The sequence below is a fragment of the Lissotriton helveticus genome, chromosome 3_1, assembly GCF_964261635.1.
Source record: "Lissotriton helveticus chromosome 3_1, aLisHel1.1, whole genome shotgun sequence".
Taxonomy (NCBI): domain Eukaryota; kingdom Metazoa; phylum Chordata; class Amphibia; order Caudata; family Salamandridae; genus Lissotriton; species Lissotriton helveticus.
In genome coordinates this window covers 100,569,966-100,714,144 of record NC_136061.1, presented here as the reverse complement: position 1 = coordinate 100,714,144, position 144,179 = coordinate 100,569,966, and the positions used below count along the sequence as shown (strand labels likewise).

The 144,179-nt window shown below is 45.2% G+C and overlaps 1 protein-coding gene across 1 annotated transcript; it reads left to right on the top strand.

Moving 5' to 3' along the window:
- The first annotated feature begins 74,514 nt into the window (after window positions 1-74,514).
- On the top strand, window positions 74,515-135,578 carry EXO5 (exonuclease 5). The gene is made up of 6 exons (XM_078679322.1): window positions 74,515-74,792; window positions 82,944-82,998; window positions 96,029-96,288; window positions 97,245-97,349; window positions 100,192-100,364; window positions 134,872-135,578. Exons 1-6 carry the CDS (start codon window positions 74,669-74,671, stop codon window positions 135,337-135,339), a joined length of 1,185 nt encoding a protein of 394 aa, XP_078535448.1. The 5' UTR covers window positions 74,515-74,668; the 3' UTR covers window positions 135,340-135,578.
- Window positions 135,579-144,179: the final 8,601 nt, after the last annotated feature.

Here is a 144,179-nt window from a genome sequence, read left to right as displayed (position 1 = left end):
CACATCTGGTCATACCCATCCCACTTAGGGTGACAAATGCAAAAACAACAAATAATGGACGGAATGCTGAACAATGTCAAACACCCATATATTGTTTTTCTGCTCACCAGGTCATTCTAGTTTGGACTTAGCAATATACAGATCAGTCATGAGCCTGCTCCCAATGGGAACAGTCCTGTAAATTATTCCAGTACATTTGTTTTGTGTTTTTAGTACTAAATAAAGTACTTTTGTTTTCGTAACCTAAAATACTGACTGGACAGTGAGCTGTTGACTTCAATTTGATGTTTGTTGAGTATGGAGTCTCTAATCCCACACCATCTTCCTGGGGAAGTTCTGGACTGCTTGAGTTTGCATCCCTGGGAGTCAGCTGCTAAAATGGTGGTCTTGGTGATCAGTCTTGAGTTCAATGATATGGTGAAGTGCTGGTCGTCACATAAATTGAGGCCAGTAACCCCTGCCTGCCCTGGGACTTATGAAAAAGTAAGCAGAAAGGGCATGGACAGATTTGCCACTCCTTCTAAAGGTGACCCTCCCTCAAGAGGGGAAGGGGGGCACGTGGGATTCTCTGGCTCTGTTTAATAACCCTATGGAGCTAATATTGTTGTGCCACGGTGTAAGGAAAAGCTGGAGTTGAGATAGTGCGGGCTGGCCCTGATCTCTAAAAATATTTATCACTAATGTACAGTGTTGGAGAGTTGACACAGTGGCAGCATCACATTTCTCAAACTAAAGGCTTAATGCTGCCCCAAAACAATATAATAACTTTGACCGAGAGGCTCAGATGTGCTTGCTTAGACTGCAGATTCTGATAAGACGATTTGCAGCAATTGAATTTGAGACACTTGTGATGAATCTGTTGTGTTTTTCTTCAAAGAACAAAACACAGGTGGTTTTCTTTTTCTATTGTACACACAAATGAATCCTTACAATATCATAGACGGGAAAACAGGAAGATTATCAATTTTAATTCGCAGAGGAGTTTTTGTGAATTTTCTTTTTTTGTTTACGTATCATGCCACATTGAACATCATGAGAGGACACAGTTTACTAACTTGGTGTTAAGGTTGAAAGGAATAGCACTCTTTGTGCTTCAGTGTCAAAGAGTATAGGACACCCTGGTACAGTCAAGGATGTAGTCTTGTAGGTTATAAAAGATGTAGGTTTATTAGGTTCAGACCAGTTTACAAGTAAATCAGGTAGAGCCCTACAAGGAGCAGCATCCTGCTGCTCAGCCCTTCTCAATCCAACTGCCCCCTCATCCAAGCACAAACACTCTTAACATTCAAACCATCCAATGACCTCGTTCACTGATTGAGCAGCAGAGATGTGGAACTCTGAGGAGGATGCTTAGTAACCGAGACAAGTCAATTCAAATAAAATAATCAACTCCTATAAATGTTACTTCTAGATTGACATCCAATCAAAAAAACAAAAGATGACACAATGTGATAAAACAGTCCTATGCAAATTAGAATACATAGATAACCATATCATGCAATCTTCAGCAAAACTAGGAAACTACACCAGTAGGTTGTTCATCTCACAACATCAAGGTGCAACACACATGTTCCTGTAACACGCCCTTAATCACTCAGGAGGGACAACACTAACATAAGGGTGCAATACAGATACCCCTACACAACATCTTTACCCACTCAAGAAGGAAAACAGAAACAATATCAATCAGTGTCTCTAAACACTTACAGCAGGACCAGGGACTTCACATCCTCTACTGCATCCACTCTCATGTCAGGACCGGGGACCCCAAATCCTCTACTGCACTTACACGACACATAAAGGACCAGGGACTCGACATCCTCTACTGCACTTACACAACGCATGGTAGGACCAGGTCTCACCTCAGGACCTCCGCAAAGGGTATCTCTCATACCATACCATAATAGGGTATCTTTAATCCCATCCCAATCACAGGATATCCTTAAACCCATTACATTCCCACTATCACTGGGAATCTCAGAAAAATGTAGCACACCACGCACGATCTCAAACACCTCCCGACAGACCCATATTCAAACCCTAACTAATTCCCATGCACAGGTAATTTCACAGTGTAATACTTTATGCAAAATGCAGACCTCATACAGTATAAGATACATTCACTAAACAGTATAAAAACGTTCACCCACACCCTGGCACACAAACAAAAAGAAACTTATGTAGCAAATTCAGTTCTCCATAAACAAAATACTCTTCAGCAGATACTTATGCTAGGCAAACATCAGAACACAGCAGCACATTTAGAGGAGTACTAAGGAATTAACAGACAAGCTCAATGATGATACAGCAAGAATTCCAGCACAAACAGTCAAAGTTCCTGGTCTTCACACTTAATAACAATGTCACTCAATATATACACCCTTTACCCCTTAGGAAGGATGGAAACTTGGCTAAACATTGCCCCCAAACCCTTAACCCCTTGGGAATGGTGGTAAAATTCACACATTACCTCAAAATCACTCAACCAACAAAAGCACACTCCAGGACCAACACGTCACAACATGGTCAAACTTTAGGACCACCATATCACCATACACACACTCCCTCTTCTGCATACCCAGCATGACTGGGAAGAGAATTAAGCATGGCATCAAAAACATAAACTGAGGTAACACATCAAGAAACCCCCCTTCCAGTGAGTGACATCTCACCCGTGGAAGAGGTGTGGAAGAGGTGTGGCGCCGCGGCCAGGGCGACTGACTCCGGAATCTGGGGATCACGGTTCGATCCCCGGCACCGGCGGCAGATTAGCCCAGCACCATGTGACTCTGGGCAATAGCTTGCTTAATCTTCCCGACGGCCCCCAGCGCCTAGAGACCCTTACGGGTGATTGTGCGCTTTACAAATGTGGATTTATTATTATTATTATTATTATTTACCCGACATCCAACTCTGAATACTAACAATAAGACAAACGAGAACAGTTTAATTCCTCCCCAGTTGCCACAAGAGGATCAGCGGTTGCAGTTCAGTGCCTTCAAAACTTCTTTGGTATGTGCCCCACGCATGTGGTAACCTATCGCCTAAGCTTCAAATACTTGGGCCACCACTGCCCCAAAGTGAGGTCGTTGTGGTGCGATAAGCATTATTCCTCAAACTGTGAAAGTCACTCATCACTGGAAAAAATCCCAGAGAAAATTCAACAACAGGGAGTCATTGTAATCCTGTCTGGTTTCAATAAAGTGGAGTGGCAATTTTCACTGATGCCAATATTCACTTACAGCTCGAGCTATCATCTGAACACAGGTAAAACCCCCCCAGTTTTACAACATATCTGACGCCCACCATACTCCTTTTGCAGTAGAAACCATTCCTTAGTGATCTCCACAAAGGTTAGTTTCATGCTGCCAGTTCCCTCACTTCATTACTTCCCACAATATTTGTATCACAGTGGAGTCTGTTGACTCCCCTCCGGCCTGACTAGCCAAACCATGTTCTCTTCTTGTACATACCAACTTCAATCTTGTTGATAACAAAGTCCTTTCAACTCAGCAGCAACCCTCTAGATCTGCTGCACAAAGTACGCTGGCCTGTTTAATTGCCCTGGACTGTAGGCTACCTGATGTACATAGACGCTGGTAGGGCAAACAGGCTCAATTCTTCATTATAGGCTACAAACTCTTTTTCTTGGTAATTCTCTAGTTTCTTCTTAGTTTCTTTATTTTCTTTTAAATTTGTTGTTCCTCACACATAGTTTTTTTTCTGCTCATCGCCACTGTTACAATCATGGATGTAGTTTTGTAGGTTACAAAAGAAGTAGGTTTCTTTGGTCCAGATCAAGTTACAGGTAAATCAGGTAAAACCCCACCAGGAGCAGCATCCTGCTGTTCAGCCCTTCTCATTCCAACTCTCTACTCACCTGATAGCGCTTAAATCTTGATATAATCTCTCTTTGAAAAATGTAGTAACTGTGGCACAATACACCTTTAGTTACCATTACCCTTTTCCACACCATTATCTATTATATTGGGGATGAATCTTTGCCACCATATTTAAACCAGAGCTCCTTCATTAACACAGGCAAGTAATTCTGAACCCATTGGACTTTATCACACAATGTGTATACTGTAATTACAAAATACCCATACAACTGCCTCCGACCAATACTCCCCAAGTAAGCGATCTAAAAGAGAAGGTCACTACAGTTGCTCTGATCAACGCCCGCTCACTTGGTAAGCATAGGCAAGAGATTGCGGATTTCATAACCGACACCACACTCGACATCCTGTTCGTCACCGAAACTTGGATGGACGAATCATCTGAGCCAGACCTGGCAATTGCAGTACCGGACGGATACAAAGTATACCGTCAGGATAGAGGCAGTAGAAAAAAAGGAAGAGGATTGGCAATTATAGCCAGAGAACAGTTCCCGGCCAGAACAAACCTAATTCCATCCACTTCTTGTGAAGCGATGCAGTTCGACATTAAGCTATCAGCCTTTTTTAATTTTAAAGGAATTTTGATATATCGCCCCCCTGGACCGAAGGCTGGATTCCTTGCTAGTATTAACACTATAATGGAATCAGTCGCCACTGAAAGCTCATTTACGGTCCTAGGCGACCTAAATTTTCATTTGGACAAAGATAACCAAGCTGATACAGCTATGCTAACCTCCGACATGGAAACATTGGGCTTAAAACAATTAGTCACTTCCCCGACCCACTCGGCAGGCCACATTTTGGATGCCATTTTTTCTAGCGTTGATGGTTTCCAAATAACCAACATCCTCCCTATGCCATGGACAGATCACCACGCTATACTTGCCAAGTTCATCACCAACACCTCTTCCAATAAAATTTCAGTCCCACCATCTCAAAAATCGTTCAAAGACTGGAAAAATATAAATCAGGATGACTTTAGCACTAGGCTGGATCAAACTTGCCCAGTCTTATCTGGCGAACCAAACTTGGCATTACAACAATTCCAGTCCTGGTTGGGTCAGGCAGCTAATCAGCTAGCTCCGATCAAAGTAATTTCTAGAAATAGAGCCAAACCCACTGCCCCGTGGTACACTAAAGAATTGAGGGCACAAAAACATACTAACAGGATCAAAGAAAGATTATGGAGGAACACCTACGACATAGCCAGCAAGATATGTTACAAAGAATCACTGGCACTCTATAAAGGTATGATCACAAAGGCAAAAAAAGCCTTCTATTCTGACCAAATTCACGAGGCAAAAAACTCAAGTAGACGATTGTACCAAATTACCAAACTACTGTCAGGTAACACCCCAGATCTTACCCCTCCTCCTTCACAAGCACTATGTGATTCACTGGCAACTTATTTCTATACCAAGGTAGACGATATCTACCAAACCTTTGTTACCAAACCACCTCTAGGGACAGGTAGCTCCCTCACGCCTCGTACAGAAAACATGTTCCCAAGTTTCCAGGCGGTAACAAAAGAACACATAAGAACAATAGTGTCCACAATAAAAACAGGCTCGGCCCTGGATCCTTGTCCTTTCTCAATTCTCCCGCCTGTAATGGACTCTATTATTCCAGCACTTACCCAAGTCTGTAACTTAATCATGCTCTCAGGCATATATCCAGACCCGCTAAAAAACACTTTATTAAAACCTTTACTAAAAAAACCCTCCCTTGATAAACAAGATCTGAAAAACTATAGGCCCATTGCGAGTCTCCCTTTCGTGGCCAAAGTAGTAGAAAAGGCTATGAACGCCCAGTTATCCGAATACATTGAAAAACATCATAGATTGGATGACACACAATTCGGTTTTCGGAAACATCATGGGACGGAAACAGCCTTGATAAAGGCTGCTGATGACATCAGGACAATTAGGGACCAGGGGGTAACAGCGATTCTGGTAATGCTGGACCTGTCTGCAGCCTTCGACACGGTCGACCATACCATCTTGGTCGACCGTGTCGAAAAGATCGGCCTGTGTCACTCTGCCAAAGACCTGCTTGCATCTTTTCTAGTGAATAGAACGCAAGCGGTCACCCTAGGACCCTTTCAATCGACACCACAATCGTCACCATGTGGAGTTCCTCAAGGCTCATCCCTCAGTCCGACACTTTTTAATATCTATGTGTCGGACCTTGCTAATGTCATCAAAGCACATGGGATGAGCCTAACCTCCTATGCTGACGACACTCAGTTGGTGCTAGCTATTAAAGGTGACGGGCCTCAAATAGCAAAGAAATTTAATAAAGGACTGCAAGACATAGGAGAATGGATGGCCAGTAACTGTTTAAGACTGAACTCAGATAAAACTGAGGTGGTCATCTTTGGACCCCTTTTCCCGAGTTGGCCATTAAACTGGTGGCCAGAAACTTTTGGCACCCCTCCAAACCCCACAGCCAAGGTCAGGAACCTGGGTATCATCTTTGACGATGGACTAACTTTTATGGACCACGCTAAAAAAACAGCATCCACAGCTCATTTTAAATTAAAGATGATTAGGAAGATTCGTCCGTTTCTCCCGGAAACAGCTATCAAAACTCTGATCAGCTCATTAGTACTGTCCACTCTGGACTACTGCAACGGATTATTCCTTAACGCACAATCCAGAGTCATAAGGAAACTTCAATCCATTCAAAATGCCGCAGCTCGCTTACTTGCGAGGAAAACAAAGTTTGAGCCCACATCAAAAGTCATAAAGGAATATCACTGGCTTACAATTAGGAATAGAATACACTTTAAATCCTTATGCATAGTTTACAAGGCTCTGAATGATCAAGGTCCATATTTTCTCAAAGAGCAACTCCAACACTATAAACCAAGTAGACTGCTCCGATCAGCCACCCTCCAGCAGCTAACTGTTCCACGGGCTAGAACAGTTTCTTGGGGCGATCGCCGCTTTTTGGTGGGTGCCCCGAAACTGTGGAATACTCTCCCCCAACATATCAGGCAAAGCCCTTCCCTCTTCCAGTTTCGTAAACAACTAAAAACTTGGCTCTTTGAGCAATAATCTTCCACCATGATCTCCAGTTTCCCAATGAAAAATAGGGCAGTTTTAGCGCCGAGACGCCTACGGGTATTTGTTGCGCTTTAGAAATGTCAAAAATAAAATAAATAAAATAAATAAAGTAATCAAATGCAAGTACATATTTTAGTCAATAATGACAGTTGTGAGTAGTTTTTAAGGGATTTATGTTCTAATTAAAGTTTAAGATTCTCTGTCTCTTCATTCATTATCAGGTATCAATAAGGTTACAAAACTGATAATATAAAAATAAAGTTAGTACAGAGCATATCATAAGTTGCATTCAGCGTGTTCAATAAAGGAAAGAATTCCTATTCTAAGAAAGTGTGGTACAAATGATATCAGTCAGAACTCATGATGAGTTTAAAAAACTAAAGCAAGAGTGAGATTAGCATGAAGCTAAATCAATAATTAATAATTGCAGAATCTCCTGTTAAAAGAAATAAGGCATAGAACAAATAAGCTTTGGCAAAGCCACTTAGTCAAAGCATAAAGCTTGGGGATTTTAATAAAAGTCAGAATGGAACAAAGCCTGCATTTAGTCTGCCTTCGCCTGCGTCTGTTCTGTTCTCCCTCAAGATTTGCCCTCTCTTCCTCTGCATAGCATCTGCAAATCACATCTGCTCTGCTCCCTTCAGTTCTGGATCGAAGTCCAAACTCCTCTGCAGGTCTCCTTCTCCAAATCTGTCTGAGTCTGCCTCTCGGCAAAGGTCTGAAGCTCTTAAAGTAGGAAAACTGTTTATAATTCAGAGAAATGTTACAAAGCATGTGGCATGACCTTCTTCTGCATCCAATTGGAATCCGGCATTCTCATCTCCACCTCTCTGCACACATCATCCATTAGGCAGGGGAAATCTTCCCCACAACATATTCTGTATCTCATTTAATATAACTCCAACTCCTAATCTTCCTTTAAAAACATTTTGTGTTAACTAAACACATAACGTTAGCTGCAAAAGAACTATGTAATTTAAGCAAAAATCATTAAAGCATAACATGGTAATGCACTTTTAAAGTATGTATGTTTTCTATTCTATCCAACACAAAGAATTAACTGAGGCTTTGTTTCAACATTTCCAGCAACTAAATAGATAAAACAGGTTATGTGCTGTAAATTATGCCGAGGCTTTCTTCTTTCACAGGAGAAGCAACATTCCCCTCCTCATCTCAAAGGTCAAACTTGAATTCTCAGAGCAAGATAAATCATGAGCTGCTTTCTGTGTTCTATACTTTAAATTGTTGTACTAATTTAGTACAAATTATGTTCTACTACTGCACACATTTAACAATTTTGCTAATTAAAATCACAATCTATAGTGAGGACAAAATCTAAATTAGTCACATTAATTCAAACTATGAATTAATTGTGTAATGTTTTACATGATTTATTAAGTAGAAAGAGTCTGATTCCAGCCTGTGACTATCAGAGCCTCATATTTCATTTTACAGCACCAAATGTTTGCGTGTCACTTTTTTAAAAACTTTTTATTGGCATTTATTAGAAATTACATATTACAATGCAATTAACGTGTTACAACATTGCTTGAACAGATGGTACAGTGCAGCACAAGACTTTTCCTATAGCACCCTCCATCACCCTCCTTCACTCCAGATTTGTATTTTGAGTTATCCTTGTCGGCCCATGCACCACCATCGATAGGGAGGTGCAAATATTGCCTCGATATACATTCCATTTCCCCCATACCTTGTCCCACTTCTTAGGCCATCCTCTATTTGTGTAGAATTCGTGTTCAGCCAACAAGCATCAATCACCATCCTGTTCCCATTCAGCTATAGTTGGTGGCTCAGGGACCCCCCATCAACGGCCTATATTACGCTTCGCTAACATAAAGCCACTAGCTGCCCATATTTGCTCCATTCAATTGAAGTCTGCGGCATCACATGTATTGAGCACATCTTGGGCATAGTTCTAAGGCTATCCCACAGACCTCTCCGACCACCCTGTTGACCGCCTCCCAGAATGACTGGATCAAGGGACATTCCCAGAGTATATGATAAAACATGCCTGTCTCCCCGCATCTCCGTCTACAGTCTGCGGAGATACTTCAGCCCATCTCAACCGATGTAGTACATGAGATTTATGTGGGGTGCAACGTTTTTAATTGGACCAGCCACAGTAGTGATGGTATGGCCACCTCATGCAGGGAGGACAGCGCATCACACCAATCTTCCTCCTCCAAGTCCCCCAAATCATTTTGCCAGCGTGTATATAGCTGTAGCAACGGGTCTGGTAAATTGTTAATTATTTTCCAGTAAGTACGTTAAATAGCTTTACATTCCATTGGATCCGCTAGCAGTCTGTCCTCGAGTGGGGTGGCCTCCAGGATCCCAGCCAACTCTCTGCTTGCATGTGGTATTTGAAAGTAGCGGAATGTTTTCCCTATGGACAGTTTTCATTCTTTTTGTAAGTCCGCAAATGTCACTATTTTACCCTTCTTGACCAGATCACTAACATGTGATATACCAATGATATCCCATTTGTAGAATCCGCAATAATTACTTAGATTACCCAATACTGCTGCATGCCAAAGAGGACTCATTTGTGTCAATTAATTAATTAATACGTTTTTTGGTGGTAGTGTGCGATATGGCGACCGTGAGAGCAGTGGAGCCTAAAAGTTGTTGTCTATGTGGTTTTGTGTACAGTGCCTCTCTGTACCCTCCCCAACCCTTCAGTCATCTGTCCATCCAAAATGTCGGGTCATGCTGCTCTCCATACACCCATTTATTGATAATTGAAAGGTGGGCAGTCCAGTAGTAGGAGTGGATATCTGGCAGGGCAATTCCCCCATCATACCACTCACGGACTAATTTAGATCCTGCGATACGCGGAGGCTTCCCGTCCAAAAGTAGATTCCTGACCACCCCTTCAATTGATTTAAAATACATCACAGGAACATTATATGGAGTATTTTGCACCACATACAGAAGCAGCAGCAGAGCCATATTTTTAAGTAGTGCAGCTCGACCCAGCAATGATACAGGCAGCATTTGCCAATGGTGGACATCACTCTGCATTTGTGTCAAGGGGCCAGCAGGTTTCGTCATGGAAAAGCGATGGGTCAGCCGTTGCATATATGCCTAAATATCGAAACACATCTTCCACAATTGTGGTACCACAATTAGTCGGGCGAGTCGGTGCTGGCCCATGGAGTAAGTAAACAACCGACTTGAACCAGTTTATTGTATATCCCGAGTATTTGCTGTGGTTTGAGTAAATCTGGAGTATTATGTTGAGTGATGTGTTATGTCATGTTATGTTACATCATTTAATTTTCTATAGTGCACGAATCACCGGGGGGCATCTCGGCACTTTCCTAGCGAAATGAGGAGGACAACCGGTCAAGTTAGAAAGTATGTTAAAAAAGGAAGGTTTTCAGTAGTTTTCTAAAGGCAATGTAAGAGGTACATTTTCGTAGGGCAATGGGAAGCTGGTTCTAGTATCGCGGGGAGAGATATGAGAAATCTCTCCCCCCCCATGCGAGTTAAACGGACACGAGAAACCTTTAGCAAAGCCAAAGAGTTAGATCTTAGATTGCAACCCAAAGCCTGCTCGATACATTTCTTCTGCAAATAAAGAGGGCCTTTGCCATTCACAGCCCTATAGGTAAGAGAGCAGATCTTAAAAAAAGAGCGCTTCTTAATTGGCAACCAATGTAGTTGTTTCAACAAAGGAGCAGAGGAGGAGCCTGTGGCACTGTTTAAGATCATCCTTGCTGCGGTGTTTTGAATTACCTGAAATTTAGCAAGAAGTGTCTCACCTATTTCCGCCAGCATTGCATTCCCATAGTCCAAGTGGCTCATCACCATCGCTTGAACCAGGGTTCTCCGGTAGGCGATTGGCAGGTAGGGAAGTATACTACGTAAGAGGCGAAGGCTATAATAGCAAGAGCTGATAGTGGTCACTACGTGATCCTTCATAGTTAGAGTTGGATCCAATTTCAGTCCAAGGATTTTCACAACCTGGGCCGGCTTAAGAGCAATTCCTAGCTATTCGGGCCACCACTCTTGTGTCCAGATGGAAGACGCCTTGCCCATAAGCATGATCTCAGTCTTACTAGGATTCAATTGGAGGCAGTTCTCTATCATCCAATTAGAAATTGCAAGCATGCCTGCTGCAAATCGGGTTTTCTCGTCCTCCAGATCATGGCCCATTGGAAACATCAGCTGAGTATCGTCAGCATAAGAGATAATTTTGAATCCAAATGGTTCGACAACTTTGGCCAAAGGGGCCATGTAAATATTAAATAATGTAGGGCTTAGGCAGGAACCCTGTGGGACACACTTGTCCAAGCGGGATTTCTGCGAAAGGTAAGGCCCTAGCATGATCCTTTGCCATCTATCAGACAGAAAGTTCCTGAGCCAGTTCAAGGCTGAGCCTCGAATACCACATAGATGTAGTCTCTCCACAAGCAAAGATTGAGAGATGGTATCAAATGCCACAGAGAAATCTAAAAGTATTAAAACGACAGATCCCCCGCTATCTATTTCCTGCCTCAAAGAGTGGGGAACTGCAAGAATGGCCGTCTCAGTGCTGAAACCTGGCTGAAATCTCAACTGCCAGGGGTCTAAGATCTTATTAGACTCAAGGAATGAGCTCAGCTACCTGTTTATAATGGTTTCCAGATGTTTAGCCAACAAAGGTAGAAGAGATATAGGTCGATAGTTGGCAAGCACTTGAGGGTCGGCCGTGGTTTCTTCAATTTGGGTGTTTTCTAGCGGGCACACCATTCAACCGGCGTAGATTCATAGCCGTGTTGTGGCCAAGCATGAGCCCAGACTGGTCTGGGTGGACTAGTTTTGCAATTATAGGTAGCAGCCTATTGGCGAGTACTTTTGCTAGGACTTTTGCTTCAGCATTTAATAAGGATATTGGTCGATAGGAGGTGAATTCCTCCTCCGGCTTCCCCACCTTACGATTTACGACAATAGAGGCCAGTCTTTGGTCTCTGTGTAACATCCCGATGGATTTGCTCTCATGATACATTTCAAGGAGGTGGGGTGCCACTTTGGATGATGTTATTTTGAGGAGTTCAGTTGGGAGGCCATTTGATCCCCCGGCTTTTCCCGATTGTATACGTATGAATGTAGTGATTTCCTCAACAGCAATATCTTCTTCCAGCAGTTGCTGGTCGTCATGGGTCAATGTCGGAATTTGTATGTCAGCTATCATATCCTCACCTCTGCCACGGTAGCTGTTGCGAAAGGTGAGTAAAGTCACTTATAGTATTCGGCGAACCCATCTGCTATGTGTTGCGGGTCACGCAGATAAGTCCCATCCTGCCCATGTATGACTCTGATCCAGTAGTCAGCCTTTTCTTTCCTCTCCAACCATGCTAATAACTTACTAGCCCTATCTCCCTATTCATATATTCTATATACTTTGGCCCGGTGTTTGCCTCTGGCTGGTACATGTGCAAGGTCCCTGTATTCTTTCCTCTTTAGTTCCAGAACACGGTTTTCATTCTCATCCCGTGTATCACTTGGTGTCTGCTCTCTTGTGAGAATATCTCGTTCTAGTTTGATTAGTTGCCTATCTTTCTCTTTCCTCTGGCAAACAGTGAGGGATAAGGCCCGGCCCGGCCCAGCTTTGTAGGCTTCCCACAGAATATGTGAGGACTGGACTGTCCCCACGCTTTCCGTAAAGTAATAGTCTGTGGGGGTAGATTTATGAGGCCCTTGCGCCTCTTTGCGCCGCTATTGCGTCACTTAATTTGACGCAACGGCGGCGCAAACAATGCCCCCTATTTACAACGTGACGCATCTAGGGGATGCGTCACGTTGGAAAGCCCTGTGCCATAAGGAGGCGTTCCTGCGCAGGGGGGGGGCGTTCCTGCGCAGGAACGCCTCCTAAAAGTGGCTGAGTGAAATCTATAAGATTTCACTCAGTCACTTTCTACGTCAATTCCTTACGCCTGCTTGAAGCAGGCGTAAGGGTGACGCACCATGCATTGTAGGGGTGGCCCCTGTGCATTGCAGGAGTCATGTCGCACTTGCGTCATGACTCCATCAATGCGCCGCCCGTACGCCGAAAGATGCGTCACGTATCTTCCCTGCCTTGCACCATGGTGCGCCGCATTTTAAATGCGGTGCACCATGGGTGGCGGAGCTGTGGCGCACTGTGGCGCACATTAACTGGCGCATCCCTGGGGATGCGCCAGTTAACATAAATCTGCCCCTGTGTCTTTAATTAGATTATATTGTAAAGAGAGAGAGGCCTCCTGCTAATAGGGTAGAAGTTCCTTAAGGCAGGGATCAATAAATCAATGTAAAGACTTAAGGCAGCAAAAATATAATAATCATATAACAATGACACTTAGAGAAAAAGAACCAAATCAGATACTGTTTTCATCCAAAAATACAAAACATGTTTGTATTAATAATGTGGAAGACAATGACATAGCCCATTCATACTATCTCAATCATATTCTCATACATACCTCACCACAAATGGCTCAATTAAAAATGATGTCACGATAGTGATGACAGCAATACATTTTTGTTACCTTAAGTCTTTTATTAGACTATCCTTGATATTTGGGTCTTGGAGACACCATGGACTAATCGTAAGTGTCCGGTGGGTAGGGGCAGTGCTGACTGTGCATCACGCCTGTATTGGCGCATGGTCAGATATGCCCCTAGCTAAGTGTTGAACTTCAGTGAATTGGTGTGCAGAATCAGATGAAGATAGTATGTAATCGATTCTGGAGTGGCTTTTATGAGTGGCAGAGTAGTAGGTGTATTGTCGTTCTTGAGGGTGAACCGCCCACCATACATCCCTCAGTCCCAGTGCTGCAACAAAATCAGCCATAACATTGAGGGAGCGCGTCAAGCATCTTGGGAGGTGTCTAACCACTTGATCACAAAGCGTCATATTGAGGTCCTCACCCACCACTATTTTAAATTCAGGTAAGGCGATAAGAAACCTGTTCCATTCCTGCAAGGCCACATTGTGAAGAGCAGGAAGCAGGAGGGATATATACCAAGACGATTTTCATATTCCTACCCTCCCAGGTGCCTGAGATCCCACCAAAGTGCCCATAATTATCTGTGTGTGTCTGGGTCACTATAAATGGAAGGCTTTTCTACACAAGTATCCCTACCCCTCGGGAGCCGGTGGTGAATCCCGCATGGACAATAAGTTGATATCCCCATCTGTCCAGCGCCTTGCAAATATTCCCACCAATGTGGGTTTCCTGTAATAGAATGGTGTCCGAGGCCTGTCGTTTGATGTACTGCAGCACCACACCCCTCTTGATCCTATCTCTTAACCCATTGACATTCCAGGAAAGCACATTCAGTGCCGCTTCAAGCCGTATGGCACTAGGGGCGCTGGTAAGTGTCATAGTACTCGCGGGGAGATTTCAATGGGCCCTTCATCCCTGGGGGATAGATAAGCTGTGAATGTATCATGCATATATTCCTGATAGTCATAGTTTGTGGACGACAAATGATATGTACCCACTGGGGCTGTTGTGACCTAGTACTGAGAATGTGCTGTATCCAAATAACTGTCATTGTGACGCATTTAAACAACGAAAAAACATCCTCAACTTTCCCATACCACCCCCCCCCTGCCTCCCTGCAAGACGGGCTTCAAACTACCCATCACCCTAACAATGCAGAGCGCCTGTCACCCACCCATCCCAGTTTCGGGGGATATTTTGGCCAGCAATCCTTGATCCCCCACCCCTGTGATCCGCGGGAATACTTATATTAATCAGTCAGCATAACTTTTCCTTTTGTGTACTTAGTGCAGATCAGGGGCACCGCTCCGTCCATTCTTCATCCACGAGCGGGCATGGGGCACTATCTAACTTCAAAGATAGCATCTCTAAGCAGAGTCCATGACATTCACACATGTGGTAGCTGTGTCTCTCACATGTATCTCTAAGATTGCCCCTTGCCATACAGCACCCTGCAGGTCCAACGGAGCCACTTTCTATTTGTCCTGTGTCCGTGGTATCACTCTCTTCATGATCTGATGTAGTCCCAATACGGTTTTTCACCATCCGTCTCTGATGTCTATCTGAGTTATACGGGCCCCCAACTTGTCTCCAACCATCCAACCATTCCCACGCTGCATCTGGCTCTGTGAAGAACCGTGTTTTGCCCTCAGCCTCCACCCTGAGTCTCGCAGAGAATAGCATCGCATTTGAGAGATCCCTCTCCCTCAGGGCCTTCTTAACTTCAAAGAAGCTTCTACACTGTTGTTGAACCTTTAACGTGAAGTCCGGGAAGAAGAGAATGGTGCTGTTATCAATTTTAAGTGGAGGAGCACATCACGCAGTTTGCAAAATCACATCTCTATCAAGAAAATTCACTCGAGCCAGTATGGGTCTGGGAGGCTGTCCTGGATTGGGTCTGCCTTCCGGTACTCAATGTGCGTGTTCAATAGAGAAATACTTGGAGAGTGTCTTGGGCTGTAGCTGCTGTGTAAGTAATTCCTCCACAAATAGGTCTACGGCATGGCCCTCCGCTTTCTCCTGTACTCCAATAATTCTAATGTTGTTTCTCCTAGCCCTGCCTTTGTAATCATCGAGTTGGCCCATCAGGGCTCGAGTGGTAGCTTGTAGGTCCTGAACTTGCTTCTCTAGTCCTTCAGAGGTGGTAAATACTAGGGCCTGCATGCTTTCTTCCACTTCCATCGTATGGTCGTTCATTTTCCGAAAATTCGCTATGATTCAAGTGAGGTGCATAGTGCCGTGACTGATGTGAGGATATCCTGCAGCACGGGAGCCGGCTGCACCGGGAGCTGATCATGGGTTGTGGGTGTCGTATCCACCTGTCCTACGGGTCTGTTTTGATTCTTGAGCCATGCCATCTTGTCCAATTTGGGCTGGTGTGAGGTGCGGTTTCCTTTATTTTCAGATGTGGTGTAGCTTATAGGGTGTTGTAATTTAGCGGTTCACAAAGAGAGAAAGAGGGTATTGAGGGCCTCACCACCATCTGCCGGTGTCTTCACCCATTGGCCTGTTGGCTTACTCCACGGGGCTCACCTGCTCTCCGGCAGAGGTAACACAGCAGTCTCTACTAGTGATGCTGTCAGGCTCCACTGTTCGATCCTAAGGATGGTGCTGATGTAGTATAAGGGGCCCACCTCTAGATCGCCCCAAATCTGGCTTGGTATAACAACACAGACTTAGAGGAAATCGAGCGAGGGGCAGGAAAGGGAGGGGACTGTGAGGAGGGAGATCTGAAGGAGACAAAAGTTAAACACAGGGTAAGTTCCAATGTACTGTAAACTCATGACACACAGAATAATCAGTTCTACAAGGGCTTTCGTTTTCCCCTCACCTGAAAAGCAAAATAAGATGAGCTTAGAAGAGAGAAGAGGGCAGTGGTAAGGCTGCTTCACACACTATTTTGCAACCAAAAGACAAAGGAACACAAGGGTACCACTGTACATTTATGATTAGTATAAGTACATCACATTTCCTATGATTTGTTGATTGAGTGCACCATTATAATTGCAGTAAAGTATTCAACCATAAGCTCCCGTGGGTACTTGCCCCCCTACTCTCTCCTGAAAATAGAAGCAAAGAAAATGCTGAGGCAATACTTCAAGAGAATCATGAAAAGTAGTGCTAACTCCAAAAGTAAAGGACACCCCTAGTTTTAGTCAGTAGGGGACATATTACCTAGAAGTGCGTTAAAAACGCACATTGCGCATTTCACTATCGCCGGCTATCGCCGGATTTTCTCGCCGTGTTAGCGCGATATGATCAACGCGCAACACGTAGGCAATAGTAAATTCTGCAATAGCCGGCGATAGTGAACATTAGCGTGTGAAAACAAGTGTTGTTTTCACGCGCTAATGTGTGCCTTGATAATATAAGGGGGGAGGATTCAGCTTTATTATTCACACCTCCATGTTAACAATGCCTAACGCCTGGTCAGAGCAGGCGTTGGGAGACCTGCGATAAACGAGTTTATCGCAGGTCTTTTCCTCCCAACGCCTGCCTTGGTGATAGGGTGTTCCCACCTCCAACCACATTTTACATGTGGTTGGGCGTGAGAACGCCCACTTTGCATGTCATTAGCGATGTTTCTCGCTGACATGCAAAGTGGGCTTGAGGCAGGCGTTGCAATGCCCTTGTTAATAGGGCGCTGGAAGTATCGCAGCTTTCTCGGCGAATTGTGCCGAGAAAGCGGCTGTTGGACTTGGCCCTTCTGGCAGGTTCACCCCTAATCTTTTTGCTTTTAATATGTGATCTGTGTTAGTGATTTTTGGGTCTGAGTCAAGTGCGTGCATGTAGTGAGGCTGGCCTGCCCTCCCATAGGAATGCATGGGGAATGTGTGTGTCCATGTTAGTTCCTGATGTGTGGGGAGTGCAGGCTCGGGTTTGGTATGTGCGTACACGTGAGAGTGAATGCTGCGCAATGGTATGTGCGGTGTGTATGTGTCTAGTGGAGAAGTGCCACTTCTAGAAATTGATGTGTGTGTGCAGTGAGGGTGCTGGAGCGTGATTGGCTGGAGCTGGCTGGCAAGCCTGGCTCCAGGAAGTCTGGATGGGTCTGCCCAGGAGTGAGTGGAGAGATTAACATGAGTGACGTGAGGGAGGGGTGCACCTGGTTCCTTGGTGGGGCCTACACAATGTTGGCTCTGCCCCCTGTGGTGCGTCTAACGACCCTAGCCTCCCCAGTGAATGAAAGGGGTGGTTGGGCCATCAAGGGTGCTCCAAAACCAGCTGGTTTCTCCCCACCCTGCACCTCCTAACAAAGGATTTTAGAGTATAAGAAGGGGCAGTGTCCCCTTACAATTGGTTCTGTTCTGTTCCAGGATCCTGAGGGGGCTGCTGCTGTTGCTGGGGCCAGGAGGACCGCCACTTGGATTGTCTCCCTGCCTGGAGACCCTGTCTCTCTGCCTGGAGACCCTGTGAGCTGGCTCTGGGCCCAGCCTTGCCCCCTGCCTGCCTCCAGACCTCGCTTTAGAGTGCTGTATTTTCGCTGCTAGCGCTGGGAGCTCTTTATTTTCCTCCTTAGCGCTGGGAGCGCTTGACTTTGCCATTAGAGTGCTTGAGTTATTAACAACAAGGGGTGGTGAGGGACAGAGTCTCTGAATTAAGCAGAATACTCTCACCCAGTCAAGAGATCAGGGCTAGATCCAACACCGTTTTTTAGCTCATTGCACCATCCCAGTTTCAGAACCCGGCTGTATGCAAATTAGTCTGTTCCTGTCCCAGTGCATGATGGGAACAGGGCAAACCAAACTACAAAAGCCAATCTTACACTGGGGCTTGAGAGCGCTCTGGTTGTCCAGCCGGTGCCCACCCGGCATTTGCCGAATTTGCTGTGCTCGCTATTTAATTATCGAGTGCCCACCTCGATTTATAGTATTGCCCTGTGTTTTCACCGCCGCAGCCCAGGAGTGTTCTCAGACGTTGCCGGGCTGCTGCCTAGTGCGACCTGGAAGTGTTGGGCCGACCGGCCAATTGCTGCGCGGCTCCTAGGAGGCCAACCGGAAGTCCCGCCCTCGCGCCGCAGCGCGAGAAGGAGTCTTCGGCAGCCATCAGGGTCCAGCGAGGCTCCCCCAAGGAAGAGGAGCCCTGCCCGCGGCCCCAGCAGAGCCGCCGCCGCACGGAGACCGGGTGAGAAGGAGACCGGCAGAGAGTGCTTCCCCGCCCCCGACCCAGCGAGACCCGGTGAGTGCGTGGACAGGGTCATTTGTTTGATTTAGAGCGGCCCCGGTTGGCAGCGGGCCGCTCTAACGTACACAAGTTTATTCTGAGTCCACGAAGGACTCCAACGACCCCGCATTTCTGATGCTTGGAGCCCCGAGGCTCCTGGGGGCAAATTGTGATTTACGAGCCCCGAGAGGCTCAGGGTGCCAGTGCTTGTTTCACGAGCCCTGAGAGGCTCGCAGCCCATATCTGATCTAGAGCCCCGAGAGGCTCCAGCCCACCTTATTGTTGGAGAGCCCTGAGAGAGGCTCTTGAGTGCCCATATTTGTTTTGCGAGCCCCGAGAGTCTCGAGGTGCCATTACTTCGCAGAGTCCAGCGAGGCTCTTGAGGGGCAGTGAGTTGGTTAGAGCCCCGTGGCTCCCACGCTGTGCTTCGCCCCACCAGTGTTCTTGAGCCCACGAGGCTCCAACGTTGGCCCATCAGTATTTCCAACTGTCCAGCACTTAGTGGACAGTTGCCACGTTTAGGTTTGTTCTTTGCTGCCTGCTCAGCCTGCCCTGACATTTTGGACTAAGGGCATCCCAGCCCTTGCGAGGCCAGTTGGCCTGAGGGACAGTTCTAGTATTGTGCTATGTGCACCCTGCGCATTGTGATTTACTTGCTTATGTGATTCCTGCGCAAATGTTCTACCTGCACCTCTGAATGTGTTTTAATGCCTCATGTGCAATGTGTTTAATGCTTCGGTCCCTTTGCTAAATGTGACTTGCTTAGGTGATTGCTTTTCTTCCCCTTTGCTAAAAATGACCTGCTTAGAGGATTGTTTTAGGTTTCCTTCCCTTTGCTAAATGTAACCTGCTTAGGTGATTGTTTTCCTTCCATAGGTCCTGATAATAAGGTCCTAATTTCCTGCGTGATTTTCCTACAGTGTTTAGGGTTGCGTAGGAGGTATTTACCCTTTACCAGTAATTACTGGTTGTGTGCTACATATACTATTTTTGTGCTACAGTCATTATATGTTTATGTGCTAAGTGTTATACCTAAGGAGTTTCCTTTGTGGTGGGCCTGGGGTGCTGTTGCTGGGGTGCGCGTGCAAACGCTTTACACATCGCCTCCGAGATTAGCCTTGCTGCTCGTGTCACGTTACCTAGAGGGGGAGCAGGGGTTATCTTGGTGTGTAACTCCCTTGCCCTGACTTTAGAAATGGTTATCCCTGACTGACTTTGGCATGAGCATTGGCCAGCCGGGGGTCCCGTTTCTAACATTGGTGGCAAGCGGTGCGGATTGGACTTGCGTTTGCGCTGTACCACAGTGGCGACAGGCCGCACTACAAAACTCTGCAATTTTAGATAATCACATTTTGGGGATTATTGTTTTTGGTGAAGTTCAAGTATTTCTTCTCCTGAAAGGTGTCATTTTGTAATTCTGTCCAGTACATTTGTTCCCCGCCCTGCTCCCAGATTGGTACCTGTGTCGCTTTATGGTCAGGTTGAGAAATCAGGGGTGGTAGAAACTGCCTTACCGAGGGGGGGTGTGTGTGAATGAGTGGTGTGTTACACTGGACAGAGGAGTGCAAGTTCTCTGAGATAGGGAGCTTGCTGAATTTTTTAATTGTATACTCCTGTGTAAGCTCAGACCCAGAGGTTCCCTGTGTCAAACTCTTCTTGAGAACGTCCGCCAAAATGGAGCCTGTTTTTGATCTCTGTGGTCTTTTTAGATACAGTAGGTTAGAGCTGGTCAGATTCTTTGAAGAGGGAGGCATGGAGGTGAGTGAGTCGGATACTCAGTCCCAGCTTAGGGACAGCCTGACCCAATTGCAAAAGGATCAATGGGATCTTGAGCACAGTGAGAGAGATAGGGCCCGGGCCGCACGCCATGAGGGTGGTGAGTCTGTGGGGAGCCCTGAAGAATGTGAAGAGGATGAAGATGACAGTGAATGGGCACCAGCAGATAGTGAGGACCACATAGATAGGGAGTCCCTTGCTGGGTCCTGTGTCAGGTGCAGCACCCCATCCCTTGTCCTGTCCCCAGAGGAGTGGTTAGATAGGAGGGAAGAGAGGGAGCACCAGCTAGCGATGGAACAGCTCAAGTTAGAGCAAGCCCAGCTAGAGGCTGAAAGGGCCTTGTTTAGGGAGAAGGTAACCCTAGAGGGTGGGTTATCCCCTGAGTGCAGTTATGATTTTCTGGATTCCCCAGGGAGGGTTGAGTCCAGTGGTGTCAGCTATTTAAATTTAAGTGTAGGAAGTCCCACACCCAGTCCCCCGAGTATGGTACCTGTTTCCCGAGAAGAGGAGTATCGGTTGAAGTTCAGGAACCTTAGGAGACTGCCTCACCAGGATTGGGAGGAGTTTATGGATGACTGTTCTGATGCACAGTGTGATTGGCTGGCGTCTAGGCCGGACCAGAAGGATGGGGGAGCAATGGATATGTTTCTCCAAGAGCAGTTCCTCAGTATCTGTTGTCTAGAGTTGCGCCAGCACCTGTTGAGGTTAGAATGTTTTAGTCCTTGGGACCTTGCAAAGGAAGCAGATCACTGGGACAGTGCGAGAGGTTCTCTGGAGTCATTAGTGAGTGATTCCAACAATAGTGGGTCAGGTGTCCTCCAGCCCAGCGTGGTGGAGGAGGGTCAGTGTAGCCCAGCTAGGTCCCAGTATAGTGAGTAAGCATGGGCGCAAAATCCGTTCCGCTCGCGGATTTTTCGGATTTTCGGTAAATCCGCAATCCGCGAACTCTCGCGGATGTGGCGAACATACGCAAATCCGCGCGCAGCGGATTTTTTGCTTGTGTTCGCACTGCTCGCGGGCCGCGGCGCGGGCAGCAACAATCTCGCACTCGCGAAATTACAAAAATTACAATTGGGGAGGGGTGAAGGAAGTGACCCAGTCTCCAACTTCCTGTTCCCGTCCAGCAAGCTCCTCCCATTGCTTAGTCCATTTCCTGGCCACTTTGAATTCGATCTTGACTGGGAAGGATTACTTTTTGTGGATGCTGCTGGAGATTTGGCTTTGAGGCTTCTTGGATTACTTTTGGATTCGAAATTTGTTTTCACAAGTAAGTTGATAAGTTAATGTTGTTTGTTTGTGGTGATTTTTGTGTGTGTTTTTCGACTTTCTGGGGTGGGGTTGGGGGCTGGCTATGTTGGTGGGAGGCCATTTTGAGGCATGATCCTGCAGGTCCTGGCCATGTGGATGGGGTCAAGCGGACATTTTGAAGTCAGGCAGTGTGCTTTGTGGCCTACGGGGGCTACCCAGTCTGCTCTGATTTTTTTCATTATGCCCAGGCGAAAATCGGATTTTTTTTAAAAATTTGCCTGTGTTCGCACTGCTCGCGTCCCGCGCAGCAACAATCTCGCACTCGCGAAATTGTAAAAATTACAATTCTGCACATGAGTTGAAAACTACCAGGCTTAGTTATGGGTGCATGCATTACAACTGTTTTGTTGAATTTTAACATGTTTCTGGCCAGGGCATGGATGGCATTGGATTGTGGTGATATTTGTATGTTTTACGACTTTTTGGGGTGGTGTTGGGGGCTTGCTATGTGGGTGGGGGCCATTTTATTGCCTGGTCCCGTGTGGGTGGGGGTCTAGGGGCCATTTTTAAGGCAGTTTGTGTGCTTTAGGCCATAGGCCTGCACCCAGTGTGCTGTGATTTTATCATGCCCAGGGGGCCCAGAATCGGTCTGTTTGCGGATTTAGCTGGTTTTTCGCCACGTTCGCGTCGTGAAGCAACAACCTCGCACTCGCGAAATTGCAAAAATTGCAATTCTGCACCAGAAAACCACCAGCAGGCAGCATAAACCTTCTGAAACTTGATGGATGGCATTGGATTGTGGTGATTTGATTGGTGTTGTGTTTTTTGACTTTTTGGAGTAGGGGTTGGGGGCTGGCTATGTTGGTGGAGGCCATTTTGAGGCATGGTCCTGGCCATGTGGATGGGGGTCAAGCGGCCATTTTGAAGGCAGGCAGTGAGCTTTGTGCCACAGGCCTGCACCCATTTTGCCTTGCTTTCACCCATTGTGCCCAGGGGGAGTCAGTGCTACATGAAACTATAACCCTCTCTGTGTGTGCTCTCTTGGATCAATGTTAAATTCCTGTTTCCCAAAAATTTTGCAATTCCTAATTTTGAAATTTCCATATTGTGTGGTGTGCACGTGTGTATTCATAAATGCCTACTTGCAAACTATTTATTGAAGCGCTACATATGCAACATATATTTACTGATGTTCCTCTGTCTTTGTTTGCTTTTAGGTGCACAAAGTCAATAACTCCGCATCATCGTTGAGCATCAGTGCCAGGAAGAAGTCCTGCTGCGGCCTGTTGTTCCGACATCTGAAGAAGATGGCTCCAAAAAGAGGTGCCCGTAGCTCCTCTTGCAAGAAAGATGTCTCTACTAAGGAGAAGAAGAAGCAAGTGGCACCACTTACCAAGGAGACTGGTGGCACCACCACTAAATTTTTGTGGAAAAAAGAAAGGCCCACCATGAGTGCTGCACAGGTAGCCTGTTTAGTTGTTCAATCACCAACGACCAGTGATGTTGGCTCATCGCAAGAAAGTAGCAGCACACCATCAACACAGGTTGTAACTCCTCTCACAAGTACTATTCAACAACCAAAGCAGCAACAACAACTGCATGGGCTACTAGTACAAGCACAAGTACATGCGCAAGGAGCTGGCCGAGAAGGAGCTGTCCGAGAAGGAGCTGGCCGAGAAGGAGCTGGCCGAGAAGGAGAAGGCCGAGAAGGAGAAGGCCGAGAAGGAGAAGGCCGAGAAGGAGAAGGCCGAGAAGGAGAAGGCCGAGAAAGAGAAGGCCGAGAAGGAGAGGTCCATGGAGAGTTGCAAGTAGAGGTCAGTGAAGAGGCCCATGTAGCGGCGCATGGAGCGGTGCAAGTGCCCACAATGGATGTTCTTCCAAGAGTAGGGGCACAGGAGGAAATTGACTTTGGAGCCGGGGTATCATGTCAGGAAGACGAAGGCATTCCTCCTGATGATTCATTTTCTCCCAGCTCCCCAGCAAGGAAAAGATCAAGGAGTGTGTGTAGAAGTTCCTCTTCAAGCCCCGCTCCATCAGATGATCTGGATCTAGATTGGCAACCATCTCCGACGTCTGAGAGGGAGGCACACCATTCGCTGCGAAAGGTATCAAATGTTAAAAGGAAGGGCCCCGGAAAGCTCATACTTATGGATCCGAACGCCGGACTTGATGAAGTGGTGCATTCTGATGTTGATGAACAGGATGACAGCAATGACCTAGTCATCACACACGTCATTCCAGCCACACCGGCCATGCAGCAGACAGACATTTATACCCTATCCCGACGTCATGCTGAGCGTGACCCTGGTGACGTGGCACTGGTAGCACCACCAACGCAGTCAAGTAGTACAACAAGTTCAACAAAACCTACAGCTCCCATATTTTCACCCCAGAGGGGGACTCCATCCAGCTCGACTCCCTCAAGTAGGGTTGCTGCAATAATTGCACAACCCAGTAGATGTCTGCAAGGCTCATCCACCACTGCTTCATCTGGCATTGGCAGTATCATCTCGTGCGGCAAAACCAGAAGTTTCCAGTCCCCAGTTTGGAACTTTTTTAGTGTCCATGCAAAGTATGATAACATAGCCGTTTGTTGCATTTGTAAGACTAGAGTTAGCCGTGGTAAGACTGGTACCAACTATGGAACCGGAGGCCAGATAGGTCATCTTCAAAGAAGGCACGCTGTCGAATGGTTTGCGCACCTAGCAAACATCAAGGGAAAGCAAACCCAAAGGGCAAGTGGCCAAAATATACCCATACTAGGTGTTTCATCTGAAGATGACGGGGAGGTAGAAGAAGCGTCAGACATTTGTCCGGTTGCACCCAGTACCCCTGGCAGCACCACACCCTCCGGAACACATAGGAGGCACACTGAGAGTCTGGGAGACACACCAATGTGGAAAATGTCAACACTGAGCAGAAGTGGGTCGAAGAAGGCATCAGCATCATCCAGGAAATTTGTCCAGCGCACCATTTCAGCCATGTTCTCCTCAGATGCGCAATTTCAACGCAACCACCCAACTGTACGCCTGTATAACACTAAGCTGGCTAAAATGCTAGCGGTGGACCTTCTCCCTTTTTCGTTTGTCGAAGGTGTGGGTTTTCTTGAACTCGTGGCAACACTGGCCCCTAAATGGAAGGTTCCTAGCCGGTTCTATTTTGCCAGGGTTGCTGTTCCAGCACTACATAAAGAGGTGCTTGAGTTGGTTGGGGCAGCTTTGCAGAAGAGTGCTGTTCACACTATACACCTGACAACAGACATGTGGACCAGTTGCCAAGCCCCTGATTACATGTGCATCACTGCACACTGGGTCTCTTTTTCAGGGGTTGCAAAACAGATAAATGCAGGTGGTGACTTGGTCGAGATTTTTAAGGGTACTCGTAAACATGCAACATTAGCCATGTTTGGCATGGAGAAAAGTCATACTGCAGCCAACATTTTGGATGACTTTAACAAAAAGGTCTCGCAATGGCTGCCCCCGAGAAATTGCAAGGTTGGTTATGTTTCTACTGATAATGGCAGCAATGTAGTTAGGGCCATGGAGGACGGTTACTATTTCAGAGTGCCGTGTTTGGCGCACTGTATGAACCTTGTCGTGCAAAAGTTCTTGAAAAAAGAACTTGCAGTCGACAAAATACTGACCATCTGCAGAAGAATATGCACACATTTCAACCATTCTTTTAAGGCCCGGAAGGAGCTGAGGCGCCAGCAAAATGTACGTAGAATGCCAGTGAAAGCACTTATCCAGGAGGTGGCAACACGTTGGAACTCAACCTTCTACATGCTTGAGCGTCTGCATGAGCTGTTTCCAGTAGTCAATGAGTATTTCTACAACCTGGGTGGTGATACGACAGAAATGATGCTAGCGGTGGAGCAATGGCAGCTAGTTAAAAGCCTGACAGACATGCTTCGTCCTTTTGAGGTCTTCACGCGTGACGTCAGCAGGGAGGACTGTTCTTTGAGCAAAGCTATCCCATTGTTGCTGAAGCTCGAGCACCAAGTCAAGGTGGTGTCTTCAAAATTAAAGGATGCTGGAAAGAATGAAGCATATGAGTTGGCGCAGAGATTATTACAACGCCTAGTTAGCAATGAACGGATTGTAAATATCAAGAAACAACAGCACTACATTTGTGCTACTATTCTGGATCCACGTTACAAAAAGCCATTGTTTGGCAAAGTAATAATTCCTTTTGAAACATCAGATGTTACAGAGTACAAAGGTTTGCTAGCTCAGTCAGCCATTCGTTTTGAAAGAGAGCGGAAGGAAACTGTAGGAGAAGACAGTACTACTAGTGAATCAGCAGGCCATCAGGCGTCCTAAAAAAGCACTTCTGCATCTGTGCCTGTGGCAGAAGTGAGTGTCTTTTCCTCTGAGCCGTTAACCACACCAGCAACCGTATCATCTGCACCAGGCCCAGGCGATATGTCTGAAGCGAATTAGCTAAGTGAGCTAGGGTTTCCTTGTCCCAGAAAGCACACAGAAGTGCAAAGTACAGGAATCCGGGAGGACATTCTTTCAATGGTGCAGGCCTATCTGGATGACTCAACAGCGGTCAATATTACTGAGGACCCATTGGCGTATTGGCATGGGAAAAGAAACATATGGCGAGAGCTCACCAACCTGGCTATCAATTACTTGTCTTGCCCACTCGCAAGCGTGTCTTCAGAACGTGTTTTTAGTTCTGCTGGTGGCATTGTGACTTGCAAAAGGTCCCGCCTCTTGCCCGCAAATGTGGAGCGGCTCACCATGATAAAGATGAACCAGCACTTCATACCACCAGATTACAAAGTACGAGAATGCACGCAGGAAGAAGACGAGGACACCGACCTACCTGAGGAAAGTTCTCCTCAGTTACCAGAAGTACTACCGACTGAATTTGCAGAGTATGAGGACGAGCTCTGCTTCCCTGACAGCGAGTTCTGAAAATGAGTCAATGATTCATTAACCTTAAAATTAGTCCTTATTCACTTTTATTCCTGTGTGTCTGTCTTTCTTTTTTTAGCAAGTGCTTCATCACATTCACAACAAAACTGTAATCACCCCATCAAACAACAAGCCCATCAACAGAACTGTCTTGATTTTGATGCCGCAGCATTCCTCAGGTTCACAACAGTTAGTTGACAAGAACTCAGTCCTGGTCGTCTATCCTCCTCCTCCAGACTCACCCTATCCATTTCCCGTAATGCTGATGCCTGGATTCTGCACAATGAAGAAACTTACGTTGACAAGTCCCCTAAAGAGGGACTGTCTGGAAGTAGTGAGTCCTCATATAAATACAATTTGCTAAGTGTGACTTTTTTGCGTTTGGGTTTAGGGGTCTTGGCTGGGCCATTGCTGGCAAGGTCTATTAAGGGATGAAATTGGTTAGGCATTTACTTTGGAAAACATTTGGCCTATTACACGTGAACGTTTAGGCGTTATTATTGCTCGCTTGCCTGTCTTAGGGGTGCTGTCTGTGGGGCTTCTAGGATTTTGGGGTCTGTGAGCACCGCTGCCATATTTCTAATGTTGATTGCTTTTGTTTTGCAGAAAATCCACGCCGGGAAACTCCAGTTGGGGCCCTGCTGCAGAACGCCTTAGGACACTGTGAATTCCAGGTGGAGCCAGCCCTCAAACACAAATTACAGGTAAGATAAGCGTTTGGATGGGAGGTAGTATAATGGAGTATTCGGAGAGGCGAGAGAGTGACAGTGGTACTAGTAGTAAAGTCCTAGGGCTCTTGAATTAACAAACTCTGTGACAGGCATTTACTTTGGAAAACATTTGGCCTATTACACGTCAACCAACACGATGACAGTGTTCAGTTAAATGAACTTACTGCAAAACCACCACCCACCAAGCTCAAAAGTAGTAAAAAAACAGGTATGCTCAGATAAAGTTTGAAAAAGTATATTTTTATATCCCTAACAAAATAATCTCCCGCAAGACCCTCCCTAACCCCATCAAATAAATAGTCATTCAAAAGTCCCCAAAAAACCCAACTCCCAATTCCCACCCCCCAAAAGTCTCTAAAAAAGGGGCAAGGGACACTCTAGGGATGCACAGGGTTGAGTTTGGCCTCCAGGGCATCACGCCTTAGGGCCAGGGCATCGTAATTCTCCTGGAGGGTGGCGTGATCTAAGCGGAGGCCCTCCACCACATTCTGATAGTCTTTCCATTTCTGGACCTCCGCCTCTAGGTCGGACACTCTGCGGAGTGCTCGGCGCAAGCGAGCCTTTACACTGCTGTGAGGTGCAGCCTTTGCTGCTTGGCGGTGGCGTCTGCCAGCACGGCTCCGTTTCGCTGGAGCACTGCGCTTACCGGCAGAACGTGGGGTCACGGAGGAGGATGCAGATGTTACATTTGATGCACTGGACTGCGTGTCGTCCCCCTCCAGCTCCACCAGCCGCCGATATTGGGCAACAGTTGCTTCCAGCCTACGTTGCCGGGCCAGTACAGCCAGCATACTCCTCGTCGGTTTAGAGGTTTTAGTATTACCAACTATATGAAGAAAGAAAGACATAATATGTAACCAATGCTCTTTAAGAATATGATTAACACAAAATGATTCAGCAGGAAGTTGTGTCACAGTACAACTAGCAACTAGCCAGCGCAGTACAAAACTATTCAGGCCAGTATCATGGGCGTCCGCAGGGAGGGGCAAGGGGGGGCGCTTGAATCACCATTTCCCTTCCCACAACTCACTTGTATCCTTGGTTTGATGCTCTTTCATATGAAAGAGATCTGGCAGAAGTGAGTGACTTTTCCTCTGAGCCGTTAACCACACCAGCAACCGTATCATCTGCACCAGGCCCAGGCGATATGTCTGTTTCCCTCTCTCTCTCTCTCTCTGTCTCCCTCTTTCTGTCTCCCTGTGTCTCCCTCTACCTCGCTGTCTCTCTCTCTCTGTCTCCCTCCCTCAGCCTCCCTCTGGCTCCCTCCCTCTCTCTCTCTCCTTCTGTCTTCCTCTCTCTCTGTCTCTGCCTCTATCTGTCTGTCGGTCCCAGCCTGCTGTAATTACCATATTGTAATTTGTCACTGGGCCAGCACTGGATACACATCATATCCTATCTAAGAGTCAGATAGTACCATGATCCAGCTTACCTGTACTCGCCACCGCCACTGTCTGCTTCCTCACAGTCTGTTCATTGGCCACTTGCGCCTCATTCTCCTCAGAGTTGTCCTCGGACTCAGAGTCAATGATCACCACCACATCCGAGCTGGCCCCGCCACCAGATGTTCCACCTACAAAGTAGATTTAAGAATGTTAGATTACATTACACCACTCACTAGTATTTGGTCTATGAATGAAGAAATGTGAAAACAACAGAAAAATTAATTGACTGTCTACTCTAGTCTAAAGTAAAAATGTCCCTCCTTCCAGGGAAGGCTGTTTTCTTGCTGCATTTTTTTGTCATAATTGATGAATGCTTGATTAATTTTAACACACATCATTTTTCTCTGAACAGACAGAAACTGGACTTCTAAGGACAAGAGCAACATCAACTTCAAACCAGGTGAAAGCTCAGCTCGACCACAAGAAATGTGTTCCATTACTCATCAACTCAGCACCAAGCACTTTTCCATTTCCAACTAACTTTATTTTAATATATGTGTTTACTTTTACTTTTAATAAAGCTTTTAAACTTGAATAGACTCTGTGGTTTTTGGTCCTCCAGACTAGAGTGACTGAGCGAAAGGTTTTGCAATTTTTGCAAGGAGGAGTCCGTGCCGCTGACACTACCAGGTTTATACAGTGTGCCAAACACGCCACTCTGAAATATTATTACTCTGGTCTTTGGTGTCCATAGTTAGGTTTGTGGAGAATTGTCCCTGCAACAGTAGTATTATTGATTTTGCTCCTATCTAAACACTATTTCGAAAAAATTAAATTAGGAACGCTTGGACAACAATAGGTCCTCTATATTTAAATAAAAACTTACTGGGGCCAGCAAAGGAGCACTCGCCGCCCTGGCCTGCATCCTCCTCCTTTGGAGCCACTGCATCCGCTTTTTCTGTCCGCTTGCCCCTGGGCGGACCTGACGTACAACATGAAAGAATGAACAGAAAACATTGATGATTGCTGCTTGTCGATGTCCTTGTCAACCAAATCAAACATTTAGAAAGAACAAGAACCAACTATTTCAGCCAAAAAGAGGGCTACAAAGGAAGGACTGCACCTGAGCCTCTACTCTAGGGGCAGATTTACAAGCCCCTTGCAGCTCTTTTGCTCCGTTCTTGCGTCACTTTTGTGACGCAGCGCCACAACAAGAGAGGCGCCATGGTGTGGCGTATATTAACAACGTGACGCATATGGGAGATGCATCCCATTCTAAAGCCCTGCGCCATAAGGGAGCGTTCCAGCGCAAGGGAGGGCGTTCCTGCGCAGGAACGCATGCTAAAAGTGGCTATGGGGAATATATAAAATTTCAATCAGTCATTTAGGACAATGATGCGTCACTGAAACCCTGCGCCTGCATGAAGCAGACGTACGGCTTGACGCAGCATTGCTGGAGCTGCGCCATCGTTGCAACGCAACTCCATCAATGAGCCGCCTTTACGGCACCGATGCGTAACGCTTCGGTGACGTTTTGGGACCATGGTGTGCCGCATTGTAAATACGGCGCACCATGGGTGGTGCTGGCGTGCCGCACACTTTGCAGGGATGCGCAGGTAATTGCTAATCTGACACTTAGGGGCATACTTACGAGTTCTGAGCTGGACACCTCCAGATGTGCACCAGAACAAATGCGTAACGCAAAACTAACCTTGCGTCACGGCAGATGCGCCGCAATTACAATGCGGCAAACCCTGGCGCAAGGGTAGGCAGATGCGTGACGCATCTCGTGACGAAAGAGGGGCGCATCTCTAGAGTCGCGTCGCAGGCGCGATGCAACTATAGCAATGCTCAGGGCTGCCCAATACTCAACATACCGCATCAGTCCTTACGCCTGCTTCAAGCAAGCAGGCATAAAGAATTGACGTAGCAGCGTCGCGGAAGTGCCTGCGTTAAATCTTGTAGATTTCACGCAGGCACTTTTGCGAGGCGCACAGCTGCCTGACCGCCACCCCCCACCCACCACCCCCCCTCTGCGTGGGAACGCACCCATTGTGGCGCAGGCCCAGGCCTTAACTTGGCGCATCTCCTTAGATGCATCTCGTTGTACATGACTCGCATGGATTCGCCACGTTTACGTCGCTGTGCGTCAGGTAAGGCAGCGTAAACGTGGCGCAAGGGGCTTGTAAATCTGCCCCTTTGAGTCTAGCATTACGCAGTTCTGTAAAGTACACTCATACATTACTCAGCCCAATTAAATGAACACAAAATAGAAAACAAATAAGCAGTGGCACCGCCACAGAGAAGGAGAACAGTGCACCTGAAATGCACAGAAGAATTTGAAATATTAATTTACCTCTCCTATCAATGTAATCAGCAGCATTATTGCTCTTTGTAAAAAAGTTAAAGCAAACATTTGCAATATAACACAGTCACACAGAGCAGGAGAAAAAACAGAGTAGTGAGTGATGAAAAAATTGCTACTACTACTCACCAAGCCCGGGGACCTCCACTCCCAGCAGGTCTAGCAGGTCGCGCTCCCGGTCCAGGATATCGGTCCAGCGGTGGGTCACTTGATTGTAGGTGCGCTGGACCCCTGTGATGTCAAAAAGGGCCCGGCACACCTGCCCCCACCGCTTCCGTCGCTCCTGGCTGTTGGTATAACCAGCAGCGATCCTGCCGCCTGCCGCGATGGTCCTGGGGAGACGGCGCTGCACATAAAAAACGAGTGAGCCCACCTCCTCAGGGCTGAAGATCTCCCTGGGCACCACCATTTCCGCCCTCAAACGGCCACACGGGAGCCGGGCAAGGGCTGCGGTGCCCGTCTTGGGCAGCTTGACAGCTGTCTTCACCATGTTCTGGGCAGGTGTTAGCAGTAAGGAGGGAAAATGAAAAAGAATAAGAGTAGGGAAGAAGGAAATAAAAGTTTAAAAAAGTAGTTGAAAAGTAAACAAAAGTAGACTAAAAAACAAAAATATAGACCTAGAAAACTAGAGGGATAGAAAAAAAGTTAAATAGATCGAAAAAATATTAAAACAAGCAAAGGATGGGAGAGATATAAAGAGGATAGAAACACCATGCCCAGACACATAGGAATGAATGAAAAACAAGATGGCGGCCCGAACACGTGCGTGTAAGTAAGTTCGCACGCGATTTCTCTCGCAAACTCGTGCGAACTTGCATTCGCAAGGCGCTCATTGCGCGAGATTACAACGGAACGGAAACGGAAATACGTCACGCAAACAAAATGGCAGCGCCCATACTCAACCTTGGGGTAACTCGCACGAGTTCGCGGCTTCCACGGTCGATTTCGCACGACGCCGCGCCTCGCGAATAGGGCGAAATTACCGAAAAACGAGTTTTGCAAAAGCAAAACCAACGAGCAGGTGCAAAAGTTCGAGCTCATCATTTGTAACCATTTACCTGTAGTGCTTCCTGAAGGGGCCCTCCAGAATCCGGTTGCCTACTTGCAACTATTGTGTGACCCTGCTCTGACAGTCACAGAATAGTTACAAGTATGCCATTGCATCCTGTTAAAAAAAATTTACATTGCAACAAAAAGAAAAGGGAGCAGACAAGCTGGTGCCAGCCTTCATTAATGTCAGTTGGGGCAGGGCAGGTGTTGTTGTTTGCAAAACTTAAAGCACTTAGCAGGTGTGCTTGGCTTTGCCACAATAATGTACACTCACTGGTCAATCAGAGGGTGCTGTGATGACACCGAGGGTGGCATGGGTGTGCCAACCAGAGGGTGGCATGGGTGAACCAGAGTGCCAGTGTTGACAGAGGATGGCAGTGCTTTGCTTTGCCCCAATAATGTACACTGGTGAACCAGAGGGTGCTGTGATGACACAGAGGGTGACATGGGTGAGCCAGAGGGTGGCATGGGTGACCAAAGAGAGTGCCAGTGGTGACAGAGGGTGGCAGTGATGAAGAAAGCCTTGCAAACAGGCTGGGCACGTAGAAACAACAAGTTCGCAAAACTGGCGACCCGACAAGTAAGTTCGCAATTTGCGAAATTGTACAAAACCCTCGCGAACTTGCAGAAACCCGTGCGAACACACACACCCCCAAAAAATCCGCAAATCCGCGAGAATTCGCGGATTTTGCATATTGTCGCAATCCGCAAATACGCAAATCCGCAAATTCGCGGATTTCGAATCCGCAAAATCCGCCCATGCTTAATAGTGAGGAGGGTGTAGGGGCTTACTGCCTGTCTCAGTGGAGCAGGAGTGAGTGTGAGACCGAGAGTCCCCAGACGCCCGAAACCCTGCCTCAGAGCCTGGATGGTTTCTTTAGGGAACACCAGGATGGGAACCTAGGCTTGCCTGTTAGTTCACTTGAGGGAGATCTCCTAGTGTGTAGAGGACCTGGGACATCTCTAAGCGGAGCTTCTATGGTTCTAGAGTCTGGCAGTACCGCTCCGTTAGGGAGGGTACAGGAGTCCAGCGAAAGGAGTGATTGGGGGATAGTATGTGAGTCCCCAGAAGTCCTGGAGTGCCAGGCATTGGTTCCACCGAAGGTTTTAGACCAGAGGTTGGGAGGCCAGGTTCAGGTTCAGCCTGACCTGAAGGGTGGGACTTCTGAAATCAGTGTCCTGACCAGTTCTTCTTCCAGAGGTATCGCCCCGGTTGGGAGGGAGCAGGACTCTGGAAGGGGGTGCAGAGGGTGGGAGAGCCCACCTCTGACCCCGGTGCAACCTGAGGGGTTAAACCCTAGGTTGGGAGAATGGTGTTCTGAGGGTACCCCTCGCAGGAGGAGGAGAAACCCTAGAAGAAGAGGTAGGGGGAGGAGAGCCTTCCCTGAGACTCCTGGTCCGCCTAAGGTTGTAGACCCTAGGCTGGAGAACCAGTGGCAGTCTGCCCTTGTCTTGCAGACAGGAAGGGTGGAGAATGGCTACTATGTGCCAGGGGTTACTACCCCCCACTCTGTGAGTAGGCAGGATCCAGTGGCACCTGGGTGGCCTAGGGCCTGGTCCTGGCCGAGCACAGCTGGAGAGTACCAGTGGGGTAGCCCAGTTAGTCCCTACAGTAGTTTTACAAGGAACCCTAGAGGTTCACCGTGGCGTAAAACAGGAGGGTGTCCCTGCAGTTCCGGGCCCGCGTCCGTGTTTTATCGCCCCAAGCAGGGAAGTCCATCACGGTGGTGATTGGTCTGCCCTGCGTTTTGGCTGGAAGGGGGTTGTGTTGGACTTGGCCCTTCTGGCAGGTTCACCCCTAATCTTTTTGCTTTTAATATGTGATCTGTGTTAGTGATTTTTGGGTCTCTGCGCACTTTTTCCCTGTGTTCCAGAGTCAAGTGCGTGCGTGTAGTGAGGCTGGCCTGTCCTCCCATAGGAATTCATGGGGAATGTGTGTGTCCATGTTAGTTCCTGATGTGTGGGGAGTGAAGGCTTGAGTTTGGTATGTGCGAACTCGTGAGAGTGAATGCTGCGCAATGGTATGTGCGGTGTGTATGTGTCTAGTGGGGAAGTGCCACTTCTAGACATTGATGTGTGTGTGCAGTGAGGGTGCTGGAGCGTGATTGGCTGGAACTGGCTGGCAAGCCTGGCTCCAGGAAGTCTGGATGGGTCTGCCCAGGAGTGAGTGGGGAGATTAGCATGAGTGATGTGAGGGAGGGGTGCACCTGGTTTCTTGATGGGGCTGGGCTTTCTCCACACAATGCTGGCTCCGCCCCCTGTGGTGCGTCTAACGACCCTAGCCTCCCCAGTGAATGAAAGGGGTGATTTGGCCATCAAGGGTGCTCCAAAACCAGCTGTGACTGGTTTCCCCCCACCCTGCACCTCCTAACAAAGGATTTTAGAGCATAAGAAGGGACTGTGTCCCCTTTCAATTGGTTATGTTCTGTTCCAGGATCCTGAGGGGGCTGCTGCTGTAGCTGGGGCCAGGAGGACCGCCACTTGGATTGTCTCCCTGCCTGGAGACCCAGTGAGATGGCTCTGGGCCCAGCCTTGCCCCTGCCTGCCTCCAGACCTTGCTGGAGCTTTGCTTTTGTCCCTAGAGCTTTAGAGTGCTGTATTTTCGCTGCTAGCGCTTTATTTTCCTCCCTAGCGCTGGGAGCGCTTAGCTTTGCCTTTAGAGCGCTTGGGAGCGCTCTGGTTGTCCAGCCGGTGCCCACCCGGCATTTGCCGAATTTGCTGTGCTCGCTATTTAATTATCGAGTGCCCACCTTGATTTATCGTATTGCATCAAGAGGAGCCGGTGCCCACCAGGCATTGCCCTGTGTTTTCACAGCCGAAGCCCCGTATTGTTCTCAGACATTGCCGGGCCGCTGCCTAGTGCGACCCGGAAGTGTTGGGCCGACCGGCCAATTGCTGCGTGGCCCCCAGGAGGCCAACCGGAAGTCCCGCCCTCGGCGCCGCAGCGCGAGAAGGAGTCTTCAGCAGCCATCAGGGTCCAGCGAGGCTCCCCCGAGGAAGAGGAGCCCCACCCGCGGCCCCAGCAGAGCAGCCGCCGCATGGAGACCGGGTGAGAAGGAGACCGGCAGAGAGTGCTTCACCCGCCCCCGACCCAGCGAGACCCGGTGAGTGCGGGGACAGGGTCTTTTGTTTTATTTAGAGCGGCCCTGGTTGGCAGCGGGCCGCTCCAACGTGCACAAGTTTATTCCGAGTCCACGAAGGACTCCAACGACCCCGCATTTCTGATGCTTGGAGCCCCGAGGCTCCTGGGGGCAAATTGTGATTTACGAGCCCCGAGAGGCTCAGGGTGCCAGTGCTTGTTTCACGAGCCCTGAGAGGCTCGCAGCCCATATCTGATCTAGAGCCCCGAGAGGCTCCAGCCCACCTTATTGTTGGAGAGCCCTGAGAGAGGCACTTGAGTGCCCATATTTGTTTTGCGAGCCCCGAGAGTCTCGAGGTGCCATTACTTCGCAGATCCCAGCGAGGCTCTTGAGGGGCAGTGAGTTGGTTAGAGCCCCGTGGCTCCCACGCTGTGCTTCGCCCCACCAGTGTTCTTGAGCCCACGAGGCTCCAACGTTGGCCCATCAGTATTTCCAACTGTCCAGCACTTAGTGGACAGTTGCCACATTTAGGTTTGTTCTTTGCTGCCGTCGCAGCCTGCCCTGACATTTTGGACTAAGGGCATCCCAGCCCTTGCGAGGCCAGAGGGACAGTTCTAGTATTGTGCTATGTGCACCCTGCGCATTGTGATTTACTTGCTTATGTGATTCCTGCGCAAATGTTCTACCTGCACCTCTGAATGTGTTTTAATGCCTCATGTGCAATGTGTTTAATGCTTCGGTCCCTTTGCTAAATGTGACTTGCTTAGGTGATTGCTTTTCTTCTCCTTTGCTAAAAGTGACCTGCTTAGAGGATTGTTTTAGGTTTCCTTCCCTTTGCTAAATGTGACCTGCTTAGGTGATCGTTTTCCTTCCATAGGTCCTGATAATAAGGTCCTAATTCCCTGCGTGATTTTCCTACAGTGTTTAGGGTTGCGTAGGAGGTATTTACCCTTTACCAGTAATTACTGGTTGTGTGCTACATATACTATTTGTGTGCTACAGTCATTATATGTTTATGTGCTAAGTGTTATACCTACAACAAGTGCTAATTCTAAAAGTGCATACCCCTGACAGTGGTCCAGGTGGTCCTGTCCTGTACATAATCCCTTGTAAATTCTGCCCGTGCCTGTTGGCACATTGTAAAGTGTGTGTCTTATCTAATGTGTTTTTATTATAATACAAAGGCTATTTTTATATAACCTTGTGTGGAGTTTCCTTTGTGGTGGGCCTGGGGTGTTGTTGCTGGGTGCGCGCGCAAACGCTTTACACATCGCCTCTGAGATTAGCCTTGCTGCTCGCGTCACGTTACCTAGAGGGTGAGCAGGGGTTATCTTGGTGTGTAACTCCCTTGCCCTGACTTTAGAAATGGTGATCCCTGACTGACTTTGGCGTGAGCATAGGCCGGCCGGGGGTCCCGTTTCTAACAGCGGCGATACTTCAGCTTGTTAATATGCCCCTAGGTATGTGGAAGGCGAATGTAAGTGTTGGCAATGTTAGCGTCAGGATCATTATCTTCAAAACAGGTAATCCCAACTTTTTACTGTTTTGCCATCGATAGAAAAAGTGCTTTAATATTCGCAAATAAGACCAAAGGAGCCTCTCTGCATGAGATTACTGATGTACAATCTCTACCAACAGAGAAGCCAATGTCAAGCGAAAACAATATGAACAAAGGCAAAGTTTCCTCTGCACGAGACCCCTGGAGTACGGTCTCATCCAACAGAGGAAATGGTCCTGAAACTCGGACCTTAAGAGAGCGAATACCGCTCACTGAAAGACTCAGAGCGGCTCGATAAACACCGAGTCAACTTTGACTCAGAATAGGCAATCGGTAGAGCGTGCAGGTGCACCCTTACCGCCTCAAGGTTAACTTGTGCAGAGTAGCTGGAGAGAAAGTCCGCAACACCAAGGATCCGTAATCCAGAATTATCTGCGCTGTCTCCTCCGGTCGCCGCCATTATATCTCGGCTTCGGAGTTGACGCAGCCCACGTGATACATGACCCGCAATGTTCCTGGGAACTGTAGTTTAGAATGTTCCTCTTCCGTACTCTGTGCTATTGAATGGCAGGCAGTGATTACCGGCATACGGCAAGCATGACAGATGCAGTCTCTATCTCCAGGGCCTTCTCCTGTCTTTCATCAGTTCAGCACAGGCAGGGGCAGTACCTTTAGATGACAGTGTCACGTTATGCGACCATGCATGGCAGCGGTGGTGGCTGACTCCAACTTCTCATACCGTCCGTGCCCCAAGTCGTGCCACACTGACTTGCTCTGCCACCCCAAACGACCCTAATTCATGTGGCCCGGAGGGTCACGCCACACACCAGTAGTCAAGGATCCGCAACAGTTGCGCTGTGCACGTTGGGCCACGTCTCGTAACTGCGGGGTCCAGTGGCGTAGCTAGGAGGGGGTGGGGGAGCGGTCCGCCCCAGGCGGCACCATTTTTGAGGTGGCCGCGCGGCACTGGAGGCCCGTTGCGGCCGCGGACGCCTTAATAATTAATTTAGGACACGTCAGTCTTTTGAATACAGTGTCCCAAATAAATTATTAAGGCGGCCGCGGCCGCAACGGCCTCCAGTGCCGCGCCCGCCGCCCAGACAGACAGTAAAAGTGGTGCACTGTCAGCTTCCAACTGTTGTTGTTGGCCCAGGCCCCCCCTCCCTCCTAGCCTCGCTCAGAGTCCAGCCAGGGCCGTCAATCACTTGTAGCATGAGCAGCGCATGCTAGCGCTACCAATGACGGCCCTGTATGGACATTTTTGGCCAGCCCTAGCGTCACGATCAGTAGAACGTAGCAGTGACGCGTTACGCGCTCACCACTACGCTCTCATCGTGTCGAGTCGAGGAGTCAATTCTGGCCTGACTGAGGGCGTCGGCGGGCAGTGCAGTGCTTTATGCATGCAGGCACTCGGCAGCACTGAGGCACAGGCAGCTTTCAGACTGAGACATCACCTTGATATGGTGAGATTTTTTTGCGTTTTTTTAATTTTGAAAACACATGAGCGAGCTTGTGAAGAACATGTCTGTTGCCAGAATGTGAGCAATAAATAATGCCAGCCTTTGCTTCTTAGAGACAGGCCATTTAAAGTCTTAGCAGAGATACATTTGGGGGGAAAAGACGCATTTTCTTCTCTAGTGAAACGTTGGTGTCTTATTTTACTTAAATTATGGATCTATCGATCGATCAATCTATTACACAGCTTACACACTTGAATTTGTCCTTTACACTGTATTGATACACGTCTGAATGCGTGTGCTTTTTATGACAGTTCTTTAAATAAAGTGTTATTGGTGCACATTTATAGATGGCATACAAAGTGCACTCACCCAAAATACATTTACTCCCCCTCTTGACAGAGACACCTGAGTCTTGTTTTTGGTTTCCGCAGTGCGTACATTTATTAAAATTACAGTTCGAGGCCAATTACTCCATTGGCCTCTATATCTTTATTGTAAAACTCTTAAAACTTGTTTCTCAAGATCACAGTATTCAAATACTCACACTTATATACATATTCATTCTATTTACAGCCCGTTCTATACCCGCGCTGTGATCCCTTCTTGGATCAAAATAACGGCCAGGAGAATCATTCGCCACAAAACGCTATTGCACTAAACAGGGGGAAAAAAAAACGCAGCGAGCAGTGCCAAGCCGTGTTTTTTGTTGCATACGCATATGAAGCGCTACTCATCCAGCAGCTCATCCCGCGGCCGCTGGCTCCCGCGTTGGATCGGCCACGCTACCATGCTCAGGCCCGATAAATGCCAGCTCTCACATGCGGTGTCACTTCTCATCACCACCCATTCACTCGCGTCCTGCGCTCCATGCTCGCACTCACGCACCGCTTGCGAACAAACCAAAGAAGCGCATATTTGCACTGCGTGGCCCACTTACCTCTACCTGAAGACGGATGGCTTTTGCGCAGCCCAGCTGCCGCGACTCGATTCTACCGTGACTCGGTTTGCCGTGACTTGTTTACGCGACGTCCGACTCCTGGGAGGTCAGTGGACAAAGAGGGGGTCATAAAGTGAGGCGCTGGCTTTTCAAGCCTCGTGCGCTCCCAACTATTTCCGGGTCATTCTGACCCAGCTATGACGCGTTTCCGCTTCCTGTATTGCCCTTCAATTATCCCTTCCGGGTCGTGCGACCGGAAGGGATTCCCTACTCATGTGGCCCTTTGACTGCCACTAACGGCGCCACGCCCCTTATGCAGGGTGGTGTCTTGCATTTTCACTGCCATGACATAAATATATATTTCACTTAGACCAGCTGTGGTATTAAACACATACTTAGACAAGTATTACTGTGATGTATTCCTATAGGTTCTGAATCGATCCCCCTATTCCTGACCCTATTCTGGTTAAACAAACCAACAAGTTAACTAGCAGTCAGCCCATGAGGCAGAAAACCCCCATGATGCAGATACCGTTATCTGACGCAGTCACACTACGGCACAGGAACGTGTTATCTGATTAGGTCATAATGCTTGCGATCTAATTAGACAAGCGATATTCCTCCAGCCCCTGATAAGGCATACGGAGTTCTCATAACAAATCAAACCTATGACAACCTGGGCAAAACCCTGCGGCCATTGTTTTGATTTCACCGAGAACTTCAGCAAAAGAATGTGCTAATTGACGTATCTATGTCCATCCTTACGTCAATCTCGGCACCTTAAAGGTATAAATATTACCGATATTGCCCTATGCAAACACACGCGTTGGTGACGAGACGGAGCAGCCATACTTGCCGAAGCCCAGAGCAGAGCAGACCCCGCTGGCGCAGACCCACCTTCCTGATGCGCTGAAATCGAGCAGCTGCCCATTTCTCCTGCCGAGAAATCCAGCACCAGCGCTTCCGGGTAGCCCTCGCAGGCAGCCTGGAATATCGAGACCAGAGAGAGAGATACCATCCCTCATTCAACCTAGATTCCAGGTACAGAACTGAATAACCCCTCACAGAGAATTCTTTAGTTATTCACTTGGCAAAAACAAACTTAACTTAAACTGTAACTTTCTATTCCCGCCCACGTATTAGGGTTAGGTCAGGTACACGGGGTAGGCGTATTTAGAAACACCAGTTGAGTACGTTTAGTCAAATGTATATGTGTATGTACTATATTTTATTCATTTTAAACCTTCATATGGCTTAGAAACCATATCAATGTTTTTACAGTATTATTTCATACTATTGCTTTTAATGTATGCACTTTACTTAACTATAAGTATTGCAATAATATCAATCCATTTCTCTTGTATGAGAAAAGAGACTGATCAATAAATAACACCTTTTTATTGAACACGCCCGTCTCTTCCTTTTCTCTACATTCTGATGAGACTAAGAATGCACGTACTGACTGAGTAAAATAAATTGCCTTTTGTTCACACGACTCTCGAGATACACTCTTGATTAGGGGAGAGCAAAGTTGTCATGTTCTATGGTTGTCAGAAACTAAATCCCTTCTTGTCTAATCAGGGAAGTTAATTCCTTCCTGAACATTCGAGAAAGTTTCTAGTGAACTCTGAGCTAGCTGCCAAACCCAAAACTTTAAGTCTAATATCGACAGTAGTAGACCTAGTTAACGTCTGGTCTAGGCCTTTACTATTGAAGGTATTATTCCAATGCGCAGAGCCTATTGGGATAATAGGAACTACACTACATGGCGCCCAACGCGTTTGGAAAGGGCGATAAAACTAACGTAAGACATTTAAAGTAACTCAGTCGTGCTTTCTCACTCAGACCCCTTTTTTCCCATTATACTCCAAAGACGTCTGGAGTGGGTAAAAGGTTATATCCGCCAGACCTCGCAGGAGGGAACTCCTATGTATGGTTCTTGGTATAGTCAACGTTGAAGGATACACTGTTCCAAAATATTGTGCATCTAATCTTTGTTTCCATAAGAAACCTGATCTGCAAACAAAAAAATAACCATCCTGTCAGTAAAATGGGAGACAGTGATGAAGAAAGAGAGGCAGTTAGATTAGCAACTGAACTCGCAGCAGCTGATGCTACAATGCAGGAAGCAGACCCGGATATAATACTTATCCCGGTCATCAAAAGGAAATCTATAACCATAAAACTTATAGAAAATGGACTGACACCTAGAGGTGGTACAGTCATATTCGTAATTGAGGCACACGAATATCGGCAGACAGAGGTATACTATTCATGGATAAACTTTCCAGCAGCAAATCCTGTAACAAAGTACTTCCACTATTACAAAATAGAGGAACCTCCTGAAACGTACACTCCTTTCGAGGAGGTGGAAGTACCACTCAAATTTCAAGAGCATTTGCTCTTATTTGATGGCACCCTAAATCATAATAATCACATCACCAGGCTCGGTCCTTTAGGTAGACCAGGAGCAACGTGGCCGGTCCTAGCCGGATACACACCACATCCAGACATCGACGGGATGTCTGCAGCTAACCTGTTAACACAGCTAAAACAATTAATAAAAATACATAGACAATTAGTCCAGTATGTGATGCGGACTTCTACAATTCAGCCAGCAATTAAAATTCCACAGCTGACCCCTCACCAGGGGAACACAAATAAAATTACACCACAGAACATACAATCCTGCCTAGGTAAAGTACCGGCTAAACGGGAACAAATACCATTCTGGTTGGCACAGAAAATCACCCAAATAGAGGCTGTGTTTCCTGACACCACCCCATTAGAAAAACATAGGATTCTGACTATCTGTCTTCCAATGGGAATCGCACCACACATTGAGGACTGTGACACTTGGGGTACAGTCTTTGCTTCCATCCATACACAAAAACGCACGGTGTTCCATCCATTTCGGTAATACCAGATGTGCTAAAACAAATTCAAGATGAATATGGTCCAGAACCCGCTTTAACTCTTGGTATGAAATTACTAAAAGACTTCAAGCAGGTCTCAGCTATATTATTAGCCAACATAAAGGGAGAAGCGGCAAACGTGGCGATCCGCCAGAGGTTAAAGGAGACAGATATAGCAGACCAACCAGCTGAAATTGCCAGAATCATAGAAAAATCCTATGAGGAACTAGGTAGAGATAGTTTAGGTGGAATACCAGTAAAACCACAACTGATTGAAAGTCCTGAAAAAATATTTTTTAATAATAATTCAACATCACAGAAAAAGAGCTGGGATGGAAACAAACAGTCCAATCCCAAAGAAAAGAAATTCCAGTCCAGAGGAAGGTCTCCTAGGCGAAGAGAGAAATCTCCGAACCAAAGACACAGGTCACCCCAGAGTGACCCCTCTGGGAAAAGATATAACCTTAGAAACAGGGATAATATAAAAAAGCCTGATAGATATCAAGACATTGATACACGTCCCTCTCAATCTTTTCAGACTTCCTCGCAGAAATCGGAAAGAAGAGGACGATCAGAACAAAGAGAAGAGCACGCCAAGTCCAAAGACAAGGAACCTGCTCAGCTAAAAAAGAAATTACAATTTCCAAAGAAGAAGGTAGCCAGCATTAAAATAGTTAACAATGCCGAGAATTCTGAGGACACAACTGAAAAACGGGGAATGGGCTCAGACAATGCTAGACAGCGCAGCAGAAGTGAGCATAGCTCGCAAAGTCCTTATGAATCATCTGGAGACAGTGGACACGAATGAATATCTTCAAGTGGAAACTGCAGACACCAGAGTTAGCAAACCTCACAAAATATACGAAATAACATTGCGTATAGAGGGGGATAAGACTAGAAAAATAAGGGGACTATTTTGGGATAATCTCTCCAAGGGCTATGATATCCTTCTAGCTGAAAAAGACTGGGCACCAGAGTTTGTCAGGGATTGCCCTCATGGCGAAGAAGTAATTATGCCTGCCTTCTCAAATCATATCCCAATTCATAAAAAATACACACTTGCTAGAAAGTGGGCAGTGGCTCTAGCTCCTGCTTTATATAAAAATCACGTGGGATGGGATGAGGACTCTCCTCCTCACAAAATCCTGTTAAAATCACAACCTACTGCACAAAGGCAGTATCCAATTAAGCAAGAAGCTAAAAAACAGGTAAAAGAAATACTAGATCAGCTAGAATACCAGGGGGTGATTGAAACTTGCACCTCACAAATGAACAACCCTTTGTTTCCGGTCTCCAAACCAGACAATTCAAATCGTCTAGTTTTGGATTACCGACACCTTAACACATGTTGCAAAACTTTTGCAGTGCAAAATTCGCATAGTGCTGCACTAATGAATAACAGTGCGCAAAAAATACAAAACAACCTTAGACATCTCTAATGGATTCTTTTGTCAAAACATAGCACCAGAGAGCAGATATTTGTCTGCGTTCTCAATAAATGGCACTCAAAAACAATTCTGTCGGTTAGCCCAGGGGTACAAGAACAGCCCGGGAGTATTCTCAGCGAGAGTAACAGAATTACTACAAATATATGATGATGAAGCATTATCTTATGTCGACGACATTTACTTAACAGATGATGACTTGGAGACTCACTTGAAGAGAGTGAACACCATAATACTTGGGTTCGCAGCAGAGGGTTACAAATTCAACTTTAAAAAATCCAGAATTGCCCATCTGACAGTCCTGTTCTTAGGATATGAATTATCAAGTGAAGGCAAAAGCCTGGCCGACAATTTCCTAGAGAAATGTGCCGTAATCCAAGCACCTAGAACACTAAAAAACCTACAGTCGATTCTAGGCTTCCTAAATTTCGGAAGAACATACATTGCAAATTATGCAGAAAGGGTCAAACCCCTATATGATCTGATAAAACCAGATTTTAAAAGATCCAATTGGACTCAAATACACACAGAAATTTTGAGATCTTTACAAACAGACATGCTAATTAAAACAATATTAGAAACACGTGATAACACACGCAATCTTGTGATTCGAGTCATCCCAGGGAGATGCGGATTCACATACCTGACCTCTAATGAGGGAGAAAAGGTACCAATTGCATTCAAATCACACTTGTACACTAAGGCTGAAATGAAATTTAGCCCTACGGAAAAAATTCTAACCGCAACACAGACAGCTATAGCAAAAGAACGAGCCCTGGCACAAGGTAAACGAATAATAATCGTGACACCAATACCAGCCCTAGAGGCGGTAACAAAGGCAAGCATTCCAAATGCTAAAGCGCTCCATCCTAGATGGATACAATGGGCTAATTCTCTTGCTGCAACGGACGTGGCATACGAATTTGATCCTAAATTAAAAACACAAGAATTTCTCCAATATGAATTTGAATGTCCTCCGCCGACCGAAATTCTGCCTCTAGATCATTACGGCTGTATAATATATACAGACGGATCAGCACAACCCGCAGTCGGGGGTAAACAAGCTTATAGTGCTGCGTGCGCGATTGTTAAAGGTCGCTGGCACGAAGGGAAATTTAAACCAACCCTCACTAAAACGCAATCTCTAGGAGATTGCACAGCTCAGCGAGCTGAACTACTGGCATTCAAGATGGCGCTTGAAAATACCGATCGAGAATTCCCCACGCTCATAGTGTGCGATTCGTATTATTGCGTTCAGTCTTATAATGAATACTTGCAGATCTGGCTTCAAAATGGTTTTAAGGATGCAAAAGGAGGCACAATCAAGCATAAAATGCTCTGGGAACAAGTAGTTCTTTTACAAAAAGAACTACCAAAGACTCACGTGATACACACACTGAGTCATCAACGTGATGGCGTTCACGTTGCAGGGAATTCATTGGCTGATGAGGCCGCGAAGGCAGCTGTGCAAACGGCTTCCGTAGCTGCCATCACCCGGTCAAAAACAAAAATAGACAGCGAAATATTACAAGCTGTCAGCGCTTCAGAAAAGGATTCGATAGAAACACTCCCGAAAGGCTTTCCAGTAAAATACTCATACATAACTGATGCAAACAATGTTCCTTTTGCTCGAATCCCTGGAGTGGGGGATAGGGCAATTCCAAACATGGAACATAGGTTAGGACTAATAATAGCGGCACACGAAGGGCTTGCTTCTATCCATGCTGGCGTCTCAGCCACAGTATCATTATTAAAACAGAGATACTGGTGGCCACAAATGAGAAGACAAACAAGGAACTATGTTCTAGAATGTGAAATTTGTCAAAAAATGAAAGTATCAACGGTGAGACGTCCAGCTCAGACGCCCCTTCTAATCTCGGATAAACCATTAGCCTGTGTTTATCTAGATCACTGCGGTCCCTTACAAAGGGACGGTAACTATAAATATATCTTGGTCGCAGTGGATTCATGCACGAGATTCATATGGATGTGGCCCCAGCGAACGGCTGACGCCAGAACTGTTATAAAAGATTTGCGAGTCTTTATCGGCACATACGCAATTGGCATGCTGCATTCGGACCACGGTCCTGCTTTTAGTTCTAGAGCTTATAAGGAGGCCATGGTCAGCATGGGCGTGGCATTGCGGTACTCTTGTCCATTTCACCCTGAGGGGAACGGAATTGTTGAAAGAAAAAACCGTGACATAAAGCAGTCTATAACGGCAAAGGTATTAGGTTCGGGAGCTGGGTGGGTCAAACATCTAATAAGTGTCCAACGTAGTCTAAATAACTTGCCAAGAAATTCTCTGAAGGGATTCAGTGCGTACGAATTATTATTTGGAACTAGGATGTTGATCTCTGACATTGATAGTCAGACTTCAGTGGTGAAAGAAAAAAGCTTTGATATCAAAGACCGTTTGGCTATTTTGCAGGACTTAAACAAAACAAGAAAAGACCTGAGCAACATAATGTTGAAACAACAGCCAACAACCACTGAAGAACCACCACCTGTCCCAGCAAGACCTGTCTGGATTCCAAAAGTCGGGGATCTAGTCAGGGAAAAGATCGCGGTAAAGAAGGAATTTGGGCCTTCTTACAGAAAAGCAGTTCCTGTCTTGTCTATCAACGGGACAAGATCAGTTGTACTACCGCCACTTGCTGGTAAAAAGGAGAACCGAGTTGTATCCATCGACCTGGTAAAACCACAATCATGTGGCCGATAACAAACAGTAGGCCAAGTGGACTCCCAATAAGTAGCCGAACACCAAGGTTTGCTACCAGTACAGAGGTCCTAACGAAGAGGCTCATCACATTCGAAACGCCTACAGAAGAACAACAAGGACTATGCAACAATGCAATAGAACTCAGACCTCTGAAAACCCAAATAAAAACATTTAGCAGAGACACACCAATCTATAATGAAGTACCAAGCGAAAATGCAAGAAACAGTAATCCTGAAGCAATTGGAACAATTGACAGAACTGCATCCGGCTACTTCATAAACTTCGATGATTCCTCTGAAGGCTTCAGTGAATCAAAGACACAGCCATCATCAAAAACCTTTAAAGATAAAGCAAAAGAACTTTTGAAACAACTAAAAGAAACATATCTGATTTCTCCATGGATCGAATTTTGGGTGGGTTTTGGTGCATTTATCCTCATACTTTGGCTCATCATGGTACTTACTTTGGGACGCTTCATTGAGGGAAAATATGCTAAAATGGACACAGCAAGTCAGAAAATCAACTTGATCCTCAAACCACACACATCTTCACACGTCGAGAAAAGAGAACTTTCTTCAGTCAACTTCACAGCCAATCCGATACCGGGTGGGGTAGCCTGGGACAACACTGACTATGAAATTTATGGTCCGGTCGAAATCCTGAAATATCCACACCAAATTAAGATCTCATTGAGTGACTTTGCAAAACCAAGCTCATTTGCTGATGATTGGGACTTCGAAAGCATTAATAATATGATGACTGACTTAGTAATGTCTGCTAAATTTACCAAACATGATTATTTGCAGGGTTCTACAAATTATGATAATATGTACTGTTATAACCACTATGGTAACCATTTTTTACATAGATCTGCACAACCTAGAAATGTTTTAAATTATAATCAATGGGAACATTGTGCAACCCCTCCAAAAGGAAGCTCAAGAACCTTCTATGACAAATATTCATGCTTTTCAGGTTTTAACACAAGTAATGCTGAAGCATTTTATTTCAAATTGTTTAAACAAGACAGGAACTAAGACCATGATAACAAACACAAAATTGATATATTCAGACTCATTCTTTGAACAAGTGAATACTTTTGGTTTTGATTATTGGGACATAAATGTTGAATTGAAAAGTGTTTGGGGCACAAAAGAATGGCAAGTACAGGGTATAGAATCTTTGTTTAGAGCCTGCATGATCCCAGAACAAATGATATTTTTAAACGACACTGTTCAACAAACTACCTGTCTTGGCCTAGCCAAAATCAAAGACTTAAATAAACCGTCTATTCCAAAACCAACAATGTACAGCAATACCTCTACAGATGAGGAGATAGACGTAAATTATGTATTAAACCAAAACAGAACACATCCTGATTGGAAACAGTGGTTGATCTGGCCCACAGATACTAATAACTGTCAAGACAGATTCCTGAACAAAACACAGGGGTTCAAAATGACCAGGCCAGACCCTAGATATCCTCAAAGACATCACCCAGGGATAATAACCACCTACAGTGTGGGCAAATTATGCCTTCAATGGCTACAAACTTCCACACTGACAGAAATTAAGCAACACCTAACTTTACTTACTGATGGTGCTGACTTGCGTGATTTCATTATGGGACCGCGCAAACAGCGTCAAAAACGTTTCATAGCAGCCTCTGTATATGCAGCATACAATGAGGCCTGGAAGGTTACTCAAATTGAAACAGCAGAGAGAATACGGGAAATTGACCGTATTAATTTGGAAAAATCACTTTCTGTAGTGGACAATGGGTTAATGACTCTGTCCTCCAGAATTTTTTCTTTGGACAGCATTGTGTCTTCAGCAATCGACATATTATCGCAAGACTTACTGTTATTACAACACGGTCAGTCTCAATTGCGTTCTATTGTACAGCTTGGCTGGACGTTACAAAATCTGCGTTCAGGCTATGTGCCTTGGCGTTTAATCAACACAACGTCACTATTCCAAATCTTTAACTTTACTGATAGACAAGTCAGTATGGCACAAAAGGGTGCTGATTATACAATCTTGAGCATTGAAAAACTCGAAAGATTACCAGTGACAATGTCAGAACGACCTGTCAGTGAATGGATAATACATGGGATAATAAATATTCCAATCTCAACCTTCAGGTTTCAATACTGCCAAAAATATATACAGGCTGGCATGTACGAGAAATTGGGAAAGGGGTACATTAAAACAACATGGAACCTGCCCTATTCACATGCATGTGTCAGTAATAAAGGACAGAAAGTGTTTCTTAGTGACAATAATTGTGCGATGTCACTAAGCGGCACGCTTCTGTGTAACGGAATTAGTTTGCATGGAGCCTGTGAAGGGAATTCATACAACCTTTCATGTCACCAGCAAGGCGCACCTGCAACAGAGATAGAACCATTCTTTCAAAGACTCTACAATGGGAGTTACATTCTAATTGTAGATCGCAGATGTTGTAGTCTTATGCCCGGGACTCCTTATCTCGTAACTACGACTGCGAAGGTCAAGTGCTGTGGACGCTCATTGTTCCCCAGCTCCTTTCCAGACAGGGAGGCAAGGGCATGGCCCAATTTGAAAATTACTTCTATTCGAATAGATACTTTAAGCAGAATGAAAACAGTGCTTCTTCAGACGCCTACAAGGCTCACGTCATCAAAAGAAACGTATGATCTACAAGTCGCAAGGACGACTGCAGAGATACATTCATTGTTATCAACTAATTCCCCCATACATTTCGCAGAAATCCTGAATGAAATCTTAAATATTTCTGATACCAATGGGGTCTCAAAGGTATTTAAGACAGTATTTTCGATGGCATTAACACCATTCAAAGCCATACTGGGTATTTTTCCAGATTTCGTCCATTCGATTTTTGGCGGACTTCCCCTGATCTTGGGACTGATTGCAGGAATCCTATTCTTAGTCCTTATTTTTCGTTATGGCAACCCATGTCACAGACAAAATTCTTGCGACAAGGGAAGAAACAATCCTAGCCATTGGATACCGGGACCGGATATCACAAATCCTGGGACTCTCCCGGCTTAGAGACCTGAACATGACTTGGTTTCTATCATTTCGACCAATGTGGCAAAGGTGTGTTTTACCTGTATTAAGGTGTCTGCTATGCGGAGAAGAATGCGTGTTAGACACCTGTCTGACGCTACAATCGGATGCGCCAAGGGATGCAGAAACATTGTTGAGCCCGATCAAGGTTCACGCTTTGTGCTGCCCTCAAAGGCTACCAATCCTGATGACGGCATTCGTGGAAGCTTCACCACTACGATTGAGGGGTAGTGAAGTTCAAGATGAAAGCAGCATCGAACAGGTACGACCTTCTGTCAGCAATGCGAATCAGAATGTCAATGGAGACAATCATGCGCACGAATGCATGGTTACACCTTTTTCCGAGTTAGTGGAACTTTCCCAGGAAGCTGTTGACAGCTTTTTCGAAAGCCTAAATGATATGATGTTCTCACCAGAGCAGAAATAGAGACTTTTGAGCAAGCTCGCACACGGCGTTCCCTGAATTCGGCCTTCAACTTTAAAAATAAAGTCACATGAACAATTTCACCTCCAGTTCACGGACAGCAATTTTCAACAGCCCCAAAATATTTTTGCATATTTTTCGGGACACTATCTTCTGCTTAAAGTAAGAACTATTCTTAGAGAACTAAGGTTTCTAAATTTTAGATAGCTTATAGACATTAGCTGCCCGCTGGTATGTTCATAAATATTTTATTCTGTGATGAAATGGTCTCGAACTTTTTTTCTGTATTAAGAGCCATTTCATGTGTAAATTATCATATACCAAATAGCAATAATGTATACAAATGCGTGATTACTTTGGCATTATTCTACAGCTTGAGTGCATACAATACATATGATTGCAATTCTTCCGTATATTTGAAAAATTTCAAAATGCATTTATGTATTTTGGGGTGGTAAGGTATACACTATACTCTATAGTATGTTTTACTATGCATAGATTAGTAAATATGTCCATAGTTAGCGTGGAGTGGGTGTGATGTATTCCTATAGGTTCTGAATCGATCCCCCTATTCCTGACCCTATTCTGGTTAAACAAACCAACAAGTTAACTAGCAGTCAGCCCATGAGGCAGAAAACCCCCATGATGCAGATACCGTTATCTGACGCAGTCACACTACGGCACAGGAACGTGTTATCTGATTAGGTCATAACGCTTGCGATCTAATTAGACAAGCGATATTCCTCCAGCCCCTGATAAGGCATACGGAGTTCTCATAACAAATCAAACCTATGACAACCTGGGCAAAACCCTGCGGCCATTGTTTTGATTTCACCGAGAACTTCAGCAAAAGAATGTGCTAACGAGCAAGTCGTATCACATCCTTATTGACGTATCTATGTCCATCCTTACGTCAATCTCGGCACCTTAAAGGTATAAATATTACCGATATTGCCCTATGCAAACACACGCGGTGGTGACGAGACGGAGCAGCCATACTTGCCGAAGCCCAGAGCAGAGCAGACCCCGCTGGCGCAGCCCCGCCTTCCTGACGCGCTGAAATCGAGCAGCTGCCCATTTCTCCTGCCGAGAAATCCAGCACCAGCGCTTCCGGGTAGCCCTCGCAGGCAGCCTGGAATATCGAGACCAGAGAGAGAGATACCATCCCTCATTCAACCTAGATTCCAGGTACAGAACTGAATAACCCCTCACAGAGAATTCTTTAGTTATTCACTTGGCAAAAACAAACTTAACTTAAACTGTAACTTTCTATTCCCGCCCACGTATTAGGCTTAGGTCAGGTACACGGGGTAGGCGTATTTAGAAACACCAGTTGAGTACGTTTAGTCAAATGTATATGTGTATGTACTATATTTTATTCATTTTAAACCTTCATATGGCTTAGAAACCATATCAATGTTTTTACAGTATTATTTCATACTATTGCTTTTAATGTATGCACTTTACTTAACTATAAGTATTGCAATAATATCGATCCATTTCTCTTGTATGAGAAAAGAGACTGATCAATAAATAACACCTTTTTATTGAACACGCCCGTCTCTTCCTTTTCTCTACATTCTGATTAGACTAAGAATGCACGTACTGACTGAGTAAAATAAATTGCCTTTTGTTCACACGACTCTCGAGATACACTCTTGATTAGGGGAGAGCAAAGTTGTCATGTTCTATGGTTGTCAGAAACTAAATCCCTTCTTGTCTAATCAGGGAAGTTAATTCCTTCCTGAACATTCGAGAAAGTTTCTAGTGAACTCTGAGCTAGCTGGCAAACCCAAAACTTTAAGTCTAATATCGACAGTAGTAGACCTAGTTAACGTCTGGTCTAGGCCTTTACTATTGAAGGTATTATTCCAATGCGCAGAGCCTATTGGGATAATAGGAACTACACTACATTACAACATTGTAATGGTCAAATTCAATGTTAGCATTACAGTACAACACCGACACCAGCAAAACACTGTTTATAGGTTCACAGATTGCATGTTACAATGACTTTGTAGGGTAATAAAAAACATGTTTCACTCTCCTCTTCTGCATACACCTGCACGTATACAAATACACACATGCCACGGCAGTAAAAATAAAGGTGGCCAATAATATGTTTTTGGCTGCATCTCTCGATAAACGCACGCCATTACAGTGTAAAGGTAAATGTGAGTTTGACACAGTGTAGCAAATGTAACATGAGAAAAATAGTTTTTACTGACTTGCATATTGCAACTAACAATTACTTTGCACAAGGAAACCCTACTCCGTGTGCAAAGTACTCATTACAAGTCCTCACAGGGTCCGTTCAATGTGATTTTATCATGCTGTGCAAATGTAACCCCTTGCATCCTTGTTAAATACCTTTTAATAAAGCAAGCACTCGTGAGACCTTGAGATAAACCATGCATTCAGATGTGCAGAGTACAATATTCTATTTCTTACCCTTGTTGATGGAGGGAAGGAACATTATGACTCGCTCAGAGCTTTGACTCTCGTGAGTCATGACATCTATACATCCATTGCAAATATAAAACTACTAGGGCGCTTTGCTGAACATTAAGACCCCGTACTGTATAATATTATATTATAAAGTACCGTATTCTAATAATTTCTAGTTTTCCCATTGGTTGAAATCTACAGTTCATTGTGTTAAAATAAATTCCTAATATTTATTAACATATTTGACAAAATGAGGGACCTGCGACCTTTCTGAGTTTAATTGTTTTAAGTCTACATGTGCATTATGTATTTACCTATTTCAGAGAGAAATGAAACCTACCCTGAACATGAGTGAAGTTTTAATTGAACCCTCTGTGTATGTCAGTTTACCAAATGTATTTCTCCACGTGTGTAGGTGCACTCCCATGAGTCATGACGTGTGACTAAGGCTATGACCGAAACGTGTTGGGGGACTGAACTAGTGCTCCTAGTCTATCCTTAGCACTCTAGGTGGGGAAACATCCTTTACCATGCGGATTTCCGCGTGGCTTTTAGAACGCGTCCGTTACAACGCAAGTCGTAACCACGACTTGCGCTGGAGGGCGCTACCGGATTAAAAATAGTATATTTACTATTCCAACACCTTCCCTAGTGTCCACGGGGACTGGTGTTAGAATAGTAAATTATACTATTCTAAATCCACGCCCACAACGCAAGTCGTTGTAACGACTTGCGCTGTAAGGGACGCGTTGTAAAGGAACGCGTTGTGACGGTACGCGTCGTACCATCGTACATCCCTCTAGGTGGCCTGGAATAGTTCAAATTGTCACACTTGTTGGCCCCGGCACCTGACTTTTTTTACAAATTAACCACTACTTTAAAATCCCTTAGTTGGGCATCGTCCATATTAACTACAGAGGGGGGAGACAAGTATTATACCCATAATCCCTCCTTTGCAGGCAACTTTTCAATTCACGAGGAAGGGTGGAAATATTTACACAATCTGGATCTCAGTGGTGGGCTTTTATGAGCTAGATTTGTGCAAGTCGTTCCCTGTCACCCTCCCTTTATTTCTTAAAGGGCACAGTAATATTGTAGGTCATTCCAAATTCTCAAAATCGCTTCACCTTACACCCTAGTTAGTGAACTTCGTTTGCCTATAAAACAGGACTGACTCATGGAAAGGTCACTGGTGTCACAATAACACCAGTCATCCAATCAAGGCTGCAACGCTGCTTCCTGGTCTGTTGTTCTTTAATAATAAGATGGGTGGCAAGCAATGGTGGGACCTGTTATTTTGTATCTAAATTGTTCATTACTTCTTTGTAGTCATGTGTTTAGCGTCGCTTACACCTTTTAATTGTTCTGACGTGACTCCAATTACTTAACTGTTTGTCAAGCTGAGCTCCATTAAAACATGGTTGTTGTGGTTTGGGCCCTGGGAACTGTTCCTGCATCTGCTTGTCAGGTGTATTGTGTTTGCAAAATCTGACAGCACTTCCTGATTGTGGTTACAGCACAGGGTTTTGCAACTTAGCAATACTACGTGTCTCTCGGACATCTTTCAAGTGCTCACCGTCCTTTTTCCCCAGCACCTCCCCACCCCCCCTCTTCCAAGGGGCGGCAATCTGAGGGAGAAGCCCTGTGCACCACAAGCTCTAGCTACGCCCCTGGAGGGGTCACTGACTGAGTTTAGCAGTCTGGTCTTAGTGTGTCTGTACTTATGGAGCCGGCCCCTCTGTAACACTGATCTATTGGTAGGGCTCATCTGAATCGCCCTAAGCGTATCGCCACCCGCGAGAGCGGCCCCCGGTTGCCTGTGTCCTGACAGCGTCTCCCAACATGAGGTGAGACTGTGCAATACTTGTGGGCGCTTCCGCACTTGCACCGCCTACACTGTTCTGGCTGTATCTGCACTGCTGCGCCGAGCCTAATGCCAGTATTTCGGCTGAGACGCCGACCTCCAGTGCAGTCATCTCTCATGTTCACACTGATGTGCAAAGTTGCAGCAGCAGGCCGCTGATCAGGCTGCAGACCGCTCTCCCATGCCGGCAGCGCATCACCTTTTCGGACCCAGCCGCTCCGCTGTCATGGGCACTCGCAGTTTACTATGCTGTGGATCAAGTGCCGCCAGCTGCCAGCCGGGCCGCTGACCACAGAGCCGATCGCGGCCTCCTCCCACGGCCGCACAGATGTATGGTATTTGTCTGCAGGACTCAGACTAGGCCGCAGAGTGCAGCAGACTGCCATCTTCCGGTAGGAGTCTGCAAGTTTCGGACTTGCGGCTGTCGACCTTCATGGTGCGATTCTGGCATTTGAACGCTTAATTTGATGCGGATTTATGGGGATACAGGGGATCTGAGCCGGAACCGGGTTAAAGTACGGCCATGCGGTGGTGGTTGGCCAAGCCCCTGCGTGTCACTTTTTAAATGCAGTTTTATGTCTGAAGCCCAGGGCAGGTTTGTCATTAGTAATGCTTTTATTCTATAGGAAATGTTGATGCTCTTTCACATCCAAGCACAAACACTCTTGACATTCTAACCATCCAATGACATCACTACCTGTCCGAGCAGCAGGGGTTTGGAACTCTGGAGAGAATGCATAGTAACCAAGACAAGTCACAACACACACAACCTTATATACGATGAAAAGGATTTGACTTATCATTTGGCCTGTTTACTAGAAGTAACCCTTGGAGGAGCCTGCTGCCTCTGCTCCCTGGACTTGTCCTGGACTTCCAGGCATATCCCAACCAGCTAGTTTCAATGCTTTACTACACCTTACCATCTCCTACTAATTAATTCTTTGCCCTGTGATGATGAATTTAATCCCTAAGTTTCAGCTTGTTCGTTATAAATAGATTTTGAACCGTTCAGCACATTAGTTAGGGCTTACAATCCGACAATGGGGTATCGGGTATTGCAATAAGTATACTTTGTCCTGATACCCTAGAGAGTGAGGAATCTTTTGGGTACACTAAGCAGCATCGTCAGATTAAACGCAATTCAAAGTCATGCATGAGTCATAATATTTCTTGTCTGCATAATGCTCTTGTGAGTGTTCATAATGACAGTACCTTTCTGTCCCTCTTCGTGTCTGACCAGCTTCCTTGGGGTAGGGTGCACTTGCCAGTGTAACTGTCCCTGGTAGGGAGCCTCTGATATAACCCACCATTGGCACTTTACACTGGAGTTGTAATGAAGTGTTGGTGTTACTATGGCTAAGGAATGATGGGGGAGAGAACTGGTATGTAGTGGTGGAAGTTGAGAGAAGGGAGGTGGAGGCGGAGGTTGAAGTAACAGCTCGTCCTGCTGCACAATTATAACTTTAATAAAAGCTTACTTGATATCCACTGAGCTGAGAGGTTGATGTTGCAGCCTTAGTCCAGCCAACATGTTCGTGCTCTCATGTTGAGCGTGCCCACACAATTTGCTAACTCAAGAACGGATGTATGATGTTACAACGCATACTTTTACAACGCATACCTTTACAACACATTTTTTACAATGCAACATCCATTACAACGCATTCCATTACAACGCATGCCATTACAACGAATTTTTAAAAACTACCTTTACAACGCATTCCATTACAACGCATACTACCTTTACAACGCACACCATTACAACGCATAACATTACATTGCATGTATGGTAAGTATTGGATAGTGTAGGGGTAAAAATTACTATTCTACTCTCCAGGGGGGTGCAACAGTAGGGTAAAAGTGTTGGATAGTGTATAGGTAAAAATTACTATTCTCACTCCAGGGGGGTGCAACAGTAGGGTAAGTGTTGGATAGTGTAAGGGTACTATGCGTTGTAATGTTATGCGTTGTAATGGTATGCGTTGTAATGACATGCGTTGTAGTGGTATGCGTTGTAGAGTCATACGTTGTAATGGTTGCGTTGTAATGGCATGCGATGTAATGGATGTTGAATTGTAAAAGTTTTGTTGTAATGGTAGTGCGTTGTAAAAGTTGCATTGTAAAGGTTGCTTCCCCTCAAAAACTGCAGAGAGAAGAGAAAAGAAGAGAAGAGAAGAGAAGAGAAGAGAAGAGAAGAGAAGAGAAGAGAAGAGAAGAGAAGAGAAGAGAAGAGAAGAGAAGAGAAGGTTGCGCCGTGGTCATAGTAGTCATGGGCTCATGTGTGGTCATCACAACGCACCATGCAAACAGAGTAGATGCCCACACCATGTTCCAATGGTGAAGCCTTCCTCCAGGTGCAATCTCTTTATGGTGGATGTGAGCCTTGTGATTTGTCTGAGAGTGTGGTCACCTTGTTCCAGTGCTGAAGTACTTTGTGATCCTATTCCTCATTTAGAACTCCCTCTAACGAGTTCCCGCTTGGCACGTTCTCATCTAGGCGACAGTGTGAACGCCTCTGCTGATGATATGTTCAAAATCAAGCTTCACACGTGGCACAGTGGTGCAAGCCTCACCCTTGGCTCAGTCGTGAAAGTCTTTCCAAATAACTTAGCGGTGGCTTTGGGGTGTCATTGGGCTCCTTCTCAGCCCCTGACCTTCACATCAGCATCTTCCTCATGCAAGGACATTTCTAGCACCCTCCTAAGCATTTGGTCAGCTCTGTCTTTACCCAGGGTCCAAGAAGCCTGGCAAATGGTACAGTTGCCTAGGTTAATGGCACTGATTCTGAAAAAGGAAGTTGGTAGTCATTGTCCAATCCTGGCACTCAAAGGATTCTCCCAGCCTTCACTGGTGTGGACGCTCAAGCCGCTGGGCAGGTTATCTTATGGCACAGACTGGGCGTTTCTGTTCCATCTGTATACCCACGTTGCAGGCACACTTTGTTTACTTCAGTCGTTTAGAGCTGTGAAAAGTGATGGCCATTTCTGCACTCTTGTGATTATAAGGCAGACTGGGGCAGTCGTGATTTTTGTCGAAAGTGTGAGCAAGGAAATGGGGTGGAGCTGGCAGTCTCCTCTTAGGTTAGTTAAAAAAATAAGGGCACTAAAGATATTCAGGCTGCGCTCCCTCCATCTGAGGTTCACCTGGATTTGGCCACCTTTGCAATGGAAACCTGTGTGGGCATGGGTCACGCATGTTATGACCTTTGTAGACTTGGATACTGGTTAGAGAAATCTATCCCATCTTTTGCCTTTATAGCTTAACCTTTCTCCTACCACATCATGGAGAGAAAAGGGAAACTAGGACCAGCAAACTGGGCTGGTGATCAGAGAAGAAAAGAGAGAACCATCTAGCCAGCAGGTTGGACGGTAGAACACCTGATCTGGACCCTGAGGGCTTCTGAGCGGCTCGGTGACACACAAATGAAACTCGGTTATCTGTTAAAAGACAGTGACAGACAGTAAGTATTTTATCAGATAAAAAGGTGAACAGATAACACAAGGCAGATACAATATGCAATGGTGTAAGAATTGAATCCAAAAGGTTTTAAAAGGTTTATTGAAGAGCAGCACAGCATAGCTCCTGTCAATGTAGCAGCAGGATACAACAGCCTTCCAAGTACAGAATGCTACATTAGCAAAGCTCTGTTTAGAATCAAGAACCAATACAGAAACATAACAAAACTCTTGCCTTAAAGAAACACACTAATGTACATATAAATAATGTATAAACACTGGATAAGAAATGTAACAAATGGGTTACCCGGTAACCTGCAGAGTCTCACCGTAACTAGCCTTCAGTCAAGTTGGGAAACTTGCCTGAGAACTTTAGATCTAAATAACTTCACAGGATCAGGCTGGCTGTGCAATGCAGGACTTCCAAAACAGAACGACAGGAGCTTAAGAAAATACATGGGGCCGTAGGGAAGTGCAGCAGGCCTTCCTGCTGCACTACTCAATGGCAAATGAAAAAGGCAGGAATGCGCCATATCTATCAGATAAGGTGCATTCCTGTCCTTTTTCCCTGCGCGGGCTCAGTATGGGCTGCCGTGCGCCAACGCAGGCACCTTTGCGCAATGGTGCAAGGGTGCCTACGTTGCGGGGATGATTATTTTTGTACAGGAAGGGAAACCTTCCTGCACAAAAATAATCACAAGAGGCTTTTCCTCTTTCTATGTATGCTGCAGTATGCAACACACATAGAAATAGGAAAAAAAGAGGAGAAATAAAGATATTTCTCCCGGTTGCGTCTCCCTTACGCCTCCCCTGGGGAGGCGTAAGCTTTTAGCACTTTTAGCACTGCCTCAGATTTATGATTTCTCGTAAATCTGGGGCAGTGTCAAAAGGCCACCCATTGCACGCCCCTTTAATGCAGAACACTGCGTTAAAGGGACTTATATTTATCAGGCAGAATTAAGCCCAAAAAAGAGGCTTAGTGCTGCCTGATAAATATCATGAAGGCTTCTGCGCCACGGAACGGCACAAAAAGTCACGTTCCGGAGGCGCAAGGAGTCTCATAAATGAGGCCCACGGTTTACACCCCTTTAAGAGCCTGAAGGCCTTGCTGGGTGGTACATGGTCTGGTCAGCCTTTTAGAGCCTGTGTGGTTATACTGAGGAGCAGATGTGCTCCAGGTCAGTAGATCAACAGGGCCTGACATGAGGCTAGATCAGAGCCTCTACAGTGAAGCTGCTGATGCCAGAGGAGGAAGGCACAGTGCACAGCGGCTTCCATAGCACACTTGAACACAAAGAGGGACGCCTTGGTCTTTCACTGTAGTGATGGCGAATAGATCAAAAGAAAACCCCTGTAGCAGCTTCTACTTCCTACCACCAAAGGAAGTCTCCCAACTCCTAAGCAAAATGGATCAGCCCCTACATGGATTTTTTTCTGCATAAGACATTGTATAAAGAACACGAACACTTCATGTACAAGACGACACAAAGGCATTCTGAAGAGGCTCCACCTGGGTAGTGCTGGTGAGTAAAAATTGACTTTATTAGAGCTCAAGATACACAGAGCCGAGGCAAACAATGTAAGAACCGATGCAACCCCAAGAACTCTAAAGATAGACACTCTGATCAGGAGCACTACAAGCACACAACAGAACCCGGCCTCATCCCACAGAAGCAAAAGAAAGATAATAATGAAAGGAAAATGGTTACATTTTAAAATAGTGAGCACTCTTCTTAAAAGAGGACAATCTGAGGAAGCATTTAAGTATCCTTTCTTTGCCTTCTCAAATATAAATAATTCTGTTGGCAATAGCGGTAAAGTCTGACATCCTAAAAACGCACTCCTCGCTCCTCTTAGAGACTGGCGTCTCTTAAAACACCGGCGTGACACACACTAGTGACCTGTGGAATGCACCCTTCTCGTTTCGGCACTTCTAACGATCCAGCTGGGAGGATCTGAGCTTTAGCATTTCATGGAAAAGCATGCGAAAAAATAGCTCACATATAGGTGTTTGATTGAGAGATTTAAAAAGAGCAAGGACAAAGTACAATTTGGACAGGATAAGTTTATGTTTGCTGGTTTGCGGTACCCTCTGTCAAGCTGAAGATGTGATTGGGGCCGTGCGCCCCCTGCTCTCCTCCCCTCTGATTTTAGCGCCCTCTCTGTGTTGTGGGTTCTGTAAAAACAGGATATATATTTAACTCAAAAACTATAGCGAATTATAGCATCAGTACACGGTAGCACTGCTCGATCTGGCGTAAAGATTAGTATACTCTGATTGCAGAAATTGCAGGATTCCGCGTTTGCTACGACCCTTCAGCCGAAGAATCGTGGGGCATAATACCAACGTTAAGCGATATTTATCGCTAACGATGCTTAGCAACGAATTTTCTAACGCTAAGCATCATCAGAAATTATCGCAGATAAACCTTGCTATTATCAAGGTTTATCGCAAATGCGATAAAAAACGGCCGCAATGCATGAATATCGCTGAAAAGTCAGCGATATTCATGTATTACCGAGCTAATGCTCTTAGCCATGTTATCCACCTCCCATTGGATAACATGGCTAAGAACTGCTCAGGGCAGGTGATAGTTTTTGGAGATTTTCGCGCTTAGCGCGAATATCTCCAAAAGTTGGTAATAGGAGATAGCGATGTTAGCGACTGTTTCCAGTCGCTAACATCTTGGCACGCCCACTTTGCATGTCATTAGTGATAAATATCACTGACATGCAAAGTGGGGCCCAAGATGGTCGCTATCTCCTACTAGCTGTCGCTAACTGGTGTTAGCGACAGCTAGGTAATAGGGAGATAATTTTATCTCCGCTTTCTTGGCTTTTAAAGCCAAAAAAGCGGAGATAAACCCCCTTGATAATATGCCCCGTGTTTTTAAATCGACATTCCCAGTTGTGACTGGCCAGCTGGCCCGCGCAGGTGTTGCTAGTCACCAGTGTCACGGTGTCTGAAGACAGTGCACTTGTTTCAATTATCTGCAAAGTTGCAAATGGCGTTTGTGTCGCTGCCAGTTAAATTATTACCGACTCTGAGAAGCGAAGATAAGGACTTTTCCATTCTAATTTACGTTGCGCATCAAAACTCGCTATGCATTTGGAATGTTTAAACTCAATCTTTAAATACACAGCAACAGCGAGCGAGACTATGCTGTACTTATTTTGTTAGAAAGAACTTTTGTATGCGAATAAAAAGGCAATGTCGCCACCAAGCGGTCGCTATGAGAGTAAGCAGAACGAATGTAGTCTTCACAGCGAGTGCTGGAACCCCCTTTCAGGATTCAGTCACCCACTCACTGCACGTAAGATAATTGAAATTAATGCCTTCCCTTTGGACTGTTCACTCACAATGTGTGTTTTTATTTCACTCAGCCAAGAGGTGAGGCAGCAAGTAGCCAGGCTCACCCCTATTGTAAAATGTCCTGCATATATTTGTATGTCTGGGGCTAAAAAATTCCACAGACCTGATAATTCTCGCCTCGGTGCCTATTGCAATCATGGAGTCCCACTCTGCAACTCTGAGCAATAGCTTGCTTAATCTCCACAACAGCCCCCACAACGCTAAGGATGCCTGGCCTCCACCTTGGGGGTGCCCAGGAGTGGACACCTCACAGGGAAAGCCAGGATGGGTTCCACAGCGGTATTCGTACAAGCGTCTTGAGACCCTTGCGGGTGAGTAGTGCGCTATATCGATTTACATTTACATATATTTATTTGGTGTCAGTTACCAAAACGGCAGGAGCAGCTGAAATAGAAATCACACAACACCTGACACTCAACAGCATCACTGGGTTGACCCCTTGTCCTATCCTTGGACCCTCAATCGCCTCTTACTTATTGCTGAGAAGCTGTGAAAGGGGCAAGGAGGACCTGTTTCTGCTAATGTCTCCTGAGACTCTATGAGCACACATGGAAAAAGCAAAATGCCATGGTTTGTTTATGTACAGGAAGGTGTCCATCCTGTACATAAGTCTTGCCCCGCAAGCAGATACCCGTGCACTCTGGTGCAAGGGTGCCTGCGTTAGCGCTAAGTTGCTAAACTTAGCGCCCTCGCAGAGGGAAACGCAAGGCTGCACCACATTCTTGTAAATATATTGCAGCCTTGCGTTTCAGAAGTGGCGTAGCGTATCGTTAAGTCAAGGAGGCTAACACGCTCCGCCACTACCTTGCACATATCTCCCACTATTATCATCTTCCATTCTTACCGGGCCAACTGCAGACGGGGTTCACATAACCCTCTCCCTCTTATGAGTTTGCTACTTTCATCAGGAAGCCATCAAAAGATGTGAGGTGATATGTTGGACCACATTTCACTACACTGTGGACACTCCACACCTTCCCATCCTGGGGCCACAATATTTATAGGGTTAACCCTCACAACATTTAGGGGAACTTCTAGGGGTTTGCCAGATTTTGAAGACCCCTTTTTTGACCCAATCTTTAAATATGATTTGGGTTCCTCTCTAGAAAATCTTATATTGTACCTCAACTTCATTCTCTCTTGTTTGTCAGTAAACCTCTCCGACTTGGAGCATGGACAGACCTTTGAAGATGGTCTCTGCCCTGTGAAGGGCCTTAAAGGACAGACCTCACTGGTGCTGTGACATGTGACGCGGTACATCGACAATTTTTACCTAAAATGCCTTCCAATCTAAACCATTTGACTTGGTCCTTAAGTACCACGTTAAACCAGTACACTAGCCCATTGCACTCGGGGTCATAGAGAGCCTTTGTGATATGCTTTTTCCAAAGACGTGCGCTGTACACCATTATCAATGACAATGGTGTTGGGCTGTAACAGGATAGTGTACAGACTTAGCAGTGGTCCACTTTGAGTGACAATTCATAAGTACCAAAGCATACTGAGAGTCATTGGAGTGACAGTGGGAAGGTCCTAAAATATCTAATCCTACCCTTTCCCAGGGGTTTTCTGGTTAGGTGACAGGAATGAGGGCACCTAGACTGGCCTTTACCATTCTCTCTGCAGCTACATTGTGGATATTCTCACACCTATCGATCAGCAAGTCTATCAATCCACCAAAAGTGCAGTGATAGCAATCTACTCTTTGTCGACATCTCAGTATCCCTCTTATGAGCTACCTTAAGAACAGTTTCTCTTAATCCATAGGGAGGAACACACTCAATCAATCAATCAATCAAAGCATTTATGTAGTGCACTACTCACCCGGAGGGTCTCAAGGCGCTGGGGGGAGGGGGTCCGCTACTGCTCGAACAGCCAGGTCTTGAGCTGCTTCCTGAAGGCGACGTGGTCTTGGGTCAGGCGGAGGTGGGACGGAAGGGAATTCCAAGTCTTGGCGGCCAGGTAGGAGAAGGACCTTCCACCTGTGGTGGCTCTTCGGATGCGGGGGACGGCGGCGAGGGCGTGGCTGGTCGATCGAAGCTGGCGTTTGGGAGCGTAGAAGTTGAGGCGGCTGTTGAGGTATCCTGGGCCTTGGTTGTGTAGGGCTTTGTGTGCGTGGGTGAGGAGCCGGAAGGTGATTCTCTTGTTGACCGGGAGCCAGTGCAGGTCTCTCAGGTGTCCGGAGATGTGGCTGCGGCGGGGGATGTCCAGGATGAGTCGTGCTGAGGAATTCTGGAACCGCTGGAGTCTCTTCTGGAGTTTGGCGGTTGTTCCGGCGTAGAGGGAGTTGCCGTAGTCCAGACGGCTGGTGACGAGGGCCTGGGTGACCGTCTTACTGGTCTCTGTGGGGATCCATCGGAAGATCTTACGCAGCATGCGCAGGATGTTGAAGCACGACGAGGAGACGGCGTTGACTTGTCTGGTCATGGAGAGGGAGGAGTCCAGGATGAAGCCCAGGTTGCGTGCGTGGTCTGTGGGTTTGGGTGCGCTGCCCAGGGCGGGAGGCCACCAGGAGTCGTCCCAGGCGGAGGGTGATGATCCCAGGATGAGGACTTCCGTCTTGTCCGAGTTCAGTTTCAGGCGGCTGTTCGACATCCATTTGGCTACGTCTGTCATCCCTTCGTGCAGGTTGGCTCTGGCGGTGGCGGGGTCGTTGGTGAGGGAGAGGATCAGCTGGGTGTCGTCGGCGTAGGAGATGAGGTTGAGGTTGTGCTGGCGTGCGATGGTTGCGAGGGGGCTCATGTAGACGTTGAAGAGTGTTGGGCTGAGGGAGGAGCCTTGAGGAACGCCACAGATGACTTTGGTGGCCTCCGATCTGAACGGGGGGAGGCGGACTCTCTGTGTCCTTCCGGCGAGGAAGGAGATGATCCACTCCAGTGCCTTCTCCTGGATTCCGACGTTGCTGAGGCGCTGTACTAGGGTATGGTGACATACAGTGTCGAAGGCCGCGGAGAGGTCCAGGAGGATGAGGGCCGCTGTTTCTCCGTTGTCGAGCAGGGCTCGGATGTCATCTGTAGCTGCGATCAGGGCGGTCTCTATGCTGTGGTTGGCCCGGAAGCCAGACTGCGAGAGGTCGAGGGATCCGTTCGTCTCGAGGAAGGCGGCCAGTTGCTTGTTGACGGTCTTCTCGATGACTTTTGCCGGAAACGGGAGCAGCGAGATGGGGCGGTAGTTCTTGAGGTCGGTGGGGTCGGCTGATGGTTTCTTAAGTAGAGCACTGAGTTTGGCGTGCTTCCAGCTCTCCGGGAAAGTGGCGGTGTCGAAGGAGGTGTTGATGATGTCCCGCAGGTGGGGTGTGATGACAGCGTCGGCCTTGTTGAAGACTTGGTGAGGGCAGGGGTCTGTCGGAGATCCGGAGTGGATGGAGTTCATCGTGCGGATGGTGTCTTCAGTGCTGATCGGGGTCCAGACGTGGAGGGTGGTGGTGGGGGGCGGTGGTTCGGTCGTGGCGTGCGACGGTTGGGTGCTGAAGCTGTTGTGTATGTCCGTGATCTTGTTGTGGAAGTAGGAGGCGAGGGAGTTGCAGAGGTCTTGCGAAGGGGTGATGTCGTTGTTTCCGGCGTTGGGGTTGGAGAGCTCTTTCACGATGTTGAAGAGTTCCTTGCTGTTGTGTGCGTTGTTGTCCAGTCGTTCCTTAAATGCGGTTTTCTTGGTGGCGTGGATCAGTTGGTGGTGTTTTCGGGTGGCGAGCTTGAGGGCAGTCATGTTGTCCGGTGTTGGGTCTCTGCGCCAGGTTTTCTCGAGTGCTCTGCAGTTCTTCTTGGAGCTCTTGAGTTTGTCGTTAAACAATGGGGCTTTCTTGCTGCGGGGTCTGCTCGGTGGGGTCTTCAGAGGGGCGAGGTCGTCTGCGCAGTCGCTGATCCATTTCGTGAGGTTGGTGGCCGCTTGGCTGGGGTTCGTTGTGCTGGTGGGAGGGTTCTTGCTCAGGGAGGTAGCGAGCTGGTCTGCAGTGATCTTGTTCCAGCTTCTGCGGGGAACCTGTTGCTGGTGATGGTGGAACGTGGTCCTTCTGAAGCTGAAGTGGACGCAGCTGTGGTCCGTCCAGTGGAGTCCCGTGGCGTGGCTGAAGGCGATGTCCTTGCTGGAAGAGAAGACCGGGTCGAGTGTGTGTCCGGCGTAGTGGGTGGGGGTGGTCACCAGTTGCTTGAGTGCGAGGTTGGCGAGGTTGTCCAGCAGGGTGGTGGTGTTGCGGTCGTTGTTGCTCTCCAGGTGGAAGTTGAGGTCCCCGAGGAGGATGTAGTCGGTGGAGGGGAGGGCGTGTGGGCTGATGAAGTCAGCGATGTCTTCGCTGAATTGTGTGCGTGGTCCCGGGGGTCTGTAGATGAGGGTGCCTCTGAGGGTGGTCTTGGGGTTGACGTGGATCTGGAAGTGCAGGTGTTCGGTGGGTGCGAGGGTATCGTCGGTGTCGGTCGTGATGCGGATGGTGTTCCTGTGGATGATGGCGATGCCTCCTCCTATCTGGTTGATGCGGTCCCTTCGGATGATCTTGTAGCCGTCCGGGATGGCGATGGCGATGTCGGGCGCTGAGGAGGCGTTCATCCAGGTTTCCGTGAGGAAGGCGACGTCTGGGGCTGTGGTGTCGAGCAGGTTCCAGAGCTCGACGGCGTGTCTGTGGACGGAGCGGGTGTTGAGCAGGATGCACTCCAGGTGGGTGCTGCTAGAGTTCGGCTTGGTGGGTGCTGGTGTAGCGTGGGTCCGGTTGCAGGTGAACTTGCAGGAGTGGCAGCTGAAGGGTCCGTGGGTGCGTCTCGGTGTGGCTCGGTAGCAGCCCGGGGTTCGGCCGCTGTTGAGTGCGTTGAGTTCGGTGGCGTCGTAGGTCCGTCGGGTCGGCTTCCGTCGGTGGGGGCCAGGGGTCCTGGCACTGGGCGCGGTCCAGGCGCGGACGGGCGCAGACGGGCTTACCTTTGGCGCACCTTCGGCGCGCTTAGGGCGCGCCCGCTGCGCGCGTCCGCTGCGCGGTCGCTCTGGGGGCGTCATAAGTAAGGAGCCGGGTGGGCGGGTCAGCTGGGTGGCGGGAGCGGGGCGGCCAATGGTCTGGTGGTGGGCGGGGCCGCAGGAAGGCAGCGGCGGGAACCTCTGGACAGCAGGCGGCTGGCTGGGTCGGTGTCCCTGGATCCCTGGGTCAAGCGCGGGAGGCAGGGGGAGATCCGGGCGGCCCAGCGGCGGCTGGGTCGCTCAGCGGCAAACAGGAGACAGGCAGCGGCAGCGGCAGGCGTGGGAAGCAAGGGGGTGACTCGGCCTCGTTAAAGGCACAGTGGTCACTCAAAATCAAAATCAAACTCAAAATCAATGAATACTAGAAACCCCTCCATCTGTAACTGTCCCTAAAAGGGCCTAATGTCTAGGCCAACCTTCCTCAACTCAGGTCAGCTCAGAATGAAAAGCTTTTTCATTGTAGTCAGCAATCAGCCAACACTTTTCTTCAGATATCCATCCCAAGAGAAAAACTCAGCACACAGACCACCATAAAGACACCTTAAGAAAACCCATCAGAAAAGTCTAGAGAACCAAAAGGTGGTCCAGACAAACAGTTTTCTGTAAAAAATTTCTTTCCGAGTACAATATTCAACTTCAAAATGCTATTCCTGTTAAGTGAGAGATTAGCTTAGAGATGCATTCTGTAGAATTGAAGTCACCACCAGGAGACAGGATTCATACCAACAGCCTTTGGCCCATCCTTAACACAAATCTACTTCCCCAAATATAATTCCTGAAATTTCCTGCCAGGCAAACACAACCTAATAACTCTTTTTCAATGATTGCATATCTACATTCGCTATCAGACAGCATTCGAAAGGCGAAAGCAGCATTCTGATCTTCATTTCCAGACTCTTGGGAGAGAATAGCATCCGCTTGATACAGGCTCTGGTCTACCTTAACCAGACATTTCCCCCACACACAATAGTTTCAATGTAGCTGTACTAACAATGCCTCTTTTGATTTAAGCAAATACAACTGATGGTACATTACTCCACTAGACGTCAACTTTCTTATTACACACTAGTATTCTCAATCACTCCTTCTTTGCAGCAAAATTACTTACATAATTCCTAGTGCTCTCACCCAGCCTGTAAGAAGATAGCATTTCCTAAATGTCAGGTGGTAGGGTCTTCAACATACCTTCCATCAGATCTATTTAATGAGACAATCCTTTTACCTGAAATACTATGACCCAAGGAATCCACTTTTTGTTTAAAATAGTTTATTACATTTTATAATAAGATTAACAATGCCAATACAAAAAAAGAGCTTATGTATATATTACCCTCAAAAAGGCATCACTAAATAACAGGTAATTAAATACAAAGCGGTACAATGCAATATCAATGTAGTAATCAAAACATAAAAGGCAAGGGGCAATCAGTAACAAGCATTAAAGGATATAAGATACATCTTTCCAACAGGCAGTAATAAACTTTAGAGCGGCTGACATCAAAAAATTAAAAAGTTTGCAATCCAAATCAGATAATTGTTAAGAAAAAGCAACAGATTTACATATGAGCAAAGTAAATTAAAGTTCATTAGATAATAAATATTTTTTGTACAACACTCCAAACTTCATTCCAAAACTTTAAGATAAATGTACATTCAAAAAGCATAAGATGTAACGAGCCAATATGCAAGTTACAATGCCAACAATTTAAATTCGGAAGAAGTTTAGCTTTAAATAATTTTAATGGGGTCCAAAAGCAATTAAACAAAATATAAGAATTTGTTTGATGAAGTGATAGAGTTAACCATCCTGAAATATTGCTCAACCGTATTTTTTTCCATGTATCATATGTAAAAGAAATTGAAAGCTCATTGTTCCAAAATGTTGAAATCGTATCAATATTGTTACCTTGAAATGTGGTCAACTTCTTATACATGAATGAAACAGCATGAGAGAAAGAGGAGACAGATTGTTAAATCTGATTTTATAATTGTAGGAATTATATTTGGAAAGGAGTCTAATATAGAATTAAATAAAAGTTCATATTTAAGGAAATCAGAAGGAGAAAATTGAAATGTTGTCTGTAATACATCAAACAATATAAAAGTATCATTATGGTAAATATATTTTAGGAAAAATATACCCGCATTAATTCATGACTGCCAAAATTTGACAGCATGAGAGAGCTTTAATCAGGGATTGTACCTTAATTACATTTCTACAGAATTTCAAATAGTTGATTGAAAAGTGAATCTAAATTGTTTAATATTAACTTTGTAGACTTCAAAATAGTAGATTTATCAAATAATGTTACATTATTGGACATGGTTAGTAAAGTAGATAATGGATACAGAGCCACTAAATTGTTTTTTCTATAAGAAGCCATGTAGGAGGACTATTAAGGTGTGAGTGACTAAACCAAGGAGAGCTCTGTTTTAGGATAAACGCTTTATGATAGTTAAAAAAATCTGGCATACCAAATCCTCCATTACATTTTACCATTTTTCATTTTTTATAGCTAATACATGGTGATGTATTATTCCAAGGAAAGTTAGAAAGATGACGATCATAGGAATTTGATTAAGAATCATAGCTTATAAATAAAAAAAATGTAGGACCTATAGTCTTTTTTATTGAGTCCATTTTCCTCCATCAGCCATCAGGAAAGGTGAAGTGGAGACCATTTAGATAATTTATCACTAATATAATTTATAATAGACTCACAATTTAATGTAATCGTTTTCTTTATAGATGAAGAGAATAAAATACCAAGGTATTTGATTTTATCCCTTTACCAGATTATTTTTTATGGGTAGCATATCTGGGGTACAATGAGGATTTAATGGGAAAAATTCAGTTTTATTTGTATTTAACGTACAATCAGAAATTTAGGAATATGATGTGATAATATCTAACAAAGGAGGAATTGAGGATTCAGGATTACTTATAAACTAAAGTACATCATCTGCATATGCTAATGTTTTAATGGTGACCACTTTAATACTAATACCTGTAGTTCAGTTCATTCAGTCTTTATTTCGAACAATTTGTTCATAAAAGACAAATAGATAAAACAAGGGTTCCGATGATGTCAATCTTACTGAACAAGAGTAGATATTCATAATTTTTAAAAGACAATACAAACAGGTAAAATTTCTAAAAGAACAAACAATGCAGCCTAACTAACTTTAGTTACTATATTAAAATACTTTTTATATTAGAAAAAATTATGTTTAAAAAGCTGGACCCATGCAACGTTATACCAACTAAAAACGATTGTAGAATTATTATAAAATACAAGGTGCTGTGGTGAAATATTAAGTAGAAGACTGTGTTTGTAAGAAGAAAATACAGTATTACTGTCGCAGTCTACTTGCTGTCAATCTGACGTCAGATTCTCCACATCCAACCTAAAAACTTTGCCAGGGCAATCACAATTACCTCCTGGGTGCTCGTCTTTAATATTCGCAGTGCAGTGGCACTCAATCGGGTACCCATTATAATACAAATAGGATTGAGCCATCTAATTCGAGGAGAATTATATGCGGGACAAATATACATTATGTGTAGAATTGTTTCATCCTCGGTCGGGCAAGATGAGCATTTGCTATTGTCGGAATTAAGCCAAGTACTAGTAAAAGCTTTAAAGGGTAAGGTACCTATCCGGAACTGAAAAAACAGTTTCCTGTCCTTGGGCTTGCTTATAATGTTCCAATATTCTTCAAAAACTAATACCAGTAATATCATTACATTTTCTAATAGAAGTGAGTAAAGGTTCAATACCAAGAATAAATGATAAAGGGGACAATGGACAATCCTGTCTGGTACCTCTGAAAAGAAACGCATATAGTTTACAATCCTGATTTATTAAGGAAATAGGGGCGATAATTTGATACAAGTGTCAAATCTTTGTTAGGTTTTGGTAATACAATAATCAAAGCTTCTGTAAAGGAACCTGAAGTTGAACCCGAAGCACTAAAAAAGGAAAAAAGTTTAAACAAATTAAGAATTAACAAATTAAGAATAAGTTGCAAATGAAATTCTTTATAACATTCTGCTGGAATTCCATCTGGACCTGGGGATTTAATTTGTTTAAGAGATTTAATAGATAATTGTATTTCTTCTTGAGTAATAGGCAAATCTAATTTATCTTTGATCAATTGTGGAATATTAGGTAATCCACAGGTCAATAAAAAATGATCAATCAGGGAAGGATCATCAAATTGAGGCTTATTATACAGATTAGAGTAATAATTTAAAAAACCATTAACAATATCTTTTTGTGACAATGCAATTTTCCCAGTTGGACTGTGAATTGAAGTTATCAAGGTTTTTTTCTTTTTTAATACGTAAATAGATGGGCAAGAGTCGACCAGATCTATTGGCATGAAAACAAAATTTGGCTTTAGTGTTAGAAAGTTGTATACCAACTCGTCTACTTAAAATTAAATTAAATTCATAACGCAATTTTGGTAGTTGTATTTTGAATTGAGGATCATTAGCAGTAATAAAAAGTCTTTCAAAGTGTGCAATTTGTTTGTCTAAATCTTTAATTTTGGAATTAAATGTTTTGTTTCCATGTGCCATAAGTCCCTCTAATGTAAGCTTTAAACAAATAACATCGATTCACCATAGATGTAGAGCCTTCTGGGTTAGGTTGAAAGTAATTTTGATTTGCATTTAGGATTTTTGGCTTATTATATTCATTCCGAATAATATTAGTGTTCATACGCCATCTGGATTGATCTTTAACATTTGAGTCTGGTTGCAATACCATAAAAACCAAAGCATGATCAGAAATATCGAATATTAGGAGTAACCACTGAATTATTTAATTGTTGAGAAATTTGATAGATAGTCTAATCTTGAATTAGAATTATGAGGGTTTGAGAAAAATGTGAACGATTTTTCAGTAGGATAATGCAATTGCCAAATATCCACCAACTTAGTTAATTTACAAAACGATTTAGAGTAAAAAATGCTCTGGGTGGATGAAATTTAGTGTGAGATATTCTATCTAATAAAGTATCACTTACAAGATTGAAATCTCCTCCAAATATAAGTGGGACATTACCTAACTTGAGTGTTTAGAATAGACCAAAAATTAGGGTCATCAACTGTTGGTCCGTATACATTAATTAAAAACATAACTGTATCTTGAATTTTGACTTTTGCTATAATATATCTACCTTCTGTGTCTGTGGATTTACTTAATATTTGACGATGCAATCTTTTTGCGAAAAGGATAGCAACACCATTGTTTTGCCTACTGCAGGAGAAGAAATAATAGAATCAACCCACTTTTTCTTCATAAAAGCTAACAGTTTGGTACCCATTAGGATGACGGGCGGACTTTGTTTTTGTATCTCAGGTTCCTCAAGGTCGCTGCATGGATCACGGAAAAGGGCGCTGGGATCGTCGTGGGAACATCAAGCTGCAGTTTTTTCATTTTATGCAGGCCGTGTGTGTGCGGTAATTACAGGTCTAGAGCTGAGCAGGCTGGTTGTAGGGTGTTATTTCATGGAAAAGGGGGTCTTTGCTTCATTCAGTTCAGGGGTTCTGTAGTGGACCTGTAGAGCAATGGTGGGGCTCTTCCCAGTATCATTATCTTGCACCTGGGAGGGAATGATCTGGTAAATCTGGGTAGAAGAGGGCTAGTGGAAACCATGATTACTGAAGTAGGTTGGTTAGCTAAGACATGCTAAGGGTATAGTATGGTTGCAGATGGTACCCAGATTTCAATGGGGGAGGGAGGAGTCTGTGAAGGCACTAAATCACTCAGTAAAGAGGATCAGCAATAAGATAGAGAGGCTGTTCAGGTCTCCTCATTTACAGACGATCGTCCACTGGTGTATCAGGGGCGATCATCTTAAAAGATGTGTCATCTTAAAATATGGTGTTCACTTGACTAAGGTAGGTAATGAAATCCTATTAGAGAATCTGCTAGCATGGTTGGCCAGCTTCAGAAGCAGGATATGACCCTCTAGTTAGCAATTTGGGGGGGGGGGGAGATAGTCGGTCAACTATGCTGGCCTGTGGTGGTACGATCATGATTGGGGAGCAGTAAATGTAAGTTCCTTAGAGGGCGGCGCCATTCTTGAATGGGGTCGCCCAAGGGGGAGGGACAAGTGGTCTCTCCTACAACTCAAGGGGCAGTTACAGCCAGTTTGCTGGATAGGCACGGGGAGTGGGGAGTTACGCTTTACCTAGGCTGGTTTGGCCACCCCGCACGTGCACAATGGAGCCAATAAAGGGGTGCAGAACTGCAAGGGCCCCTTATGGAGATAATATGCAGTGCGTACGGGGGTAACCTTGGGGGGAGTACCCTCACGATGAACGGGCCCTCTGCACATTCGCACTCCGCTTGGAGGGCACGCATAATTTGATAAGGATCTGACACCAGTTATTGGCCTTGCCGAAGGCTCAAATAGGGATATGCAGAAAAGTAACTGCTATTATGGTTATTGATGATGATATGTTTTTAGATTCAGATAGGAATAACTTGTATTAGAGTTATGTTAAGGTTAGCCATCTGTACTTATCAATGTAAAACAATGTCATTCAATGTTTTCTGCGTATTTTTTGTAAATATTGTAAATATTAATTTTGTTTGAATTTTTTATGTAATAAACACGGGCGGAGTTATTTACGACCCCCCTCATCCAAAAAACTCTTTTCATGTTATTATCTGTGCCTTGATAAGGGAGGAGGGGGTATAGTTACTACCTGGCCATATAGGGTCCAGGGGCGAGATATATTGGCTTTGCCAAAAGTTGTTTTTGTAGTGATGATGATAAACTCACCTTCTCTGACATCTGAGACAGTCCCATTCATCTCTATGAAATCTTGCACTTATCAGCAAATCTCAGATTGAGGCGTTACCTGAAGTTCTTTGGTGTGGCAATCACTTTAAGGTCTTCTCTGTGGTAATTTGTTTATCACACATGTCGTTGATAATAAGAGAGCCTTCAGTTTCTATGTATCCCTTTACAGTTGTTTTTACTACACCATGTGATTTGTTTCACATCTTTCTATTGGTGATAACTTGAACAGATAGCAGCAGAATGTGCAAATTAGTTATCTAAAGCTTATAATAGTTAATGAGAGGACACTAGAATATGATGAACGACCGGTAGCTAAAACCACATAATTACACTCTAATCAATACCACATGAATACACCCCATATAAAACCACTTCACGCCACATAACAACATTCCATATAAATACACTCCATATCACATAATTCCCATCAGCATAATTGCACTCAATGTCACACAGTTCCACGCTAAACAATTCAGCTCCACACCACATAATTTGTCAACAAACCACGTAATTCAACTCAATTCTCTTAATGCATCCACACCACAAAATTCCACATCATGCCACAAAAATCCCCATCATGCCACAAAATTCCACAGCATGCCACAAAATGCAATAGCACTCCACATAATGAAACTCCACTACATACCACAACACAAAATACCAAACCACGTAATTACATTCTGTAAGACACAACCCCACTCTACATAATTTCAGTACACTGAATACCACATAATTTCACTGCGCACCAAGTCACTACTCAAATCCACTCCACACCACACTATTTCACGCCACACAATTTCACAACTAACAATTTCAATCCAACCTGCATAATTCCATTCCACACCACATACATCCACTCCATTAACATAACTAAAAGACATTGTCATTTACAACGCCAATAGCTCTTACTTTCACAAATGTGAGACCTATTGCATTGCAAATGCTTGTTATACTTGCCTTTCCCAAGGTGGAGATAGCAAGCAGGAAGGCTTATCGCAAGGTGGGGTAGTGATATAGCAATTCAGATAGAGAATAGTACAGCACTGTCAAATCTATGACTCTACTATAGAGAATGGGCTTAATTTTGAGGGCTGTGTACATGTTTTGCTTCTCCTACGCCCACCTTAAACCCCCACAAAGCCCCACTCTGTTGTGCTGCCATTAATGCGGGCCTCAGGCAGACCACTGACCATAGTATGTGGTCATGGGGAAATGTTTGCGAGTATCCAGGCTGTAATGTATAGCACTTTTCATTCAACTTGCTCGCACTCTCAGAATTCGGAAAATAATCAGAGCAGTTGAAAGGTAATGGTTGACTTTGTAATTCACCATTTATTATTCTTAAATCCATGGTCTGTTTATATGAGATTTTGTTGAAACAAAACCATACAGGTAAAATCTGAATAAAATATCAGTCTTCATAACTGGCAGGTGGCTATATGTCATTAGTGACACATTCAAGGCCATCAAACTAAAATTTTGGTCAGCCTCCCTGTTCATGCTGGAAGAGGCCTTACCCATAATTTAGAAATGGGAGTCCTAGAATCCAAATTACTGTTGGCTTAAAAACGGATGATGAGTGAACCTGCAACATCTGAAGTGGGGCAGCAGGAGTATAAAATTACGTAAAAACAAATTAATAGCACCCAGCGTTCAAACTTTTTATACAATGAAAACATTTAAAATATGTAAGATTAACAAAGGCAGGATAAAGATCATAAAAAGCTCTTAAACGTATGCAAAGTTCAGAACTTCAGAGACAACCCGTTCTCTCTCAGAAATCAAGTTTGCATTAGCAAAATAAAAACACTGACTTGCTCCTTTCCCCTCCAACAGCATGCAGTCCTTCGCACACGCTTAGGACAGAGGTCAGCGCTCTAGTTGTTCACTGGAAAGTTTGTCACACGCAAGGGGCGTGCGGTCTTTAGCACTTTCCAGGGGGCAGTGTGGGTGTGGCTTAGGTGGAGGGCGTGGCTTCGGGGAGAAAGTCAACACAGGAAACAAACTACAGAGTTCCCATTTATCCATTGCCCCGGCAGTTATTCTCTTCCTCGTGCCCTGGAGGTACCGCTATGAACCCAACTGAGCCTTGTTGGTCCTGACAGCGGGCTCGTGCAATGGCGGACACGAAGGAGCTGGCCGAGACTGAGGAGAGCGAAGGAGGCTTCTCCGACTTCAGCGACTCGGAGCTGCTGCTCGTGGACCTGCCGGACACGGAGCCCGACTCACCAGCACCTGCAGGTGAGCTTCAGTCACAGATGAGACAACCTGGGGGGCGGTAAAGGAGCGTGCATGGCATGCACCCGCATCGCTGGTATGGGAATAGGCTTACCTAACCAGGCAGCAGCATGCTAGTCCTGTCTAACATGGCCACTGCATGCAGGCTCCTGCTGCGTTTGCGCAGTCCATGTAATAAAGCGTTTGAGACTGCAGCGAACATCTTTGATTTCTCGAATGCTTCTCTTTAGATGAGACTTCTCCTACCAGTGGCTCTCCAGCTACCTGTGAGTAGCTCTCCTGAGCCCAGCCAACTAATCTAGTAACGTTAGCTTGATTGAACTAATCTATGTGTACTAATATTGAAAAGCGAGTATTCTAGATGAAAATGTGTGTTTTTTCAAAACCCCTATTTTCTATATTATATATAAAACTGATATTTGAATGGTAAATTACCCAGCATTGGGAGATTTATGACTAATAATATTACTTTGGTGCCAAGGGCACTGCAGTTGCAGGCGGGCAACTAGATCCAAATTTCGGGGGGATGAAAATATTTCGGGGGGGGGGGGGGCTAATTCTTCCAACCACGGACAAAGTGGCTGTCAGAAGGGGTGACCACGTAACAAAAGCCTCATTTACAACTAAATGGTCTTTTAAAGACCTGTTCAGTACTCTGGTGCGGCTGCAATTTCATGCTCGCCAGCCCGGGCTGACAGGCACGACGGGGGTGGGGGGGGGGGCTGAAGCCCCGTGAGCCAATGGGTGTTGCGCGCCTGTGCAGTTGTGGCTTGTATGTATTACCCTTGTAGAGGCAAGAGACTTAAGCCCTCGGCGCCATGGTATAACTCTGGGCTGAAAGTCTTGAAAGCTAGTTGTAGAAGAGCTGAACGACTCTGGAGGCAAAACTATAAGGGGAATAGTAAACGTACATATAATCAGGCCCTTACACTTTATAAAGAGGCTATCGTTAGGGCAAAACAACAATTTTACACGCAGAAGATCGAGAATGCCAGCAAGTCTGTTAAAGAGTTGTTTAAGGTGATCACTTCTCTATCGAAACCCCAGCAAGAGGAAAAATTTCGGCCAGATCAAGAGATGTGTAATAATATGGCCACTTACTTTCAAAGTAAAGTCCACTCTATTTATGACGACCTCCAGAAGTCTCGTATAGGCCTGGATGAGGAAATATATATTGAGGCGGAACCAGCTCAGACCAGTCTAGTTAGTTTCTTGGCTGTCACGAATGAAGAGATTTTGAACACACTTGGTTCGATAAAATCAGGCGCACCCAGTGATCCAGTTCCCCCTAGAATTATGCACTTGGGCGCAAATAAAATTGTCAGCCAATTAACTCCTCTCATTAATAAGGTGCTTGAAGCAGGGAAGTACCCTCAGGCCTGGAAGCAAGCAATAATAGGCCCATATTGAAGAAACCCACTCTGGATCCTTTGGAATGTAAGAAATCTCGCCCTATAGCAGGTCTTCCGATGGCAGCTAAAGTGCTTGAGAAAACACTGAATAATGCTCTTACAAAATACCTAGATGCAATAATCTGCTGGATTCGACCCAGCATGGTTTTAGAGCTCACCATTCTACAGAAACGTCTTGCTAGATCTGTCGGCAGCTTTCGACACAGTAAATCATTTGGTGCTAGTCCAACGGTTACAGGACATTGGTATTGGAGGCCTAGCCTTGTCCCTCCTGGCCTCATTTCTGGAAGAAAGAGAACAGAAACTGGTATGAGAGGGAATGCAATCGGAGGGTTTCACTCTCCCCTATGGCGTCCCGCAAGGCTCAGCACTCTCGCCAACACTTTTCAACATATATATCACACCCCTGGCAAGACTGGTTAGGAAACATGGATTTGTGATGGTATCCTATGCGGATGATTCGCAGCTAATCATCTCGTTGGCTAAACAACCCGAGGAGACAGCAGTCAGGTTTCATGGTTGCCTTCTGGATATCCTGACCCGGATGAACCAAGCTTATCTAAAGATTAATACTGATAAGACGGAAGTCATGGAATTTGGGCCAGGACAATCCTTGTGGAATTCTACATTGTGGCCGATAAGTGCAGGGGGAATGCCCTAAGCCGGCTTCTAAAGTGAGAAATTTAGGGATAATTTTTGATACTCAGCTCAATTTCTCAGCGCAGGTAAATAGCCTTACATCGTCCTGTTTCTATTTTATAAAAAAATTGAGGAAACTGTTCCCTTTCATTGGCCAGGCTCTGCAAAAGACGGTGGTAGTGAGCCTTCTGCTGTCTAAATTAGACTATTGTAACGCGCTGCTTCTGGGAATTGACAAAGCCCAGAGTAACATATTACAGTCTTTGCAGAATGCAGATACTAGGTTGCTGTTGAATATCCCCAAAGGTAGCTCTACGTCACAGGGAATCGGAGCCCTTCATTGGCTCCCTGTACAGCAAAGAGCAGAGTTCAAGGCTTTATGCACTGTGCATAAAGCACTCTACGGGGGAGGAGCTAAGGATATGCTGAGACTTTTCAGGCCTTATATTCCAGCTAGGACGCTAAGATCTATCTAGCAATGCCTGTCTTATGCAAGTAAATAAAATTCGGAGAGCAAGATGGGGTGGAAAAGCATTCTCCCACCGGGCAGCTAAATTATGGAATAAGTTGCCATCTACTCTTCGACTGCAGCCAAATCATCAAACTTTTAGGAAGATCTTAGAGACCATGCTGTTCTCACAGTCATAGTCTGATATCATGACAACATCCTCTCAATTAGCGCCAAGACGCTGTTTACGTTCGTGCGCTTTATAAATATGAATCCTATCCTATCCTATCCTAGGCATACAAGATTTAAAAAAGCCTTTATAGGTCGAGCCTGGGCAGCGCATGTGCTGCTCTGGGATGCATGCTGTATTGGAGTATGTACTTGAAGCCCTGCCCACTCTCCGCCCATATTTGTAATTGGATTGTATCATTGTCCTTCGTAAATTCTGGCTTCTGATTCGTTATTAGGCTCGTTGGCCCCTCCTTAGTACCTGCCTTGTTTTCATTCGTAACCTCTCATGAGGAAGTGCCCTTTTACTTTGGTAGTTACACAGTGAGTCTTTTTAGTCTCTAAGCACCATTTTCTTTAAACAGTTTCTCCTACTGCAAGCACAACCTGCTTTTCTCCAACATTCAGAGCGCCGTGCTTTCCCTTCACCTTCTAAGCAGCCCGGGACAATGGGGCCGCGGCCGATCATCTATAACATGAATGGTTTGATTGTGTACTAGTAGTACTGATGCACTGTTGGTCCTAGATTTATTCAGATAATTCTGATAAATTAATATTGTTATTAGGAGCTATATCTGTGTTACGTATTGAAATCAAATCTAGAAATCCAGAGGCGTTTAAACTTTAATAGAGGTATTTTCGAATTGTCTGTCCATCTGCTGCTTTTTTCTCTTGCAATGTCTTATTTAGTGGCTGCATTTGAGAGTTTTCTTCATTGTATATCCTGCTCAATAAAAAAACAAATAACAAAAATATAATCTAAATTTCACATTATTGAATACATAACTCGGATAATTTCCTAATTGTTTACGAGGGTGTGTTTTCTGGGAACCATAGAGGGGACCGCTATTTTATCTGTTATCGCCACTTCGCGCCCATTGCGTGAATCCTTTCTCTTCAAGAAATAGAAAGATAAAAAGAGGAGTTCCTCTTTAACTCCCTGCTTTGCTCAGTCTTCTTCTCCTTTCCTCTAGCTGGACTGTGAATATTTTAGTCTTCTCTACATCTCTATAGATAGGTGCAAGGTGTGTGTACATGTATGCTGATAGTGTGCAGTATATCAGTGTTGTCCCGTATTCCTCTCTATTATGGCACTCGTTTCTGTTTGTGCCTGTGTTAGTAGTATCTATCTATCTATCTATCTATCTATCGTTTTTAGTACTTAAAGATGGCAGTCAACAAACAAGCATTGGCATAGCCAATAGGTCTCGCCTTTGGGACCTTATAAGTATTTAGCCATGCAACAGTTGATGTTGTTTCACCAAGGATATTGTGCTGCTTAACTAAATACTTATAAGGCCCCAAAGGCGAGACCTATTGGCTATTGTTTTATACTTGAGTGCAATGCCCTTTGTGCGAATGATGTGCACAGATGGGCACAGATTGCTCACTGTGCCATCTGAATCCAGCTAAATTTGACGGAAATCAAGGCATAACCGGTCTTATATTGTTTGAGTTCCGGTTTACTGAAGCCCGGAGGACCTGGCATGGGATTTCGGGCTCGATTGCAGCAAGGTCAAAACTGATTTGCATTTAGCTGGGTCCAAACTTAGCTGCCATGTCCAAAATAACAATCGACTGGGATGCAGCCTGAGGAATTACCACTGACTGAGATTAATTCAAGCATTCCCGTCACTTTTTTCTATACCACATGCGAAGGTGCTGTTAAAAACGGGACCTTTTTCAATACAAAACCATTGTGGCGTAGCAGGACAATATTCCTTTCCGATAGTAAGTTTATGTTCCTAAGTAAGTGGCTAGTCTGGGGTGACTGTACTCTCAAGTGATCAGGATGGGAGCTTAAAGGGTTTTGCAACTGCTGTTTAATATTTTAGTCTATGGGAATGTACAACAGGACTCTGAAGTACAAGAGTCCTGTGTTGGGTGGGAAGAATGTCCATAGTGTTTTTGGATGTGGTGAAGTAGGTTGTGATGAGGTATGATTTTGTTTTTTCAATTTGTTCTCATGGGATCAATAGATATGTGGTAGACAGTGAAGAGGAAATTGCATGTGAGGAGTGCCAGGGTGTGGAATGGGCTTGGTTTCTGGTGCATGCATGACTGGAAACACTTGTGGACGACCAGCATACCTTTTCCGTCTGGCGTATGAGGTATGCTTTATCCTTAGGGGTTGAGTGTTTAGTAAAGAAAGTATTCTTAATGTGGCGCTAATATTTCTATGCTCTCAACATCGCCTGAGTCCCTCAATCTAATCTCTGTGTTTAGAATGAGGCTCTAACAAACTCATTGGTACTTTACTGTTCTGTCTTTGGATCTGAATCATGCAATTTTACCTGGCAAGATATCGGACTTGTATTTTTTATTTTGGAGACTTTTTTACACTCAACACTTTCAGAATAGGAGTATTTATATTTTTTAAAACTGCTTTACTTCCACAAGTACGGGCAATTAATTTTATTATTTCCTCATTCCAATAGTTGACTGAAGCCCTGGCTGAGCCTTGACTCTAGTATAGAGTGCATTACCATTGTGGATGGTAATGGTATCTGCGGTTTGCAGCGGAGTGAGCATTGATTATTATAATGTCTTTGGATTTGTCTTTTTCAAGTTTGTGATTTGTGAATAGTGGAATGTGAACGAGATTGCTGATAATGAACGCACGAGTTTGCTAATTGTGAATATGGTGTTTATGTGCATATGATGGTACGAATGCGATTGGTCGTGTTTAGGATCGGCCAGAATATGATATTTTACCTGCGGTGCGAAAGGCAGAGTTTTAAGCCGTGGCTGCCACATTTGTGATTTGGTAGTTCAGTCCGCAAGCTTGCATCATGTGTGAAATATATTTGTTATCATTGGTACCAACCTGTTAGAAGTAAGTGCTGTATTAGCAACACCTAACTTTGTTTTTGGGGGCGATTGTGATCAACCAAAGTGCACTGTGGGCAGATGTCCAAAAACCTAACTCGCAAATTGCAGGTTCAAATTGTGCACCAAGTTTTTATGATCTGCCTTTTTCTTTGGATGCAACCTGTGTAATCTAGGTCATGCCGCAAAATATCCAGTCGCAAGTACTCACACAATGAATATCAATTAGACAGGCCGTTTTTTATGATCCTCTTTGATTGCCTATAAACACAGGGATGGTAGCCTGCAGGGAGCAGGAGACCAACATCTCTAGGTTTGCATGCTCAAATGGGGAAGAATTGTTTTAAAGCAGCCTTTGTTCGTCAAAGGAAACAGTTTTGCTTTAAAAAAAAATGAAAGGTATCTGATTTGAGAAGACCATTACAAACAATAGGGAAACCCAAACAAATCCGTAGGACCTGGGTAGTATATGTAAAGAGAAACAGGTGGTCCTAGCAGAGAACAACATTTTTTTCCAAAGTGACTTACTTTACTTTTTCCAAACTCATTTTTATACCTATATCCAAGCATAAACAAAAAAACGTATATGCCACTAGGAATGGATTTTAAATGTTCTTATTATATTTTAGCAGATTGTTATTCAATTGGTACATTGGAGCATGAAAGTAAACCTAAAATAGAACAATTTGCGTAGTTGCTTCAATGCAAGTGCAAGGGGATAAGTGGTGGCTTGAGTGCTGGGAATTTTAGATGGGGTTGAAGAGGTAAGAATACAAAGAAGAAAGTCAAACCAATAGTTTAAATATCTCTAAGACTATAGCCTATCTGGAAATAAATGCCACATTTCCTATGGTCCACATTAAATTATAGAATCCAAATAACTGTCTAAAGAGAGGGCCTACTTCCAGTACAGGTTAGGATACTAGTATGTCAATGTTTCGACCCAGAGTGTAGGGTGAAGGACAATTGTTTCAGTTCTTTGCTACGAAGTAGGATTCTTAGGTCCTTGTGAGTGATTTACTCGTCCTTCGGTTTTTATCGTACCAGGGATAACATTGAATCCACTGCTCATGGAGACAATTGATTAAGGTAACCCTACAGCCACCTCCTATACTTTCCTGTAATGTTATTGAAACATACTGTACAAGTACAGTTTTTCTTGGTCCTAGATACAAGCTGCCTGATTAATTCTGCCCTCGCTCACATCACACCAAGAACACTACTTACCAAGTGATACTTACCATCAGTGATACTGATGGGTGTGTACCCCTTCCCGTATGTGTTCCTGGTTAATCCTGGTTAATCCTTTTGTTTCCCGATTTTAGCGCTCTAAGCCCAATGTTTCTTGATTCACTTCCAGTTCTATGGCACCGCTACGGATCCTCACTGGACCATGGAATTGTGCTCCACCTCTTCCCCGAATTGGAGCCTAAGGGCCCTTCTCTCCATTACCACCAGCACTGAACTGTGCACAGTGCTCTTGAGGCGAGCGATGTGTTCTCACCGTTCATACTCAAGCATTTTATATAAACTATTAGGTACCTTATTCCTTCCTTTGAATTATTTCCTAGGTTGCTCCCATCTCCGTCCCGAATAAGACCCCTCTCCAAGGAGCAATTGTCCTGCCTCCTACACTCTGGGTTCAATCGTCAACATCTTTAATACCCTAACTTGTACTGGAACTAGGCCCTCTCTTTAGACCATTATTTGGGGTCTATATTTTTTGTGGACCATAGAAAATGTCATTTATTTACAGACAGGTTATCGTCTTAGAGATATTTAAAGTATTGTTTTGACTTTATTCTTATTATTCTTACCTACTCAACCCTATCTAAAATTCACGAGCACTCAACCCACCACCTATCCCCTTGAACTTACCTTGGATCCACTCCTCAAATTGTTCTATTTTAAGCTTACTTTATGCTTAAATGTACCAATTAAATAAAAAACTGTTTAAATATAAAAGAAACATTTTAATCTATTCATAGTGGCACATACTTTTTTGTTGTTTATGCTTGGGTATGTGTATGTATGTGTGTGTATGTATGTGTGTATATATATATATATATATATATATATATATATATATATATATTAAAAACTAGTTTGGAAAAAGTAAAACAAGTCTCATTCGAAGAATTTTTTTGTTCTATTCTAGGACCACCTGTGTCCCTTAGCCATTTGGGAAGACTTCAGGAGGAGCATGTCATGGTACACTGAACAACTGCCTGTTCTCACCTACCCCAATGACTCCATCCGTTTTCCTTTGAGGTATCGGTAACTGTTTAATGATTTGTGACTGCAATTTCACTCGCAAACCATTGATAGATCTCATTGCGAATCGCAGTTAGGAGGGGCTGGCCCTTTCAGTACCCTCTGTAATTGCAGTTAGAAACCCTTTTTCTGTTTAGGAAAGGATTTTCCGAAATTGCAAAATGGAATTAATACATTTTTAAAATAAATTGCATTCACACATCCTGTGTATTGCAGGGTTTGTCACTGCAAACAGTTTAGCCCTTTTAGTTCCTATAAATCTTTTAACGAAATACACCATGATGTGTTAATAATGTGTTTTCCAATTTCTTAATCTTTCCAAAGCTGCACCTGCATCTTTTCTTCAGAGACAAAGAAGACTAAAGGGCATTACCGATAGGTATGTATGTTAAACTGGCAAGTACCTCACTTAGCAATTAATTGACTTGCTTATAACCGTCCAGTGCAGTGTTCAAATCACTTGAAATTGCTACACAGTTAGCATTCATTTTATCCAAAATTCATTAAACAAATTTCACACCAAACATATCAGCCTTCAAGTGTTATTTCTGCCAGAGTCCTTTTTAGAAGGTTATCGGGTAGACAGAGCCTACTGGGGATGTTATATTCCGTAAAGGTACCATAATGTAGGCACAGGTAACTTCATTACCCTTCACCTATATTCTTCCCTACATTACACTTATAACTGTTTACAGGGACTGACCTTTTACCTAGATACAACACCATTCAGAACGCAGGTTTTCCCTAGTTCGAAATCTCATACGTTATGGAGGAGGATTCTTGGAAGCACAGCAGGACTACCATCTCCTTTATAATATCTATGTATAAAGTTCATGCCTGACGTCATACTTAGGCCTACACAGTAATATAGCGAGGTATGACCTATGGGTAGAAGTGCATCTCATCTAGCTAAGACAACAGAGGAGACCAAGACTTTCCGGCCGACACACTGACCAGAGACGATGAGGTTCCTACATGCAGACACTCCAGCTCGCAGTGGTCTAAACATTCCTTTTGGGGGTGTCCAACCCGAGACCAGGATAGGGTCCCACAGGCTTTCACTACAGGTAATGGGGTTGATTTTATCCTAGAGGGATTCTTGGCTTAACACCTACACACATGCTAGGTACATTAAGGTACATCTAGTTAGGGAGGCATCTTAGGAGTACGCATCTTTTTATTATCATGTATTTTATATGCTTGTTTGTATTCATGATTACTGCAAGATGTTAGAGCTATACCATCCGTTTACTTTTGTTGCAGGGATTCTGCTCAGACACAGAACTGTGCACAGAGACTCAGGGCCTCAGTGAATTAGGGTGTGCCAAAAACTCACCTTAGTACTCAAAATCCCTTACCAGACTAGCATCAGTGTCTCATTAGCTCTTCGTCCTATAACAAAGTAAACAATGATTAGACAACCCAGAGCCTGCAACTTAGGTTACCTCGGGTAAGGTGGGAAACATGAACACTCTTTGGTTACACTCTCATACTAGTCCAAAACATAGAGTAAAGGGAGACACGAGCAAGTTTAAAATATTTATTTTAATGCCGTGATCTTAGGTGCCAAAACGATTCAAAAAGGGGTTGGTGATGGACAGAGTATCTGAGTTAATCAGAACACTCCTACCCAGTCAACAGATCCAAACTACCAAGCCAATTCTTTACTGGAAGAGGCTGAAATGCCAGAAACCGGTCCCCGGTAGCTTGTCTCCTTTCTGGTGAAGAATTGGCTTGGTAGTTTGGTCTGCCCTGTTCCCATGATGCACTGGGCCAGGGACAGACTAATTTGCATATAGCCAGGTTCTGAGCTGGGATGGGGCAGTGAGATAAATAACGGTGATGGATCAAGCCCTGATCTTTGGACTGGGTAAGAGTGGTCTGCTTAATTCAGACACTCTGTTCATCACCACCCCCTTTTCTGAATCGTTTTTGGCCACTATAGGTGTGGCAGGGTATACTCAGACATGAGTCCCTTTCTCACTGCTCCATCAGGATTCAAGCAAGCCGGGCCGAAGAGGCTGAAATGCCAGAAACCGGTCCCCGGTAGCTTGTCTCCTTTCTGGTGAAGAATTGGCTTGGTAGTTTGGTCTGCCCTGTTCCCATGATGCACTGGGCCAGGGACAGACTAATTTGCATATAGCCAGGTTCTGAGCTGGGATGGGGCAGTGAGATAAATAACGGTGATGGATCAAGCCCTGATCTTTGGACTGGGTAAGAGTGGTCTGCTTAATTCAGACACTCTGTTCATCACCACCCCCTTTTCTGAAGTGATCTTAGGTGCGGCAGCTTAGCAAAAACAAGCAGACATATTATTAGAAATAAGATTATCAGTATTGTTACTATTCCATAAAATACAAAGGGACAAAGCATGTTATAATGCTAAATGGAAACAGGTTAAAAATATACCTATATTTCACCCTCCCTTGCTAGTAGGTTATTTTATAACTAAAGAAGGTCTCTTAGGCTTCCATAGGGGACCCCATACCTCAAGGATTAGCAGGAGTGAATCACATCGATTTCTGCACAAGCTCTCAGTATACAAATGTTCTCCAAGTGTGTTCAATCATGCCTACACAGTGCATTATTCATGGGTGGGGAATTCCTATCTCCCGACGCCCGAGACATCTAGATTTCTTACAAGGGCAAGAGGTTTTAATTTCTATTTTGTCCAAAGGACAAGTAGACAGTCTTGCGGTAATCTGATACACAGCTGTTCAACCCTGTTAGTCACAGCCAGTTAACAGTAGCTTTGCAAAGTTTATTGGCAGTGAAAGGGTCAATGCAAAAGCTGGGGCCTGTACTTTTATTTCTCAAGAGCATAGGAACAACATGATGGAGCTGAGCTCAAAGTTGCAGCTCCGTATAAAGCATCCACAGCACTGGAGTCTTTTTGCTTTCTCCCCCAGATTCATGGCCCTCCCCTGGTCCTTTCATTTTCTTCGAGCACAAAACGAACATGGAGCTTCTGCAGCTCCAGAGCACTCACATCACTGGAATGTAATGTTATCAGCCGCTTGGCTCCTGCTCGGACTTGAACCTTGTGACCTCCTGCCTTTTATTCTGTGCTTCACCCATTGGGCCTCAACCGGCCCCAAGATCCCTCCTCACCCTCGACTCGGGGGCCTACAGTAAAGCGCCATGCTTTCTCTTCTCATGCAGCTCTTGCACAACCCTCCTTTACTGTGCACCTTATGTTTCACCCGGTGCCTGAATTTGCTAATCCCACCCCACCCCCCTCTGCTGCCCCCTCTGACTGCCCTGATTCCCCCGTCCTCCCCCCTCGGCCTCTCATATCCTACATCATCCACAGCTTACAATAAAGCTCATTAGTTTCTCCATGTGGCATGCATGCAGTCCTCAGGAAGAATCTCATGTCTGTCCTGGCACTGGGCCTCTCGTCTCACTTCATGCGTGCACCAGGGGCCTCTGAACAGCCGCTGTAGCAGCTACAGCAGCTGTAGAGTTCTTGATGGGTCTCTTCTTTCTGCAGGTCGAAACAAAGGTTCATAATTGATGTGAAGGGATATATACATGGATGAAAGAGTGAAAGGATGGATGTAAGGATGGATGAATGAACGGATGGATGAGTGAAAGAATGGATGGATGGAAGAGTGCAAGAGTGAATGAATGGATGGGGTGAAAGTGGATGGATGAGTGAAAGGATGAATGGTTGAATGAAAGGGTAGATTGATGGATGAGAGAAAGAGCGGATGGATAGATTGATGGGTAGAAGGGTGGATGGTTGAGTAAAATGGTGGATGGAGGGATACATAAGTGGGTGGATAATATGAGTAAAAAGGTGGATGGTTGGGTTGAAAGACTGCAGAGCAAAAGGATGGATGAGGGATGAGTGAAAAGGGGAATGGATATGTGGGCAAAGAAGGATGGAGGGGTGAAAGATGGAAGGGCAAAAGGATGGAGGGATGAGTGAAAGGGTCACTGGATGGGTATGAGTGAAAAGGAGGATGGAGGGGGTGAAAGATGGAAGAACAAAAGGATGGAGGGATGAGTGAAAGGATGGGTATGAGTGAAAGGGTGGATGGAGGGGGTGAAAGTTGATTGATTGATGAGCGAAAGGATGGATGGATTAATGAGTGGAAGGAAAGAGGGATGGATGAGTTTGAATGATAGATTTAGAGCGGGAAGGATGGGTTTGGCCAGGGGCATTGTGAACCCCTCTCTTTATCAGCTACTGCGGGGGTGGAGCTCCTGATGGGCCTCATCTGTCTGCAGCTCAGCAGTCAAAGGCCCATAATTAACGTGTAACGGTGAGTGAATGAAAGGATGGATGAATGGATGTGTAGGTGAAAGGGTGGATAGATGAGTGAGTGTAAGTGTGGCTTGCTATATGGATGGATGAATGAGTGAAAGGACGGATGAGTGTCTGGATGGTGGATGGATGATGGATGTGTTGAAGGAAAGGGTGAAAAGATAGATGGGTTGCAGGGTGGATTGATTAGTAAGCTAAAGGATGGACAAGTGAAAGGGTAAATTGACGGATGAGTGAAAGGGTACATTGATGGATGAACGGAAGAATGGGTGATCGAAAGGATGGATCGATGGATGAGATGGATGGATATGGTTGGGGATGGCTGGGTAGGTTTGAATATGGATGGATGGATGGACAAACAGAATGGTGAAAGTCTGATGAAAGAATGAATGGATGCCAATGTAAAGGTGAAATGCTAGATATCAGTGGGTGAATGAAAGGATGAATGGGTAGATCTGCAAAAAGAGGCAAAATAAAGAAATCACTAGTATTCAAAACATTCTATAATATGAGCCTGACATAACCAGAGAGACTATTATCTGAGCGCTTTTATAAAGCGATTGTTGCCATTAATTGACGGTGCACTACATGGCACCAAAGGGACAAGTGGATTTAGTTACAGGACAAGTAGATTTATGAAGCTACCTGTCCCATGGACAAGTAGATATTTGATTAGATTCCACACCCCTGGCATTATTAAAGGCGTCCGTATCTGAGGTGGCCACAGCTGCATATATGTTATGGCTAAAACGTGCACTGATCAGTTTGAACAACAGCCACAGTGTTGATATAACCTTGAAGGCCTCGGCACTCACTCTTCAGACTAAGCTTACGAAGCAAGTCTAACAATGTAGAAAAACAAGTTATTCTCTTGTGAAGCAAAACACTCAGCCTAACTAAACAATGTCTAATGTGTGTGCTGTGTGCAAAAGACAGCAAAAGGAAAAATGGCGTTTAAACTTCTAATAAGCTCATGCTAACTTAACACTGTGTGAATGCAAGGCTCAGCCTAGTACTGCTAATCATCTATATCTTGTACTGTCCAACGGTTGTTGCAGCTCATCTATTTTACACCAGAATAACAGCTGTTCAATAAATACTTATTGAAAACGCCCAGCCTGTTTAATCTGTGTATCTGTCTAAGACAGACTAAGTAAACATGAGTGACTGAGCGAAAAGTAGTATATTGTTTACACGGTCCTGAGAGATCAGAGTTTGTCATGTTCAATGGTTGCCAAGAACTATTCTCTCCTTGGTAAGAGGAGATTTTAGTGGCACTGTGAGCTAGCTGATACAATTGGCCAACGTACTCAGTGGGGGTGTTCAGAATCAGTCTGACACCAATCCTACAGCGTATGCTGTCTGAACGCACAGATCCTGTGTAGTCTTATAGGAACTACACGACATGGCATCGCCAACGTTGTTTGGGTACTTATTTAACAATAGAATCTGAGTAGTTCAGTTGTGGTAGTCTCAGAGACCAGTACTCACAAATCCCCAGAGATGTCTGGAGTGGGAGGGCACAAACTCCGCCGCAGCCTGGTTAATCAAGCTTGATGGACGCATCGTTCCTAAATTGTGCAAAGCACCTTATCTTAGTTTCCTTGAAAAGCTCTTCTTACTAAAAGAATGACTTAGTCAGAAAATAACGTTCTACAAGAGCTAAATCTCTCAGCGGATGTAGAAGATGCAGATACTATTCAAATTGCAGAAAATTTGGGAATGCTGTTACCCTAAAACTATGTGCACATGGTCTAACATCCAGGGGTGGACCAGTAACTATCGTGATTGAGGCACACAAATCAAGGCATACATTTAACTTTAATATCTCAAGTACATTGTACAGTTCGTAGTATAGAATACAGGATGTACTGTGTGACCTCCTACTGTGTGAAAAGATAGGGGAGGGGGAGAAGAATAGGGGAAGAGAAAGAAGGTGAAGAGGAGAACAAAAGTTCAACAGTTTGAGAGCTCTAAGGCCCGTGTTTCGGGTGTGAGTCTCTTGTTTAAAGTGCACCTCCACAGGCACTACCCACCACGTCCTCCTTTTGTCTCATTCTCAGGGTTGTAGTCTATTGTATGGATCCAGCTCTTTTCCCCCACTTGTTTCATGGGCTCTAGGGCAGTGTCAGTCTCTCACCCATCCATGGGGCACGTCGAAATTTCTCACAGCAGTGGGTTCACCGGCAGTGGGTGAGGCCTTCCTGCAGAGAATGCAGAAGCCCCACTTGAGGCGTGCAGCTGCCCGTTGTAGGTTGAGTCTCAGAGCACCGGCAACAGGAGCAGATGCTTCTGGCATAGGTCTTCTTCTGGTCCTCAGTGATTGCTCTGAGCTCGGAGGCCTCCAGGATTTGGCAGGCCCGGTCATGTTACTTTTGGTGATTCATTTGTCGTTGGGGCCTCCCTGGTTGGAGCAGTCTAACAAAGTGGCAGTTCCCAGATTGGAGGGACGGCCTCAAATCATCAGGGTAGGGCTTGCTACCAGGCACGTCTGGGGACTTAACGGGTTCTATACTTACATATGGGTAACCTTGACAAACACCTGTGAATTGCAGTCGTCACTTTCTGGTGGTGATCCGAACCAAATAGCACACACTACTAGTGCTGCGGTCACACCGTCCATGTTCAGAGGCACCCAGTGGGTGACATAGGCAGATACCTATTCCAGCTTCAATTGACACGCAAATTCCAGCATCTTATTGGTGACGACAAGAATAGAATGCTTCGGTACCTGCTCCAAACATTCGACACTCTTAACAGCATCCGTCATTCAGATTGGGATTCTCTTTTGGACGGGCCCTTGCTCCAGGGTGAATTGCTACAGCCACCCCGGCGGTCTGTTCCTCCTGCATGGTTGGTGCTCTCCTTCCCTCTCGATTAGACATGGCTCCTTGCCTACCAGAACAAGTGAGCAATTTTTTCCTTCAGATTGGACACTAGGTGGTGTTCCTTCACCTCCAGGGAACAGAATGCCTGGTAGATACAAGCTCTGGGTTGCGCGGTGGTCCTGATTACTTTGCAGAGTACGTCCTCCTTGAAGTGAACTTGGAACAAGTGGGTCAGCTGATCCCACTTTTAGACTGAGTTTTTCAGGCACAGATAGATTCACAGTCTGCATTTGTAGACCGGTTTTGGTTGATTCTCTTTTTATCTGTCCTTTTCAGGTTGTCTTCCGTGCTCAGCCTTTGTCTTGACTGAGGCTCCTCAGACCAGGGTTGTCTCCATGCCGGAGCACCCAAAACTGAGAGACAAAGAGGTGTGAGCAGACTACAACCTTAACTGTTAACAGCCACATCCTGTAGTGATCAGGAAGAGAGACAAATGGCTGCTTCTCATCCAAGGACCCTTCGTCTCAGAGCGGTAACTACAGTCCTACTCCTGCCATCCACCAAAATGGCCATTCCATAAAGACGAATCAACATGTCTATGTCTTAGAAAGGACCTAATCAAATTCAAAGAGGTAGCTTGTCTCCTCTTTCCAAATTTCAGTGTTCGTATTCTCTTTCAAATCTCAGGAATTTTAGCAAACTCATCTCGGTCTTATAGACATGAACAGACCAAGGCCTGACAAGATGGCTCACTCATACACCCATGTACTGCACACCACACCAGCACACAAAATCTTGGCCCTAGGATTCCAGGTTCACGGTGAGCAACATTTGAGTAAGTGGCTCAGTAGGCTTCCACCCATATGACACAGGTAAAAAGGTCTGGTCAGACAGTAATTGCTACAAAACATGGTGCCAACATGGAGCTACATGCTTGAAAACTATAAATGGATGCAATAATAGTAGAGTAGCTGTCACTATAGGGGCTTTGATTGTGTGTGTGTGTGTGTGGGGGTGCTTGTAAAGCGCACTGCGACTCCATGGAGTATCCTGGCGCTGAAGACCGCTGGGGAACCCGTCCTGGTTTTCCCTGTGAGATGGTCCCTTTCTGGGTATCTCCAAGGTGAAACCAGACATCCCCGGCGTCTGTAGGGGGCAGTTGTAGAGATGAGGCAAGCTTAGTGCCCAGAGTTGCCGAATGTGTTCCCTGGTTAGAGTAGGCACCGAGGCGAGAATTATTGAGTCCGTTTTGACCCTGGTCCATGACCCTGCCGCGTCGGGAATTGAACCCTGGTCCCGGGCCGTTCTCTGCTTACGGGTCTGCCGCCTCTAACCAGTGAGCCACACCACTCCACTGTGTGACTCTCCTGGACAAGTCCGTAACCTGTTGTCAGTCAACGGCAAGCCTAGGCCTCCATGCATACACTGGATTAATGTGCAGATGCAGGCAAAAGACACAATAACAGATCCTTCCATTTAGGGTATGAAGGATAGGGAACACGACTGTTCACCACACATTTTCTGTCTCAACATTTTCCAAAGAGACTTCTATTTGAATTGAGGAAACTATTTCCAGTCCGAATGAGGAAGTACTTCTTAGTCTGGGTTCTGGAAAGATTTGGAGTGTCAGAGTTTGTCAGCTGCAGTGTAAATGTTCCAGAAAGACAAACTAGCATTCCATTTATTACTTGTGTAATCGTTGAGAGACTTCTAACAGGGCTGGTTGTAAATTTGAGATCTAAAACTTTGTCTCCTACTAAAACATTTGTCTTGACTATATGTCTTGGTTTCTTGCCTTGTAAACAGTTTTTTCTTGCTGAAGCAAGAAATGGCTCTGGAGTAATCGTTCCACTTTTGCTCACTGTCCTTTTCTTACTTCTTTATTTATCGCTGTCTTGAAGCTCAAATTCCTCCATCTACAGAGAATGAGATTATCTGTGACCTCCCCCGAAAGCTTTAGAATTTTTGCATTCCTTTTTTGTTTCAATTTTTTTTAGAAAAGCCTTGGTCTGAATGAACAATAAATCTTCCCTTGTGAGGTCCCACCTACCTTAGCCTTGAAATGTAGTTCCAGCCTTCTAAAGGTCACAGTTTTCTCAGGATGCTTGAAGCTTCCTCGTAATCATTCATAAATCTCCCAAACTGCTGAAGGCGGTTTCTATTCTACAAGGACATAAGTAATAGTGAGGGATAGGATCAACTGCTCGGTCAGGCCAGGGTCCAGCCAAATTACAGTTCTAACTGGTGTTCTAGCTCTTCCACAAAATGCCCCTCTTTGTCTTTTATCCCCTGGGACTACACCAGACTAGCTGGGCTGACTCGTGGGAGTACCTTTCAAAGCTTGGAAACATGGGAAAGCAGGATGTAGTCACTAGCCTTTTCCTATCAGGTGGAACTCGCTACCTACTTTCTCGTCTTCTTCCAGGTATAGTTATGTTTTGAAGTTTATAGTGTGGGAGCCATTCTTCTACTAGTCAGTATCTTTTGCTTGGCAATGGGGCATAAGCATATTCTAAGGATGTCCCCACACTAGATTCAACCCTTTGTTGCAGCAGTTCCTGAAATCTAACTACATAACAATGTCCGAAAACACTATGTTGTGGACTTCCAAAATGAGAGGACCGTAGGGTCTCTATATGGAGCTGGTTTCGCTTTCACCGGGGCAAGCCTATTAAACTGAGACCTTCGCCCACCAGCAAGAAACCTACCCCTCAGAACTATCATCCCGTCTTGGGGTGGCACTAACCAGCCTGGCTATAGGACAGGCCAGCATCAAACCGAAGACCAACCCAAAACCCTGTTTAGCATAAATTGGCTTTGAGAAATCTGGGTCAGAGGGTCTCAAGCGGGCAGGGGATACATGTCCAATTGTACAACTGGGTTCTTTTGCCAATGTTATCCTGGCATCCTTGTACTGATTACCCCAAACTGAGAGCCAAGTACCCCTTGTAAGCTATTGTCTCAAGTTAGCGAGGCTGGGCAGTTCTAGGCTTACTGTTGGGAGCTGCTGTGGGTATTCCTGTTGGTGCTACAGTTGGCCGCAAAAAATGTTTCCCCTTCTATTTTTTACTTTTAAATCTGCTGATGTTTCTTTTTGGATGCATCTATTCCTGTCTCATCCTTCGAGGTGTGATGGTGACCCTCAGTCCATTCACTCCTGGCCAGCTCCTTGCCCATCTGGTACTGTTGCGTTGTGCCAGCTGGGGAGCTGGCTCTCGCCTTTATTTCTCTGGCACGTTAATGGTAGCATGGGCATGAGTACGGTGGTGCCACACTCCTGCCCACCTAGACAATATGTGGAGTAGTAGGGGCACAATCGTTATGGCGACTGTTGGCCTGGGGAGCCTTTGCATCCTGGGCCAACTTGGTCAGGCCCAGTAGCTACCTGGTTTCGGTGACTATTCGCAACTGTGGCTGTTGGGTTGCAAAGTTCAGTATTTGAGTAAAACACATTCAGCGTTGGCTGGTCTGCTGGGTGCTGGCCACCCCTAGGGGTAAATAAAGAAATAAAGGGGGCCAGAGGGGGAGCGCTACGTGTGATCCCTTAGGTGGGTCTCCTGGGGCACTGATACACCACAGGTGATCATTAATAACCAAACACTGTGATGAAAGGAATGTTTACAATTTTTATAATCATTGGCAAAAGCTCGGGGTAGCACTCCAACCCATCGTTCATTTGCCCATCACACCAACTCAGTTTGTCATTTTCCCCATTTATATTGACCTTTTAAGCTCTGCTGCTGTTTCTTTTTGCAGACGCTTCCCATGTCCCATGCTTTGAGTCCTCAGCCCATGTAGTCCTGGCCGGCTCCCTGCCCGGCCACCACTATTGCTGGAACTCTCCTGTGTTACTCTGGCTATTGTCCTATTCTCCTTGCCACCTGGACAATACGGGTAGTGGAGGGGCACAAGCGCTTTGACGGCTTCTGGCCTGGGGAACCCACACCTCCTGGGCCTACTTGGTAAGGCCCTGGGGCTCCCCGGGATCGGTAATTATTCGCTACTGGGTCACAAATCAAAATATTTGAGTGCTTCATATTCCGCATTGGCTGGCCTGCTAGGCAATGCTTGTCCCGAAGGGTAATTAAAGAAGGTCAGAGAGGAGCACCACATGTATCTCTCAGGTGGGTCTCCTGCGGCTCTGGTCCACTCAGGAGATAATTAATAATCTCTTGAGCCTGGTTTAGATTTCCTTGCCCTGACCCTGGCGGCTTCAGAAACCAGCTGGGCAGACGTCAACAGAGTAGGTTAAGCAAATTCTTTCTCTGACCCAATGTATCAGTTTTCATACGATTTGGTTCTTCTTGCTCTGGGTGGTGTACTCAAGCCACCATAATTGCTTACTTGGCGCCCCCTGGCCTCTAAGATTTTAGTAATTTCCTGGCAGAGCTTTTAATTGACTGCTCTTCCTCAGGCACTTGTACTCCGAACCTTCTGCTCCTTGAGTTCTCCGTAGCCTGACCCAGGATTGATTAACACCACATTGTGACCAACCAAGCAGGCTACACCATCAGCCTACTACAAGCCTCAAAACCTTCTACCCACTTATAGGACGCCTCTATTTCTTTTAGTGGTCTGGTACGCCCTCTGCCAGGGTAGTCCAGCTAGATCTGGGCCCCACGAGTCCAAGGGAGCCCTCACTTTTAGGGGTTTCAGCAAGGCTCTTCTCTGATATTCCCCAAAGGGAGTGGGGATGCAAGTACCGCTAACCCTTGGGGAACGGTCCAACAGAGTCCTAGACAGTACAAGTCCTGAGTGACTCCAGACAGGAGCTCGCCATCTTCATGGGTCCTTCCTTTTTTTCTTATGTAGTCCTTGCTCAAAAGTTCCCCCTTGTAAAGGGGTTTAAAAGAGGAGGTAGAGCGGTCTAGATGGTGGGGATCTCTGCCCAGTCCAGCATTGCCACATCATGTTGCATCATTTTAAAGATGTCAACATAAATTGGTGGCCGGTAAATGACCTTATCTTTGCCCCTAACTGACACATAAAAGCGGATTCCTCCCCTCCAAGACTTCAAAGGGAGCTCTTGGTGTGGTGTGACTGGTGTCAAAGGTCTGCCTGATTCCCTACAGTGCCCATGGGAAGGGCGTATATGAAGTACCACTTTATCAGACTGTGAAGACTTTCCCTCACCACCTTGCTCTGTGAAGAGAAGACTAATCCCATGTAAATGGGCCTGTTGTACCTGGCCAGCAGAGTAATTCTCATCGACCAACGGGGTAGGTGATAAACAGAATTTGCTTAAGGTTATGTCTCAGGGAAATGTTGCAAAAAATGAATTAAGTGATGGACGGTCAGTATAGCCAATTTCATTTGAGCGCTGACCTTTTAAAACATGGCATTGCTCATTTCTCTATACAGTACAATCCAAAATAAATATTTGGGGCATTTTACCCTATAGTGTGAATACAGTGCACCACCAAAGACTTACAGTAAAGCACTACAAACTCTGTCTAGTCAAATAGAAATAGGATTTTAAAAATATATTTCCGATCGAATTATAAGGCCTGCACAGGCTGCAATAAAGTACTACAATCTGTGACAGGCAGACTGTGCATAGATTCCGGCCCGCTAGCTAAGCTAGACAGTAGTCCTACTCGCTTCAATCTGCACACATGGGTACATGCGTATGCTTGCATGTAACTAGGATAGAATGTGTTAACTCTTCTGTGCAGCAGTGGGCCTCATTTTAAAAAGCTGTTGTTACCACTCAAGTGTTAGTTGAAACTCACGATGAGTGAAATTCACTCACTCACACCCGAAATCCACGAACCAGAAGCCCAAAGTTAAAAAGCGATAATGGCATCAAAGTGAAACATTCCATGGATTTGTCCACCATTTTGAAGAGGTCCTGCTTATTATCAAATGGCAGAATGCCTACAAACCGCTTCTATTTATTTAACGGGCTGGCAGGAGATAGCTGAAGACATCACAATTTCACCTCTGATGCCCAGTCCATCTGAGCTTCCAACGTTTGTGAGTATATGAACTCTCTAGTTGGACAGGGTGCTTAATCCGGCCAGCTGGGTAACCACATACCATCAAAATCAAATTGCAATTTTCAGGTGTAAATTGTACAGCTCATACCTTAACGAATACATTGTTGGTAGAGGCATCTTGAAGTAAAGGTACACAAATGCATAGTTACTGCGTGAGACAGCGTGGGGCACCCATGATTACGTGTGTAACACCTGCCATGTGACCCATGACTAAAACCATGTTAATATCAACTGTATGATATGTTGGGGGATGTTGTGGATAATTGTGTAATATTATCTTTTTCTTTCTGTGGTTACTTCAATATGAAGCACCTCCAGTGTTCAGAACGATGAACTTAAGAAGAATGGGGATACTGGAGATGCTCTTGATGGGAATTTACAAAGGAAGAGAAAGCTTGATGACCAAACCCCCATGGAAAAATATAATCTGAAATACCTATGTGTTACTGACCTTTGCTCACAGAGCTGGTGTGAGCAGAAGATGGTTTATGGATTTGAGCTACCTGATGTCCAACAGTTGGATGCAGTGCCGTTAATCACAGCAGGTTCTAGCATACATCTAGCCAGAGGTAATACTATTCTGTGATATTTCTCTACTACTCATTAATCCTGTTGTCACTAACAGCAGATTTCCTTTTTGAAATTTTGTTGACCTGAATACTAATTATTTGGGGAGCAGTGAGCATAAAGAAAATTATTTAAAGATGAGTTGTCTTATGGAAAATGATCAGATCTTTATTTACCTCTCCCTATGTCCATTCTTATATTTTGATTTCCTCCCCCTCGACCCCCGCCCCCACATTCAATTAAACTTGCAGCTATATGGTGTGCTTTGCAGATTTTTTGATGGTGTAAAGTGGATGTCTAGGAGCACGGAGTAAATATCAGTATAGCCACATAAATTACATTTTATATAATCCAAATAGAAATTATGTATAAAATGAGTGGACATCCTAAAAAAAAAACACCCTGGTTTAGTTAGCAATAAAATATGTTGTTTCTTTTTTTATGGTTATACAATAAAAGCCTGACAGATGAAGCAATCCTACATTTGATACAATATAACATTATCTCGCTGCTATTCACAGATAACAGAAGCAGTCTTATATGAGGAACTCAATGTTGGTATTTTGTGGAAATCCCATAATTTTAAAAACGAATGTACTTTAATAGTAGTTCCTAAGGCAAAATAATATTTTCAAGTAAATTATTTTTACATTTTCATCAGTATGCTTCAACCTGTGAATAGTTAAATAACTATTGGATTTCAGTGAAGTTTGAACAAACTATTTATTTTGGAATAATTGGACTGGAGGTGTAATTGCACTCCACTCCCTTCCGCCCCCCCCTGCCCCCCATTAATAAAGCGAACAAACTCTTCTCTCTTGCGCTTCAGTTAACTTTGTTGCAAATGTTACTGGTATATAGATTCTTGTTGAAATACAAAAAATTAACGCTGCATCATAATAGTGCATTCACATTTGATTTGGGGTACGTCTCCATTCCCTCATTTTATATTTTTTAGAGCTGGAAGTCCATGATATTGTGTCTGTGAGCACCACCACGCGTGAAGATTCTTGGGCAGTAAAATTTCTGAATCTCCTGTCCATGATTCCGGTTTTGCAAGCAGGTACAGTAACCAAGGCAGATAAGGGTACTCTTGGCATTTGGGGCCAGATGTAGGTGGCCATTTACCGATCGGTAACGGCCGATTTCGGCCGTTATCAACCGGTAAATGGGTTTTTGGTATGTAGAGGTCTACATTTACCGATTCGGTAAAATACCGAATCGGTAATTTTACCGATTCGGTAATTTTGGGATGTAGGTGGGACTCTTCAGAGTCCCTAAGGGCTTACAGATTCGGTATTTTACCACCCAATTCAATTGGGTGGTAAAATACCGAATCCAGGTGTGCATGCACATGTGTGCATGCACACCTATGCCATGTGACAGACAGACATGCCCTTAGGGCAAATAGAAGATTGTAGTCTTTTTATTTTCCCGACAGCATTATACCTATAGTAACAAGGCTACATAGAGCAGGTTCATTCAGTCAAGAATGATGTTTCAACAGGACAAAATCTAAGGACAGATATTTCTGTTGTAAAGGATATTTTGCCTTTTCAAGTGAAAAATATATCCAGATATACCTTTAGAATCTCTTCTGGTTCTTTCCCATCTGAACACTTCTGCCCTTAGGGCATGTCTGTCTGCCACATGGCACACATGCCAGTATTTGGGGTGCTAGAGGGTGTCTAAGTGACACCCCCTGCACCCTTGCTGGAATCGGTATTTACCGAATCGGTAAATACCGAATCGGTAAATACCGATTCGGTAATGCCCATAGGAATCAATGGGCATTACCGAATCGGTATTTACCGATTCGGTAAATACCGATTGTTACAGAATCGGTAATTCAATTACCGATTCTTCCTACATCTCCCCCCTTCTATTTTACCGATTCATAAATACCGAATCGGTAAAATTCGGAATTATGAATCGGTAAAATAGAATTACCTACATATGGCCCCAGGTGTGCTACCGTAACTTTTCTTTTTTCGTATGTTGTATTTCTCTGCAACGATAATGAGCCTTCTCGAGATGAGCTGATTTGCAAAATGTATTTGTATCCTGTTCTTGGGCAAGTTCATCCAAATTAAATTGTATAATCCCCGTAGAAGAGGACAGGCACCTTTTAGTGGAGTGCTATATTTTTCATTTTAATTTAAGGGGCAGTGTGCTTTTTTAAATCATTATATTTCTGTTAAGAGTTGAACTGACCCATAAAAGGAATTGGAACGTTTTTATTATGTACGAGGAAGGCACAGTAAAATGTTTACCACCAGTTCTCCTGTACATATCAGACGATCAGCCCTTTACAGCATTATCAGCATAGTATAGCTAACGGTTGACCCGCTAAATATCAAATAGAAGATTGTAGTCTTTTTATTTTCCCGACAGCATTATTCCTATAGTAACAAGGCTACATAGAGCAGGTTCATTCAGTCAAGAATGATGTTTCAACAGGACAAAATCTAAGGACAGATATTTCTGTTGTAAAGGATATTTTGCCTTTTCAAGTGAAAAATATATCCAGATATACCTTTAGAATCTCTTCTGGTTCTTTCCCATCTGAACACTTCTGTGAAACAGCATAATAACACCTAAATGCAGCTACTTCTTGATACTGTATTTGATATAGTTCAAGACGGCCATCATGTTTCATAACACAAGGGGTGGTGGGATAGAGGCGCTTCCACTGTGACATCCAACTGCAGCATCCCCATTGGTGGAGGAAGGTAGCAACTGAACATAACTAGGGCGTGGGGGAGGAGAGGGAGGAAGGGGGAGAGAGGGAGAGAGAGGGAGGGAGGGAGAGAAGGAGGGAGAGAAGGAGAGAGGGGGAGATGGAGGGAGGGGGAGATGGAGGGAGGGGGAGAGGGAGGGTGGGGGAGAGGGAGGGTGGGGGAGAGCGAGAGAGGGAGGGAGAGGAGAGAGAGAGAGAGGGGGGTGAGGGGGAAGAGGAGGGGGAGGGAGAGGGAGAATGAGAGGGAGGGAGAGAGGGGGAGAGGGGGGAGAGAGAGGGGGGAAGAGGGAGGGAGGGGGGAGGGGGAGAGGGAGAGAGGGGGAAAGGGGAAGGGAGAGAGGGGGAAGGGGAAGGGTAGGGAGGGGGATAGGGAGGGAGAGCGAGGGAGAATGAGAGGGAGGGAGGGAGAGGGAGGGAGGGAGAGGGCGAGAGGGAGGGAGAATGAGAGGGAGGGAGAATGGGAGGGGGGAGGTAGAGGAAGGGGGAGCGAGAGAGGGAGAGGGAGAGAGGGAGGTGGAGAAGGAGAGAGGGGGAAGGGGAGGGAGAGAGGTGGAGAGGGGAGGGGGAGGGGGAGGGGGAAGTGGAGAGGGAGTGGGAGAGGAAGGGGGATAGAGGGGTGGAGGGAGAGGGAGGGGGGAGGGAGAGAGGGAGAAGGAGAGAGGGAGAAGGAGAGAGGGAGAGGGGGAGCATTGCGCTCAAAGGACCCACATCTCCTTTTTAGGTGGAGCCTATACAGCGCTGGCGCTGTTAGTCGATCTGTTGTATCTGTTTTGTGGAGTCTGACTCCTCCCAGGCTTTGGATTGGCTTTTTTATGTGTCACTTAAAAAACAGCCTTCAATTGGCTAATGGTTGTGCATGTCCCATCTTTTTTTACAAAGTTGACTCCAGTGGACTCATTATGACCCTCTAGACAGAGACTAACCTTTAGCAAATCGGGCTGTAGGAAACCGTAGGAACATTCCATCTTCAACTGCTAGACCAGTTATCCTCCAGACAAGTAGAGCCAGACTAGTTTTGGCCTACTTAACGGTTATCACAGAGGCATTTATTTATCATAATGCAGTGTGTAAGTGACACACAAATGTAAACATGAGTTTTAATGATGTGTGTTGAGAAACATGTGTGTTAAGAATTAGCTATCCTATTTCCTGTTTTGCACAATAGGTGGAAGAGTTCGTGAGTTTCCAGTTTTTGGAGAAATGGAAGGTATTTTTATGGTGGGAGTTGTTGATGAACTACATTACACAGCTAAAGGAGAACTTGAACTTAATGAGTTAAAGACTCGGGGAAATCCCTCATTGCCTGGAGAATCTCAGAAGAAAAGTCACTATTTCCAGGTAAGTAGATTGCACGTCGTCTTATCTTCAATTTTTTCTTAATTTAACTCTTATGCAGTGTAAAATGTTCTATCTGGTCTAATCATTCAAAGGTATATCTCAGGAAGAATATGGTATTTTCAGAAAAGAAAAAAGTGAACAATACCCACAACTTCTATTCACTGACTCATAGTTCAAGACTTTGGACCTGTGCTAGGGCCAAAAACTCTAAGTGCATTCTTCACTGGAGCAGTCATTGTCCGTTAAACTCTAGTGTCATTGCCTCACCCAGTGTTCAGCCAAGCCTCTTTTCTCCTGTATTTTCTGCTAGTCTATATTTTCTGAATACCACTTACAAGGTTACATATGCTGTATCTTCAGGGATGCTCAGCGGATAGGTGGTGCCAGATGTCGTTCTCATTGAGAAGAACTCATTCTGATGGCCCATCACCTTGATAGTCCCAGGTTTAATATGTCTATAGAAGATATATGCAGAGCCGTCTTCTAGTAACCTACTCATGGAACAAACCATCATGACAGACTGTGTACTGGCAAGCTGGGGATCCCACTTAGATAACCTGACCCCTCCAGGGAAATAGTCTTGAAAGAACAATAATATGATCAACATGTTGGTGTTTAGAGCAGTTCATCTTAGCCTAAAAGTCTTCCTCTCTGCAATCAAAAAGAATTCTGTTCTTTCAGAGTACAACACTCCATCCAGTATCTAAACTAGCAAGGAGGGGAAAGAATCAGGTCCTCTCTGGATTAAATCGCTTTTGTATTCAATACTATCAGACAACTTTTGAGTCATGGTAGTTCATCTCCTGGACCTTCAGATTCCAGTGAAAAACAAGCTCCGCAGACACCTTTTAAAAGTAGAGGCATCTTCTTGTTGTTAAACATACAGCCAGGTACAGACGCTGCCCATTCCTTGCCTTGTTGTCAGCAATGGGAAACAACAAGGCAAGGAATGGGAAGCATCCTTGTGTTAATACACACACTACACTACTTGATTATATAGTAGTTGCAACTGTTCCATCTAAAGAATTTTGAGAGGTCTTCTCACTCTTAACTTATCAAGGCTTGCTTCATCATTGGACAGCTTCTCACACTGGGGTAGGAACATTGCCATCCCAGCGGATACTATGCTTTTGCCCTGCTAGTTCTTATACATTTATTTTGTTGATAATGACTAGGGTGCTTTTTTTTTTGGTAAGAAAAAAGATTAAAATATACATAGAGGTATACTCAAAATGTACTTTATTAGCGAACGCCCCAACAAAATCCTATAATTACCGACATGTTTCGACCCCCTTTGGTAGCCTATACAGTAATCGGGTCTTCAGGATAAAGGAATTAAAATATATGATATACAGTCAAACTATGCAGATAAGATAATAATTAGTTCCCTCCCAGTCCCTCTCTCGAATAGGAGCACCTAAGGACAAAAGGTACAGAAGAGACAAATAATTAAATTTCTGTGACCCCGACCTTTCCATTTGATCTTTATGGTCTAGCAGCTATATTCCATTATTTTAAAACAACATAAAAAGATTCATGGTGCACTAGTTTGTTCCTAAACTACACATAGATCTACAATCTCAGGCAGAATAGCCCAATCAAGTAGGCCACGCTGTCATAATCTGACTGATTGCTGCTTATCGGACTTGGGCGCTAATATATATCTCTTAAACTAATATTTCATATAGCACCATCACTACCAATAGCATTTTTTATATTGACTGTTCCTGCAAGAGTATAAGGACTGAAAACACTTTCTAGAAATGGGAAAGTGGCCTAGAAACAGGTGTATTCATAAGGAATGCACATGTGCTGGCACTCAACGACTTTAAATTGTACCATTATTAACAGTTGCATTTTTTGGGGCAGACCATTCCTACACAGACCTCCGACAACTGCCTAAGATAACATTTACACCAAACAGGTCTCTTTCTAATGCATGTACATGTTCATTGTCACTTACCCTAGTTATATTATAGTAGCTGCATCATGGCAAAATGAGGGGGACGTCTCCTTCGCAGTCACACAATAGTGATACAAAATAGTTCGGAAACAGTGGAAAGCACAACTCAAATATCACCAATAGTAGTGTAGTATTCATTTCAAATAGTTCATCAGGAGTGTAACGCTACACTCTTTCATGCCTACCGGCTTGCCGCAGTGATTACCTTGATACATATTCAATCGTTGTTTTATGATGATGTTGAATCGTGCTCCTGTTTTTGCCCCCATTCATGCGCATACACTCCGTGGCGATTTTCAAGTCCACCTCTAAGTTTGGTCTTAATCACGCATCTTTCTCGGTTATTGCTAAGATTATTCTGCATATATTTGTATAATCCTATATCATCCCATTTAGTTTTTTTGTGTTCCCAGGCTTGAGAGAAGGTTCCTCAACACCAGGAGCACTGATCTCCTGTAAATACCTTTGGATGGTACTACTAGATGTCCATGAATAGAGATGGCATAGTCTATGTGGTTTTTGGTATTTGGTGGCATTGCACCTGTATCACAACAGTACTTAATGGGGAGAGCACCACACGTAATATTGAGATTGAGTATTATATGAGACAGAGACCGAGACGTTCTGAAGAAGACTATTGATCCATTGAAGCACGAGGATGATCGGCTGAAACCTGTAACGACAGGGAGATTAGTAACTCTTGTATGTCATCCATCTTTAGCTTTTAACCATATCCGGACATCCATTAACAAATAATCGTTGGGCAGTTCTAGATATTTGTAACAGCTTTATTCTCTGGCTGGGGATCACTTTTTATAGGCCTATTCTAAAAACACCAAAAAACCCTTGCTCCCATGTTAAGGTGGTAGAGCCCACCTTGGTCCCAATTGCTCCAAGTGTAGGAAGCCTAATGATGATGAGTGCCACATTCTATGTGGCGGGACTTGCATTTCCCAGAGATTGCTCTGTTGCGTTGGCACAACAGCGGCCCTGATGAGCCTAAACATTTTCTTGTGGGGTTGTGAGAGGATGAAAGATTATGTATTTCTGTCCTCTCTCCCCTCAGTTGTGAATGACGTGCTGCTGTTTTTTACTGTCTTTTGTTGCAAAGGGATCTCTTTTTTTTTTAATGCACCTTTTCCTTCCCCTGCACATAATACCTACTGCTATGCCTGTGAGCCCTCTTTGATCACAGATCCCAGGACCTTGTATCCCTCGTGTCATGTAGCTTATGTTATGCTATCTTATAGAATTCTTACACAGAGGTTGTTCTTGAATCGGGTCTGTTTAGTGTACTATGAAACTAGATATAATAGACTGGAGGTCTCCCACCTGTTTGAATAGAAAAGAATAGACCTAATTGAGAGCTAAAGGATTCCAAGAGGAGGGTTGATGAGTGAAAAAGAGTGGCATGAGGCCAGGTTCTCCTAATGTGAGTAATGAAAGTAGCACAGTGACCTAGAAGAAGTGTATTTTGCACCTCTTGGCTACCTGACATAAATGGAACAATTAGCAAGGCACAGAACCGTGAAAGAGAATCTAGTATGTTACCATGCATGGGTAGTCACTGCTGTTGATAATACATTGGAGATGCTGTGCTGAGCCTACATCACCTGCCTGCATAATGGTCTTGAATTTGAAGAGTAATAAGAATGAACTTAGTGATGCAAAGGTACAGTGCACTGGAAACATCTAGTATTTAGCCTAATAAGGCAGTGATTCAATTGAAAGCTGAGGTGGGGTTAGATTTTGTGCAACCTACACATCTAGTATGTTGTAGAAGAAACTACAGTGGCAATGTCCATGTTGAATGGGAAGCCCCCATTTCGAAGGCCCGAAAGAGTGTTTCCTTAAGGCTGCAGTCTCATAGACCACCAATATCCCTGTATGCTTGCGTTTAAGCTTTAACTTTTAAACTTTAGCCTTTCCATTTTAGATTGGAGCAAGACACCATGCTGTAATAGACACACACTTTAAGGAGAGTAACCCAGACAGATTATACAGAAACGAGGTTGAAAGAAGGTCATGATTAATATAACCTGAATAAATCCGTAGGCATAAGACAACAAATGTTGTAAAGGATCAGTGCCCTTAAAAGCAATCATCTGTAACACTGTCACACTCATGAGAGGAATTATTGTTAAAACATTCAATGCAGAATGCTATAAAGATAGTTTAGTAATATAAAGCATAGTTACTCGGTTCAAGGTTGAGAAGCCACCTGGTGAGAAAGGGATCGCAAGTATATACTTTCACTCACAGCAAATTGTAACCTATTGACTGATAGGTGTCCTTGATTCAACTAGCAAGTGGAGGTTGGACCAAAAAAACCAATGTTGACATATGTTATTGATTTAGATCTATAAAGAACAGACATATGAATAGGTGACTTTGTATGGTCAAAGGGAGGGTGTGGGAACAAGGTGTTGGTATGATTGGTATGTGTGAAGCACAAATATATATATGTGTGTGTATATATATATATACATATATGTATATATATATATATGTATGTGTGTAAAAGAAATAGGGAGTAGAAAAGTATGAAATAGATTGCTTCTATAAAATAAAAATAATGACATTTTTGTTACATTTAAATATATATGGATTACTTAGTATACCGAACTCTTTAATATAAAGTAAAAGAAATTGGTGATCGTTTTGCTGTGAAATTTCCTGACAGGTTATGTTGACTAAGGGCATGATGACGATCTTGGCGGATGGGATACTCCATCACAAACGGGACGTATATTCCGTCCTCCGTATTACTATAGCATATAATGGATTTGTAATTTAGTGGACAGGAAATCCGTCATGTTTGTGATGGAGTAACCCTGTCCACCAAGATCGTAATTGGGCACAAAGGTCTTGTTTTTGACATGGTAAAAATGTGCTTAAGGCAAATAGTAGAAAATTATTAGGATATCGCCATGAAATACGAACAATATTTAAAAATGTATGGAAGGATTCAAACATATTTGCAACTTGAATTTTACTAACCCGTTGTCCAGTGTTTGACAAACAACTTCAAATACCATTTACTTAAAATATTGATCAATAATGTAGGTAGTTCATGCAAGCCAATATTTGAAAGATTCACCACTGATCATAAAGTTTTGTCTCTGACAAAACTTTGCAGAGTTCTTCTACTTGTAATTTAAAAATGGTCAATTATCGATATAGTGTTTGGTTAATTGCTCAATGCTCAATTGCTCAATGCTCAAAGGAACGAACTAACCCTCCATCTGCAAACATCCCTCTCTCTCAAATTCAGAAAGGGACTCAAGACCTGGCTTTTCGACTCTGCTGTTGGTTGATCAGTCTCCATAATTACAATCATACTTTTGGTGTATATTCAGTAGTATCTTAAACTCATTTACGTTTTAGGTAAGATATGTTCCCTCTGAATAATCGCACTTCGTTCAAACTGTCATAATATAAAACCCTGTGTTATCAGAACTCTAATAAAATGAGAGCAATAAGGCAAGGAGATTGTTTTACCTGGCAAATAGATTACAGAGTAGTTCCACGGGCATTTCTTTATGGTAGTGCTAATATTGCCTCAGCAACTCATTAGCCTTTTGGAGACACCAGAGATGGATTTTGTGAATTTAGAAAGTAGTTTAGATCAATACTGGAACGAGGTATGATCACCTCACCTGTGTTGTTCGTTTGGACTTTGGGCACTTTTATTAACTATTTCCGTAATGAACCTTTTAATTCAGCTTGAACTTGAGTTGATTTAGGTGGATAATACTCAATAATTTGTTGTAACTTATTGGATTTAACCCATAGTACCAATTCCCTAGGATTAGTAAAACTATAAAATGGGTGATTTCTCTGCATTTGCTTAATTTGGAAACAGAGTGCAGTTAGTCTAGTTACCCGAAAAGCTAATGCTGTAAGATTGATATAGATATACCACCTACTGGCGGCTGCCAGTATGTAGCAATAGTTAGGGCCTAGTTTCCTTAGAAAAAGCGTTCTTTGATTTACCTATCAATCAATCAATCAATCATGCCACTTGTATAGCGCGCTACTCACCCGGGAGGGTCTCAAGGCGCTTGGGGAAGGGGGTCCGCTACTGCTCGAACAGCCAGGTCTTGAGTTGTCTCCTGAAGGCGAGATGGTCCTGGGTCAGCCGAAGGTGGATGGAGAGGGAGTTCCATGTCTTGGCCGCCAGGTAGGAGAAGGATCTGCCTCCGGTGGTTGCTCTTCGGATGCGTGGTATGGCGGCGAGGGCGAGGCTAGTAGACCGTAGCTGGCGGGTGGGCGTGTAGAAGGTCAGGCGGTCATTGAGGTACTTCGGGCCCAGGTCGTGGAGAGACTTGTGTGCGTGGGTGAGGAGCCTGAACGTGATCCTCTTGTTGACTGGGAGCCAGTGCAAGTCCTTCAGGTGGCCGGAGATGTGGCTGCGCCGGGGGATGTCCAGGATGAGTCGGGCGGAGGCGTTCTGGATGCGCTGGAGTCTTTTCTGTAGTTTGGCTGTGGTTCCGGCATAGAGGGTGTTTCCGTAGTCCAATCGGCTGGTGACGAGGGCCTGGGTGACCGTCTTCCTGGTTTCGGTCGGGATCCATTGGAAGATCTTGCGAAGCATGCGTAGGGTGTGAAAGTATGATGAGGAAACGGCGTTGACTTGTCTGGTCATCGAGAGGGAGGAGTCCAGGATGAAGCCCAGGTTGCGTGCATGGTCCGTTGGCTTGGGAGCGGTGCCCAGGGCTGGGGGCCACCAGGAGTCGTCCCAAGCAGAGGGTGATGGTCCCAGGATGAGGACTTCCGTCGTGTCTGAGTTCAGTTTCAGGCGGCTGTTCTTCATCTAATCGGCGACGTCTTTCATCCCTTTGTGTAGGCTGGTTCTGGCGGTGTCGGGGTCGCTGGTGAGGGAGAGGATCAGCTGGGTGTCGTCGGCGTAGGAGATGATGTTTAGGTTGTGTTGGCGTGCGATGGCGGCAAGAGGTCTCATGTAGACGTTGAAGAGGGTAGGGCTGAGTGATCCTTGCGGAACGCCGCAGATGACTTCGGTGGCCTCGGATCGAAACGGGGGGAGGCGGACTCTCTGTGTTCTTCCGGCGAGGAACGAGACGATCCACTCCAGTGCCTTCTCTTGGATGCCGATGTTGCTGAGGCGCTGTATTAGGGTGCGGTGGCAGACAGTGTCGAACGCTGCAGAGAGGTCAGGAGGATGAGTGCCGCTGTTTCCCCGTTGTCGAGCAGGGCTCGGATGTCGTCGGTTGCTGCGATGAGGGCGGTCTCGGTGCTGTGGTTGACTCTGAAACCGGACTGCGAGGGGTCGAGGGATCCGTTCGTCTCGAGGAAGGCGGCAAGCTGTCTGTTGACGATCTTCTCTATGACTTTGGCAGGAAAAGGAAGGAGCGAGATGGGGCGGAAGTTTTTGAGGTCGGTGGGGTCCGCTGTTGGTTTCTTCAGTAGGGCGCTGAGCTCGGCATGCTTCCAGCTCTCCGGGAAGGTGGTGGTGTTGAAGGAGGTGTTGATGACGTCTCGGAGTTGGGGTGCGATGGTGGAGTTGGCCTTGTTGAAGACGTGGTGGGGGCAGGGGTCAGTCGGAGATCCGGAGTGGATGGTGTTCATCGTGCGGGCTGTGTCTTCGGTGGTCACCGTGGTCCAGGTGTGGAGGGTGGGTGTGGGGGGTGTTGGTTTGGCGGTTGGGTGCGTGGGTGGTGCGCCGAAGCTGTTGTGGATGTCGGCAATCTTGCGGTGGAAGAACGAGGCGAGGGAGTCGCAGAGATCTTGTGAGGGAGTGATGTCGTTGTTGCCTATAACTTTGGTGCCGTTTGACGAATTTTAGCGACATTTTCAAAACGTATTTGCCACTCACTTTAGCTTCTGTGTTGAAAGTTTCGGGGTGATTTATCAAGCAGGGCCGAGAAAAGGGGGGGTCCCAAAATGCTTTTTCTCCATATTAATTTCCATAGCAAACTTGAGACACGGCTACAGCCTGAAATGCTGAACGGAATTACACCAAATTTGGCAAAATGGTAGCGCTTTGTCCAGAAAGCACTCTTCTTGTTAAATCGGGTTAATCCATTCAGTAGTTCCTGAGAAATATAAAGATTTCTCAGATATAGAACTGTGACCACTGTGGAACCAAATCCTCCCGATCTCATACCTGAGATCTGATTGGCTGCCAGCACTTCAAACCAGGAAGTGTGGGCAGCCAAGCAAAAACGTGACACAACAAGAAAAGGGTGCAGGGTTGAAACACCCTGACACCAAGGGCGGCCTCTTGTGCTTTGTTTACTTTAGGCCCCGGGTGGGCCATGTCCCGGGGGCAATAACTAATAAAAATGCAGGGGACCGCCACCTCCCCGGGGCTATTTTGAATTAGAATGCGAGGGGGGGCTCCAGCCCCCCCAATACACTTCCGGGGACCGCCACCTCCAGAGGCAATTTTTTTTTAAAGCAGGTGAGCCACGTGGCCCTCCCGCAGCCCCGGTGACTGCCACCTTCTTGGGGCGCTAGTATTAAAAAATGTGGGGGGCCATGCGCCCCCAGTGCCCTTGGGACCACCACCTCCCCTCCTCTATATTTAAAATGTGAGGGGGGCGGGCGGCCCCCTCCTGGAACCATAAATTGCCCTGGGTACCGCCACCTTCCCCCCCCCCCCCCCCCCCCAGGCTGGCTGCAGTAATGTCCTTTGGGCTAACTACCCCTCCTCTTACCTCCTAGGTCCCACACAGCAGGATTGCTGAGTAGTTGGCAGAGGCCATGCCCCCTTGACCCACCACTCAGCAAATGTGCCTCCTGACGCGCTACTAGTTGGAGGATAAAGTCCCCTTGGCTCCAGAGAGACCATGTGGGCTAAGAAGCCCTCCTGGTACCTCCTGTAAGCCCTACGCAGCGGAATTCCTGAGAGCTGGACGGAGGCCTAGCCACTTTTTTCCACCACTCTGCACACACAACTGTTTGTTAAAAAAAAAACTTGTAAATTCACTGAAAAAAATGTTTCAGGGCCGTTATAGTTAGGCTGACAATTCACTCGCACTAAACCAGAGAAATTCAGCCATTCTAGTTAACCGAATTGATTATAACTTGCGCCCCAGCAATGCACTGCTTATGACCTCCTATATTACATCATTGATGACATCATCCGGTGACTGAGTGTTTTTAAATTGTTTCTGTTAAATCTACATATCAAGGTGTATTGGTGAATCAGTTGGTGTATGAGTGCTTTGGATGATTCAGTGGGTGCGTGAGTAACTGTGTAAGTAAATAATGAAGTGTCTCCGTGAATGTATGGGTGTGTGACTTTTTTGTGAGTGTCCGTATCTGTCAGTTGGTGTCTAAGTGGCCGCATGGGTGTGTGATTGGGAATGTGAGTTTCTGTATGGGTGAGTGATTGGTTGTCTGAGTACCTCTATGGTTGTCTGAATGTCTGTGTGGGTGGGTGATGAGCGAGTGGGTGATTCAGTGGCTGTATGGGCTAGTGAGTGCATCTGTATGGGTGAGTGTGTGTACATCTGTGTCGATGCGTGAATGGATGTGTCAGTGGTATATGGGTGAGTAACTGCATATGTGAAAGGCAGTATAGGTGAGTGTTAGAGTATAATTGACTGTATGTGTGGCTGAGTGATTGTGAGAGTGGCCGTATAGGTGAGTGTGTGCTTGTGTCAGTGACTGTATAGGTTAGTGAGTATGTGTTAGCATCTGTGTGAATAAATGAGTGTGTGTGTGTGTGTGTGTGTGTGTATAAATGTATAGCTGAGTAAATGGCTGTTCGATTGACTCTAGGGGACTTAGTAGGTGTGTGAGTAGCTCCATGAGTGACTGTGTGTGAGTAGCTGTATGAGTGGATATATCAGTGGCTGTATTAGTGAGTGGGTTGGTGTATGAGTGGCTGTATGAGTGAGTGGATGTGTGTGTAGACCTATGAATCAGTGAGTGGGTATGTAAGTATTGGTATGGGTGTGTCAATGGTTTTGAGAATGGTAGTATGAAAGTTGGAGTGGGTGTATGAAACATTTTATGGGGTGTGAGTGGATGTGCCTGAGATTGTGTGGATTATGTCATCAGTGTTGTAATTTGAGATATGTGAGAAGCTGACCTGGTATATGATTTCCACTAATGTAAGTGGGCACCTTGCACCAGTCCAGACCACCCTTATGGTGTTTTAAGAGGTCTTAGACAACCTTAGAAAGCCCTCTAAGTGGTAGCTGTGGAGAACAGCCTTCAGACTTAGTCCAGAAGGAGTGTAAAGCAGCTTGGTTTACCAGAATGCAATCTCATAGTATAGATTAAGTGAAAAAGAACCACTCCAAGTATTTATAAAGATATGTATTTATTATATAATACTCCAACATGGAGATAGACACAATGCACACAAAACATTAGGAAAGAAGCACTGTAAATAGCACAAAAACCACAGTGGAACCCAGGGGGTAACCATGCAATATACTAAGAAAGTGGTATAAGAATCATGACACGTATCAAGACAAAGTCGAGAGGACGTAAAAGGGCTGGGACCCCAAGAAATCACCCTAGGTGAGTAGAGAGGGACCCCAGGGAGAGTGTGTGCAGTGTGGAAACACAACCACGTGCTCCGTACAACTTTATATACAAGTCGCAGTTTGATTTTTAAAGATTAAGGACCCTTCCCAGTGGACCCTGAAGAAACTCTGTGGAATACAGAAGGTTGGAGAACCACCCCACATGTGGATACCTTAGTACCCACGTTACCTACGCCAGGGAAGCCGGGTGCATATGTCTGAAGTGGTGTCGGAACCGCCATTGACTCCAATGGAGGACTTCAGGAAGGTGGTGCCACTGTGGAAGAAGGAGGAAGTGTCCAGTGGAAACCTATTTATTTTGAAAGTTTTATTGAGCGCGAACAAGACCCTTGCGGGTATCAGAGCGCTTTGCAATCGGTGAAGGATAATTATGCAACAAAATAGCAACCGGTAAATCAAGTATACATAGCATAATGTGGAAAGTAAATCAAAACAATAGCAGGTAGATCAATTATAAAAAACATATTGTGAAGAGTAGATCTAAACAAAGAGGTGCAGGATAAGGAGGCAACTGTGGGGCATAGGTTGTCTGTTTGTACCCAGGTGATAAAAGAAATGTCGGTAGAGGTACTAGTGAACTCGTAGTTTCCTTAGATAATGTTCATGTGAATTTTTCCCTGAGAATCGCTTATTCTTACTTTTTTAAAAATCATGTAGAAGTGATAAGTCTGGGTTCTGGGGGTAGTGCGTTCCAAATCCTAGGAGCCATCCCTGAGAAGGAACGTTTGTGAGTTTTCGTCTTGTTGAATCTGTGTGGCTTCAATAATAGGTTTTCCGCGCTTCTTGTGGACTATTACCACCAGAGATAGTCAGTTTCTGGGTGAGATAGCTGGGTGCATTATGGTGTATGGCTTTGTGAGTCATGCAGGCAATTTTCAGGTGAATTCTGGCTTCCACTGGTAGCCAATTCAAGGCTTTTAAGTCAGGGGAGATGTGGGACCTTCTTTTCGAGCCTGTGATGAGTCTGGCTGCAGCATTGATCGAGGCTCTTAGAGGAGCTTTGGGCGCTTTGGGGAGGCCACAAAGAGAGACACTTCCATAGTCCACTCTAGCGATGACCAGAGCTTGAACTGCCGTCTTGAAATCATTGAGTGGTATGAGGGGTTTCAGCTTCCTCGGTGTATTAATCTGGAAATTTGCCCCCTTTGTAGCGTTGCTAATATGTTTATGCATGTTGAGGTTGCAATCAAGGGTTATACCCAATGACTTTGATGAGTCAATGATGTTTGGATGAACGTTGAATGCCGTAAGGTGTTTGAACCAGTCTTGCAAGAGGAGTATTTTGGCGGGTGGGGCTATTAGGAGGAATTCAGTTTTTAGTGCGTTTTAGCTTGAGATGGTTCTCAGCTAACCATGACTGGGTGTTCAAAAGCGTTTTGTTGAGCAGTTTGATGTCATCTGGTGTGTGTTTCTTAAAGTAAAGTTGTGTATCATCTGCGTACATGTGAAATTGTACGTTGGATGCTTGCAATGGGAAAGTGAGCGGTTCCATAAATAAGTTAAACCGTGTCGGGGATAGTGTGGACCATTGTGGGACTCCCAAAGTTACTGGCACAGATTTGGACAGTGAGTTGTTGGCTTTGAATTTTTGAGTCCGTTTTGAAGAAAGGAGGTAAACCAATTAAGCACTGACCCTGATTGGCCCATTCTGTGATGCAGCAGATCTAACAGGTTCTCGTGTTTGACAGTATCAAAGGCTGAGGAGAGGTCTAATAGGATGAGTAGGCATGATCCATTCTGATCAAGTATTTGTAAAGCATCATCAATTATGTGTGTCTTAGCTGATTCGGTGCTGTGCCCTGCTCTGAAGCCAGATTGGTGTTTATCCAGAAGATCGAAGTGGTCAATGTGTTTTGTCAATTGGTGAAGTACACATTTTTCCAAGAGTTTGGCTAGGGTAGGGCTATTGGAAATAGGGTGATAGTTGTTAAGGTCCATGGGGTCAGCTGTGGGGTTTTTTGAGGATGGGTGAAACCGGTCCTACTTTGAGGATGTCCAGGTTGCAGCCTTGAATGAGTGAGCTGTTGATGATTTTGGTCCAGAGCGGCAGAATCAGTGGGGTTAAGTCTTTAACGGCGTTAGTGGGGAGAGGATCGGAGGTGTGGTCGGCCGGCTTATGGGTGCTGAGAATCATACCTATTGCTTCTTCGGTGTAGGTATAAAAGGAAGACCAAGCTGCGTTGTTTTTTAGTTCAAAATTTGAAGTCGCTTGTTGAGGCGACATTGGAAGAGTAAGGGGTGTTTTGGTGTGCGCGCTAAACTGTAGGATAAGGTCATTAAGTAGATCTTTCTTGATATTTTCAGACTCTAGATTAAAGAAGGTAGCGAATTCTTCGCACATGTGTTGAGTACGAGTGGTGTCTTGTAATCGTTGAGGTTCATCCTTAGATTGGGTTTTGATTAATTAAAAAAAAAATTGGGGCGGTTTCTTGCTTGGTCTAGTTGGTGGGTGAAAAAGTCTGCTTTAGTGCGCTTGATCTTTCTATGATGTGCATTTCTCTTTTTCCTTAGAATTTTGAGGTGCTGGGCGGATGGCATTGATCTCCAATTGCGTTCGGAAGTTCTAAGAGAGCGTCTATCATCAGTTCAACAGGTCTTTCTACCAAGATTTAGAATCTTTCGAGGATACTCTTTATTTGAAGAGGAGCAACCTCGTTGATAACCGAGGTCATAGAGTTGAGGTAGTGGTTGGTGAGGTCATGTACATTGGAGAGGCCAGTAGGAGGCTTGAGTAGTTTATGGCTGTAGGTGGGTAAAGTGTTGGGGTTGAGGTTTTTCAAGCCTCTTTTCCATATCTTCGGCTTAGTGGATTGGGCTGCGCTGAGTTTCACGGTTTCCCTGATAAAGAAGGTGATGATATGGTGGTCTGACCAATCACAGGGTAGGATTGAATCAAGCTGAATGAAATCATTTTTGGAGATTATTAAGTCCAAGGTTTCGCTTTTTTTGTGTGTGGGGCTGTTGCAAATTCGGGTGAGGTCTAGCGCACCAATAAAATTTTTGAGACCGTTGACTATTGAGTCGTTGAGGTCATTCCAATGGATATTGAAGGCGCCTAGGAATATTTGAGTGTTTTGTCGTCCGGTGTTCGTTGTGATCAAGTCCATGAAGTGTTCCGTGAAGGTGAGGTTGTCGCCGGGTGGATGATAGATGATGTTTAATGAGAAAATTGGAGTGCCATTGCTGTTGATGTCAATGCACATGTATTCTGAGGAGGAGAGTGTGGGGGATAAGCCTCTGTTTACTGAGATGCTTCTACGATGTATGCTCACGATTCCTCCCCCAAGCTTATCACTCCTATCCCGTCTGATGATGTCATTATTTGGTGGTACAAGAATGTCCAGATGGATTCAGTTAGCCAGGTTTCTGTTAACACAATCAGGTCAAGCTCATGTGCGATGATGAGATCGCCAATGTCTACTGCGTGTCTAGAGGCCGATCTGCAGTTCACAAGAGTGCATCTAAGACGGGGTGAGATGAGGTAAGGGGTGGGATCGAGTGTGAGTGTGATTCTTCGAAGAATATTATCGTTAATTCCTCTATTGATGTGTGCTGAGGACCTGTGTGGGTTGGGGGGAATAGTCGGGATGGCCGTGTGTATGGGAGAGATGGGGGTGATGAGAGGGGGTTTGTAGGAATGAAGAAGGGAGCGTATATCACTCTCCGAAAACGGGTTGATGCTTCGGATTGGGCAGGTAGGGAGATTGGAGGGATGGCATGGAATTTCAGATGGGAAGAGTATGATTGGGGGGTGAGTGGAAGGCGAGTTGGGGGCTTACTTGATCTAGACGTATTTGCAGATCTAATGTACATTGATTGTCTAGATATCATCTCTTTAGCCGTGTGGAGTTCCTCTTTGATTTGGTGGAATGCGGACATAATCATATCCAGACTGGTATCTGGTGCTATTATGAGTGGGGTAGGTGGATATGATCACTCATCCGGCGTGTAATCAGGAGCGGTTGTGAATGGGGGAGGGTGGCTGAGATATGAGTGTTGGTGGTTGTGCCGCAACCTGGGTTGGTGTATGATCTGGTGAGGGCAAACATAGAGTTGTAGATGGTGATGTGTATGTGGATGGGGGATATGTTAGGGCGGGTAACTGAGGTGTTGGAGTGGATTGCTGGTGAGTGGGAGTGGTGGGTGTAGGTGGGATCGGAGTTTTGGGCTGGGAGCGGAGAATTATTGGGATGGGAGAGGAGGGGAGCCGTCGTATGTGCCAGCCAAAGATCTGTATGGTGGTGGTGGGGTGTCTTCACATGTGTTAGCGATTGAGGTATAATGGGTTGGCTGGGATGTGTGGGTTCTATGTGTGGGTTCTATGTTAGTAAACAAACAACTTATGGAGTTTTTGGAAAAAGAAACCCTCCTTCACCCCTCCCAATCGGGATTTAGACCAGGCCATTCTACCGAATCAGCTGTCCTTTATTCTACTGAATGTTTCCGGAGGATGGTGGACGAAGGCGAGATAGCAGCGTTGGTCCTGTTGGACCTTAGTGCAGCATTCGACACCGTGCTGCACTCAACTGTTGTCTCGTCTTTCGGACATGGGAGTAAAGGGCCCAGCACTTGCCTGGCTTCAATCCTTCCTAACCAACAGATCGTTCCAGCTACACTGCCCACCCTTCAGATCATCGCCTCGCAGGGTGAGCCATGGGGTTCCACAGGGCTCTAGTTTGAGCCCTACGTTATTCAACATCTATATGGAGCCCCTGGCACACATTGTAGAGAATTTTGGGGTGGGCATTGTCAGCTACGCTGACGACACACAGTTGATGTTCAAACTAACTCCGGACAGTAGAGAACATGCCACCAATTTTTCAAACTGTATGTCGGCAGTAGCCACCTGGATGGATAATAACTGTCTCCGTTTAAATGGAGACAAGACCGAAGTATTGGTGATAGGGAAAGAAATCTCCGTATGGTCTCATGCATGGTGGCCCAGTGAACTGGGAAAATTGCCCAGCCCTGTAGAAACGGTGAGAAATCTAGGGGTCATGCTGGACTCAGACCGCTCCGGCAAGACCCAAGTCAATAAAATAACTGGAAAATGCTTTGGCATATTAAAAGTCCTCCGAAAAGTACTTGATCTTCTCCCCATCGGTGCTAGAAAAACAATAGTTCATGCCTTAATAACACCTCACTTGGACTATGGAAACGCCCTCCTGATAGGTCTCAGCCAGAAGGGCCTTCACCAGCTTCAATGTGTACAAAACGCAGCTGCCCGACTGGTGTTGGGTTTCTTAAGAAAAACATCTACCAAAGCAGCCTTAGCAAAGCTTCATTGGCTCCCTATTAAGGAGAGAATTAGATTCAAGACTCTCTGCTACGCCCACCGTATAGCTCACAACAAAGGCCCCAATTACCTGAGAAGTCTTCTTACCATTCATTGTCCGATTAGAGACTTAAGATCATCAGGCATGATGTTATTCAAACTCCCCCGAATCACAAGAGCTAAAATGGGAGGAAAATCCTTCCGTCATTTGGCCACAAAATATTGGAATGCTCTTCCACTCCAACTGCGGATGGAACCTTCCGAAATGAGATTCAGGGCAAAATTAAAAACTCACCTATTCCCTAAGTGTTAAGAGGTCGGATGAGCCCCTTGCCCCTACTCCTCTGGATTGATTTGTCTAGCAGTTAGCGCGGGGACACACAGTTTTGTGCAGCCAGGCGCTCTACAAACGTTTTATTATTATTATTATTATTATTTTTTAGGGGTGACGATGTGAGGTACTGGTGGAGTGGTGGGAGGGAGTAGTAAGGAGGAGGAGATGGTGGCAGGGGGGAGAGCTATGCTCGTTCTTGAGGGGGGTTCAAATCCAGTTGGGGGTGCAGGTGTAGTCTCAGTCGTGCTAAATTGAGATAACGTGTGGATATTAATTAGCATGGGATAGTGGTGTTTTTGGGAGGGGTAAGCTGGGTGGAAGAAGTGTGTGTGTGTGTTGTCACAGTCGTGCTAAGTGGAGGAGACGTGAGTTGTTAAGGAGAGGATGGATTCCCTGATGAGAGGTTTCTTTTTACAATACAAATCGGACAGTGGACCACTTATACACAGAACACAGCACCAATCCAAATAGCACCCAAATTATTCAATTTTCAATGAATCAGCGTGCACATTCCACATGCTCCCTGTCCCAAGAGCACTACCCAAAACTGGGAAAAAGTCTATTTTTGTCCTAAGTGGAAAAGCACCGCTACAAATGTGTGTCTCCAACCATCATAGGAGGATGATAAGTCTTTGAAATATCCTTATTATTGAAACGCTGAGTCGTGATGTACAAAATTCATTGTTCTTTTAATGGTCCACTTATAGACAAGACACCAGCCAACGCGTTTCGTTCTGCCAAACAGAACTTCTTCAGGGCTGTGAGTTTAAAAAACATACAAAGATAATGCTATAAATGTCACAAAAACAACATATAAACAAACATATGTGAATAAATATAAAAAGATATACAACAGTACAGTGCACCACCTAAAGACAAACCTTCTAACATTCAATGCTTAAAAACATTATATAGTGCATTTCATTATATTCAGAAACAAAAAAGACTGAATGTTCCATGCTGTTCAATACATACAAGGCTTTTCTATATATATCATCTCATTGGACAAGATTAACTTGTAGCAATTTGAAATCCTAGTATTATTACATAAAAGATATGGTCATCACATAGCTCAGCGCCATTCTTTATATTCACCCCAACTGATTCTAGGTGTGACAAAACCCCTTCGCACGCAGCATCCCCACATAGTCTGACATCAATCGAATAGTTACCCGAACATATATATCAACCAGTTTGTCTAACAATCCTTGTATTACTTCCAATATTGGTATCTGTGATTCATAGAACTTGTTAACCGCATAGATTGATGTCCGCATCTGCAAACACAATCTACTATCTCCTATTGCTCAGTTGTGTCCCCATTGGACCAATGTGTCCTAATTATCATGTGTATTCTTAAAAAACATATCCGAACCATCATTCAATCAAACACAATAACCCTAGTGTATACTTTAATATATTTAACCTGGTTCCTCAAAGAGATATGGCCCATTCTCTCCATGGTGCATATATTGCAATTTTTTTATATATAGCATCATTATATCTTATATTTTATGTATCTCTTAAGGGTTTAAGTATACCATAAAGATGAATAAATATTAGTCAAAGAGAGTCTATAAAAATAGAAAAAGAATACTTCCTACCGCAATTTATGTTTCAAAGTGTGGCGAGATTTCCAAAGAATTTTTTGAATAATATCTTCCCATATATTTGGGGATTTTCTGTATACGATTATCCTACTGTTATGGGACCAGGGATCTGGTTACTCCAAATGGCTCCCAAATATTTCTTTTTATTCTCAGATAGGATATTTGAACCTACATTTGTAGGAAGGAAAAGATAAAACCAAAAGAAGAAACTTCAGTCCCAGTTGTTTGTAAGCATATTTGTGCAAATAGCAACTGTTCAAGAGAGAAAACAACGAACGAATAACTTTCTCCAAGGACATTCTTAATGTAAAAACCACCGATAATGTTATACTATCACGCCTACCTTGTGTAATTCCAAGGCTATTTCTGTGTAGTCAACAACGGTCCCACCTCCTATTCTCTGTGGGCACCCATAGAGTATCTCCTTGCTGTTATTGCCTGAAAAAATATATTTTACATATTACCCTCGTCATCTGACGACCAAACTCGAGAGCCACGTTTAGAATTGGTGAACTCTTATGTGGAGTCACATTAGACATATAAACAAATATACAAGCAAACCGGTATATGCAACGAAACCATATGATGATTAGTCATGTATCAAACAGACTGATCCAGCTTAAACCCAGTCTCTCTTGCTTGCAAAAATATTAGAACCAACAGATTATTAGACCGCACTGGGGAAAGTAAACTTTTATATTGGTTCATACTGGGCATATAGGTAAACGTGCAAGTAACACGATGTGTACTGCAAACCCAAGTGATATTTAGTCATATAATAAACAGGCTGGTCCCACGTTAGCCAACTCCCTCTTACTCACGAAGATGTTAGAAACAACGATATTTCAAATATGCGAGACCTTAAATAAAAGTATTTCGCTATATATACCTGTTCAGTCAGTTCGAATGACTTCAAAAGCGGCGTTTCCGTATCTCGATACGCAATCGTTTCCAATTTTGGAAACGCGGCCCGCCCGAATAGAGGTTTAAATGGGTGGCCGCATACCGCACGTGTGTCGAACGTAACACCGTCTACTGATTACCACTACTTACAATGCAAACGCGCCGCCATCTTATCATGGTACTTTTATTGCAAAAAACAGATGTATATGTGCAATCAAGCCGACACCCACTTAATATTAAGGCGTGTTGCTTGTTTAAACATGTACAGTGTTGCAATTTTTGCTCATTTTAAGTAAAGTAAAACGGTGGTATTTAATCTTCAGAGTATTATTTTGTTATCCGATATTTACCAGTTTGCTAATTTGTGCTAAGTTACTTCTGCCTTGCGAAAGTGTGCGCTATTTTGTAATCTATTTAGCCAACCAAGAAAAAACAGGGTCCGAGTTTCTTCTACCTTACCAAGATATACACTATATTATAATTCATTTAGCCAACAGAGACAAAAAGGGGTCCGATCCTTGAACTGGATTTAAAGGTTCACGATGTGGATCAATGATTGAAACATATCTCTATCGATGTAACCAGATAGATTGTAACCTTATGCAAAAAACTGTAAGCAAGTATTCATTTCAATGAATGATAATCCATGTAGCAGCTAGGGTATAGAAAATATCATAGGAACATTGTTTGTATACATTTAGAGGTTTTAAGACCACTTATTATAACACCATAGTCCACAAAAGATACTCTTAGACAGCAAACAAAAAGAAAGATTAAAAAAATGAGTGAGTATAACTAATGACGCTATGTATGTACATAGTGTATAATTGAAACAACTGATGATATTATTTGAAAGTGATACAGATCAGACAAACCAAGTTGGTTGTTGTCAGCAACTGTGTGTTAATCTGATCAGAAGAAACCAATGACATAGTTTCAAGCGTAATCGTTTAACAAATATAAACTTTAGGTATTGGTCGAAACGAATGCACAGAACAGAATGGGGACCTAATTGTGGTATTACAGGAGGAACCCCACTGTATATGGAATTAGCCAAACTTCATGAAATTTTTTTACAGTGGTTTACTGTAGGTGGTAATGCATCTCATCCTCCGTATTGTGTCCACATTCCAAACATCTCAAGCGACATATCCAAATTGCCTCCCTCTTTCGTAAGGTCAGCTCACGATCCCCCCCCCCTGGGATGTGGCGGTATATGATCAATACCCTGAACCCATATTGTGTTGTTATCTTTGTGGTGTTCACGCATATGGTATATCATAGGATATCGCAAATCATAATTCTTAATAGCACGTACGTGTTCTTGAATTCTCAATTTTAGCGGTCGTACAGTGCTACCAACTCTGATGAGAGGTACCTGCAAGCAGAGGGGGCAGAGTCTATGTAAAAAAAAAAATCTGTATTAGTAAAGCGCAAACTGTGGTGTCAAGGATCTGGGGGCCGTCATGGAAATTAAGTGAGCTATTGCCCAGAGACACATGGTGCTGAGCTGCTGCCGGAGCCAGGGATCGAACCATGAACCCTGTGCTCCGAAGTCAGCGGCCCTGGCCGCTGCACCACACCTCTCCACTCCACACAGGCGGGATCAGGAGACTATTAAGACTAATGCCATCCGATGTTGGGGTTTCAGGATGGATGACGAGGACCTTGACTCTGCAGCTGTGAGGACCAGGCGACGCTGTGCTGGACCAGGAGCCGTGCGCGAGCAGTCCCACAAAGTATGTTGAGTGCTGAGAGATCGATGTCCGGCGGGAGCACCAACAAGCCTTGGCAAATGCAACCATCGCAGGAATCAAAGAAGGAGCGATGTCGGGGCCAGCAAGGACCAGGGGACTCAAGCAATCAGGGGAGCCCAAAAGAAAAAAGTGTGACCCTCATGTGGACCCACAGGCCAGAGACACTGGAGTCGCGAGAGGACCTCAAGGAGCTCACCAAATGATGCAGGCCATGATGCACACGATGCGGTGTGGCTGAAGATTCTGATCACTGGATGTTCTTGAGATTGGGGGTACTTGGAGCCCGAAGATCTCCTCGAATAGAAGTCAACAAGCCTTTGCAACTGCAAGTTGACTCGGTGCTCAGGGGTTTGGTTATTGCAACCCCCATGAGGGATACTGGCCTCAAACTTGGTGAGAGGGCAGGCCAGGCCTCGGGAGCTGTGGAAGCCACCACCTCTGTTGCAGAGCCTTAGGAGTCCAGAGAAACTCCGGATGAGCAGTCCTGTTGACTTAGTTACTGTGCCTGTGAATGAAGGGGAGTGACTCCTTCACTCCAAGGGAGATTCCTTCAGGTGTCTTTGATGTCCACATGCCTTGGATGGCTCCTGTATCATGCACAGACGATGCAGCAGACTGGTAGGGAGATGAAGTCAGTCCCAAACGAAGTCCAGCGAAGTCTAGGTGCCCAGACGGTGTCTGACCTGAATCTTATCCCACGATGAATTAAGGGACCTACACCCAGCTAAGCCTTAAGTACCCTAGGTAAAGGGTTTGGAAGATTCAGGGGACCCTCTGAGGGGAGGGTCTGGACAAGGGGGGGTTACTCCTGGTCCTTTGTCCAGTTTCGTGCCAGACTGGTTTGAACTGTACTATGCACGTGGACACCAAGTGTGCCCCTCATGCAGGCCTTTCTGGCAAGATGTCAGCAGTGATGTCACTGACCATGTCATGAGTGGTGTAATATGTGAGGTCATAAGCAGTGCCCTGCGAGGGTGCGAGTTATAGTTAATTCGGGTAATTTCGAGGAATTTCTCTGGTTTTGTGAGTCAAATGTCAGCCTAACTATAAAGTTCCTGAAACATTTGTGATCAAGGGCGGGAGCGCCCAAAACGCGTAGTGGCAGAGCTGGCTAAATAAATAAAAAATCTGCGCAAAAATCTGGGTCAACGCTAGTCTTTTCTGGGTGAGACAGACGATGTGTTCGAGCTAAAACCATATATATATATATATATATATATATATATATATATATATATATATATATATATATATATAGATATCTATCTCTATATAGAGATAGATATATATATATAGATATCTCTCTCTATATATATATATATATATATATATATATATATATGTATATATATATATGTAAGACATTATTGTAAATGTGAAATGTTTAGTACCTCCAGTTAGCCAGATACTCCCATGACTCCAAAGTCATGATAAGAGTAATTGAGAAGGCTTCTTGAGAAGCTCTTAAATTCTCCATCACCCATTAGTGGATAGGATCCCAAAATGAGGACAGATGTTCATGGCAGTAGAAAACATCTTAGAGCCATTTTCGGATCTTTGGTGTCTGTTTTCTGCCCTGATATATTGCAACCCTGCGCCTAGACAGTAAAAGCAGCATGGCAACGAATCTACGGAAGTCGTGTAAGACTTCCTTCACATACCCAAGCACACCGGTCACTGAAGGGGGGGATTTGTGTTTCAATGATATCAGTCAATGTGTTAAAGATCTTGTTACAGAAAGTTGCAACCCTGGGGCGTCGACATGCAAGGTGTATAAAATCAGCTTATGGTGTGTGACAGTGCAGACAGTGAGTCGGAGGCAAGCCCCAGTTGTAAAAGTGGTGTCGGTGCTAGATGTAAGCGATGTATAGATTTAAAATATATTAGGCGGAGCCGATAATTAGGGGATAACATTTCAAGTTGGCAGAAGGTTCACTGGCCATCAGTTAAGGGGTGTCGAGGTCAGAGTTCCAGGCCTTGCGGGCCTGGGGAACGAGTACCGGGAAGGCCTGCTGTATGTGTGTAGAGGTGTGTTATCATCTTGTGGTACGAGGAGTTGGTATATGCATATTCCAACGCAGTGAGTGTCGGCAGGGGCACAGGGAAGGACCCATGGATCGCACGGCAAGTAACGCATAGCTAAAAATATAGGAAAGTTTCAAGCGGTGCAGGGACAGATGGGGCTGTGGCTCCTGGTGGGGGCAGGAAGTGGTCGTCTGAGTAGAGATCCGCAAAGGTGTGTACACCCATTGTGCCGGAGTGCCAAATCACTCCCTTATCTTGCAGCAACGGGAGTAGGGGTTTATTGGCTAAAGGGACCGAAGCGGCATATAATATTGGGATACTGGCACGCCTCATGACCCTGGTCCCCGCCCAGCGCACACTCTTTGTAGTGTCAAACTCAGTCCTGTATGGTCTGTAAGGGAGGAGCAGAGCTGTTGTGAGAGGCCAGGAGGACTCCTTATCGTATTCAATTGCCAAATGTGGTTGGAATGGTGTGGGATGTATCCAATAATGTAGGTACTGGGCCTGCGCACATGGGGAATAGAGGTGCATTTCGAGAGCTCCCAAGGCACTCTTGTGACTGTAGTAATGTGAGCAGTTCATTAGAAGCTCGCTGCTGCTGTCCAGCCCGTATCAACAAGATCGGGTTTGACCGGGAGCGTTGAAAAAACGAATGGTGTTGGGATGTTTACAAATAAGTAGAGGAATTTGGGGAGTACCACCATTTTGGCCAATGCACTGCGGCCTGCTAGAGACATTGGGAGGCTAGACCACATTGGGACGCTGTCTTATAGCTAATTTACAGCACGTTTATTCTTGGCTTACCATAGTTCCTTGGGGTCTCTGTTTAGCCAGATACTCAAATATTTAATTGAACCAGTGGCCCATTTCAAAGGGTATTCAATGGCAAAAGTCAGTATGGCATCGGTCAGTGCGAAAACGTCTGATTTGGCCCAGTTCACTTGAATGCTGGAATAGCCTCCAAACCATACAACCTCACTTGTTGAAGGGGCCAGGTTGGTCTGGGGGTGGCATGCATAGAAGGTGATGTCATCGGTATATAATGATCATACTAAACCCCTAGATGTAAAGCCTATACCACTGTCTGTGTGGTGTTTTTGGAGTCGTGTACCAAGGAGCTCCATGGAAACAGCAAGTAGTAGGGGTGAGAGTGGGCTGTGCCGTGTGTGAAGGGAAATGGTTCAGAGATGAGACCAGTAAGCCACACATGAGCCATGGGAAGGGTACATTGGAGTTGGATTTGTTTAATAAACGGGGAACTGTGACCCAATCACCGTAGTAGTGGGAAGAGATATGACCATTCCACCGAGTCGCACGCTTTAATAGCGTCCAGTAGTGCAGCGGAAGCAGGTATCTGCTGATGTAAATGATCACTGTAAATGTGGTTCAGAGATTATGGGATGTTGACCTCTCTGGAACAAAGCCAGTCTGGTCAGGCCACAACATCACTGTTAGCAGTGGCAGTAGCTGGTCTGCCAGTACCTTTGAAAATATCTTATTTTCGATGTTTATAAGTGATAAGGGGTGATCAGTCGCATTGGTATGCAGGCTTGTCGGGCTTAAGTAGTGTGGTTATAACAGCTATCCTCCGGGACGGGGGAAGCAAACCTGCATCCATGGAGTCTAGGAGCCGGGGCCAGGAGCTGAGAGTATTCTTTATAGAAGGCCGTTGTTAACCCATCAATCCCGATAGACCCACGATCACCTGGACTATTTCCTCCACGGTTAGAGGGAAATTCTAATATTCCTGTTGGGCATTGGACAACCAGATCAATTGTATGGTATCCAAATATGTCTTGAATTCCTCAGAGCTGACTATGGGAGTAGCAGAGTAGAGATGGATGTAGAAGGGAGACATGACATGCAGGAGGTCAGATGGAGAAGAGCAGCGCTGACCCTCAGCATTGCAGTGCTCCGACACATAGACTAAGTGCATGTGGCTTCCGGAGCAACCTGGCAAACTATCTTCCAGGGCGGTAACCCTCGCCATATCGTCGGACCTGAGCTGCCTTGCCTAGGTAATGCGTTTCTTGTATTGCTTCTTCCTGATATTAGGTCATTTTGTTATGAATATTGGCCAATATGATGGGATTTTTTGAGTGAAAGAAATCAGCCTCCAGGGCTCTGATGCCTGCTTCCAGTCTAGTGAGTGGCCCACGGATAGCCTTCAGGGTACCATTTTGCTTGGCGATGCAGACACCTCTTATGACTACCTTGAAGGCTTCCGCCAGCTCTAGTTTAGCTAAAAATATTCCATAAAGGCCACCTGGATATCTTCTTTAAAAGCTGCATCGCATAGTGCACCTAGTGAAAGATGCCAGGTGACTGCGTGGGGCAGAGTTTGGAGAATCTGCAGGAAGAGCATCACTGGGGCATGGTCGGAGAGAGTATGTGGCAGGTGAGAGATTGATATGGCCCATTGTTGCACATCCTTGGAGGTCAGCCAGAAGATGATTTTGGACCACGCATTAAGGTGTGAGGAGAGACAAGACCTTTGTGCTTATCACGGTGTGTGAGTTACCAGATAGCTATCAACTATTTGTCAAAGAACAGTGTATTCAAGGTGTTCACCGCCTGGGGGTGGGGGTGCCGAGAAATACCAGACCTGTCCCACGAGCTCTTCAGTGAAACATTAAAGTCTACATGTTAGATTTGGCGGTCTCTAGTTGGCACAGGTAGGTACGTGTGACAAATAGGGACCCTCTCCTCTAGTCAGGATAACAGGATTACACTCCTAAAATAACCCCTGCTCACCCCCTTGGTATCTTTGCCCGAGCAGCAAGGCTTTATCTCAGAGGCGTTGTAAGTTAAACAGTTGTGACCACATACAGTAACCCAGTGGCAACACTACAAATAGACACCACACAGGTTTTATATAAAAAATAAGTAGACTTTATATAGAGTTACCACAAGACCATAAACGGCAATAATACACACTATGATTACTTTAAGATGGTAGATTTAAGCTTAGTTCAATTCAGTTCTTAGATGCAACACTTTGCGTCAATGTACCTTAGGTTGCATTGCGCTACCACGACAAACAATGTCGCAGCGATGGGAAATGCGGCACAGTTCAGGTGCAAAGAAATAAAGACGTGAAGATCTTCCAGATGCGGCACGTTTCTCGGGGATGCGAGACGCTCTTGGTTCGATGCGTGGACTGCAGCGGCAACACCCTTACAATGCGACAACAGCTCCAGCGATGACGCTCTTCTCCCACGATGGGTGAAGCTTCCGCTCGATGCGACAACTACAGCGGCGACATCCAAGATGCGACGGCAGCAGCTCCGATGGCGGCGCGCTTCTCGGGAATGCAAGATGCTCTTGGTCAATGCGGTGCAATGCGATAGTTCCAGCTGCGACACCCTCCTTCGGAGTTGCGACGGCAGGCACAGCGATGTTGCGAGATTCTTCTCCTGATGCGGTGCAGTGCGACAAGTACAGCGGTGACACCCTCCTTCGGAGTTGCAGCAGCAGCGACGGCGACAAGCTTCCTCTTAGTTGCGGCACGCTTCTCTCCGATGCGGTGCAGTGTGACCGTTCCAGCGACACCACACCCTCCTTCGTAGCTGCGACGGCAGGCACAGTGACGGTGACCCACTTCTCGTTGAGTCGCGCTTCCAGCTCCTTGCAACATGCAGTTCCTCAGAAGGCCCAAAACAGCAGCAGGCACTTCCACAAGAACTCTGGGGAGCTGGGGAGCTGGGGGTGAAGTCTATTGTCCCTGAGACTTCAGAAGGAGGCAAGCTCTTTTCCAAGCCCTTGGAGATCCTTCACAAGTTGAATGCAAAGTACACAAAGTTCCTTTCTCCTTCCTTTAGCAGTAAGGCAACCACTGCAGGACAATCCCCGAAGCAGCACTTCAGCTTGAGAATAGTCTCTCCTCAGTTTCTTCTTGTAGTCCAAAGTGATATAATTTCATTGGCTCAGGGTCCCAATATTTATACCCCAAAATCCTTTGTTCTCTGAGGGGAGAGGGGCCTTTGCCCAGTCCAAACCAGTTCTGAAGCACTCTGTTTACCAGACTTCTCCTTTCCTTTCCTTTCACAGTGCAGGGCAGAGACATCAGCCTCTCCTCAGGGGGTGGAGCCAGCATTGTGGAAGGCATGCACAGCCCTATTCAAGGTTCAGGTGCAACTACTCCCTTCCCCCATCTAGATGCAGCTCTCGCTATTCACCACTGGGTGACTCAGCCTGTGTCTTGGAATTCCCCAGCCCTGTCGCTCATAAAACCAGACAAAGGAGTACACAACCTAGCAGAGGCAGGTTAGACAAGAATGGTTAGACAAGCAAATGCCTACTATCTAAAAGTGGTATTTGCAAACACAGAATATTATATTCTGAGTCCAGGCATACTAAACTCGAATTTCTACCATGTTCTCTGAGACAGTTAGGATTATAAAATGTAATAACAGCCCATTCTGGCCTATGGAGAACAGGTAGGCTTGCAATAGTGAAAAACGAAAATGGCTGTAATTCACTATTAGGACATGCCACACACATCATGGCTTGTCCTACCTTATACTTACAATGCACCCTGCTCTTGTGCCTACAATAGGGGTGACTGATATGAAGAATAGGGAAGGTTTAGGGACTGGGAAGTGGGTGCACTTGCCCAGTCAGCATGACAGTACCAGACTGCACGCAGGCTCTGCAGTGGCAGACCTTAGACACATTTTACAAGGCTGCTTCTGTGGGTGGCACAACAAGTGCTGCAGGCCCACCAGCAGCATTTGGATTTACACGCCCTGGGCACTCTCAGTGCACTAGTCTAGGGTCTGACAAGTAAACCAAATAGCCAAACATGGAACCACTGATTAATACATCCCTTTACAATAGGGAGCACTTGCACTGTGGCACTGGCTAGCAGTGGCACAGTGCCCAAAGCATCTAAAACCTGCAAAAATACATGAGGCAACATCAAAAATGGAAGGGAGACCCACACCAATGGTGCCAGGTCTAACACTACCCAAACAGCATCATCCGGGTACCAATTTCAGAGATTAGGTGCCGCACCTTCGTGAAGATCTCTGGGGCGTCCGTGTTGGAACAACATATTGCAGCGAGTGTTACAAGATGCCTGTAGAGTGTGCCCGCTAGTGTAATGTATTGTCTGTCTTTGTCGCTGAAATAACTAATACATTTTCTGCCGTGGAAGGCCCTTTTTTAACCGCTTCACCGCGGTGGCAATTCTGCCGCTTTGCGGCGTTTTAGCACTGTGGGCAGGGCCACGCCGGCCAACGGACGTGCACAGCACTACGGAGGTAGTGCGCGCGACGGCCTTTGGCCGTCAGAAGCAGCAAAGGGGTTAACAGGACAGTGGCCTTGGAGTACGTTAAAGAATATGTTGCTCCGCACCCACACGTGAAAGGCCACAAGCGGGAGTCTTAGCCAGATGGGTTTCCTGTAAGACGACGATTTTGTGTCTGGGTAGATATGCATATACCAATTGAGCCTTCCAGCCGTCGTTCAGCCCACGCACTTTCCATGTAAGACAGGACACGCTGGTCATCCCATCTTGTAATAGCTAGGGAATAACTGGATGTGTTTATGGTAAAACGCCCCATGTTGAGACCATCTGTATCATATGTACCATGTACAGAAGAACATCGTACAACATAGAAACTGTGCTTGGTTTTAGCCAACTATCTTTCGGAAACCGTAGATATCCCCCCTCAACGCCATCCCCAAACTCCAAATAACATACTCCCACCCTCCCTCCACCCACCCCCAGCATTCCGAACAGGTTGTGAAAATCTACCCCATGAACTCAACAAATAGGAAAATTATCCCTCGTCCGTGGAGTCACCGGACAAACAACCCACCAATAATGGCTGTGTGGCTGAGCAGTTAAACCTATGGGGTCCCATGCAATATGAGAGCATGATAATGTGCGTAACGAAGCAACCGGTGACATCACCATCATTAACATCATTACAACAACACTGATAATGATTATGTACTGTAATCGGGACACATCCTACACCCAACATTGAGACGCCCATATAAAGTGTTTGAAGGAGATATCAGTCGTTGTCACTAAGCTGCACTTCTGCTGAGTAGTAAGGCGAGGCAGCCAGAAATCAGCGGGTCTTCGCTATCTGTTTTACGAATTTCACGGCGTTTTAGCGTCTGTGAAATATTGCACTTCGCTCTAGTGGGAGATCCTAAGCTTTGCAGGGTATAAGAGGGTATAGTGCATGCCCGCCTGTTGCAATACCTTTTTGGCTAATAGGAAATCCCAGTGGGCCGCCATCCCAGCCAAAGTGAAGTCCAGATAAAATTAGATGTTATTACCTTGATGTTGGATCAGTCCTCTCTCGCGGGCCAGCCTGAGGGTTGTATCTCGATAGTCCAACAGGTGGGCTATGATTCATCGGGCAGAGATCCCCACTGGAGGATTGGGTCCCAATGATCAATGAGCTCTCTCCACAATAAGGACGGGTAATAGATCCTCTCCGAAACGGTCTTGCAGCAGAGTCTAAACATAGTCCTCTGTTTTAAAAAATAGCTGTGGTTTCAGGTATACCGTCTATGCAGAGATTATTGTGCCTTGAGCAGGACTCAAGATCATTTTTGGCCTTGATTTGCTCTTGTACTCTAATACATTAGCAGGAGGTGTTCCTTCAATTCAGATTGAAGTTCATCAACGTCTGAGACCTGGGTTTCCAGGTGGTCGAGTCTCTATTGTGTGTATCTACACGCTTTTTGACATGATCAAGGCGAGAAGTGAGCAGGTCTAGCTTGGAGTCTATTGTTTTTAAGCTCATCATGGCATCCATGAGTATCTCCTGGAGATCTGTATCCTTCACGTTCATCTGTGCTGAGTCTGCATCTTGATCCGAGGCATTTTCAATCTGACGAGTACAGTGGCTTTCAAAGGACAGCTTTGTCTTGTTTACATTGTTTGCCCATTTTTGTGGCCAGTTGCAAGTAAGAAATCAAATGGTGTCTTGGTAAGTAGATGTAGTTTGCACAACTGATAGGGCACCGGTGGGTGAGCAGTCTATCTTCTTGCCACGGGATGCATAACAGATGTTCTGCGACAGCTATCTTGTTTAGCCCAGGCCGGCCACTCCTCCCAGATCAGGCCTCGCAGGAGGGACATGAGCAGGCCTCAGCCCAGGGCAGACGTGCCCAACTTTAACTCTTGCAGACTGATAGAGTAACCCAGGCCGAGGAAGAGCTATGTCCAAATCCAGGGCTGGGGTCATGCTGATCAAATGCGACACACCGTGCTGCTTCAAATAATAGAAGTGCAAGCACACACTTCTCGTTTCATCACTTGAGCAGCTCAGCCCAACGTGAGGGTAATATGCCGGTCACTTCCATCCATGAGGCATAACTGGCACTAGTTCTTCAGCTCATTCACTTTGGTTCAGCAGGAGTTCACATTGATCACGGGTTGGGGGAACCTGCAAAAATGAGTTCCTATGGCCAGTAGTCCTCAAACTCCAAGCCATAAGATAGTATTTCAGGCCTCTGCCCCATGGCACAACATGCAGGCTCGGCCTGGTGTAGGCCCAGAGGAACGTTGAATCTTGGAGGCCGTCTGACCCGGCTAATCGCCACCGTCAACCCACTCCACCTCCCGACTGGGTCCAATGTGGCACCCTTCAGTGCTGGCTGGCTGCTCAGACGCAGCACACCTGATCAGAGGGGTCCAGGCGAGAGGCTCAGCACCACTGTGGAGGAGACCGCATTCGGCCGCAAGTTTGGATGCTTTCTCCATTTCCCCTGTTGTCCACCTTCTGGCTGCTCCTGATGGTCACCTCTCGGCCGCAGCTCCCTCCTCCTCACCAGCTTCGATCCCGGCCCTCTCCTAGTATCTCAGCAAAGCTGCGCCTGCATCAGGGTGCCATCCTCCACAGTCGCAGACCCATCATACAGTGAGCCCATCCCAGCTCAGCCTTCAGTCAGCTAGCCGAAAAGAAGCACACAACCAAACTGAAGTTGGGAGAGCTACAGCTAGTCACGCAGGAGCACACATCCAGGCTGCAAGCGCTCATGGTGCGCATATCTGCATGGAACACAGGGTGGAAGATGCATGGGGTAGGTAGTGCTGCAATAATATAGGTGTGATTGGCTTACCAGAAGGTGCGGAAGGACAAGATGCTGTAAATTTCACTGAAGCCTGGCTCACCGAATTGATGCCCCAAACAGATCTATCTGCGCAATTCTTGGTGGAAAGGGCACATCAGGTCCAGGCAAGGAGGCCGGAGGCTGCTGCCACAGGCTAACCCCTATCCATTCATCTTTCATCTGCTTAACTACAGGGATCATGACAGCATCCTTCGTGAGTGAGACCTGTCGGTGGCAGATCAGATTGGACAGTGCCACATTGATGTTGTTCCTGCACTACATTGTAATGGTCCAGAAACAGCGGCATTTTTTCTTGACTGTTGAAAAGCACCTACGAGAAATAAACATACGCTGTTCGTCTTATTTCCCTACCACCTCCAGGTGGTAGACCAGTGCAGTGCTTGCTTTTTCTAAACTCTAGATGATACGTGGGACTGGATGGAGTCAGTGGGACACGTGACAGCAGAAACAAGTCCTACTGCAGGGAAGAGAGCCCATGGTGCAGCGCAGCAACATAATCGAGGTAGGCGTAGGAGGTCCAGCTGGGCTGGACAGCTAGTGGCGGTATCTAATCTAGAACAAATGAACAGAGAGACAAAGGGCACACAGCAGCAGTACTGCATGCGGAGGCTTTCACCTTAGAACTTGACAACAACAGAGCAAGGTCCACTAGTGAAGATGGCTCTCTAATTGGGTACATATTAGACTCAAATACGCATATGTTGCTGGAGCTGAAGCTACAGACGGTGGACCATATCATCTGACCTTTCATGGCTAACTTCTGGGAACACCACTAACATAACTAACTTAAGACTCCTAGTTTAACTAAATGCCTATCCCGGGTTGCACTGTCCCCTCGCATTCCTCCTAAACCCCCTCCCTGCTAGTTGGCTACACTGCGATCTGCATACTGGAAATAACTAGAATAAAAACGCACTCTGGCACTGACCCGTTGGAACTGAACACAAGCAGCTGCACTGGCTAACAAGACATGTAGTCAAATGGGTACCAGAGAGAAGGTAACAAAGGACAAAAAGTAACTTACCCAGGATGCCCTTGTCTCCCATCCTCCACAGGAAATGCACATAAAGCCCACCACACACAGGGGCACCTACCTATTTGTTGTCAAGAGTTGGCACACCAGTTTGGGTGGATACCTGGTGCATATGTGCTTCGTTTTTGTTAAATGACTTGAGTTCTGTTGCTAGTTGTTATAGTGGCCCTGTTACTGAGCATTATTGCTCTTTATGGCACGATCACTCCAGCACGTACAGCACGTACAGCGCATGCAGGCGTGTGAGCAATCAATATTCGGGGGAACAAGGGGACGCAGGTAACACACCAACACAGCGACAATGGCGCACACAAATATAATAACATGGAATGTGTGGGGCTTGCACACATGCGCGTCGTTATGCCATATAGTTCTATCTTAAGTGTAGGTCTACTCATATAGCTCTTCTCCAAGAGACCCACCTGACGGCTCTAGAGGCGGACTGCTTGCAGTGCCGTTGGTGCAGACAGGTTTATGCCGCCGGCTGCTTCTCGTACGCAAGAGTGGTGCTGATTTGGGTGCGGGCAGGGGCTCCCTGTACGGTGGAGGAGGGCCTAAATGGCGCACAGTTGATATGAGGTGTAATCTGCCCCTAACGTGGAGCAGAAGCAATTCTTTCAGTCTTTTTCGTCCATTTTGGCAGTCCGGAGCTGGCTTCGATGGCTAATTGGTGGAGACTATAATGCGGTTATCGATACATCCCTGGATCGCTCTTTTCTCTGACTGGCTAGTACACACTCCCTGACTAATGTCAGAGCATTGAAGGACTGGTTGCATTGCTGGATGCTGTCAGATTTGTGGCCGACACTGTGTCCTAGCTCAAGAATATACTCTTAATATTTTGCACCGCAAAGGCTACATGTACGCATAGATCGGATAGTAAGCTCCCCGGCACTCTATCATATGCTAGTTCACATGAAATACCTTGGTCGCACCCACTCGGACCATAACCTACTGTTACATCTGCAGTGGGAGGCTCCGCACCCTGTGATACCCACTTGACTCCTCCCACCAACGGCTTTTAAAGATGCACCGTTTCCGGAGGCAGTAGTTAATGTGGGATGGGGAATAGGCTAAAGGAATGGGATGCCTTTAAGGTGACTATAAAGGATCAATGTCTCTGCATTAATTGGTAATATCCGGAAAGCATAGAGGCGAAGGTGGGGAAGTTTGAAAGTGAGCTTATGCAATTAGAAGGGAACTGGGCGTCTAATCCACATAAGCTGGCAGACCAAGAGGCAAGGAGAGCTGGCAGAGTTGTTGGAATGACTTGCATGCATAAGTTACGCAGCACACTCTGCCAGAGTTCATGCACAATCGGCCTGTGCGGGCCCCCTTTTAACATGGCTCATTAAACAGGAGCAGATGTTGCACCCTATACAAGTCTTCCGTGACAAAGCTGGTCTGACACTTTATATGCAAGATACATGCGGAACTGACCCTCTGATCCAGGGCCCTATATACATCTAGGAGCGCATTTAGTGATTCACAACTAGATGCCTTATCTCCCAAATCACAGTATCGGTCTTAGATCAGGCTCAGCTGATAGAACTGGAAGAGCCTATCACTCCTAAGGAGATTAGTGTGGTGATAAGGGCTCTAGCCCCAGGCAAGTCGCCGGGCACGGATGGTCTTCCATCTGATTACTATAAAACCTATGCCCACAGAGTGACACCACACTTGCAGCTGGTATTTAACACAGTGCTTGAAACACTACCGCCTTCTATGCGCAAGGCGCTGCTTGTACCCCTGCCCAAACCGGGCAAAGACCCCTCTGATCCTGGCTCATATTACCCACAGGCCTTGCTACACACCGATTTCAAAATATTGGCTAAAGTGCTAGCGGACCGGCTGGCCCTCTAGTGCCGTCGTTGGTGGGATATTACCAGAATGGATTTGTACCAGCCCGCAACACCTCACTGAATCTCCGTCATTTCTTAATGTTCTCCGCCTACTCTCCCCGGCATTGGCCACAATCGGGCTGTCTGGTCCTTGACCTGAAAAAAAGCATTTGATTCCCTGGAGTGGGATTACCTCTTTGTGATCCTTCCTAAATTTGGTATCCTGGGCTGTTACCTTCGTTTGACCAGGCTACTGTACAAGCGTCTGACAGCCAGGTTGAAGACAGGCTAGTATATTTCTGAGGCCCTTCTGGTAAATTGTGGCACTCCGCAGGGTTGCCCCCTATCCCTGTTGTTTTGCATTGGCGGTAGAGCCGCTGTTGGCGGTGCTCAGAGAACAGTACTGTTATTTTTCCTGTAAAGATATGAAAATGTTGCATGTATAACCCTTCATGATTATAACACTATGGAAAATTCAATAACCAGATGTATTAAAACAACAAAAAAATTAGGGCAGTTCATACCGTCCATATTTTGTTCAGCAGTCACAAATGCCATAAAAAAAGAGAGGGCCTGATAGCAATTACAGAACACTCAAATTACATGAATCCATAGATGCTAGTTAATATGTGTTATTAGGTAGGCATAGCCTCGCTACAGTTTAGGTCAACTATGCGTCTTAATTTCAGGGATATCTATGTTGAATTACAGTAATAATGGATTCCTCAATACAAGCTTGTTCTAGATTGAAATTAAAACTAGTGTTCAAAGTTTCATGAAAATGTGTATGAAATGTGGTGCCCTTGTTTGTGCACTACAAAAGATGCTGTTGATTGACTGCATATGGAAAATGCCAGAGCAGGTAGACTGGCATAGGAGGGCTATGAAAGGGCTTTGCATGTTTATAAAAAGCTTGAATTCCTTGTAATTGGCACCTTTCCTGTGCACATTTAACTTATTACAAAGTCTAAAAAATTGTTCCTTCAGCTCAGTTTTAAATCTCCTGTAAAGTATGAATTTGTGCCTGGAAATAGCAACTATACATAAAATTGAATGTTTGTCCTCATTTCGTAATGTTTATAACAAAAGGGCATTTCAGACTTGGTTAGTAATTAATTTCTATATTCTTCCCTCTTAGGTTTCTATGTATAAGCTGATGTTTGATGCCATGGTGAGAGGGAAGATAAATTCAGAAAACCTTCTTAATCACCTTTGTTTGCGATCAAACCAGTCACTGGGACCACAGGTCCAGACTCATGCTCAGAAAGCTGGGTTTTCTGTGAGCACCTTTGGTGATCTCTTGGAGTTAACATGCCTCAACTTGACATTTTCTGACCTCCCTGCTATTGACAGTTTAAAAATTGAATACTGCCACCAGGAGAACAGCACTCCACTTGGAGTGGAGATTGTGGACTTCAAGGAAGAAAGTGTACGAGAGCAACTTCAATACTACATTTCTTACTGGAAGGGACATAGGGACCTGAGAGGTGTTGACATTGAGGATGCTTGGAAATGCAGGACCTGTTGCTTCTCAGAAATTTGTGAATGGAGGACAAAAAAGGCAGAAGAGACTTCACGGAAATTTCTGTCAAAAAGAGGAAAATAAAGACCGCTGCAGTGCTTCTATAGTTTCTAACATCTGTGTATTGTTGCATCCCAAGTTTAAAGTCTGCTTAGAAAGCTAGGGTTCAGTGGACACCTGTAGTGTGATTTCATGCTCCAAATGTGTGGATTTGTCTGTGAATTGAAGAGTGATCTCCCAAAGTTTTGTCCACAGCTGAGGCACCAGACATAGACCTATTCCCGGTTTAAAAAATAAACATACTATATGCGGTTTCTATTTAAGATGTATTGTGTTTGTATATTGAATTCCTATTGCATATTCTAAAACTCTGTCATGATTCCAAACCATATTGAGGGCTTCATTTATGAGGTTTTGGCGCAGGCCAGCACCACAAGGAATCTTGCTGCACCGCACTGCGTTAAAAGAAATGGCAAGAATGCGCTGTATCTATGTGATATGACGCATTCCTATCCTTTTCCCGTGTTTGCTGTCAATGGGCTGCCATGCACCAACACGGGCACCCTTGACCATGGTGTAAGGGTATCTGCGTTGTTAGGGTGATTGTTTTTGTGCAGGAAGGGGCACCTATTTGCCTCAAATCATTAAAATCCTGAACTCCCTTATTTGGATTTTTACCTTTTATGTAACATATTTCCTAATAAATCAGATATGTACCTCTTGAAGTTATCGGAAAACCATGAAGATTGGCTGATTTCAACCCTTTCTCTAGAGATACAACTCAGATACAGGCTTAACCCCACAGTTGCCAGGGGACTGAGTGCAGACCGATTCTCAGGCAAAGAAAATAGAGCAAGAGCAAACTACCTATGAAGGTGCGGGAAATCATAAATACCTACAGCTCTCCTTTCTCCCTGCCACCCAGCCACCCCCCGCCTAACAACCCATAGAAAGGGCTGGGTCATAGTCTCTTTAGCTTATCTCTTGAAGATCTTCTGTGGATTGGAATGAAAAGGCATTTGTAGAGCGCAGCCACACTCCAAGGAGTGTCCCGGCCCAGCTTCATTGACTAAGCGTAATACCCAAGAGACAGATACTATGGTTTGAACAAAATACTTGGGCTAGTGTAGAGACTATTTACAGATGCATGACTACCAACACGTTGCCATTCCAGGGAGAGTATTGTTTCAGTCCCATGATAAAACAGCAGCTGGAAAATAAATGGAAGCAAGAACATCTTTGAGTTATTTACATTACTAGTTACTTTACTTCAGACACTTTCTAAGTCAATGCCCTACATTGGTGCATGGACCAGTAGCAGCCCCATTAGCCATCTCTGACAGATACTAGAACTACGAAAATAATCCAAAAGCTAATTTAAGGCAATACCAGATGCAGAGCCCGGGGTCTTGAAGGCATTTCCCTATTCTAAGCAATGCCTTTTTTTTTTTCTTTCATAATCAATGGGAGGAAATTACCTTTGACCAGAGGAACCTAGCTATTGTCAGGCATGTGTACCGTATCAAATTCAAGCAAATACCATAACGTCATCCTCCATAAAGGGAGAAAACCAACACCGGTTGTTTTAAAATGCCTATTGTAGGGGTTTACAATGTTATAGCTGATGTTCCTCTAACAAAATAGAATAAGGGAGACTTATCTACTTTCTCATCACAAAGAAGAATTAAACACAGAGCCCTTTAGTTGACCTGCTATTCAGAACCAATATGGTCTCTGTAGTTTACAATGATGACTCTTAAAGTTATATCTACTTCCACATCTCAGTGCTTCTGGTGCATAGAGCACCTCAGGTTTGTGGTAGGTAGTGAACATTATCAGTCTATGCATGTGTACAGGTCTTGGGTGAAGGGAAAACGTTACAGCATTGACAAATTCAGATGAAGTAAACTGCTCCAGCGCTTAATAAACTGAGTTTTATTATCAATACTCCAAAGTGACATCTTTTTAGCATAATTTTTTAGGTCAAGACTAGCAGCGCGCATGCGCTGTCTGCAAGACCTTTTGAATTGAGTATAGGGAGTGTAATCCAGCCTGCTGTTTACAATTGGCTGTGTCCAGTATCTGTCTTCTTTGCTGCTTCCTAATTAGTTCAGCAGCCGAAACGTCACTTCCGTTTTTTCGTTCAGCAGCACTGACTAAGCACTGCGCTTTATAATTATTTGTGATTTTTGCAGTGCAGCCTGGCACACTTTATTTTTTAAGTATGCAGCTTAGGTGCTGCTTCTCTTGTTAAAGTATCTGTCATTAATTCTTCACGGATCGCTACACGCCATCTGCTATGTTTAGCCTATTTATTTACATTCACGACCACCACTGATGAAGATGAAAGTGATCACTAGAACCAAAAGAGTAAATAGACACAGTTCCACCATGGTGCTAAGACAGTGTATATCCATGCAGGCATATAGTACAATGTGGTAATCGGGCGTACTACTACTATGTAAATGTAGTGTACTTGTATAGTGCACGAATCGACCCCAGCTGGGGTATCTCTGCGATTGTACGAATACCGCTGTGGAACCCTTCCTGTCTTTTCCCTGTGAAGTGCCCACTCCTGGGCACCCCCAAGGTGAAGCCAGGGATTCTAACATTGTTGGGGCTGTTGTGGAGATTAAGCAAGCTATTGCCCAGAGTTGCAGAGTGAGACCCATGATTAGAATAGGCACCGAGGCGAGAATAATCAGGTCCGAGGAAATTGAGCCCAAGACCCGCTGAGGCGGGAATTGAAACCTGGTCCCGGGCTAGACCTCTGCATCAGGGTCTGCCGCTCTAACCATTGAGCCACACTTCTCCATTATGTAATTCCTACGCTGTGTGTGTCTAGAGTGTGTATAGGGGTAAAGCCGAGAATCCCCCTACGGGATGATCCAACCTAATTACCTGGCAGGAAAGAATGTAGGACCTTTTAATGTCAGCAGAAGTGTCTCCTCTGCTAACCCCCGGAAATGTTTGCTTATTTATAATAAGCATTCTTGCGATGTACACACAGATTAAAATTGTTATGGATATGTAGATAGCCCTGTCGTCACATGGATGAAGATAGAACAACATCTGTAAATTGTGCGTAAGGGTCATGTACTTAGTGTTCGGGGCATCAAGATAATGTGCAAAGCTAGATGTATAAGAAAAGCAGTTTCAGAGAAACAAATCCAACATTGTCATGCATGGGAATAATTGCAAAAGGTCACAGCAATAATGTTATTGTTCAGAAAAGAGGACAATGTAAGAACATGTGTAGCTTTGCTACAAGGGCCTAGCTCGGGCACATAACAATACATCTAATAAATGTATGTCACGGACCATACAATTTGACTTTTTCTGTCTGACATATTGTGGTTTTATGGCTGAAGTCTGTTTTTTCACCTCAAGTATTCTTAGTCCATGCACAAAACTCATGACACGGCACCGGAAGAGCGGTTAGGTATTTATTTATCTTCAGATATGTGCACCGTGATAGCACAAAACGGCTCAATTAATTCACATGATGCTAAACATAATGGGTTCTGTTTAATATTCCAACTGTATTAATTCTGTATTGATTTTCACTGTTTCGTCACTTATGTTTTGATCACGGTACAACAGTTATTTTTGCAAACTTTCTATAGAGTATTAATGAAATGCAAGGAGCTAGCAAGTCACCGCTTCCTCCAGAGAATTAGAATGGTTTAATGTGTATTTTTTTGGTTAAGCACGGACGGCGCATGCGCTGTATGGAAGACCTGATGTAGTCATAAAAGGACTTGTGTCCCGCCTGCTGCTGTCCCATTGGATCAATGCATTGTTTCTTTTCATTGCTGCTTCCTAAATGGTTCACACGGCAACTCCTGACGTCCGTATTTAGTGGAGAAGCACCGACCAGCTAAAAATACCTTCTGCTTGCGTACCTAATCTGTTTTTTCAGAAATAATCTTTTTCCTGTTTTCTGCGTGCCACAACTTCAGCTGCAGGCACTTTGCTTCATGCCTGTCTTAGTCAGTAAAATATATATATATATTTTTCCACAAACTTTTCCTATCGCGGGGTTGGGTGTGGTTGCTTCATGTGCATTCCTCCTGCTGCTCTGAGCTGGAATGGGCGAAGCGGCAGCTCCGCAGCCCCTGACCACTGAAGGACGGGGCCTTCTAGGGCCACGCCGGGTATTACAACCACCTGCTATGCCTCCTCAAATGAAGAGTCGGTCAGGCAATACAAACTTACTTTATTTGGTATACACTCTGCAGAGGTGCCCAGTCAGGCCTTTACCCCAGGGTACGCTAATACATAATAAGCCCCTCTGGAGACTTCGGCCACGCCTCTAATGGAAAGTTACCAGCTCAAGCCAGGCATGAACATTGAAGGTTCAGAAAGATGAGCCAGCACCTGTTAGAGGGGTGCACTATCGGTACCCAAGGCCACTGTGCCGAGTCTCAGCGTCTCCTAATGTGGGAGCAGGGCTACATGTAGAGATCGGAATGTGCAAACAGTGTATCAGCAAGTCGAATTACAGCCTTGAACAGGAGAAAAAATAATAACGAAGTACAGCGTTCTATGGAGGCAAGCGAGTTTGAAAATAAGGCCTAATGTGAACACGGCCTAAGCGGTCTTTTAGTGATTGCGAAATACAAAATGGAGTCACACAAGCTAACTAAAACCTACTAGTTGCGAGTATAACTCAGTGAGTTGCATAACATGAGTACAAATGGCATCTATTTAGCCACATATTGCTAACCTAATATAAGTGCGCAACAGGAAGGGGAATTTAAACCTAACAGGCCCTCCTTTTAGCATATGTGGCTAAAAGCTTTATTGCTATCCGGCAGGGTCTTTACAAAAGAAGGTAAGAATTACATAGTCTTTCATTAGTCAAGGCTAAAACAAAGCAAATGCAGGCATCAAAGAAGTTCTGTTCAATATTCAAATATTCCTACATCCATCTGCATAATTGACTTAATCTCCTGCAACATCATGGGGGAGGCCTTATGATTATGTCCTGGGATTCTAGAAGTAGGGGTAAGCTTAGTCACACAGTAAGTGGGCAGTGAATACAGAGGCAACCAGTAAAGATGACACTTGCAATCCCTATTCAGACAAGTAGTATCTTCCAACCCCATGATGTCAATAGACCCCCAGAGCCATCCTGTGAGGGACCATGAACCTTGTCTTCATGAATTTCTGAGGCAAGTCTGTAATTTCTGTGTGGCAGAGCAGACAGTAGGAGCACTGTGGGATATAGACACCGCAGCTGCTGTCAATGATGCAACAGACTCCTCCCCTGTCAGCTAAGATAACATCTGAAACGATCCTAATTTGAAGAGAGACGAGCTTCGTAGCCTGGAGCTCAACTGTAATATTGGTCAGTATACCTGCAGTAGTATTAATGACTCACTCGACTACTCTGGTAAGGCGACATATGTTGTGGCTATTAAACATGGGACCCACGAACGGTATGAAACCCTTTATTCTGTCAGTAAACTGCTGCAAGGAAGTATCTGTCTGGTCAATATCATCTTGATTGACAACCCTCTTATCTCAGAGAACTGGGACATCCCTAGGCTGCAAACGGTGAGTTTTGTGGTAGTTGGAGGGAGCTATATAAACACATAGCCACAAGCACCACAAACAAAGTAAACATTAGGTGGTGGGATCAATGGCGGACTTTTGTGCATTCTCAATATGGAAGTAGTGTTGAATCTACTGTCCCACACCTCTATGTCTTTTGTCCCTTGAACACAGAAGGTAACCAATACATCTACTACTGTCAGATATATGGGCTTATCTTCAGTTACATTGCGGGCTTGGAAGTATTGGTAATATTCAGATATATTGAACTGTGAGAACCTATCTCTGGCCCGCTCTGTTCTGTTTGCCTTCCTACCTCTATTTGCCGCTCTGAGGAAAGAACTCACGAATACTCGATCAGATTGCCCATCTCCAGGGGAAACACCAGGTGGGGATCTATGATGAGATATCATACTCATTGTCAGAGAAGGGGAACCGGTGCTCTCGTGTTCCAAAGAGTCAGGCTGGGACAATGAGCTGATCAAACTAAGTAAGGTGAACCAACCCTCACAGCTACCAACATAGGACAGGGGTATAGGCAGCAACTTCTCACTTCGATGCGTGACAGAAGGTAACAACCCACACACCAAACATTTCATTGTGTTATAAACAGCATGTGTTTGATGCAGCGTCTGAATAAAAACATTATCCTTATAGGATTTCCAGAGTTTTTCTTTGTGAGGTGCTAAGGTACCAATAATATGCTCAGGAGGTGCCGGTGTAGTACTTATCCAAGCAATCACAGGATATTTCTCCTCCAGGAAGAACAGCACCCCAAATACAAATATCAGAGAGAGCAAAATTATTATCACAAACACTATTTTAGTCTTGGGGGACCAGGAGGACCAAACAGGACCATGTGGTGGGGGGTGCGGAACCGCAAAGGGCTGCTCCTAATCTGGAATAGGACGACCAAAGGGATACATTTTAAAAAGTGTGTTTAGGACTTGGACCCACAATGCAACTGACCAGAGGGGTATTCTTCTTTCCTGTATCCATTATGAGCCTCACAGGCAGGCTCCTATCGTTCACCAAGCACTCCCTCGGAGGAGCTGCACAATCGCAACTCTTACTGGAAAACAATTGCAACCCTTAATGAGAACAAATCCTTCTTTCAGGATAGGGCAACCTCCCTCCTGGGTAAATACCCTCAGCGATCCTGTCTAGTGTCTAGCGCAGTGCACCAGTGTTCTTTACCCTAATCTAAAGCAGACACCTGAGGCACAGCGCCTACACTCTAGGCTCAAGTCATTCCGTAACTCCCGGATTGCCTTGCTGGTGCACGGAGATGTACCTGGTATGCCCAGGCTCCTCCTCGTTAACAAACAGAGGCCAGAGCTCGGATTCAGCTGGAGATCGGGCCTCAGGTTGTTGTACTCCAGAAGCCGGATCATCCGGACGGCCCTTATCTCAGAGGGGGGGTCACCTCGTATATGGCCTCATCACTCTCCTTATCTGTCTGCGCACCTCTCAGCCGGGTGCCAGAGAAAGGGACGAAGCGGGGAACCAGCTCACCTTCCTGGTCGGTGATCTCGTCTCGCACCCAGGTGTCAAAGGGGAGCGGGAGGGGCACCCTTTTTACAGGGAAGGCATGCACCCAGTTTTTCCAGACAGCTAGTTTAATAGCTGTATGGGTGGCCAGGAGCACCAGCATTGGTCCCTTCCACCTCCGGTCCAGACAGGTTTTGCGCTGGAAATGGCAAGTCATAACATAATCTCCAGGCTGTATCCGATGTCCAGGTCCCTCTGGTACCGGTTGCAGAGTGTTGTGTACCTGATGGTGGACAAAACGAAGATCTTTAGACCGTTGGTACAAGTAGTCTATCAAAAGAGGGTACTCTATCTCGGAGAAACGCTTAGGTCTTCGGACGCCCCAGACATTAGCAGGGCGCCCGAAGACGACTTCATAGGGTGACAGCCCTGTTCTAGAATGCGCGGCCACTCTCTTGGACAACAATGCTAAAGGCAACGTATCCGGCATTTGCAATCCTGTACTTTCATGTATTTTTGCTAGCTTCAGCTTGAGAGTACCATTGTACTTCTCAACAAGGCCTGCTGATTGGGGGAGGTTCACTGCAGGAACCATATACGCCAGCTCAATGACTTTGGCATTGAAAGGGCTCCCATTGTCACTCAAGATCACACGTGGCAATCCGTAGCATGGGAAGTACTCTTTTAAAAGTGCCTTCGCCATTGCCATGACTGTATTCTCCTTAGTGGGGGTACGCCTCAATCCATTTACTGAATGCACATACTACAACTAGTACATGTTTCAAATTATTTACTCATTGCATTTTGATAAAGTCCATCTGGAGAACCTCCAAAGGGAAGGAAGGTGGTGCAAAATTACCAGCAGGTGTAGGAGTGCCCTTTCTAGGATTGTGTTTTAGACAAATAATACAGTGCTTCACCAAATGCACTGCAACGTTAGGGATATTGTCATTCTGCTATACAGGGTCTACTAGTTTGCATATTCCTTTGGCACTAATGTACGCTGGCCCATGGTGACTACAGGGAGAACAAAAGCCTTAAGCGACAGCTGTCTCTGCTTTCCTGACAGGTCAGTCGAACACCCATCCTCATCCAAGCGTCCTATCCTCTCCTCCCACATTTCCAGTTTGTCTTCAACAATGCAAGCTCCACCATCACACACAATCTCCGCAAGATCATCAACTCCTTCGAGACCGCCACCTTCCCAGTGAGCTGGAAGCACGCAGAGATAAACGCCCTACTCAAGAAACCCAAGGCGGACTCAAAGGACCTAAAGGACTTTCTGCCGATCTCCATACTCCCGTTCCCGGCGAAAGTGATAGAGAAGATTGGCAACAGGCAGCTGACCTCCTTCCTCGAAGAGAACATCCTGGACCCGTCCCAATCCAGATTCCGCAGCAACCACAGCACCGAAACAGCGCTCATCACCACCACAGACGACATCAGGGCCCTGCTGGACAACAGAGAAACTGTGGCCCTCATCCTCCCGCCTTCGACACCATCTGCACCACACCCTACGCACACGCCTCCACAACGGAGGGATCCGCGACAAAGCCCTGGGCTGGACCTCCTCCTTCCTCCTTACCGGCAGAACCCAGAATGTCCGCCTCCCTCTATTCCGATCTAAAGACACCAAGATCATCTGCAGCGTACCCAATGGATCATCCCTCAGCCCAACACTCTTCAACTTCTACATGGCACCTCTCGCCAAGATCGTCCGATTGCACAACCTCAACATCATCTCATATGCCGACGAAACCCAGCTCATCCTCTCCCTCTCCAAGGCTCCCACCACTGCCAAAACCAACCTCCACGAAGGTTTGAAGGCAATGGCAAGATGGATGAGGAACAGCCGCCTAAAACTGAACTCGGAC

Coding starts and splice junctions, on each gene's coding strand:
- EXO5 (XM_078679322.1), top strand. CDS start 74,669: ATGGCGGACACGAAGGAGCTGGCCGAGACTGAGGAGAGCGAAGGAGGC. Junction 74,793..82,943: donor CGACTCACCAGCACCTGCAG/GTGAGCTTCAGT, acceptor ATCTTTCCAAAG/CTGCACCTGCATCTTTTCTT. Junction 100,365..134,871: donor AGAAAAGTCACTATTTCCAG/GTAAGTAGATTG, acceptor CTTCCCTCTTAG/GTTTCTATGTATAAGCTGAT.